This window comes from Panthera tigris, chromosome B4 (assembly GCF_018350195.1).
Source record: "Panthera tigris isolate Pti1 chromosome B4, P.tigris_Pti1_mat1.1, whole genome shotgun sequence".
NCBI lineage: Eukaryota > Metazoa > Chordata > Mammalia > Carnivora > Felidae > Panthera > Panthera tigris.
Genome location: NC_056666.1, coordinates 21,134,524 through 21,278,702, shown reverse-complemented (window position 1 = coordinate 21,278,702; position 144,179 = coordinate 21,134,524). Strand labels below are relative to the sequence as shown.

At 42.7% G+C, this 144,179-nt stretch overlaps 1 protein-coding gene across 12 annotated transcripts; it reads right to left on the bottom strand.

The window, feature by feature from the left end:
* Positions 1-23,372: 23,372 nt before the first annotated feature.
* Positions 23,373-129,427, bottom strand: ARMC3 (armadillo repeat containing 3). 12 transcript variants are annotated; one of them, XM_042991225.1, is made up of 20 exons: positions 129,135-129,324; positions 125,854-125,900; positions 125,736-125,784; positions 110,674-110,791; positions 99,286-99,411; positions 93,226-93,294; positions 92,574-92,749; positions 88,009-88,203; positions 85,189-85,372; positions 74,186-74,338; positions 73,980-74,085; positions 56,481-56,730; positions 52,850-52,986; positions 51,651-51,819; positions 47,807-47,907; positions 47,021-47,122; positions 46,224-46,340; positions 37,889-38,089; positions 35,346-35,508; positions 23,373-24,022 (listed from the first exon to the last, which is right to left on the bottom strand). In XM_042991225.1, exons 3-20 carry the CDS (start codon positions 125,781-125,783, stop codon positions 23,912-23,914), a joined length of 2,526 nt encoding a protein of 841 aa, XP_042847159.1. In that variant the 5' UTR covers position 125,784; positions 125,854-125,900; positions 129,135-129,324; the 3' UTR covers positions 23,373-23,911. The 12 variants fall into 12 exon arrangements, with proteins under 12 accessions (XP_042847159.1, XP_042847151.1, XP_042847150.1 ...); XM_042991217.1 differs by lacking the exons at positions 23,373-24,022; positions 129,135-129,324 and adding exons at positions 28,336-29,432; positions 129,365-129,413; XM_042991216.1 differs by lacking the exon at positions 23,373-24,022 and adding an exon at positions 28,336-29,432 and having other exon boundaries at positions 129,135-129,321.
* Between the last annotated feature and the right edge of the window lie 14,752 nt (positions 129,428-144,179).

Sequence of the window (144,179 nt, the reverse complement as noted above, 5' to 3'; positions counted from 1 at the left end):
GAGTGCCCTGAGCGCAGGGCTGCCCTGTGTAGACGCCAAAAGATGCAATCAGGGTCTTCCGATTCGGATGGGAAGCGTGGCCCTTTGTCTTCAATGCTGAGGAAATTCCCACTGGGAAGAGCTGTAAGTCCAGACTTTCCAAACAAGCAGCCTATGCGCGGAAGGAACACCCTCGTCGTACGGTTGCTTTGTCTGCAGACCCCGCACCTTTCCAACCTCCTGCCTCCAGTTCCCACCCCTGTTCCCAGCTCCTGTCCAGTCTTTGCTCCGTGAGGTCTCCCTTCTCATCGTTCCTGGCATGCTTCCTTCTTCTCCTTCCAGCTCACAGCGCTGAAGTGCAGGACCCCGTACCTCATGACCTCATTAGACCGTGACACACGCAGTCTGGAAACTCAAGGAAACTGTGGCCATCACTCTCGAAAACCCCAGGCTCACCATCATATATAAAGAAAGCACATGATGTAATCAAATATGCCGAACGATGTCAAGCTTAGTTGTGAAACTGCAAGACAGAACTTGCAACAGACATCAAAATTTACAACTGAATATTTACAAGCCTAGGATGTGTTCATTCTCTCGGGTTTTTTTTTGTTTTGTTTTTAAACAGTCTCATCATGAAGAGTCCTACCCAGGCAGTTATAGAGGTGGCCCTTGCTTTGTGGCTGCCATCATGGACTATGACCATGGAAAATAATCATTGAATGAACATGGACTGGGGCTAAGCTCTTCGCTGAGGGTGTCAAACCTTCCAGGCTGTGACTTCACGAGGCTCACGGTTGACGGCATCTTTCTGGCACAAAGGATTGAGCTAAAACTGCACTCTGAGTATATAATTACACATTAATTACACATTAATTACACATATAATTATACGTTAGCTCGTTTGTATTATCAAGCTACAAATCTACAGGGCTTGGGGCCAGTGAGTCAATGGAGAGTCATTTCGATAGAGATATGGGTAGAATTTGCTATCTCTTTTCCAATTTAAAAATCCTGTGCTACGGGCTCCCGGGTGGCTCAGTTGGTTGAGAATCCCACTCCTGATTTTGGCTCAGGTCATGATGCCAGGATCATGGGATCGAGCCCCACATCGGGCTCTGTGCTGAGCGTGGAGCCTGTTTAAGAGTCTCCCTCTCTGTCTGTCTCTCTCTCTCCCTCTGCCCCTCTCCCCTGCTCATACGTGGTCTTTCTCTCTCTCTCAAAAAAAAAAAAAAAAAAATCCTGTGCTAAAGTGGGCAGTTTAGAAAATAAAGCTATTGTCTACGTCTAAATCTCCTTCCTTGCTTTTGAATTGCTGCATTTAGATCTTAACTCTTTGCTTTTCCTTCTTTGTCCCAGATATCTTAGAGATTCTGCTGACTGGGAAAATATTCGGTGTATAGAAAAGGAGAGAAAACAGTTGAGTGTGACTTTATTTGGCTCAAATGCCCTCAATGTGGTGACAGCTGTTACTGGAAGGCAACCCATTTCAGAATCTAGTATTTTCCCTATTCCCAGTGATAATCTCTCCGGGGCACGAAGAAGGCTAACAATGGAAACTCCCATAGGTTATAAATGAGGGGTCTCTAGAAATTCTCAAAACTGCCTATCTCCTTCAGTTATTAACCAAGATGGTAGTTACCTTCTCAGGAGAGAGTAGTATCCGCTGTGTGCCTTGGTATGCAAAAGTTGGGAAACAAAAGCTAGCCCAAGTGGAAGATTTCTTTAGATTCTAGGTCAGTGGTTCTCAAAGGGTGGCCCCAGACTGGCAGAGTCAGTAGACCCTGGGAACTTGCTGCGAATGCAGATTCTCAGGCTTGACCCCAGACCTACTGAATCGGGCCCTCCGAGAGTGGGGCCGGTCGCGAGCAGAATGCAGGCAGTTCTGATGCCCGCTGAAGTCTGAGACCACCGCTCTCTCAATCTAGTGGGAGAACGAGGGCCTTGAGCAGAATCGTGCCGTGCGAGCAATGAACACACTTTAGCTTCCTGTGTCAGAGGCATGCCCTGGTTTAGCTAATGCAAGGTGGTAGTTAATGACGGGAACATTAAAGATTGCTTTTCTTTTAAAGTGGCTTGTGGTTTGGGGGGCATTGCTCCTTAGCCCGGTTAATGGTGTAATTACTTGACTGTTTACAATTGGACAATGATGTCAACAAATTGGGTAGTTGGTAGCTAGTCTTCTGGAGAGTTGTCTGAATGTGGGCAGAGCCCACAGCTGGTTACCCAACCATGACCAAGGGCGCAATGGAGAAAAAGAAAAAACTAGATCTACGCGGGGTGCATTATTTCTTGAGTTGCAATCAACGGATACTGCAGACAGCAGTGTTTTAGCACTCGAATTACCAATCCTTGCCTCCTCTCTCTTTTTCCCTGTGCTTGAGACACAGCCTCGATGGCTCTCGTCTTAAATGCACATGCGGGTCTGCATTGTTTTTCTTTTTTTTTTTTAATGTTTATTTATTTTTGAGAGAGACAGGGACAGAATGCGAGTGGGTTAGGGGCAGAGAGAGAGGGAGACACAGAATCCGAGGCAGGCTCCGGGCTCCGAGCTGTCAGCACAGAGCCCGACGCGGGGCTCGAACCCACGAGCCGTGAGATCGTGACCTGAGCTGAAGTCGGACGCCCAACCGACTGAGCCACCCGGAGGCCCCATTGTCTGCGTTTTACAATGGTTTCTATGAAACTGACAAGAACTTTATATCAGAATGTGCCATTAAAAGAGCAGCGCTGGCCTCAGCGTTCTTAAGAGATCTTTCTGGGTTTAAACCGCTAGGAATGGCCAGGAGAGTGTATATACTCGGCCCGACCAGGAGAGAGTCTTTTCCTTTCGTTGAGCTTTCTTCGGCTAATGAGATGGGTAACTACTGAGGAAAAGGTTGGTGCCAGAGTATAGGAGTCCCTGCCCACCTGCCCCCGGTTCCTCCCTGTGCCTCAAGCAGCCGTCACCACCATCTCCTAACCGTGCCCTGTTCTTCCTCTGGAACACGTGTGGGAATTGTTCTTTCTCGGGAAATGTCATTATGTATTCCTCCTAACTTCCCTGCTATCACTGTAAGACCTGGGGACCTCAAATCAAATCAGTTCGCACAAGGTAGGAATTAGCATGTGTCAAATAAGACCAAGGGGTAATCACTGCCTGCGTGAACCTGTTAAAAAACAGTCGCACTGGTCACATATTTATGTCCTGCCAATTGTCAGGAACCTCCACATGTCTACTAATGTTACCTAAATGGAAATACCATTCCCAGCTGACTGTGAACTTGAGCCTGTAGCTGAGGAGAGGTCTCTCCAATCTCCCAGAACAAGCAGACAGTTATTAATGGAGAGGTTCTCCGAGCTTATGTGTGTACTGAGATCTGTTAAAATTGCATTTGCCCCGGATTGCATGAATGATTGATACACGAACATATCAGTTGGCTAAACACAAGCTTTATGATTTCATGATGATGTCTCCTAGAGTCCCAGGTTATGACAAGCTGGCTTTAAAAGTTACAAGTTAGGGGACCCTGGGTGGCTCAGTCGGTTGAGTGTCTGTCTGACTTCGGCTCAGGTCATGATCTCAGGGTTCGTGGGTTCGAGCCCCACATCGGGCTCTGTGCTGACAGCTCAGAGCCTGGAGCCTGCTTCGGATTCTGTGTCTCCGGCTCTCTCCGCCCCTCTCCCACTCACACTCTGTCTCTCTCAAACATGAATACACATTAAAAAAAAAAAATTAAGTTACAGGTTACAGCAATATGCTTCGATCCTGGGCTAACTGTGCGGGAGGGATTTTTTCAGTGGGAACAATCTGCCATTTAAAGAGAATGGGGCGGGGACGCCTGGGTGGCTCAGTGGGTCAAGTGTCTTGACTCTCGACTTGGGCTCAGGTCATGGTCTCACGCAGGGGTTGGTGGGTTCGAACCCTCGTGGGCTCCGTGCTGATAGCGTGGCGCCTGCTCAGGATTCCGTCTCCCTCTCTCTGTCTGCCCCTCTCCTGCTTGTGCGTGCCGGCGCTCGCTCTCTTCCAAAATAAAGAAATAAACTTTAAAAAATATAAAGAGAACAGGGTCTCAGCAATGGAGAGAGCAGAGTCTGGGGCCGGGCGTCCTCTGGGACCTCCGGAGGTGGGTGTGGGGCCTGGCACAGTGTGGTTCCTCAAAGGGGGTGTGTTAACCTCAGAGCAGAGAAATGTTCCCTATCGGGGTCGGGTCGTAGGTACTGCGTGGGGTGGGCAACCGCGGGCGGGGAAGCGGGATGCCCAGCGAACAGTGACCGGCTCGCTTGCACACACACACAGACACACACACCCCCCGAAGGGCACCCTCCGCGCCCCTGCCCTCACATCTGGGTGTAAACCAGCAGGCTCGCAGCGCCCAGGAGTCAAACCCCAGCCACCGCCGGACCCACGTGACTCGGGCCCGTGGCTCCTTCCAGGCGCTTCCCCGCATCGCGCTTTGGCTCCGCGGCGTTTCGCCGTGTTTTCGTGCTGGGGAGCCTTCCCAGGTGCCCTGGACAAACGGAAGGCTGCAGGAAAGCGCGCGAGCTCCCGGCCTGACAACTTTCCGCTTTGCGCCGTGTACCTTCTTAGGAAACTGTTTTGGCGCGGGAGGGAGCAGAGGTGGTTTTGTCGTGGGATTAGAACGGGATCCGTGTCCTCTGAACCTTCTTTCCCCGGAGGGGAAGGCGTCTTTCCCCTCGGGAGAGCGAGGTTGTGGTGTCTGCGGGGTTGGCGTAACGAAGGGCCCACTAGGGGGCGCCCAGCGCCTCGGAATGGTTCACCTTTCTGCAAAGAGCCCGCCGGCTGCCAGCCCCGGTGTTGGGATGCCCCCCACCCCCCGAAGGCTCTGGAACTGTTCCTGGAAGGCCTTCATCTGGCGGTGAATGGGTTTGACAGAGAAGAGCCCCGCCAGCCCGCGGATGGGAGGGTCAGGAGGGGGAGAAGGGAGTGGTAGCTGGCGAGCTAGTGAGGGGGAAAGGACAGGAGGAGGAGGAGGAGGAGGGAGAGGAGGAGGGGAGGGGAGAGGACAAAGGAGGGGAAAGCAGGGAAGGCTGCATGCTGTGGGACTGGGGAGCTCCAGGGCCACTGGGATATGGTGTTTTTGTGGCGCGAATGGAGGGGCAGTGGGGGCGGGGAGGTTCAGGGAAGGAGCCAGGGTTGGCCTAATTAGGGGAGCCGGATGTCTCCAGGCCCAGAGGTTGTGGGCATCCGGTGGGCCTGGCCGTCTGGGCCTCTCCGGTCCTCCCAGGCCCCTCCCTGGTCAACCGCAACCTCACGATTTTTCTCTTGCCTTGGAGTCACGTGTCTTCCTCACATGCTCTTTCGGGAAAACAGCGATGATCCATTTCACCTTCAGGGCCGGACCTGATGGAAGCAGGAGGTGATGATGGTGCGGAAGGCCAGTTCTGCAGTGGCTTCCAGTCTTTTGGAGTCCCGCGTTGTGACTGACAATTTGGAACCGTGAGCGCATGAAAGAGGAAGGAACTTTTCCTGTTGGAAGGTGTTTCAGACGAACAAATCGCGGCTGGCATTGACGGGGCTCTTGCTACCCTCTGGGAACGGGTGTAAACACTTGGAAAGGATCGTGCCGTGTAATCCTCAGAGCAATCTGATGAACCAGCATTCTAGTTACCTGGGTTTACCAAAGTGAACCGACCCGGCCAAGGTCACACTGCCGGCCCGGGTGGAGCCACATTACGACCCCATACAGTCTGACTCCTACCTCCCTTAGGTCTCTTTCCTAAAATCAAATTCAGAGAAGTGACAAAACTGGAACTCGGATTCAGAATCCCCACCTCCAAGCCCTGTGGTGCCCTTTTGTCACCGTTCCCAAATCCTCCTGTCTCGGGACCCCTTTATATTCTAATATTTTTTAAGTATTTATTTATTTTTGGGAGCGTGCAAGCAGGGGAAGGGCAGACAGAGAGGGGGACAGAGGATCTGAGGCGGGCTCTGCACTGACAGCAACGAGCCCAACGTGGGGCTTGAACCTCGAGATCAGGACCTGAGGCAAAGTTGGACGCTCAACCAACTGAGCCCCCCGGGTGCCCCTACATTCTATTATGAAGGACACCGAAGAGTATTGTTTCTGTAGGACATATCTATTATGATTTACCGTATTAGAAATTAAAACGGGGCGCCTGGGTGGCTCAGTCGGCTAAGCGTCCGACTTCGGCTCAGGTCATGATCTCGCAGTTCCTGAGTTCGAGCCCCACGTCAGGCTCTGTGCTGACAGCTCAGAGCCTGGAGCCTGCTTCGGATTGTGTGTCTCCCTTTTTCCCTGCCCCCTGCCCACTCACACTCTGTCTCTCAAAAATAAAAATATTTTTAAAAAACATTAAAAACATTAAAAAAAGAAATTAAAACTGAGGAAGTTAAATGTCTGTTAATACATTAAAAATAACAGCAATAAACCCACTCTGTGTTCATCAGTAACACATTTTTATGAAAAATAACTACTTTCCAAAATAATAAAAAATGAACGAGAAAAAGTGTCAATTTTCTACTCAATGTAAATGTAATATTGATACAGAAAAGCACAAAGAAAAGTAGAAACGAAAATCACCTGAAATCCCACTACCTAAGAGAGAACCACTGTGAATATTTTTGTATATTGGTCCAGCCTCCTAGAAAAACTGTATCTCCCAGATGTTGTGCCTTCCAGACGCTAAAATAGTAACCTTAAATTGTAGCAATTTACAAATTCCTGCGAAATTAGTGTAGGAGACCTCGAGGCTCAGCTAAGACCTGGAGGGGAAAGTGAGAGACTCTTGACCACATATTTCTAGATGGAATCAAGGACCCTCCCCTCCCCCCCCCCCCCCGCCATTCATTATCCAAGTAACCCTGGGCTTGGACAAGGTCTCCAAATTTCCAGCCTCAGGTTTCATCTCTAAAAGGAAAATAATAATAGCATCTTCAAAGGATTGTAGAGAGAATTAAATGGAAAGTAAGTATTCAAAATATTATGCTTCCCATTTAAAATGAGTTCTCGGCCCCCTTTATATTCCTTAGTAAATCATATGCCCCCTTTGGCTTTAATGTCTGTTGTATATTGTTATGTTTAATCTTAAATAATCAGGCAATTCTGGAGACAGAGATAACATCTAACCTCGTACAATGTTCAACTTCAGAAGATCGTGATTTCTATTCGAACTATTATCATTTGAGGTTGTCTTCCCATACCCAGAGTTTCTGATAAAGTCGTAGCTGCTGTGGATCCTCGGGTTGGGCAGAGAAAACTCTGTTTCTCCTACGATGAATCTGTTACATGTGATATGTAATCTCTGTGTACAGGAAGGGGGATAGCACTTGCCTGGCACTGAATACTGAATGCATGTTCATTAAATGGATACGTTAACGGACTTGATCTAGCCCGTGGCTCGATGAGCAGCTTTCTTCAGAATCTGGACGCTGGAGATCATCTAAGTGTCAGAGGACACATCACAAGGCCGGGACACCGCTGCTGTGGAGAAGCTGTCTTCTTTGCAAGGTGTGCATTCAGCGTGGGTGATGCCGGGGGAGTGGAACACCTTCCATAAACAACCCGTACACCTTGGCAGGCTGGCGAAGATTCCTGCTTGTGACCTACCCGTGAGATGGGGAAAGAGAAAGCGGGTTTCCCAAGGGTCAGTTACTCTACCTACCAGGGCAAGTGACCATTTTTGGCTCTGGGATATGGACGCACACAATAGACCTCAAAGTTTTGAGTGACGTCCGCAAACATTCCATCATTAGCAAGCCGGTCCCTCTCCCTGAGCACATAGTGTGATACCGCGTATCCTTGTCCCCAGACCGTTTCCCCCCCCTCTACATTCACTCCTTTCGCCCCGTGACTTTGCGATTTTTTCCACCAAAGGAGCAGAGTACATTCCCCAACCGCTCGACCTTGTGTTTGCCCACGGAACTTGTCTTGGCCAAAAGAGCGGGGTACAAGTGAGCGTGCAAGTTCTGGACCGAATCTTAAGACACCTTGGGTGTTGCCGCGTGCGGCTCTCGTGAGGTAGCCGTTTCCCGGAGAAGCACAGGCTTGGGCAGGCCCTCTGGGCTGAGAAGGGGCTGAGGGCCACAGAGCACAGCCAGCCCAGGGGAGGCCCGCCTGGATCAGCCGACCTCAGCATGCCCACCGGCCCGTCGGCTCAGTAAGTGCTCCAAGTTATATGCCGCTAGGATTTATCGTTGCTGGTTACACAGCAATCGCTCAATGAAACACCAGCTCATCATGAGGCTGGAGTAAAGAAGGCGGATGTGAAAGTAAAAGGAGCGTCCATTCTCTCCACTGGTGGAGGGTGGAAGGTCGGAGAATAAGTAAGATGAGAAGGTCAAATGCCAAGCTTCGTGTTCTTTCAGCTCTTGAGTAGGAGGGACAGGGTAGGCAAGGGGCGTTCTGTAGATTTTGGAAAACCTGAGCACATCAGGAACCAGCGGCCCGTTTTCCTGGGTACAGGATGGAGGAGGCTGTAAGCCTCCAAAGGATGCCTGCATTTTGCTCAACACCCTGCCAGGGAGCTGCCGTGCAGCTTTGGAGGTGGGGGGACGCGTGTCTGGGCCAGTGGCCATAGCACTTAGTGCTTCTGGCTTTGCCCAATCTTTTTTTTTTTTTTTCTTTTTAACTTTTGTATCGTTCATTCATTTTTGAGAGACTTGGAGACGCAGAGCGTGAGTGGGGGAGGGGCGGAGAGAGGGAGGCCCAGAATCCGAAGCAGCTGTCAGCACAGAGCCCGACGCGGGGCTCGAACTCACGAGCTGCAAGATCATGACCTGCGCCGAACTTGGATGCTCAGCCGACAGAGCCCCTCAGGCACCCCAAAGCTTTGCCCAGCCTTTACAGAGTTTGTGGGGGGATCTAGAACCTACCGCATGCTCCAGCAAGAGGGGCTGGAGGGCTCAATGGCTGACAGAGGCTTGGAACAGAGAAGCCAGAGAACACATGGAATTTGTGGCCAGAGGCTAATGGTTGTGACCACGGTGACAGCTTAGTGTCCCCACCCCCCCCTTCCTTGAAAGGCAGGCCGGGAGCCGGCCGTTCTCCATGATCGATCTCACAGACCCAGTGGCTCTGCAGACCACTGACCCCCCGGATGTCATCTTGGGGAGAAGTGGGACGGGAGGGGATGTGGAAGCGAAATCTGTCACATCAAGCATTTAACTGAAAGATGCTGGGATTCGGCGCCCCCCCCCCGCCCCCCAAAGAGACATCAAATGGCAAGTGGCAAATCTCAGTTGTTTCCTTGCTGCTCCGGGTATTGGGGCGAGTGCTCTTCCGAAGTTCAAACCCACTCCCGAGCGTGGCTTATTCTTTCTTAGAAGCTCTTTCTTTACGATACTGTTTTCTCCAAACGGTAACAAATGTCAGGTTTTAGTTTACAAAGAGCGTCGAAAATGCCGTCACCCATCTAAGACCCCAGCACACAAACATCTGCTCGCCAGGACCGGTCGAAACGTCTTCCTTCAGCTGTTGGCTGTCAGCAGCTCTTTGCAGGCTGGGTCAAGTTGGACAGGAACAATCGTAAGGGCGGGCCGCGAGGTATTACCCATATGCCATGTAACCCAAACTGTATTTTCACGGCAGAGAGAACAGAAGCAGGACTCCAAGCGGATTTCAGACCCGTTCCTGATTCTCATGCCCGTGTCCCGTATCCAGTTTCCCCGCCTCGTTTTACGTTTCAACAAAAGGCAGCGCCTTGCAATCCCAGAGTTTATTTGGCCAGTGTCATCTAAGAATGCCACGGGCTGATTTGTGGTGGTAGCGATGCGTTCACGGGGCCCCAGCCGCTATCCAATACCACCCCCAACGTAAACCTCTTCCTGGGGGCTAAAAGAGGAGCTGAGCCTTTTCGGCCAGTTTACCTTTCATTTTCTGAGGCCTTCCAGTGGCTTGATTGCAGCTGGATGTGCTCTCAGAGCAGAGGAGATGTTCTGGGAAAGAAGAGATTTCCCCGGGTGGCGCAGCCCGGCTGGGGGCAGCGAGAGCTGGAGCCTTCCCGGGAGGGGGGGGGACAGTGAGCCTCCGCGTCCCAGCTTGGCCGCCCACGGAGCCCAGGGGCTCAGCCCGACGTGAAAGAATCCTGGGTTTGATTGGATGCTCCAGGAAGAGCCTCACACAACAAAGTCACCTCATACAACACAATTACCTTTCCACTCCTACGTGTTTTATTTGCCCAGCCAAGCACCCTTCCCCAGGCATTTATTAAGCATGAGGCAGACACCGTGCTCAGAACTCAGGACCCGTGAGCCGGTTATTCCTTCAGAAATAGCTTTCAGGCAAAATGAGATGGTTGATGATTAGCCGCAACCCTTCCTCCTTGACTTGTGCTTCTTGACTTGTGATCCGCTCTCGTTTGAAAACTAGTTTTGTGACTTTCAAACTGACGCCCGGGGTTCACAGGTCATGAGTAGCGTGCTTGCTGTGTGTTCCAAATACACTTGAGGGCTGAAGGGATTTGTGGGAAACGTAGCTTCTACTTCTTTAAAAAATATATTTTTTAATGTTTAGTTTGGAGACAGAGAGAGAGAGAGACAGAGTGTGAACAGGGGAGGGGCAGAGAGAGAGAGAGAGAGAGAGGGAGACACAGAATCCAAAGCAGGTTCCAGGCTCTGAGCTGTCAGCACAGAGCCCGACACGGGACTCGAACCCAGGAACCGTGAGATGGTGACCTGAGCCGAAGTCAGATGCTTGACCAGCCACCCAGGAGCCCCAAAACTATTTTTTTTTTAATGTTTATTTATTTTTGAGAGAGACGGAGAGACAGAGCATGAGCAGGGAGAAGGGCAGAAACAGAGGGAGACACAGAATCTGAAGCAGGCTCCAGGCTCTGAGCTGGCAGCACAGAGCCCGACGCGGGGCCCGAACCTGCAAACCATGAGATCGTGACCTGAGCTGAAGTCGGACGCTTAACCAATGTAACTACTGAGCCAGGCGCCCCTGTAGTTTCTACTTTTGATGCTTCCTTCCCCTCGATAACTGGGAAGAAGTTACAACTGGCAAGCGGGAGTCTCCCCAACTGGGAAAGAGATTGCTGGAGGTGGGGGTGGGGAACAAGGCCCAGGTCCTGGCACCCGGGCTTCCCGGGAGGCATTTGGATGACTTACAGTGAGGGGTACCCAGCAGCCAGTGGATGGCTGCAAATTTATCTCCCTGAACCACGACCTCCCCATCTGTTCCAGCCTCTAATTACAAATGCAAAAAATAGCTAATTTGCAATGGCATCATAAAAAGGGAAAATATAAATGATTTAAGAGCTACTCTACACTATGCTGTTCATGTTTTACACACTCCAGGCAGAGAGAAATCGTTCTCTTCCCACGTCGCGAGAGTGCCCTCACATCAGCCAGTTTCTGATTCGGCCAGACAGTGGGAGTATTCCCATGAAGTTGCCAGGAGGAGGGAGGGGTCCCAGGACGGGACATTCCCCAGGGGATTCTGCCAAGGAGGCGGCCGGTCACTGGGGATACTGCTCAAGTCCAGGAATCCATCCTGATTTCTGGATTATTTGAACTCCTTGGGGAAATCTATAATGTGGACACAGTCCGAGGAGTCTAACTATGATCACTAGAAATTATTTTTTTAACTGTACCAGTGATGGAATAAGGAGGGTTTATCATGAATCATTGTGGTAAAAAGATTTAGAAAGGTGACACTCAGGGGTTATGTAAAAACCTCCCTGAAGGGCGCCTGGGTGGCTCAGTCGGTTAAGCGGCCGACTTCGGCTCAGGTCATGATCTCGCAGTTCGTGAGTTCGAGCCCCGCGTCGGGCTCTGTGCTGACAGCTCAGAGCCTGGATCCTGTTTCAGATTCTGTGTCTGCCTCTCTCTGACCCTCCCCCTTTCATGCTCTGTCTCTCTCTCTATCTCAAAAAAAAAAAAAATGTTAAAAAAAAAATTAAAAAAAACAAAAACAAAAAACAAAAAACCTCCCCGATCTGAGGTTCTCTCTTTGCTTCTCTTAGGTGTGGATGGACCTGCCTCCAAGGTGTCTGTGGCCGTCCTGTGGACTCCCATGTGACAGTGCTTGGTAAGCCAGAAAGACCTGGTCCGGCCTTTTCATCTCACAGGTAAGACACGAGTCCTCTGCAGAGCGTAGACAAGAGCCTCACCCTTGCACTTGGGCCCAGCACTGACCTCCTCACCCGCGGTGCATTCGACACTCTCTTGGCACCCAGGGCTGGGCTGACTCCTGGGGGAGGGGACTGGGGCCTGGAGACAGGATCTGGTGGAGGCCACAAAAAAGAAGACATTTTCTTTGCTCTTGAGGGGCCAGTTGGTCGGGTTTCGCACCTCCCTCAGGAACGGAAAGCCAACTTCCCTGGGAGTGCGGAGACCTGTATTCAGGACGAGCATTGCCAGGAACTTCTTAAAAACCTTTAGCGAATCACTTTGCTTCTCTGAGTCTTAGTTTTCCCCCGTAAAATAAGAAGGTTGAACAAGATGGTCTCTAGGAATTCTTCAAGCTTTAAATCTCTCTTGTCATTATCGAGTCTAACTAGGGCAGTGGCTTTTATCAAGTGTAGATTTGAAATACTCATTTTCTCTGGCATGCTTTGGTTGCCTTAAAGATGTTACGACTTGTCACTTCCTTTTTTTAAAATTTTTTATTGTTTATTCATTTTTGAGAGAGAGTGAGAGAGAGAGTGTGAGTGGGGGAGGGGCAGAGAGAGAGGGAGACACAGAACCCGAAGCAGGCTCCAGGATCTGCCTGTCAGCACAGAGCCCGACGCGGGGGCTCGAACCCACGAACCGCGAGATCATGACCTGAGCCAAAGTCGGACACTTAACCAACTGAGGCACCCAGGCGCCCCGACGTCATTTCCTTCTTTAACGATGGCATATGTGCAGTCGAAAGGTAATATATAGAAGTTCTTTCAGAAAGAATAAAAACAGAGTATCAATGGACTATTCATATACATAAGGTCTAAATAAGCTTTAAGTACTCAGCTATTTGGGTTGCTAGGAAAAAATCTTTCTGGCATTTGTTAAAAGGATAAGAAAAGGTTTATTGGGGACTATTGCAAGTTGTCAAGGCTATCGCTGAGAGGTAGGGGAGAGAAAATCAGGCTGAACTCCAAATACAGTAAAGACAGCTAGAGATTTTATAGCCAAGGAACAGAGTGGGGTGGGGGGGAGTCAATGGATGGCAAATCACTAAGAAGAGACATCAAGGGTAGGGGTGGTAAAAAGCAAAATTCAATTGCATAACTTTTAAAGATCTTAGTGGCTTAATGCAACGATCCATGAATCACATCGCATCCCATCTAGCAGACAGAAACAATCTCCAAGGAGTTGTACAGAATGAAGACTCTCACAGGTTTAGTGATGTGAGTCTTAGCACAAGCAACTCCATTTTGGACCCATTGTCTTGTTTTTAAGAAGGGATTCTTGCTAAACCCATTTGGCCGGATGCTCGTTGCAGGCAAGATACCAAGGATGGGAGAATCCTTACCAAACCGACTCGGCAGGATTTTTTGCTACAACTGGACGAGGCAGGTCAAAGACGAGGTCCAAGGATGAGACTTACTTAAAAGAGGGAGCGGAGGATCCTGTCCCAAGTTTGGTCAAGGAAAGAATCTTCGTCAGTGGGAGCAGATCTATTTTCTACGACGGTGGAACCCTTTCTGGGTGAATTTTTAGTATGATTGTTGGACAACAGGTTCTTCATAGTTGTTTTATGAATGAATTAAATGATGGAGGAGGGGAGGACGGTATAGAGGAAAGATAGGTTCCACTTTGGTTAGGGAGGCACAGTCCTCTGATCACCAGTGTGGTTGACACTCATCTTGGCAGGGGAGCTTCGTATCTTGGGGAGAAACTGAGTCAACCGCCTCTAAAAATAGCTGCCATTACATTATGTTTACCATGGAGAGATAACCGCTAGACTATTTCTTGGATTTCTCATAATCCCCTCATTTTGTATAGAAAAAAGGTTTTAATAACCCGGTGTACTATTGACTGGTGTTCGGAACGTGCTAATATCACGGTGTAGACCCATAAAACATTGTCTACACCGCATGCTTCTACACCCTGCCCTCTTTGTTACTGTTCCACCCCCACGCACCACTGAGGATCCCTGGTTCTGGGAGAACAATGCAAAAAGGTGAACGAGTCTTTTGGGTCCCAATGCATGATTTTAATTCAAGATTTAAAAGCGCAAATAATTCTGAGAGAGAGATTTTGAACTAAGAGGACAAGAAAGTGGGTAACCTGTGTGCTCCATTCAAGTTATGAGGCTGGTTTGGACTCAGGATTAGGAAGGCAGGCACACTGGCCCTGCCTTGCTGGAGTTTTTGGTGAATGTGGGAGTGCTGCCCCTCTGACACCACTGTTGTGTGAGAGAACATTCCGAACAGAAGATACATTGGCACAAGTAGAAAACCAAGTCAGAGCATAAAACACCACCACAGACTTAAGAAAAATGTCCCCTTCTATTTGGCGTTCCTGGGGGTTTCAAAACCTTCCAGAAGGAAAACAGAAAGAAAAACAAACGGCAAAACAAAAGAAACAGAGCATCCTCCCGAGAAGGGAGAAGGAAAAATGTTTCCCACTCCCCGCAAATATATAGAGAATGGAGAAAATCAAGAAAACCAAAAAGCTTTTTGCTTTTCATTTGTATGTATGAACACTTTGTCGTTTCCAGGGGAAGAAAGCAGTTTGCAAATTGTGTTCGCAGATTGATTTTGCTGAATAGATGCAGCTTCATTTTATTCAATCAGAGAATAATTCTTTTCAATTATCACCCTATTTGAAAACAATGTGTTTTTAGCCATCGAACAGAACCTTTGGAGCTGTGACTGAGTGCTTCTTTGCAGCGGTCTGTGAGTTTTGATGTTTGAGTTTTCTCCTATTCAGGCACACAGACTTTGGAGCCTGAGTGAAAAGGCGTCCCTAGGCTGTAAATGGCATAGAAACAAAAGTGAGCTGTTTGCTGCTCACGGTCAAACCAACTTCGAGAAGACCGGTCTCTGGTTCATCTGGACACGACGAATCCAACTCAAGCGGATTCTAGAAATGACTTTGAACATAAATGGTACTCCAGTTGTTTCCATCAAAACCGTTCCCTGTTCCTGGGCTCCTAGAATTCTGACTTAGCATTTCCATAACACCTCGGTGAATTTGAGGGCTTTCTGGGTAATTAGCATGCAAATGTGCATTTCAATGCAAGATCTAGACAAGCTTTCACTCTCCTGCTGAGGGATTGATTTTGTTAGAGGGCCCGAGAAGGTGTGTTTTTCATTTAGACACGCTTGTGTGACTGCGGAAACACAACGGGTAAATTCCACGTAGGCTGTAATGGATAAGGAACCTTATGAGAAATGAGATATATCCCCACAGCAAGTGGAAAACATCCGTGCCCTGTACTGGTCTGCATATACTGGCTGAAAGATGAGGCATCAAGGAGTGTTCATTTCCAGCAATTCCTGCTTTTTCTGGATTTAAAATGTTGTTGCAAAGGGGCTTTAAAGAAAGCTTCAGTCATTAACTGCAAAATAACTGTATTAGAGGACTTTATTAAGTCTCTCAATCTGACTTCATTTATTATTTCTAAGAATGACTCCCGTAGGAGTGAGGGAGCAAAGCCTTTGTTCGATCTTCTTTTCCTCCCAGGAAGGAGCCCCACCGGAGAGAAGTCTGTAAAGGTTTTCCCCGGGGACAGTCAGGAGAGTGGCTTGTCATTCTCTCTGGCAAACGTCTCCGCCTGGAGCGCCTAAAATGTCTATCTTTAAGATCAGATTTCCAAATTTTTCGTTTTCTTTCTTTTTCTTTCTTTCTTTCTTTCTTTTTCTTTCTTTCTTTCTGTCTTTCTTTCTCTTTCTCTCTCTTCTTCTTCTCTTTCTTTCTTTCTTTCTCTCTCTCTTTCTTTCTCTTTCTCTCTCTTCTTCTTCTCCTTCTTCTTTTTGTAGTGGAATGTTCTTTTCTGCCTGGGTGGACATTTTGTGGGTGGTATGGCACATCCTGCAGTGTCTGGAATAAGACTGAGCGGGGAGGACTCAGCATGTCAGGCATCAGGGCAGCTCGAAGCTTCTGGAGCCATCTTGTGGCAAGACAGTGAGTGGTTGCCGGACATTTGCACTCCCCGCCTTTTGAAGGAGGGAAAGATGAATTGGCCCCCCGGTGGTGGGGAGGGGAGGGGAGCTTTGTCCTTGAATGGGTGGTGATGGGGCCAGAGGATGAAAATGCACAGCTTTGTAGCACCCAGGATTACGGGTATACCATTTTTTGTAAGCCTGTAAGGGGACAAAATATTAACAGAGGTTAGTTACCCCTGGTCACGGGACTGTGAGTGACAGTTGCTTCTTTATATATTTGTCTAACCTCTTAACAAGTCTCCACAATGAGACTGTATTACTTTCAGAATCCTGAGACACTAATTACAAAAAAAAATTTTTTTAATGTTGGTTTATTTTTGAGAGAGAGGGAGAGACAGAGCGCGAGCTGGGGAAGGGACAGAGAGAGAGGGAGACCCAGAATCCAGAGCAGGCTCCAGGCTCTGAGCCGTCAGCACAGACTCCGACACGGGGCTCGAACCCACGGACCGTGAGATCATGACCTGAGCCGAAGTCGGAAGCTTAACCGACTGAGCCACCCCGGTACCCGCTAATTATTTTTAAACTCCCCATGCAGGAGAAGGTTGCGAGAGATCACGGAGCTGACGGTAGCGGGAAGGCACCAAAGCAAGAACTCAGCCCCATTTGGGCTGGAACCCCTCCTGAGGCCGCACGAACCCTGACCTGGCAGCCGTAGCGTGGCAGGAGCGGGGGGCATCTGCTCCCCATTCTCCGAAAGGTGCTCCAAAGGGGCCCTGCCTCTGCTCCCCGGCGTCACCTCGCGGGGCTGTGGGGCCTGCATTCACTGAGAGCTGCCCTTGACTGTGGTACCAGCTTCTAGCGCGTTGATTTATGGAGCTATTTGGTGTCAGGTAATTGCCCATCAATATCCTATTTATCACCCAGCTTGTCACGGGTTGTGGCTGCTATTCCACAAAGCCAAGGCCTTTGAGAAGGGGCCAGTGGCTCAAAGCACAGGAAGAGGAGGCAGGAAACGTACCATGGCCAAGTTCTTTTCTCCCCACTTTGCTTATTGCCGGGCTTTCCCTTGAACAAGGGGAGGGACGATGGCAGGTGTCCAGGGCACGGAGCTGCTGACTGTAGCACGACTTCTGGACGCCAGAAGGATCCCTCTTGTTCCAGCCCTTCTCCCCCAGTGTCCTTCCTAAATAGCTGTGATCTATGTTGGACAGGAACAAAATCTGCATATTCAGTAGGCCATTAAGGTTTTTAAAAAGTACAGATTAATAGGCTGGAAAGAAATCTATCAAAACACAAATACTCTTCTCGATAGAAAACTTCTTTGCTCCGTTTTCCGTATCCCCTATCACGAGCACGTATTTCTCAAGAACAAAGGAATGCACTTGAGGACATTCACTGAGACTTGAACTTCCACAATTAAGGAGTCACTCATTTGGCCTCAAGTTTTTTGTACCTTTAAAATGCAGATTCTGGGGCACCTGGGTGGCTCAGGTGGTTAAGCTTTTGACTTCGGCTCAGGTCATGATCTTGCCGTTCATGGGTTCCAGCCCCGCGTCGGGCTCTGTGCTGACGGCTCGGAGCCTGGAGCCTCCTTCGGATTCTGTCTCCCTCTCTCTCTGCCCCTCTCCCGCTCACACTCTGTCTTTCTCTCTCTCAAAAATAAATCAACATTAAAAAAAAAGTAAAACAATGCAGATTCTGAAGAGTTCATCATTCTAGAAAGAAGGCTTTGGAATTAATGGGCCTCCAGAGAGCAGCCTCTGATGAACCTGAGGGTGTGTGGGGGTGGCGGGGGGTACGCTGGGAGAAAAGGGTGGAAACTGGGCTGGGAAACCAGCTTTTGCCCCCCACGAGGTTTGCCACGGGTGCACCTGGTGAGCCAGCACACTGGGAATCTCAAGTACAGACGTGAGGACCCTCCCTGCTTTGCAGGACCGAATTCCTGGAAAGCCCAGCTGTCGTCTGCAGCCCTGGAGATCAGGAAACCCTGGACCTTCCGGGCCCTCCCTTGCCCTTGAATTTCAAGGGCTCTGCCCAGACGCCCTTGCCTCCTCCCACCCGGGGCTCTGCAGGGGGAGCAAAGGAAGCGGGAGCTCGGGTTATTTCACAACAGAAAGTTCCCGGCTCCTGACGCCGAGTGATTAAAAGTGATTTTTCTTTTAAGAAAAAAGAAGCCTTTTATCATACTCCTAGGGCTGTCAGAAACCATTCGGGTAGATTTTCCTAGTCTTGTTTTTTCAGATGCAGAAGTGGGAGGGAGTAGCTGTCCTCACCCCAACTCGCCCTTACACACCCCCGGGGAGGAGAGAGAGGTTTTCAGGTTTGGTCGGGGAGGCGATTTGCGCCACGGTTCTCCTTCCATCCAGGGCGGCCCGCACTGAATGAAAGGCGGCTGTGGATTGTTTCAATCCGCGGATTCCCCTTTATGCGGATTCTGTCTGAAAATCTGGGTCCCCAGGCATGGTGTGAAGGGGCTGAGGAGAGCGGACATTCACCGGGTTCATTCTCTGTGCCAGGCACCGTTGTTGACAGCTTTGTGTTTATTCATCTGTTCGATTCTCACAACAACCTGATGAGCAGGGATTATTGTCATTGCCATCTTCTGGGCAAAGAAACTGAGAGCCAGAGTCGCCTGCCCAAGACCAGTCACTTAGTAGCAGAGCTAGGCAATGAACCTGATGACCGCGGTATCAGCCGATGCCCCGACACACGTCTCCCACGATGGTCATTTCAGATTTTGCTTACAGCTGTGCATAAAACTTTAAAAAATTATAATGAGATACCTTTCTAGGCGTTATGCTAATCATAACGTGCTCACAATTTACATCCATAATTAGGAGACTGGGGAGTGAGTGAGTCTATTTCTCCAAAAGGGAGGGTACAGATATTACTCCCTGTGGAAACCACATACCCAAGCCCCAAGAATAAAAATAGCATACCAACGGGCACTGGGAGCCCATCATCTAAATATTCTCAGGGTCCAAGGATTTCAGTGATTACCTGTCTCAATGGCATGAGTCTAAAAAGACAAGGAGGGGTGGCTGGGTGACTTAGTCGGTTGGGTGCCCGACTACTGACTTGGGCTCAGGTCGTGATCTTACCGTTCATGAGATCGAGCTCTGTGTCGGGTCAACAGCGCAGAGCCTGCTTGGGATTCTTCTCTCCCTCCTTCCCTCTCTCTCTCTCTCTCTCTCTCTCTCTCTCTCTCTCAAAATAAATAACCATTTAAAAACAAATAAACAAAAAGACGAGGAGATGAGTCAACCAACTCAAGCCTGCCCCGGTTCAGTGCAGGGGAGGGAAAGGTCTTTGTCCACCTACCCTCGTAGGTTCTCTGGCTGGAGCTCCGTAGATGGGACTCACAAAATTCTGGTTCACCAGACAAAAGGACACAAATGTATTTAACATAAGCTTTACATGACCCAGGAGCCTTCATGAGAAAAAGAAGACCCGAGAAAAGTGAACCCTGTGTGTTTTTATACTAGGCTTGGAGGACGGTGGAAAGTTGTGGGAGAACACGGTAGGACAAAAGGATACGAGCTAATTGCAGTCAACTTGGAGGAAACTTAGCAAGTCCTCTTTGTTTGAATTCCTCTCAGCGCCCTGTTCAGTCTTTGGAGATGAGGATGTTCCTTTCCTCTGGGTATAGGGAGGGCACCTCTCATGTGAGGGTCTCATGACCTGTTTTGGGGGCCACCGGGGAGGTCGGGGAGACCTTCCCGCACCTGCCGTTACTCAAATTCCATCAGCTAAAAATTTTCAGTATGCCAAGTTGCCGTGAACCCTGTCATCAGCAAACAACAAAACTGGAATAACAAAATGTTAAAGCCGATGGCACCTTGCAACCTAGGCATTCAGCGTAGCGTGGGTGACAAATTTCTTAGACAACTTATTTCTTACATTTTTTAAATTGTCTCCTTACGGAAACGAATCCGTTCATTAAAAAAAAAAAGTTTGGGGGAGCCTGGCTGGTTCTGTCCGTAAAGTATGCAACTCATGACCTCTGGGGGGGGGGGGGCGTGAGTTCAAGCCCCATGTTAACTGTAGAGCGTACTTAACGAAAAAAGTTCCGTTCTTTTCTCTTTAACTTTGAGGAACGGTAACGTGCAAATCTCTGCTTGGATTAATGTCTTCATACCCACACTTAACCCTTGACATTGAAACCTGAGCTGAGGGAACACTTTGGAACACTTGCTAAAGATCCACTCTGACCTTCTCTGTGGAATTTTCTAGCTCGTAGCTGACCTCTGCGGGTTCTTGTGTCCTTTTTACGTGGTGTCTTCGACAGAGAGGCCAACTGTACGTGAAAAATGATAACGGAACATGTCCTGGGGGAGGCTACTCTCTGAGTGTCCTCTCCCAGGCTCCGAGGCTCGGCCAGCGACAAGCTAAGGCAAGATTTGGTTTCTTCCCTGGAGTGATTTACTTTACGGCTCTGGACTATGTTCCCAGCCAGACGCCATCCCCCAGATGGGGGGATAGAGAGCCCAGGCCTTCGGGACTCTGTCAATAATGGAACGATGAACCCCCGACTAAGCCTAGAAGGAATCGGATGGCTAGTATTTAAGAGATATACCAAAGCCTTCCTCGTTTCTCCATTCTTTCTATGGGATTTCATATCTGTGAGCATAGTCTCTGAATGGCGCCACATGGCAATCCTGAGTCCCAGGGCACTCATTGAGTAAAGAACATGAGCAAGAAGGGAGCGTTTGAGTTATCCCATAAATGTTTTTAACTCACCAGTAATGTCTACGTAGCTAGTAATCATGGCTCCCGGGCATGGAGAGGGCTTTCCTGATGCTAAATTTTGTGCTAATCCCTAAAGCCCGCTAGGGTGGGTTCCATATTATTACCTCTGAGTGGGGCACTGATGTCCCTCTCTGGCAATTCTGAGCTCCCTTTTTACTTTTTATTTTATGATTGTCCTACTTAGCTAGGGAAAATTCAAACTGAATAAGGAAAATCTCATCTCATTCAGCCAAGTTTTCTCTCTCATCCTAATTCTTAAAGGAATAAATAATTGCATAGAAGGGATACAAGTCAAGCTTTCTGTTCTGTAAGCGTCTATCATATGTACCTCTCTTTCCTCATTTCTCTTATGCGTATTAACAAAGTTAAAAGAGATTAAAGATTTTTTTTTTTCTGGGAAGCAAATAAACGAAATCGCTCAGTGATTTAGCAGATAAATGACTTGATAATATAGATATAAATGCATTCATCTGGGTTTTTCAAGGTTTTTTTTCCCTCTAAAAGTAAAGACTATGGAATATCAAAAAGGAAAGACAGACATTAAGATTTTTCAAAGAAAGGAACCTATAAATAACTAATTGGACGATCGCTTGATTTGTATGTCAGATGTGTAAGTACTTAGAGAGAACACTGTTTGGTTCAGCTGTTCTCATCAGTATGATTAATGACTACTTAAAAGTGCTTGATTCCATTTGTATGCCAGCTGTTGTTGTGTAAAACAAACTGGGACTTTCTCAAGATAATCAGAGTCCAACTGTCTGCAGGATTTGGGGGCTGATACCTAGGAGCTGGAAAAGGAAATTGATGGCGCTCAGCTCATGGCCCTGAGGTCAGACCCAGACACTCGCGCCTGAAATAGACCCAAAGCAGATGCCGATTACTGGGGACGTGTAAGAACAAGGGCCTTCTCCTGTGCAGGTTTCCGATGACGGAAAGATCTGGGCCAATCTGGAGCTCTACGCACGGTTAGCAAGTTAACAAGGACCTGAGTGGTCCTCGCGACGCAAACGGTACGTTGGAAGGGAAACGTGCGAGATGAGTCACTCACAGTCGCAGACGAGCTGGGCCAAGCAGCAATACAAAGTCATTAAGCCGTGGAAGCCACGCTCTGTTCTCGCCTAACGAAGCAGCCACGACAGGTTGCATCCTGCGGGCAGGCAAGGGGCGGGTTACGTGGGGATGCACGCATGCGCGATGAGGGTGGTGTGGGGGCGTCCGCTCCAAAGACCGCGAGCCTTTCTGAATTTTCACTTCCTGTTGCACAACTTCACGAGCGGCTGTGCGGTCATTGCCTCCCCTACCCCGAAGGGGAGAAGGCGTTTTACCTGGAAATGAGAGTACTCCTGACCGCACCGCTACTTTCGAAAGTATCCAGGGGAAACTGAAAACGGCTGAAAAGCCCATTTTTAGTTTTTAAAGTCAGCTCGTTTCAGGCATCAAGACAGTCAACAAATACCGCTCAACTCATCTCGTGCTAGTAAATCTGCCAGTAAGGTGTCTGCCAGACGCGAAATAATCTCCCGTTTCGTTGGGAGAGATCAAAGCATAATAGCTAACAGTTGTCTGCTTACCGTGTTTGGCCCTGCACTGTGCAAGTTACAGGCACTTTCTTATTATTTCTTCCGCAGGGCAACCTGGTGAGGTCGCTGGTGTTATTACATCCTCATTTAAAATTTTTTTAAGTTTATTTATTTTGAGAGAGAGAGGCGGAGCATACAATCGAGGAGGGGCGGAGAGAGACGGAGAGAGAGAGAGAGAATCCCAAGCAGCCTCCACAGCACTGTCGGGGCAGAGCCTGCTGTGGGGCTCGAACTCATGAAACCTTGAGATCATGACCTGTGCCCAGACCAAGAGTCGGGTGCTTAACCGACTGTGTCACCCAGGCGTCCCTATTACATCCTCATTTTAAAGACAAGAAAACCAAAGCATTTGCTCAACATCCCACAGTTGAGAATGGTAGAAGGAGGGCTCGCACCCAAGTTCCTCTGACTCCCAAGTTTTTCTGTTGCTCGGAAACAGTACCTGATGTTTTCTTGCTTTACCAAAATGGGCCCAGGCAGTGAGCATACGGGGAAACGCCAGAGTGAGTGCCAAACACAGCATTATAGAGGTCATCAGAAGAGCAAAAGGCATCCCGGGAAGCTCAGGGGAGAAAGTGAGGCTTCTCTGAATTTGAACTTGTAAACAAAAGATTAGGGGGGATGATACGGAGGATAACTATCACACTCTCTCACCAACACTCCTTTAGAAAGAAAATTCGACTCGAGAGTCATCGAGCTGATATATAAGTCATTGAGCTGATATACAATTACGGATACATAATAAAGTTTTATTTATGTAAAATGTTATAAAGAGGTGTATCTCAGGGTGTCTGAGTGGCTCAGTCGGTTAAGTGTCCGACTCTTGGTTTTGGCTCGGGTCACGGTCTCACGGTTCGCGAGTTCGAGCCCCGCATCGGGCTCTGTGCTAACAGCGTGGAGCCTGCTTGAAATTCTCTCTCTCCCTCTCTCTCTCTCTGCCTCTCTTTCTCTCTCTCTGCCCCTCCCCCATTCGTACTCTTTCTCTCAAAAACAAATAAATATACTTAAAAAAATTAAAAAAAAATATATATATATATATATAGAGAGAGAGAGAATGGCTAGGGTAGGTTTCCATAACCATGTGTCGACTATCTCTCTATTTTATAGATAAGAAATTCCATAACACCTTTAATACCATAAGAATTGATCAAGTGCCTGGGAGAGAATTCTCCGTGACTCTCCTTTGTTTCTGCATGTCTTACACTCAGAGGCTTCCTGACTGCCTTTGTTCTGCCTTGACTCTCTTTTCAAGGATGTTGGCACACAGCCTGGGAAGATAGAGATAGTGTCTCCCTCTGGTGACAGGGCGGCTATGCTTACTGCCCATTACAAAAGACTGGGTTCTGTAAGAGCAAGGTCCCTCTCCCGACGCACAATCCACTGCACTTGCCGGCACGCGTCTGGGTCTATCCAGGTCGTCCCCACGAGACTTGGGAGCAGAGAGAACGGACACACTGTGCTTGGCTCATGCTGCTTGCTGTGCGGTGAGTAACGAAGTCCTTTGTCTTTGACCCAGGAGTCTCGTGTCTGATGCCAGCAGCCAAGAAACTGTGGCAGTTAGCTTGCCCCTGGAGTAAACCCTCAGACCCTTCACCCTCCAGAAGTTAGGAACATTTCTTTCCTAGACGGGCCACGTTTGTCCTCATCCTCGTAGAAAAATAAGGCCACTGCTCTGGGGTCCGTTGGATTAACATCAAGTAGGTCCATCTTACAGCCTAAAGAAACCAAGGAAGACAAAAATGGCAGCGTGAGAGTCTCCCTTAAATTTTTAGCCAGGTGCTCGGAGACTAAGTGAGGTAAAGCACAACTGCTTGCCCGTCCATACCCTCAAAATGCACGTCGCTGGAAGTAAGGGTTGACGGACCGGCCCAGGAGCCGAATAGAATAAAGAATTCCCTCAAAATGTGCTAAAGGAAGAGGCGTGAACAGAACACTGTGTGAGCAATGTGAGGAAAACGAGCTATAAACACACCCACATACACACATGCACGCACACGCGGGCGTGTACTCCCATATCCACACCCCTTCCTGCCCCTAATCACACACACATCGGTCATTCGCACCATGGTCGCCTTTCAACTGAACAGCGGGATTATTAGGCACATACTATTGGGAGCATAGCCTCTGGAAACAAATCAGGTTCAAATTTAAAACTTTGCTGCTTCTTAGCCGAGTGATTTTTGGATAAGTTACTTAGCTTCTCCTGACACATAGGAAACAATATGCACATGTTTGTTATTGTGTCTCCCCATTTTCCAAAAGGGTAAACTGAGGAACAGAGAGGTTGAGTAACTTTGTCCAGGTCACACAGGTAGAAAAAGACGCACAACTTAACTTCAGCTCTGACCCTAAAATCTAGGCCTTTACCCCCGCTATTATATTGCTTCTCGATAATAAGGGCCTATTGAATTCATTAGTAACATCACAGCAGAATTTCTTTACCCTTTCCAACAATACTTAATATTTTAAAAATGGTTATTTGTGGGTTGTTTATTGGCAGATCACTACAGGTCTCCTGTACTGCCTGAGTTCCGTGAGAGCCTTATTTGAATTCATTATATTAATATATTCCCAGCTCACACTTTGATGGCCGTCTTTTGAAGTCAGGTCCACTTTTATTATTAAAATAATATATATTCAGGGTTTTAAGAGTATAAGCCCAAGCAAAGCTTTTGCTAGTTATCAATATAAAAATATTCAGGTAACTTTAAAGAATAGTACTTTTAAATACTAAATTGTAGATAAGTGATTTGTTACTATTGTATTGCTTTAAGATTACACCCCAAACAGTGATATTTTCCATATAATTTTCGTAGAGCCTGTTTATCCTACCTTATTAGTGCTGAGTTAGGAAAAGAAAGAAACAACTAGTATATGTATTACAGCGTTTCTTTGAAGAGTTCTAAAGGAGGGGCGCCTGGGTGGCTCAGTGGGTGAAACGTCCGACCTCGGCTCAGGTCATGATCTCACGGTCCGGGAGTTCAGCCCGCATCGGGCTCTGTGCTGATGGCTCAGAGCCTGGAGCCTGCTTTGGATTCTGTTGTCTCCCTCTCTCTCTGCCCCTCTCCTAGTCATGCTCTGTCTCTTTCTCTCTGTGTCTCTGTGTCTCTGTGTCTTTCTCTCAAAAATAAAAACATTAAAAAATTTAAAATAAATGGAGAGTTCTAAAGGAAAACACACCATCTCCTGATGCATCGTATCTCCAATTACACCTTCTGCAGAGGAATATCGCGGTGATAATCTTGTTGAGAAACAAGTTACCATATTTGAAGAATTCTGTGCCAATAAAAAGAAAAGGTCAGTATCCATTTGACTTCGCGTAGTATTTTGAGCATCCGGAAAAGTATTTTTCGTGGACGACAATGGTGCTTCTTTGACAGGGAATTAGTGCATTTGAAATCTGATGTGTATTTCATAAAAGTGCAGTGTAGACTCGAATCCTCATTTAGGATACCTGCTCAAGAGCCGGGGAGGGAAGCCTGGGGAGAGGATTCTATTTACCTGTCCATTTCTGTATTCAATTAATAGCTGCTTTTAAAAGTTAGGTATTAATTTTAATGAAATGGTTTGACCTCCAGAAGAGAACAACACGCTACTTTATAATACATTGTTCTGAAACCTCACAACCACAACACCTGCGGGGTATTCACGGCTTTTAAGTGACAGAGTAGGATTCCAACTCACATCTCCTTGGTTCCAGATATTTCCCCATGTTTCCTGGGTCTAGTTCTGATCAAATAACCTGTTATTTCAACCCAAAGCACCTAATTCCCGAAAGAGATCCTCAGCACTTTCTGCCCCCACTGCAGTGGCTTAGACAGTCATGTGTTCCGGGTCATACTGCTATAAAGCAGAAGGGCTGCTGTCAGCGTGGGTCCTTGGGTGACTGTGTGAAAACAGAACCTTCTTTACTGACCTGTGTTTGACATGTAATACGACAAAGGACAGGCTACTGAGATCTGGCGATTGTTTATTACCACTGTATGGATGTCCCTACTTAAACATCGTTGTCTTTGACTATTCTCCGAGTGGATTATCTTTTGCTCATTGGTTTATAGAAGCTCTTTGTTTGTTAAGGACACTGACATGATGTCTGATACATATGCTGCAAATATTTTACTCCCTGACTATGATTTTGCTTACATTTTATTTTGCTGAACAGAAATATTTTTGCTGATGCTGTATTTTTCTACACAGGAATTTGAAAGATTTACGGAGCCAAACTTGTCAGATATTTTCTTCTGTGGCTTCTCATTTATCCGTCATTATAGAAAGGATCTTCCCTTGGGAAAATTATTCCCATTGTCACTTACTGAATAGGCTATCACTGTGCCTTGTTTCTGGCAGAAAAGCGATTTTTATCAATACTAAATCCTTATATATATATATATATGTATATATATGTATATATATATTCATATATATATATGAATATATATATTCGTATATATATATGAATATATATATTCATATATATATACGAATATATATATTCAAATATATATATAATATGTATCTGTGTCTGTACTGTTAATATTTTTCTATTTTTATGTCCATACCATACTAATTTATTACTGCCTTTTTTTTTTTTAACGTTTATTTATTTTTGAGACAGAGAGAGACAGAGCATGAACAGGGGAGGGGCAGAGAGAGAGAGGGAGACACAGAATCAGGAGCAGGCTCCAGGCTCTGAGCCATCAGCCCAGAGCCCGACGCGGGACTCGAACTCACGGACCGTGAGATCGTGACCTGAGCTGAAGTCGGATGCTTAACCGACTGAGCCACCCAGGCGCCCCTATTACTGCCTTTTAATATATGTCCTGGTATATGATGAAACCAATTCTTTGTTTTCTTACTTTCAAATATTATTGGCATGCATATGCATTCATTCTTCCAGATAAAGTTTGCTATTTGTCAGTTTCCAGAAAAGAAAATGTGTCGGGATTCTGAATGAGATCCTAAATGCATATATTAATATGGGAAGCATTAAAATCTTTGTACTGCTGAGTTTCCATCAAGGAAAATGGTGTGTATCTTCATTAATTCAGATCTCGTTAAAATTTTACAGTTTTTCTTATGTATTTCCTATTAAATCTATTTCTAGGTATTTGATGCCGTGTGTGGCTATTGTGAATGTATTGTCTCGTGGTAACACAAAATAGATAAACTTCAAAGGACTGTCTGAAAATATAATTGAAACTCATTCCTGTTCAGTAATTACCTAGAGCCTCGCTGAGAGAGACGTTATACACAAATGTTTCAAAGATGAAAAAAAGGGGAGAGGGGGGTAACCCTTGGCCTGTACCAGGCTGGAAAATGTAATGTCTACCTGGACCGTAGCACAGGGACTCTGAATGGAATCCATTTTGCTGTTAGGCCATCGCCTACCAAAACCCTTTTCAGAACTTACTGGGAGGTTGTTTTTCAAAGATGTTATTTTCTATATTACATTTGTCATCTGTATGAAACTCCCAAAGAGGAAATTCCCTGGTCTTTGTTCCTCCTGAGAAACCGCTTTGTGCTTTTAGCGAGCGGACCCTATTATAAATCATGTAACTGATAGCATTTCCCTCTGCATTGTCTGCCGGAGAGCTTAGCGTCAAATTTTCACCCACTGCTAACAAATGCATGGGATTTTCATGGATGCGTTTGAATTCTAAGCTTATTCCTGGCCCTGGTGAACTTTCTTTCCGACACTTAGGCCTGTTTTTCATTTATTTTTACCTTGTTACATCTTACATATCTCTGTAATCCACTTTAAATGCGTTCTGGATCAAAACAGACTTGAAAATGCTTAGACGGGTTTGCATCCTATAATCTATGCTTCAGTTCATGAAATTGCATGATAAATGTAATTGCCCCACCATTTGATATAAAGAGCTTTATTCTGAAATAAGGAAATACAAATTCTTTGAAGTTACACATCGGTTCATACAGAATCATCTCAGCCTTCACTTCTAAAATCAAGCTGACTTTTAAAAACCTTCGAGTAAAACGGTTACAATAAACTTGAGACTCAAAGCCAGACTAAGATATATATATTTGATGAGAGTCATCCCATTACTAGTTTTTATTCATCATTTGAAATGTGTGTCTGTTCCCCATTTTGTTCTGAATACCGAAAACACAATTTCTGACAAAGATTTACTCGATTTCTACATTTAAAAGTTTCTAAAGAAAGAATTTTTAAGCTAAATACATTTAAAATACTCTTTTCGTGACCCAGCATTAAAACGTGTAAAAGGAAATCAGAATTGTTTTGAACTGGAGGTATAGTTTCAAGTAATCCAAGACAGGACAGAAGACACACAGTTCACGGGAACAGGTTTGAGAAAGATTTTTGGGTCAGTGAAGGATATTAAATGGTGTTATTGACAGAAATACACTTTAAAAAATACGAACACAAATTTTTAGAAAGGAATTCGTAGTACTAAAATCAATCTAGAAATGTTCGAACTATCAATAATCCTACTTTACAAAAGTGGGACAAGGTGACAGAAGACATTGAATACCATTGAGTGTATTTAGCCAAGTGTCCCTGAAGCATTCTGGGCATGAAGAATGACAGTCATGAGGCCACGGTATTGTCCCGGGAACAGCAGCTGGGTGGTTTTACACGTGATTCCCAAAGGGCACAGAGGCTCCTTAGGAAACAGTGGAGAGGATTAATTTTGACAATAATAAACTTTACATGAGGGCCAGGGAGCATAAAATGATCCAATCAGACTGAACTCTTGCCAAGAGACTGAAATCAGAAACACAACCAAGTTCAATCCCAGTGTCCTCATTTCTACGCAGACAGAAAGAACATTTCTCATACTTTTATTTAAAGAAATAAAACCAATTGGTGAACTTCAGAGAAAGCGTATCTAATGAACTTCTCTCCCGTGAACCCCCATTTGGTCATTTGATCGTTTAGAGGTATCTGTAAAGATCTGCCTCTCTACTCCTTAACTTCATCAGCCCGCCTGGATGGAACATGAGGTCAACTATGTAGACCTCAGGAGGAGGGAGAGCCCCGATCAGTCCCTTACGAGAGTCATTCATCAACTGAACTTCATTCCAAGCTCTGCCATACTCCCCACGAACCAGAGAGCAGCCGATGCCAATTTTATCAGCCAGAGCCTGTGGGAGAAAACACAAGATCGACCAAAAGTGAGGAGGGAGAGGAGGGGAGAAAAAAAATCCTGAGCTCTAAGACCCATCTTGTTGAAGGGGAAATCTACGACTCTTGCAAAGAAGTGCTTAGAAAGGAGGCTGGAAGAAAAAAACCAAAAAACACGTGGAATATTGTGATAGGAACCAATAAAATGTGACAAGTTCCCTTCTTCCTCGAGATCCTGTAGCCTCAAAAATCTCCGTGTAGGTCCTGCTGGGAAGTGACATTTTTCAGGCAGTTACACGGCATTGTATCAGCACAAGATTGATAACGTCATTGGAGAAAAGCTATTCCGCGGGTTTTCAACACTAGTGCATCTATCAATCTTTCCATGCTTCTAGGCTGCTCTGGGGGTGTCATATGCAGTGGGATTGAATGGAGGGATCAAATTGGTGGGAACCTATTTCTTGCCGATTTGTTCTGTGCGATGGAAATCGTGCCGTGAGCAGGAGGAGCTGGTTGGCCGGGGACGGTCCTGCTCTGCTGGGGCTGCCTGCTGCCACTTCCTGAGTTGTGTAATGTTCCTTGGAAGTGGTCTCTTCAGTTCGTCCTGGTTTTGAGGTTATTTACAAAGTACCTTCAAAATAATCTGGAAACTGGGGCGCCCGGGTGACTCAGTCGGTGAAGCATCCGATTCTTGACCAGGTCACGATCTCACCGTAAGGTGGGTACGAGCCCCACGTTGGACCCTGTGCTGACAGCTCAGAGCCTGGAGCCTGTTTCAGATTCTGTGTCTCCCTCTCTCTCTGCTCCTCCCCTGCTCACACTCTCCATCTCTCTCTCTGTCTCTCTCAAATTAATAAGCAAACGTTAAAAAATAATAATCTGGAAACTTCTTTGCCACGTCATGATGGATTGAGAGAGCTGGCTCAGACTTGCCTGGGTTTGAATTTCGGCTCAGCCGCTCCCTGGCTGCTGTCACCGCAAACAAAGGGCTCAGCCTCTCTGTGCCTCCGTTTCTTCGTCTGGGAAATGAGGATAACGGTAGAGCCTCCTGCTTAGCAGGTTATAAGGATGAAGTAGATTAAAACGTGTCAAGTGCTTAGGGCTGTGAGCCCCGCACAGAGCAGGTGCTCAATAAATGCTCCTAGCCAGAGGAGGCAGGAATCGCGTTGTTTTAATCACCTGTTTATATATTCATGTGACTTACTGATTACGTACTGTGTCGTGATGGCACCAGGCAGTCTTGGGTGGACCAAGACGATTAAGACATGGTCGTCATTTTTCAGGCCGTACCTCCTATCTAGGCTGAGCCTGCCTGGTAAACAGTCAACTCTCACATAACAGTATCCAAATGTATGGCACTCCGTGGTATTGTCATTTATGATACGAAATACACGTTTGGTCTTCGTCCGTTTCCGCACAGAACCCCTAAACCCTTGGGATTTCCTAAGTGATGAGCGCCATAAGTGTCTTTTCTTAATGAGGTGGCTTTTGGACCACCCCCAAGGGTGGGGATGGTTTGGCAGGCGAACCAATCTTGCGACTGGAGGGTTAGAACTTTCAGCTCCACCTCCTGACCTCTGGGGAGGGGAGGGGGTTGCAGGTTGAATCAGTCCCCGGTGGCCAATGACTTCATCAATCATGACTATGTAATGAAGCCTCTATAAAAATCCAAAAGGAGAGGTTCTGGAGAAGGGCCGGGTTGGTGGATTCGGGGAGAGTGGTGTGCCTGGAGGGGACACGGAGGCTCCAAGCCCTCTCCCCATACCATTCCTTTTTTAATTTTTTTTTAATGTTTTTATTTATTTTTGAGACAGAGAGAGACAGAGCATGAGCGGGGGAGGGGCAGAGAGAGAGGGAGACACAGAAGCCGAAACAGGCTCCAGGCTCCGAGCTGTCAGCACAGAGCCCGACGCAGGGCTCGAACCCACGAACTGCGAGATCATGACCTGAGCCCAAGTCGGATGCTCAACCGACTGAGCCACCCAGGCGCCCCAACCCCATACCATTCTTCATGCAATTCTTCCATCTGGCTGTTCCTGAGTTACATCCTTTTCTAACAAACTGCCGATCAAGTCAGGAAAATGTGTCTGAGTTCTGGGAGCCGCTCTAACAAATTAATCAACCCTGAGGGGGCTGTGTCCAGGGGAACCTCCAATCTGTTGGTCAGAGGCACAGATGACAACCTGGGCTTGTGACTGGTGGCTGAAACGTGTGTGGCCAGGAGGGGACAGTCTTGTAGGGCTGAGCCCTTAACCTGTGGGATCTGACATCATCTCCAGGCAGGTAGTGTCAGAATCGAGTTGAACTGACCCAGCTGAGGTCAGAGGATTACCTGAATGTATAGAAACTGCCCACCCCGATCCCCGCCACCCCTCCCCCATTGGAATTGGTACCAGAATCATCTTACACACTGTCTTGCGGGGTAGAGAGCCAAAAATAAACATGCTTTCCAAAATAATGGTTACTGACCTCTTAAACTCCATGGCAAGGCACTTTAAATCATCACAATGATCCTGTGAAACAGATACTATTGCATTTCCCATTTTATGGAGAGTAAAACCAAGGTCAGATAATTTTCCCCAAGGAGGTCACAGTAAGTGGTGACCTAACGTGGAAGGCAGGGGATCGGTCTCCAGAGTCTGAGTCCTAACCTCAGGGTGACGCTGCCTCCCACTGAGCTGAATGAGTTCTCATCTGAAAGTCTGGATTTTCTTTGTGAGGTGGGAAACAATGAAAAGTGTTAGTAGGAGGAAAGACAGATGTGGGGCACAGCTGCTGAGGAAAAAAGAGAAAAGCCTGTGACCAGGAGATGGAAAAGGGTGACACCTGAATGTCCACCTGAGTTGGGCACCCTGAGGTGGCTGTGGCGTCCCCCCACTGTCCTGTTCCAGAGCCTGGGCGGCACCGTGGAAAGGGCAAGCCATCAGACTGGCCCAGGGTGGACTGGCGAGGCAGGGGAGAGGAAGGATGGGGTCAAGAGGATGAGGGAAGTTAGTGAGCGAATTCTAAGGTCCATGGATGATTTCTCTAGGCGCCTAGGGGTGGGAAAGCGAAACCAAAAAGGAGGCAACAAACTGGAAGAAAATGGAGGAGATGAAGAGTATTCAGAGGAGTGAATGATTTACGGAGGTAGAGGGTAAGAGATTTTATCAGTGGGTATTTATCAGTGGTTGGGATGTCAGTGGTGGGAAAGATCAGGATAATGAATTGGATGACTCAACCGAGGTCTGAGGGTAATGCATCCGGTTTGGCATAATGCTACGGACTGAATGTTTAGGTCTCCTCCGCCCCAACTCATTTGTTGAAGCCTTGACCCCCAGTGTGATGGTATTGGGAGGGCTTGTAGGAGGAGGAAGAGACCAGAGCCCCCGGTCCGTCCATCCTGTGAGGGCAAAGGAAGAAAGTGGCCACTGGAAACCAGGAAGAGGGTCCTCACCAGACGCTGGCTCCGTTCTCACCTTGAGCTGAGACTTCTCAGCCTCCATTATCGTGAGAAATAACTATTTATTGGTTAGGCCCCCCAATGTACGGTATTTTGTTTGAGCAGATGATCACACTAATACAGTGCCTGTGAGACACTCAGGTGCAGCCTGGAGGGTAAACAGGCACACGGATGTGGAATCAGGAGAGGTTTGTGGGACAGAGGGAAGAATCTGGACACCCGCGGCATTTAGTTAGTATTTAAGGCCACGTGAGAGCATGACCTCACCATATGAAGCACATAGAGTGAGAAGGGAGAAGAGTCTGTGTCGGAACGTCGCGGGACCCCAACACTTAAAAGAGCGTTGGAGGAAAGAGGTCACCAGAGGAGACTGAGATGAGGTGGAGAGAGAGAACAAAAGTTACTCAAGAAGAGTGCTGTCAGGGAATAAGAAGGACGAGTGACAAAGTCTTTGACATACCAAGTAAGACAGACAATAGATTCCTGTGGTTCTTCCTGAGAGGGAGCCAAGGCGAGAGACCGCAGTGGCCTGAAGGAGAAGAACGAGGTGAGCCAAAGAGGGACAAGGTACCGAGATGACTCTGAATTTTGACGAAGACTGAGAATTATCTAGATAGAAAAAATATGGTAGGTTTGATTCAGATCGACACGGGTTCAGAGTTGAGCTGTGCCTCTCGCTGACCTTGGGTAAATCCCCTCTCTCAGTTCAGTTTTCTTGTCTTTCAAACAAGGATAGTAATTTTGACTTTTGGTATTTTTCAGAGTTTTCACAATTGCATTAATCAAGTGTCTGTCACGTAGCTCAAAATGATGGTGGTCATGATGATAGGAGCTACAGGAATAGTTGTAGTTATTACGAGAAAAGATTTATATTTCCTCTTTAAATATTGTAGACTTAAGTTTAGATTTTAAAGGAGAAACAGAGAGAGAAAGAGATTCAAGGCAGAAGAGAAGAATTTGCTAGAGCAAGAAACCCAAGAAAATAAGGAAGATTGGGGAGCACAAGGGGAGCTCCGTTGGTTAAGTGTCCCATTCTCTCTCGGTTTTGGCTTGGGTCATGATCTCACAGTTTGTGGGTTCAAGCCCCGAGTTGGGCCCTACACTGATGGAGTGGAGCCCGCTTGGGTTCTCCCTCTCCCATTCTCTCTGCCCCTCCCTCACACGCTCTCCCTCGCTCTCTCTCTCTCTCAAAATAAATAAAACTTAAGGAAAAAAAGAAACTGGGGAAAGTTGGCACTCCAATTATATATAGAATTAGCTTGGAACTGGAGGCAAGATACACATGGATGTAAAGAGGTTTGTAGGTATTTGGGAGGAAGTAGGAATTGTATACATTCAGTCTACAGTTCAGAAACCATTTTTGCAGCTCTTATTATATTCCAGACGCTTGATACAGTGGAGGAAAAAAAATTACCCCCTCTTTCTTGAACCTGACCCTCCTCTCGTGTCCCCCTCAGTGAACGATGCCAACATTAACGGTTGCCCTGCCCAGAGCCTGAAAATCTTGTTCTTCTCATGCAGTCCCTCACACCGCACCTAGGCAGACGCCAATTGCTTTCCGTTTAGCTCTTAAATCTCTCTGTACGTATATACATATATATACATATATATGTGTTTTTAATTTATTTTTTATTAAAAAAAATTTTTTTTTAACGTTTATTTATTTTTGAGACAGAGCATGAACAGGGGAGGAGCAGAGAGAGAGGGAGACACAGAATCTGAAACAGGCTCCAGGCTCTGAGCTGTCAAGCACAGAGCCCGACACGGGGCTCGAATTCACGGACCGTGAGATCGTGACCTGAGCCGAAGTCGGACGCTCAACCGACAGAGCCACCCAAGCGCCCCTATATATGTATTTTTTAAATCATGCTCTCCCCTTAACAGCTTTCGGTGGCCACTCACAGATTTTAGGATCAAGTGCAAATTCACATGGCGCTTTATAATCCAGCCCTTTAGCTGCATCTGACCCGTCCTCTTTCCTTTTTCCAGACCAACTATGCTACATTCCTCAAGTCGACCATGGACTCTCATTCCTGTCATCTTGTATAAAATGTTTGCTTTGTTTAGAATGTTCTTGTCTTCCTTCTTTACCCGATGAAATCCTATGTATTCTCTAATACTCAGGCTACACATCACTTCCTCCCCTGAAGCTTTCCCTGACATCACCTGAGAACCCACAAGTCTAGCCCTTGTGTGTATGCAGGGGCTATCGCTTTAAGAGATCCATATTCCCAGACCTTAGAAGAGCCCTTGACCTGTAGCAGGTGTATGATAAATATTGAATGAATATGCTTCCAGTAGTCTGGCAAATATATACGTGTGTGCGTGTGTGTGTGTGTATACACACACACACACACACACACACACAAATAAGTAAATCTAAGTGGCAGGATTAATATTAGCCAGTTAAATGTTAGCAAGTGGCTCACACTATTATGAGAAAGACAAACATTTTTACCTAAAGGCAAATGAGGCAAAATATCTGAAATACCTTGAAAAGCAAAGCTCGATGATAGAAGATTCCTTTTTTGATCTGTCCAATTGGCACAACATTGGATTTAAGTTGAAATTTTAGCTCACTGATATGGAGTTCCCAGCTGAAATTATGGAGTTTCTCCTTTGACATTTTACCACCCATTTTTTCTGCCACGTACCTGTGTCAATGACATTGAGATCCAATCAATCGAGTTTCACATCCCATTTTAGATGCTTTGAGTGTAACTCTACGTACAGTTGTATGTGTCAAAGCTGCATTTCCTCTGGCTTTATTTGCTTTACTTTTTAAACTTACTATAAGTGCGTTAACATTAGGCTCACTCTATTCAAACTATCACATAGAGACTGACACTCTCACAATTTCATTCAACACAAAGGAAGAAATGAATGCTAATCTTCGCAATATTTATAAGAAGAAACAAATCATATCACACAAAGTTCCTATCAACACAGTTTTAAAGCTTTATCTTGCCCTTGAAAAAATATTCACAAATGCTTCAATCTGAAATCCAAGGCATCGTGCTAACATACACGGTCCTTCTTTTAACAAATTTGAACTTAGAGATAACGTGCAAACATTGGAAATTTTTCCTTTGGATTCCCAAATATTTTCAAGTTTTCTAATTTTTCCCTGTTAAATTTTATTATTTTGGGGGGCGCCTGGGTGGCTCAGTCGGTCAAGCGTCTGACTCGTGGTTTTTTGCTCAGGTCACGGTCCCACAGTTCAAGGGTTTGAGCCTTGCATTGGGCTCTGAGCGCTGACAGCGCAGAGCCTGCTTGGGATTCTGTCTCTCTCTCCCTCCCTCTCTCTACCCCTGCCTTGGTGGGGCTCTCTCTCTCTCTCAAAATAAAAACATAACCTTAAAAATATAGATATACTTGATTAAATTTTTTTTTGATTTAGAGAAAGATGGCGTTTAGGTAACACTAAAGTGAGAGGAAGAGAGGAAGAAGGCAGAAGGAAAAATAAGTTGGGTGAGGAGTTGGAATGGATGTGCCCGGGGGTTTCTCCTCATTGGAGGCTCTCCCTGAAGAGGTCAGTAAACACGTCTACAAAAATCCTCTGTCAACTAAGGCTATACTGCATCTTGGAGTAGAGGCAGAGTTGCACATTTTAAGAAAAACTTTCGTCTTGCTGTACCGAGAACCAAGCGAGGAAGAACAACGGCCGAAAACAGGAGGAAAGGTGGGGGAGAAAGCTGTCGCACGACCCAGCCAGGCAGACCGTGATCAATGCTGGGGACCAACAGCTCGGGGGCAAATCTCAGCATCCCCGTCTTGGTGCGGGCTCAGGTTTAAAAAAAAAAACAACAACGAAAAACCCACAATTATTTGGGAACGATGAAAAGTATTCCCGATAGGAACAAAGCACGAGGACGTTTGGCAAATGCTGAAATGAGCTAGATCAGAGTTCTGCTTGAGTCATCACTTCTCAAGGACACCCGAAAAACGCCAGCAGCCAAAAGTGTTCTCTTCCGGTTCTGGCTGACGAGAAGTCAATGATCTGGCGGCTGTTGTTTCTTGCGGTTGTCACATCCAGGTTTGATGAGTGCAGTGCACTTCAACTTGGAGAGGGTACAAGCTCCCGCGGAGGCCCCAGCTGTTGCAGGATCCACCTGCTCACCTAACTCACCTGCTCCTTCTTGGTGACAGTGGCGAAGGCCACCCTCCACTTGAGGTGATTCCTAACCCCTCACAGCTACCACGTCAAGTTCTCAGGTTTCTCTTAGCGGACTCACACTAAATGCTCCAATTAAGAAGGCAGGATCAGGGGCGCCTGGGTGGCTCACTCGGTGGGGCGTCCGACTTCGGCTCAGGTCACGATCTCACAGTTCGTGAGTTCGAGCCCCGCGTCAGGCTCCGTGCTGACAGCTCGGAGCCTGGAGCCTGCCTCGGATTCTGTGTCTCCCTTGATCTCTGCCCCCTCCCCGCTCCTGCTCTGTCTCTTTCTCTCAAAAATAAATGAACATTAAAAAAACTTTTTAAGGAAAAGAAGGCAGCCTCACTGACATCTGCAGGGTGTTGAGCCTGCCCAAATAGCCATCCCTCAGAACACTCACACCCCCACGTTAGAGCAACGTGCAGTGCAAAATATCAGACATAGGACATAAAAATCAGTGATGGTTGTTTGTATTAGAACATAATTTTTGAGTCTACAAATAATTCACGATACGATTCCTTTAAATTGTGAGCACCCCATCTACCTACGGAGTCATTTAATTTTCACACTTGATTCATTCCTTAGGATCACATTGAAGGATGGCTTTAGTGGTTTCGCTGGAGAAAATGACAAAAGCAAAAGCATTTTTCTTGAAGCAATTTCCAGCTCCTAGCTCTGATTCTTGGTGGAAATAGGACGTAAAATAGAAATGGAGCGTTTTTTCAATTGATTGTGTTTCTGCTTCAGAGTCAGCGGTGGGGTGCAGTTATTATGACGGAGTCACCTGAAAACTGACTAAAAAATGCAAACCGCTAACATCAGAAACTTTTCCTCAGAAACTGAAAATGTGCATGAATAGACAGAGACAGCTGACTTACCTTGCAAGGACCTCAATCTGTTCCTTAATATTGGTTATGGGAAATATTGATTTGGTCACTTCATACACGTAAACACGGAAGTCAGGATCGAAGGGAGGATACCATTCTTTCTCAGGGCTTCCTTCTCCCATCAATTTTGGTAATGTCGAAACCTCTTCTTCCTCCTTCACTCTTTCCTCCTCTTTTTTCCCTCGGCCTTTCCTTTGAGAGTACACAGCAGCAATCAACGTCACAAAATGAACCACACCAACTGTGCTCTGAGTAATCTAAAGAACCCCACAGAAATAGATTATATTTTAAACCTCAATGACCATATCATATGCCGTTTTCAAATTTTCGATGACGGTGATGGAGTGTTATAGCCTCTACATTATGCAGGAGAAATTAACTTTCAAGGTAACACTGCCTGATTGGTACATACGAAAATCGTACGTTGGTCTTCCGTACAATTGCTTAGCAAGACGTCTGGTGCACAGTAGGTATGCAAGAAGCATTTATTGAATTGGGAGAAAATAGGTTGCTTCCTCAGGGAGTCGAAGCCAGTCTTACATCATTTCTTGCTTCAGTTGGGCCCTTCAGCAAGAAGAGTTTGGATCACCATTTTTAAGAAAAATTCCCCGGGGGTAACTGGGTGGCCCAGTCCCTTAAGCGTCCGACTTCGGCTCAGGTCATGATCTCACGGTTTGTGAGTTCGAGCCCCGCGTAAGATTCGGTGCTGACAGCTCAGAGCCTAGAGCCTGCTTTGGATTCTATGTCTCCCTCTCTCTCTCCGCCCCTCCCCTGTTCACACTCCCGTGTGTGTGTCTCTCTCTCAAAAGTAAATAAACTTTAAAAAAAAATTTTTTTTAATTACCCAAAACATGGAAAAAAGCAAACCAAAATACGGATAGCACAGAATTTCCATGTCATGCAGGGGTGAAGACTTACCTGAAGTTTATCTAAAGAAATGTACTTAGTTCTGCACTTACGAAAACTGAAATGTACTTAATAAACAGTAAAGATACTGCTTAATTAAAATCTACTCTTAATTAATAGTTTCAACCCGAGAGAATTTGCTAGTTAACATGTGTAGCAGAGACGCAAAGGATTCCTGTCGGTGGAAAAGGCATTGCCAGCGGTCACAGTTGATTGTCCTGGAGGCCGTTAACCAGTTTTTAAAACGCAATTCTTTGTGTTCCTTCACTGGGGAATGTCTTTACCTCCCCCTCTTCATTGTTAAAGGACAGTTTCGCCCGAGAGGGATCACGTGGTTGATGCCTTTGGCAGTTGAGACACGTTGTGCCACTTCCTTGTGGCCTCCGAGAAATGCACCGGCACTCAAATTGGAATTTCCCGATATGAACTCAGATCCCACGATTCAGGGGCACTTCCTCGGGTGGAGCTACGTCACGAGAAAATTGCAGCCCTTGTTATGCTAGCAGAACTGGAGGGGGGGACGAGGAAACCTCCATGTGAACTTCTATAGCCTTTGCTTACGTCTATTTTTTCCTGCTGTTCCTGCATTGTATCTTTTACTAAAATAAACCTTAGCCATAATTATTATATTATATTATATTATATTATATTATATTATATATAACATATATTATATATAACATATATTATATATAACATATATTATATATAACATATATAATATATAGACAATATATTACATATTATGTATTACATATTATATATTACATATTATGTATTACATATCACATCACATATCACATATCACATATCACATATTATATATAGACAATATATTACATATTATGTATTACATATTATATATTACATATTATGTATTACATATCACATCACATATCACATTATCACATATCATATATCATATATTATATATAGACACACACAGACACACACCCATCCCCTAGCTAAGAAAATGGGGCCCGGCCAGGTGAAGCTCCTAAATTGTGTCTTTGCAACTATTTTGCATTTTGTTCCACTAGCAGTAAATTAGAAGCAGGAATTATCTTTAAATATTTCTCGTAGTACAGGATGAAGGGGGGGGGGGCAAACAAAGGCCATGTGAGTTTTCTCTTTAATTCATTTGGAGGAAGAAATACAAAAAATAATCTTATTAATTGCTTTTGGAGCATTACACAAAACTCTATAATCACCACAAATACCCAACGTTTTGTATTTTTTAATTCAATATTCTTTTTACTGCAGCTAAGTAGAGTCTAAAATGTACTCCCCATATATTATGATAAAATTTCTAAGCAAAAATTAATATTTCCAGCTCTATCATCTGACTACCTTTCTTGGGGCGCCTGGGTAGTTCAATTGGTTAAGCGTTGGACTTTGGCTCAGGTCATGATCTCACAGTTTGTGGGGTTGAGCCCCACGTCCGGCTCTGTGCTGACAGCTCAGAGCCTGGAGTCCGCTGCAGATTCTGTGTCTCCCCCTCTCTTTCTCTCTCTCTCTCTGCCCTTCTCACGCTTGCACTATCTCTCTCTCAAAAACAAATAACACTTAAAAATTTTTGAACACATTTCTTCTTTTGCAAGACAAATAAATAGAACATCTTCACATACATAGTAAGATTTTAGTAAATTGGGAGCCACCACGAGAAAGGTCAATTAGAATGGTGAAAAGCATATTTAGATTTACCTGCTCCTAAAGTTACAGGGTAGCTTTATAAGATTGGACAGCTTGACTCAGAGCACCTATAACACAAAGCAGGTGTATTTCTGAGTGTGCTGAGGTGTGAGAGGAGAATCATTTGGTACGTAGCAGACGAGAGCCAGCACGCAGGACTTAGCACATCATGGAGGGCAATCCTATTGAGTGATTAAAAAGGGATAATTTACAGGAGCCTCTGAACTGTAGTTTCCTGCTGCTACAAACAGAAGTACTTCATTTGGACCTCTTTCCCATGAAGCCTGCCTGGGTATGTCAATAAGGGCTTCAATACTTAAATGGATTTTATTTCTTCTTCTTCTTCTTCTTTTTTTTTAAACATTTATTTATTTTTGAGAGACAGAGAGAGACAGAGCGCAAGCAGGGGAGGGGCAGAGAGAGAGAGGGAGACACAGAGTCTGAAGCAGGCTCCGGGCTCTGCACGGACAGGCTGACAGCAGTGAGCCTGATGTGGGGCTCAAACCTACGAACCGTAAGATCATGAACCATGAGATCATGCCCTGAGCTGAAGTCGGACGCTTAACCGACTGAGCCACCCAGGCACCCCAAATGAATTCCATTTCTAAATCACTATGGAGACAAGTGCTAAGAAATTACAAAATTAACTCTCGTAAAATTAACCCTCAGAAAGAACACCAATTTGCGATTAAAGATAGTGGAACTTTTACCTTTCTTACCAAGACTTTAGCAAAACTACCTCAGAAAACAGAGAGTTACTGTGGAAATCCAAAGCAATAAGGATATTTTCTATGTTCATCGGTGGATGAGAAGGCAGATAGCTAAACAGAAAGAGACATTTGTCTGGCTCCAAACTGTGTACTGACATTTTCAAAGTTTAATCACTTGCTCCTTTTTGATTCCATCAACTATTTGGACATATAAGTTATAAGGCAAGGCTGCTGGGAGAAACGGAAGTCATGAAGCTGGCCCACGTGGGGTTTCAATTTAGGCAGGAAGATTTGGGTCTATGAAAAATTATCACAATACCAGGTAGTATTCGATAAATTCCACATGAGTGGTAAAAATAAGAAATTCGAGATGTTCCAGAAATCTATCCCAGTTAGGTGTCCTGTTCCCCCCAGTCTATTCCAAAAAGATGAGGAGAGAGTATTGTATAAAGTGGACACAGAATGTATTCCGGGTTTAGAAGGATGTATGTGTGCATACGTGTGTGTGTGTGCGTGTGTGTGGTTTATTTTCTTATTTGTCAGTGTCCCCAGTAGGATGTAAGTTCTATGAAAACAAAGGTTTATGTTCACTTCTGTATCTCTAATGTGGGAACAACTCCTGATAACTAATACAATAAGTATTTGCTGAACGAATGAAAAAATTCAAGAAAAGAAGGTGAGAAGGTATTTAAGCGTGATTAAGATGTTAAATGTGATTAAGAAACAATATCTATTTCTGAAAGACTTTTGCAGTTAGTCAAGATTTGGGAGGAAGGGGGAAAAATGGCTAAGCGAAGGTTAAAAAAAAAGCAGTTGAGGGAAATTCTTCAAAAAATAACAATGTTTTAGGAAGTCGTTATGATGAGGATCAAGATTGAGCGGCAGAAATGTTTAAGTATATGTTGTAAATTTCTAAAAGACTCCAGAGATGAACAGACTGGAAGGAAACAAAATAGAGACAGGAAAGCAATAAACTTTTAAGTGTGTATCATAAACTCATGTGCAATCAACTTAAATATTTATGAAACCTGGTCTGAATACAAAAATATGCTACAGATAGAACTTCTGATACACTCGCAAATAGGTACAGTGAGTGTTTATTGGGAGGGGAATGGTCTTTATAAAGAAAACCTTTAGAGGGCATATTAGGTTTGTCGGATTCAGTGAAGGCTAGGAAAGTATCAAGATGGCGGCTGGATAAAGGCGAAACCAATCACGTCTCCTATGAGTGTTTTGCTGTGACGGAGGGAACAGCTGAACGCTTCGCACAGAAGAACAATATAGTTGCTAGTCACCCAGCGAGAGACTGTCGCTTAAGGATTTTAATTTACATGGTATATGGTGATAATATTATTGAGGAGAAAGAGACAAATTATACTTCCCCTGTCTGTATTGGGCCACCACACACATAACTGGTTTGCCCATTTCCTGTCCCCTCTCTTCCTTTCAAGACTTTGGCCACTTTGTGGTTCTAGATGTCTCGTCATTGTCGGCAGTACCTCTCAGTGACTTTTTGTTAACATCGCACATTCTCTACGACATTATCAGATGAGTAGAGTTAAAATGTGTTACTCTATCGTCAGGGGTCCAAAGTTCTCATAGGAACAAGACAAGAAGGTCTTACCAAAAGAGAGACAACAGGGCAACACGATTACGACCAATCTATCCCCCCAGTGGACCCAGGAATAAGGAGGGGAAAGGGACTGGACGTATATGGATCACTTAAGTATGCCAGGCAATGGTTTAGGCACTCGACAAACACTGTTTCACTTACTCTTACAGCACCTCTGCGAGGAAGGAATCATCACTTCCATTTTAGAGATGAGAAAACCAAGGACCAGTGTTGACCGAATCCAAATGTAGGTTCTCCTGTATGCTAACAACCTGTCTGAATGTTAGGAGCACGTCAGGGCTTATCTCTCAGTGGGGAGTAAGAGGCAAGAGTATGCAGAGACAAGGAGGAGACCGGAAATGGTGTGAGAAGAAATAATGATCCTCACTTGTTTATACTTATTCTCCCCGGGGCATATTGCCAGGGAGTCAAACCGCTATTCCTTTCAACAACAAGCCTTCGATATTTGAAAGAATTTGTGGGGCGCCTGGGTGGCTCAGTCGGTTAAGCGGCCGACTTCGGCTCAGGTCATGATCTCTCGGTCCATGAGTTCGAGCCCCGCGTCGGGCTCTGTGCTGACAGCTCAGAGCCTGGAGCCTGTTTCAGATTCTGTGTCTCCCTCTCTCTGCCCCTCCCCCATTCATGCTCTGTCTCTCTCTGTCTCAGCAATAAATAAACATTAAAAAAAAATTAAAAAAAAAAGAATTTGTATTTAATCTATAAATTTTTTTTTGGTTATTATTTTTTATTTTTATTTTTTCAGGCGTTTGCCATGCCTACACAATTGCTGTTTGGACTTCATCTGGAGGATGATAGGAAAGCGTTGTTTTGGGCAGAGTAAAATGATCAGCCTTTCACTTTGGGAAGTTAATTTGGGGGGGGGGGGTGGTCGCATGGAGGATGGGTTTATGGAGGGCTAAATAAAATGCAGGCGGATCTTACAGTAAGGGGGTTAGTGTGCTGAGATATAATACAAAAGGCCTGAAGAGGGGAGGTAAAGGTGAAACCGAAGGGAAACAATGACTTAAGAGGCACTGAAGACATCGAGTGCATAGGGCTGAGGCTCATTCAGTGAAGGGGAGTAAGGAGAAGAAGGATTTTAAGATGATGCCAAAGCTTGAGCAATTGCTTGGGAGTTAACATTCATCAGCATTGGGAACAGAGGAGGAGAAGGAGGTTTGGGAGTTGGGGGAACAATGAGTTTCGTTAGAAACGCACTGTTTCCAGGCCAGCAGGATAGAGAAGCCAGGACTCAGGAAAGGGGCACATAAATGTCAACGGTAGCTTTATTTTAAAAAAAAAAAAAAAATTTTTTTTTAATTAATAAAAAAAAAAGAACCAGGCGGGGCTGTAAGAAAAATAAGATAGTGCGAAAGAGCCAAGAACAGCAGAATCAGCAAAGATTTAAGCTGATGTGATATCAGAGATATCAGAGGGAAGATACACTTTGATTGATGATGATAGGTACAGTATACGCATAACGGTCACTCATCAGACAAGTGCCTACCCTCCCCGATCAAGGGGGCAGAAAGCTGATTTTTCCCCAGGGCCATGGCTGGGTAGACCAAAGGGAGACACCTGCCCCAAAGCCAGCCAATGCTTTGGCCACTGAAGAGAAGGTGGTCCCTCTTACAAATTTGCACCTGGTAGTTGTTGGGCTTTAGAATGGAAAGTTTGCTTGGAACTGGAGCCAGGTCTGTCCCATGGCAAACGAAAGTCACATACGCTACAGTTATGGGTGAGGCAATAACCAAAAGAGGGTCAAGGAGGATAACAAAGGGTCTGTAAATAAGATACCACGCACGTGGAGAGAGGGAGAGAGAGAAAGAGAGGGAGAAAGCCAGAGAGAGCCTACAGTTACGGACTTCATCCCAGCTCCTGTCGTTTTGGGGATGGCTGCATTTCCCACATTGGACCCTGGAGATTCCTCTACGTCCCTGCAAGGGTTGAGTGGATTTGGGCTCCTTGTAACTGTTTCGCACAACAGTACTAGCATTTGTTGAGTGTTTACTTTGTGCCAGGCACTGCTGTATGGACTGTTCATGTGCTAATTTATTTAATCGTCACAACAGCCTAGGTTACGCCCGTTTCACCGATGAGGGGACTCGGGCAAAGAGAAGGTAGCCAATTTGTTCAAGACACACGGCTTAGGCGGGTGGACCTTGTCAAAAATAACCCTGTCCTGTCAATTTCAGATTTCTGTTCTCTTGAATAAACACGGAGGCCTATGTGTGCCAACCAAGCGCTAGGCTAAACACTGGGGATGAAAAGGGAAATACTCCCATCAGCCTATGTTCTTGTCCTCAAGTTGCTGCCTGTGCAGTAGAGGTGAGGGTGAGAAGCCTAAGGAGGAATGGAAAGCCGGGAAGAAAAGCGAGGGGGAAAAAAGGGAGGGGAGGAGAGGGAAGGGCAAAAAGTATCAGGCCTAGAACGACAGGCGCAGATTAGAAGCAGAGATGAGAAGAATGAGCCACGGAGACTCACAGTAGAGAATGAAGTCCGAAACAGAAAATAAACAGCTCTGAGGTCTGAGGAAGAGAGCAAACCGCTGTCTGCACCTTGGGAGACCTTCGGGGGCAGTCCCCGTTTAGAAAGCGGATGCTGGACATGTGTGCTAGATGGCCTCCAATACCACAGTGGTTCTGAAGGGCTTAAGTCAACAATAATTAAAGGGTCACGGAGCGTGGCAAGAGGTCCACGTGGGTTTTTGAGGAATCCAGGAAAGTGCTCATTAGAGAAATAATATGTTTAAAAATACGTACACATACCGAAAGCATGTTTAAAACATGCCAGGCCTAAAAAGCATGAAACCACACTGTAATCGTTCCATCATGTAAACACTTGGTCCTATGTCCCTCTCCCCCCTCTCGCTGCCTCCTGAAGGTCAGAGGTTTCTCTGGGTGAGCTGGATGGGGAGGGGAGGTGGAGGCATAAGGCAGAGAGAGAGAGGAAGACAGAGAGAGAGAGAGGGAGAGAGAACCACACGCCAGCGTGTGTGGCTCACCACCCACAAAGGCAGCCAGGGGGGAGGGCACAGGGTTCATTTTACATCGATCTCTACGCCGCCGGGTTGGACTTGTAAATGAGTCACTAGGACTGCTGTTTCTGTGGTCGTTTTTGAATTAAAGTGCCGGTAGGACTGTATAGTGATCAAAGTGACCCGAGTTCTCACCCAGAGGCAGAAGAAGAAATTCCCTCCGGTTAAGTTTTCAAGAGGTTGCAAGAGACAAAAACGAAGTAAGTTACTTTTTAATTACAGCTCATGAGTCTCGCTTCGCACAACATGCCGATTCCAGAAGCAAAGCTTCCCATTTAAAAGCCACCCCTTCCATTCCCCAACTCTGCTGGGGAGTCAAAGCCTGACATGATCACAATTAGGAAGAGAACGTAATCACACATCCCCTACCTTGATCCTCTTTCTTTTGTGGTGCCTTTGCTAAGAGCAGTATTTCGTCCGGAAGGAGGCTCGGATTTCTCTTCTGTGGGAGATCCAAATCCGGTACTAAAATGATAACTATTTTTTCTGATTGTATGAAAAAACTCATGATCGATTTCAGTCACATGAAAAATAAGAAAACATTACATGTGCAAGGCGTCTCATAAGTTAGAAGGCATTTGTCACTGCCGTGACATGCCGCGATCCCTTTGCCGTCAAGGCAGGGGTGAAGCAGGGCACGAGGCACTCTTCCATCCACAAATAGTAACACAAAGTCTGCCCACGGCCACTGTGTCCCGTGGTCCAGAGCTCAGTGTATGTTCATGGCACACAGGACGTAAAGCCAGTCTCACTAGCTACTTTTCCAGAGATGTTTTCCGTGGCAATTTGAAAACGCAATTACGAGGGGCACCTGGGTGGCTCAGTCGGTTAGGCATCCGACTCTTGATTTCGGCTCAGGTCGTGAGCCTGGCTCACAGTTCGTGAGTTCGAGCCCTGCATCTGGCTCTGCGCTGACAGTGCAAGCCTGCTTGGGATTCTCTGTCTCCCTCTCTCGGCCCCTCCCCTGCTTGCTCTCTATCTCTCTCTCTCAAAATAAATAAACATTAAAAAAATTTTTTTAAGCAATGATGAAATTATATTACTATAAGGATGAAAAGAATTACGTTGCCAAGATCTAAAACCCAAATTTTTTTTTTTTTTTTTTTTTTTTTTTTACTCCCACATTGAGGGGAGAATTGAGTCCAGACAAAATACCATTTTCTTACTTGGTCTTTTCTTTGCTTGCTCTTCTAAAGGAAGACGAAGAAGAAATGCTCCGACCATAACCAACATCTGATGATTTATCTTCCGTAGATGGAGGCGGAGAACTAAAATTTTACATATTTGAAATTATACACAAGTTAAAATACTTGATTTGTCAATATTGGATCTGCCTACAAAAGACAGGGTTTTTTTTGTTTTTGTTTTTTTTTTGAAAATCATATTTGGAGCTGACTTTTAACAGTGACCTAATAAACGCATAAAGGTAAGACAAAGAATATTGTAAAGGTTTTCATGAACTGGAACAGGAAATATTTTTATAAAATGTGTCCCATAAAATATGTAGGTATATATAGGTATCCGTGACCATTTTTTTAAATTCTGAAGCTTGCATTTTTAGCTTTATTATTTACTTCTTATTTTATATTTTTTAAAAGCCCCGGGCAGCATTATAGTCCTGCATACAGTTCTGGAGCCCTGTAAACACAACTCGCTTCGGTTTGCTCCTGTCTATTTATACTTTCTTCAATTAACTTCATGTTACCGGGAAGGGAATAGGCACTGACTACAGAAATACATCTGGAATTGAGTGGAAAAACCACGTTGGTGGTGATTTCCATGGTCTTTACTAGGTCAGGCTACAAATTTACGGACCAGTGTTGATTTTCAGGGTGACGCTAAATACAGGGGACGAAAAGGTGCCATCCTGCGAATCTTTACATACTCACGTGATGATGGACAAACAAAAACCATTATGCTTCCCTGCATCCGTCCACCCCCGAGAGACTCACACATCAGATGATTTACTGTTCACTAAAAGTACAGCACGTTGATCACTTGGTTCTTGTAAGCAGAGATCCTTCAAAGGCAAAAGTTTGGTGCCAGGATTTATCTGCAGATAATTTAAGAACTGATCACTCTGGGAGAATCTGTTGTCTGTCAGAGTAACTAATTACTAAAGAGATCACTAAAAATATTGCGAGGCTATCTAAAAATAGGCTAGACAAAGTCCTATATTAGCAATTTTACCAGCCTGGTGAGGCGGGTTAGACCACACCATTTTCTGAGGTCTTTTTCCAGTCATACTATAATTAGATCCCTCTCTCATCCAAGACACTTTTTAGGATCCTTTAAAGACCAGACAGATCATGGGGCGTCGTGGTGGTTCAGTTCGTTAAGTGTCCGACCTTGGCCCACATCATGATCTCATGGTTTGGGGATTTGAGCCCCGCATTGAGCTCTGTGCTGATGCCTCAGAGCCTGGAGCCTGCTTCCGATTCTCTGTCTCCTTCTCTCTCTGCCTCTCCCCCACTCATGCTCTGTCTCTCTCTCTCTTTCTCTCAGAAAGCAAACAAAAACATATATATATCAGACAGATCATGTCATTTTTCTGCCCAGAACTCTGTCTGCCAAGTTTTCCCACTTCATTCAAAGTAAAAGCCAAAATCCTTCCAATGGTCTACAAGACTTAACATGATCTGATCTCTCTGTATCTCTCTGATTTAGTCCTCACTATCGTGCTCCTTGGTTCATTCAGCTCTATACTGACCTTGCTGTTTCTCAAATCTGCCAAGCATGTTTACACCTTATGGCTTCTGTACAAGCTGTTTCTTCTGCCCAGAAAGCTCTTCCCTGAGCCATCTCCATGGCTCAATCCCTCACCTTGTAGTTTTTGCTCAAGTATGACCCTCCCTGTGAGGCCTACCTGATCACGATTTCTAAAATTATGAACATCAACCCCCAGCAACCCCCAGCAACCCCCAGCACTATAGAGCCCCCTTATCTTGCCTCTGATCTATTTTTGCCCCCAATGCTCTGATCGTGTGATATAATTTTGATTATATCAAATTTAATCATTTTTTGATTTTATCAAATTATATATTTGATTATATCAAATTTAATATTTGATTATATCAAATTTATATATTTGATTATATCAAATTTAATGCATTTTGATCGTGTGATATAACTTCTTTATTTGTTATCTTTCCTATTTATTGACTCTTTCCTCTCACCGGTGCCACGGAAGTAGAGATATGTCTCTTTTATTCACTGACTATTCCAACCTACAATATTAGAAACTTAATATTTACTGAATGAATGAATCAGAGAATTCTCCTTTATTTTTAAAATAAAATTTTTTGAATGTTTATTTATTTTTGAGAGAGAGAGAGAGAGAGACAGAGCATGAGCGGAGGAGGGACAGAGAGAGAGGGAGACACAGAATCTGAAACAGGCTCCAGTCTCCGAGCTGTCAGCACAGAGCCCGACGCGGGGCTCGAACTCGTGAACCGCGAGATCATGATCTGAGCCGAAGTCGGACGCTCAACCAACTGAGCCACCCAGGCACCCCAGAGAATTCTCCTTTATAAAAAATATTGTTTCATTAAATTTTTTTAAAACTCGTGAGCAAATACATTTTGTCACAGTTTTATCTGATCCATAGCAACATTTTCCTGGTAAGTGTTCTCTGTTGGTTTTTCTGCCCATTTCCTCATTTCTCTCAAAGCATCTTTGCACTAATAATGTGCTAGGGGAAGTCAGAAGGAGGATCAAGAGTCCAGTTTTAGGCTAGCCATTTTCATTATTCGAAATGCCTCTAGGGGCACGTGCCTGGCTCAGCCGGTAAAGCACGTGACTCTTTACCTCAGGAGCATGAGTTCGAGCCCCACATTGTAAAGATTACTTTAAAAATAGGGGTGCCTGGGTGGCTTAGTTGGTTGAGTGTCCAGCTCTTGGTTTCAGCTCAGGTCATGATCCCATGGTTTGTGAGTTCAAGCCCCATATCGGGCTCTGTGAAGGCGGCGCGGAGCCTGCTTGGGACGCTCTCTCTCCCCTCTCTCTCTGCCCTTACCCCACTTGTGTTTTCTCTCAAAATAAATAAACGTAAAATAATTAAAAATTAAATAAAATAATAAAAATAAATAAAATAAAATAAAATAAAATAAAATAAAATAAAATAAAATAAAATAAAATAAAATACGACTGACTCTAGATTTCTGTTCAGGTCGTGATCTCATGGTTCGTGAGTTCAAACCCCGTATCAGGCTCTGCACTGATGGGATTCTGTCTCCCCTTCTCTCTGGCCCTCTCCCGTTTGCTCCCCTCCCTACAAAATAAATAAACTTTGTAAAAAATTTAATAAAATAAAATAAAAAAATTTTAATGTCTCTAGAACTGTTAGCATGGCAGAGTGTTTCTTGCAAATACGGCTCGGCTCTGTGATTCCTTTATGGCCCTGTCTCCTCTGCCTTTCTGAACCACCCTGATCCAAGAAGGCTTCCGCTGCCTGCCTTGCTCATCCCAGGTGCTCGGGTCCTGCACCTGCCCGGCAAACCCAGCATTTGGCTTGTGCACCCCTGAGCTCTCCCATCACCTGAGGCAGTATGGATTGCTGATGGTGCTTTCTGAGGCCTGCCGCCGCTGGCTCCCTCGTCCCTCTCTGGGCTTATTTTTTCCCCTTTTCATTTTTCTCCTGTACCCCTTCTGCTTGATCTCAGGGAATTTCAGTCACTCCTACTTTTTTTTTTTTTGTAATTTTAGAGAGAAAGAGAGAGAGAGTGCCAGCACACACACTGGTGCAAGAGGGGGGCAGGGGGGAGAGAGAGAGAGAATTCAAGTGGCCTCCACACTCAGCACGGAGCCCGACGCGGGGCTCAATCCCATGACCCTGGGATCATGCATGAGCTGAACACAAACCAAGAGGACAACGCTCAGCTGCCTGAGCCACCCGGCACCCCCTTACGTTTTTTTTTTTTGAAGTCTGTGGATCGTATCTGCTTCCAAGGTTTGCTTAATATGGGATTTGTAGATTTAAAAAAGTTCCCCTATTCTCCTCATTGCTGTTGGTCTCCAGAAGAAAGGAAGATGCTAACTTAAGCCGCAATGCCAGAAAGTCCTCAAGATTCTAATTTTCAGCTTCCCATTTCTCTGGACGTCCACACTGCATTACACTGTATATTGGTTTTAAAATCAGAATCAGAAATGCAGCTTAAATAACATTCCTCTATATTACATTTTAAAATCTGGTAATACACTTTGGTTAATTTCAGTTAGATTATGACTAATAAAACAAGGGGTGCCTGAGACGCTCAGTCGGTTAAGCCTCTGACTTTGGCTCAGGTCACGATCTCATGGTTGGTGGGTTCGAGCCCTGCTTCGGGCTCTGTGCGGACAGCTCGGAGCCTGGAGCCTGCTTTGGATTCTGTGTCTCCCTCTCTCTCTGCCCCTCCCCCACTCACGCTCTGTGTCTCTAACTCTCTCAAAAATGAATAAACGTTAAAAAATTTTTTTTTAATTAAAACAAAACACTTATACTTCTATACTGATCGCTGAGCTGAGCCCTGGAAATAACAGAACCCCCAAACAGAAAGTGCTCCTTCTTTTATATTTTCTCTGAAACTCGAGAGTAGCATCAGCAAGCTGGTTTCTACTACAGGTAATCAGATTCTAGGTAAAACTGTACATAAATGCAAAATCTTACAGCAGACAGAGTTAAGAATAAAGCTCTGATTCCCAAGTTTCTGTCTATAAAAATATACATTCTGCTAGGTGGTTATAAAATTGCAATGTAATGGCATCGTGACTAAAGAAACGATCGCACATACTGAAATACAAATTAGTGCTGTCACTTACCCGACCGTAATCATAGAATCCGTCACTAATTATGTTACTTGATGACAAGTAGCCAGTCAGGCTATATTTCAGAGACAGGTTGTTGTTGAGCAATTTGTTATAAGCTGCCTCACTGAATTTATTTTTTCGACTTACTGATAGATTAACTTCTTCAAGGATATCTAAAGCCCTGTCAATAAAAGAAAAGAGCATTATTTGCTCTAAACAAGCAATCCAACGTTAAATTCCCATGTATATCCGTAGCTAAGACCCTGAGTGAAGAATTGAGATGGAAAGGTTAAAGACACCTCACCCTTTTTTTCTATTTATTTCTGTTTTAATGTTTGTTTTTTGAGAGAGGGACAGAGCATGAGTGGGGGAGGGGCAGAGGGAGAGGGGGACACACAGAATCCGAAACAGGCTCCAGGCTCCGAGCTGTCAGCACAATGCCCGATGTGGGGCTCGAACACACAAACCTTGAGATCATGACCTGAGCTGAAGTCGGACGCTTAACCGACTGAGCCCCCCAGGCCGCCCCGACATCTCACCCTTTTAGATAAAGTAATGTACACAAATATAAATAAAGATGGTTAGAAATGGGGAAACCTGTCAGTGGAACCTTAAAAAGCCTGTTTGTCGGTTTGGTTAAATGCAGAATTCTGAGGCCGTCACGGCTCACGCATTTTATTTTGGCTTCCAACGTGGAGAGACAGGGGCGCCTGGGCGGCTCAGTCCAGTAAGAAACGGACTCTTGGTTTGCTCTTAAGTCATGACCTCACGGCTTGGTGAGTTCGAGCCAGGCATCAGGCTCTGCACCGACGGCGGCGAGGAGCCTGCTCGGGATCCTCTGTCTCCCCCTCTCTCAAAATAAATAAATAAACTTAAAAAGGAAAAGAAACTTAAAAAAAAAAAAAAAAAAGTAGCCAGGCAGAGGTGTCGTTTCGGGATTGCAGAGTGGAAGAGAGGTGTTTATCAGGATGAAAAACGGACAGGGAGACAGTCAAGCTGGTTTTGTCGCGGAGGGGGGGCGGGGAGGGAAGTCTCCAGGGGTTGGGAGGAGCCCAGATGATCCTGCTCCCACCAGGCTGTCCTTTCTGGGAGGCTCGCGGTGCCCAGCCCAGCTCCCCAGCGCCCTGCCTGCCCTTCCTTGGGCCTGAAGACTGTCCGCCTTCCTCCTCTGCTCTCCATCTGAGCCAGAAACTCGAGGCAGCCCCACTCACCCGAGCTTGCAAAGTTCGACAGCCGTGAGCTCGTCGTTGGCGCAGACCATCACGGCCCAGCTGGCGTGCCTTCTTACTTCATCATTCTTCGAGCGCAGGAGCTCGACCAGCGGCTCCAGGCCACCCGAATTCCTTAACTAAAAGTAGAAACTGCAAGTGTACACGTTGGGAGGACACAATATAAACATTCGTGGGGTTTTTTGTTTGTTTGTTTCTGTAATCGCCTTGTTGGGTGGTGAAGAGATTTTGACTATGTACGAGCATGTTAGGATCTGTGCATAATTGGAATTTTTACAGCCCGGGGTGAAAGATCTCCTGTAAAACCTTATAGACAGGAGCCCAGATTTCTGTGCACGGTCAAGAGGAGGCCCCCAGGGACATCATGGAGGGAGGGCGTCCTGATCTTTGGTGGGAGGGAGACTGGGCGGACAGCCTATTATCTCGGCGCCCTACTTTCATTCACTCTGCTCCTCAACCTGAATGTTCACGTGGCCCTGGGGGAGGCAGGATGATGGTCCCCCAGAGGTGTCCTCTTCCCTGGAAGGGATTTTGCAGATGTGACAAGCTAACAATTTTGAGATGGGGAGATTGTCCCCATCAACAGGTGGGCCCAATTTAACTACAAGGGTCTTTAGAGGATGGAAAGGAGGGTGCCCGGAGGCAAGAAAGGGGGTGTGGAGAAGCAGCGATTGGACAAATACCCTTTGAAGACGCAAGAAGGGGCCACAGCCCAGGGATGGAGGTGGATGGTAAAAGCTAGAAAGGGCCAGGAGACACATTCCCCCCAAGAGTCTCCCAAAGGAACACGCCCCTGCCAACACCTTGATTTTAACCCTTAAGACCCGGTTTCGGCTTCTGGCTTTCTAAACTGTAAGATGATAGGTTTATATTACTTTAAGCCACAACGTGGTGGTTACAGCGGCAAGAGGAAACTAACACGGTCCCTAAGGCTGGGCAGGGGGAACTGATACACTACGTGCCACTGTATACTACCACCAGACCATCAGTGTGGCCAGGGCAGTGTTGTAGCAATTCCCTAGAAAAAGAGCAATTTTTGTTATCACTGCACAGCGTCTTTTCGTCATTTCTCCAAAAAGTGAAAAAGAGACGAAGAAAAGAATAGAATGAAAATCGGGCAGCACTAATCACGGTATTAAAGGAAATTCAGGTACTAAAGGTAATTACTCATGTATAGAATTAGTCCAAGGAGGAAAAAAAAAAAAAAAAAAAAAGATCTGACAGAGCTCTTATCTACTGCCTGAAATGCAATATTGCATTATCTGAGCCTAGAGGACCAAAGAAAAAGAATAGTCTATCAGTTTCTATGTGCAGTAGCTGAAGACGAGAGCCCTTGTGGGAGAAGAGCTACTTGATTCGGTCATTTTCGGTCAGTGTCCAGGGGTAGTTTCCTCTCAGAGATGATACTTTAGCATGTGCAACATGCACAGCTTGGAAAAGTTTCCCTGAAGCATCTCACGCAACTCAAACTTCGGAACATCTTTACTTCCGAGTATAACACACGACGGTCTACGTCCGTGTGTTCTTTCGGCAAAGATCTCATTTATGAATTCCTACATTCGTTTCCTCATTCATTCAACTACTGCTTATTAAGCATGCCCTCTGCGTCAGATATATGTTAATGACATCAACAACAGGAAAGAAAAACTCTCAGTTCCCTTCCCCACAGCCTCGAGGAGCTTATAGTCTTTCACACAGGAACCATAGATGCGCAACAGACAAGGGAAGCATGCATGGGGGTAACGGGAACAATAGCAGAGGATATTCCCGGGTTCGAGGGCTGTCATGGAAGGCAGGATGGCGGAGATGGGTTTTGCGGGAAAAGCAGGATTTTAGCAGGCGGACAAAAGTGACACTGGTTTTCCAAAGGGAGAAATCAAAGAGGTGAAACTAGGAGAGCAGAGCATATGGACAGAATTACAAATGGAATGGTATTTCTGGAGTATGGAGTTCCGCCTGGGAAGAGGCGTTAGGCGCAGGTGGGTAGGTGCGGGTCAGTGACAGCCGTTGCGCATCCCGCGAAGCCGCTGAACTTCCCCCCCCCCCCCCCCCCCGGGGCGGCGGGGACTTGCAATGAGGCGATGAGGGTCACAAATTTGAAAGATCAGCCTGGAGGCAGTGTGGGAAGCAGGAGCCCGGAGGGGGGGGGGGAAGCGGTAGACTGATCTGCAGTATTCCAGGAAATGGATGGACTATTCTGCAGACCGCATGGAGGTGTGACCAATATGCTTTTATCGTCCTGTTGCCGAAGCCCAGCATAGTACCCGGCACACAGTAGACATATAAAATAAATATTCGGTAATCTTAGCGCCTTGATGGATGAATACAAATGAACCGAATCAATGGGAACAAAGACACAGGATAGAATAGATAACCTAAGGGACCGAGGAGAAAAGATTTGTTAGTTGTCTGGGCAGGGAGCACAGTGCAGCAGCTTGGGGTCCAGATCGCATCCCTGATTTTCCAACTTACGAACTCTGCTTTGAGCCCACTACGTCTTTAAGCCTCGTTTTCCACATCTGTAAAATGGGGATTACGAATCAGCCTGTCATGAGGGAGGCTAAATGTCTGTCAAGTGCTGAGCACAGTGCCCACCGCATAGCAAGTGTTAGCTGTTGTTATTTATATTATTGGCAGGAGAGGAACAAAGTCTTAGGCTGTTTGAGTGAGTGCCAGGTGACAAGCAAATATGGGAGAAGCAAGAGAAAAATAAATATGATCCACTTGTAAAAAAATGAAATTCTAGGTTTCAAAACTTTGAAATATACAAAAAACACAAGAGTGTGTGGAATTCATATGTACGATATACAGCGTCATAGTAAAGGCACACCTGTCTAACGCTCAGCTTAAGGAATGACACTTTCAAATGACCTTGAGCCCCTGTTTGCTCCTCTGAAGTGCATCCACTCCCTTGAGCCCCCAGGAGGATTTCTTGCATTGGGGGTTAATCATTCTCTAGCTTGTCTCTATAGTTTTCACTTACGTGTCTGTTTACCTAAACAACGTATTGCTTAGATCTGTATATTTCCGAATGCCACATAAATAGCATCTGGAACGTGTATTCTTTTGCAATTTGATTTTGCTCGGCATTGTGCTTGAGATGCATCCCTGTTGCTGTCTGTAACTACAGGTCATTCATTCTCACTGATGTGAAATTCCGTTTTGTGAATATACCACACATTTATTTGACCATTCTCTTCAAAACTGGACAACTGGTGTGTTTCCCGTCGTGTAGATATTATAAACAATGCTTCCTGGCGCCTAGATACTGCCGATTTGCTTTCCAAAGTATTGCCCCGATGTAGCAGATTTTGGTCTTTGTGGAGCAGTTTTAGGTTCACAGCAAAACTGAGCCGCGGGACGGAGATTTCCCACACTCGCCGCCCCCACACGTGCGGCTTCCCCATTATCAAGTCCCCTACCGGATTGGGACATTGGTTACCACCGGCGAACATACACTGACGCGTTATTATCACCCAGAGTCCATGGGTGAAGGGTTGCACCACTTTTGAAGGACCTAAAGGATGGGTAGGTTCGAACCCTTGAAAGTGTTTCAGAGTAATCCACCGATGGGTGGAAAAATGAGAGACTCCAGGTCAGCAAAAGCTCTCACCTCTGTCCGGGCCTCCACATCGCACGCGGTTGCGGCCACCGTGAGAGCCGCTTTGCTCTGCACGACCGTGTTCGCGGAACGCAGCGGGCCCAGGAGGGCGCTCGTGACGCCGTGGCTCTGGAGGCCCGCGCGCAGAGGCTCCTGCATTGCCACGTTCGCTAGCACTGTAGCCGCGTTGGCGACGGCTCCGTCCCGTCTGCTCGACAGGATGTTTACTAACGGATCAACACCGTCAGCTTCAGCGACAGCCCTGGGGGAAGCGGAGAAGAAATGAGCGTCATTCATCCGAGTTCAGGACGTTGTCTTTGGCATGTACACCTGAACCTCTGCCGCAACTGAGTCCTGATACAAAACCGTTTGGGAAAGAAATTAATTTGCCCTGCGCTGAACCCGGCATGGAGGTGCTAGTGATGTCGGGAAAATGTCGGTTAAGAATGAATTTCAATTACCCCTTTCCTACTTCTGCAGCTTGTAGTTAGAGAAAAAGGCATGACGACATCTTAGAAATCCTCTTACTACTGTTCATTTTTTAACTCAGTGATACTTGTAAGATCAGGAAGTTCTATTCGGAGAAAGTCGATCAAGATATTCCCATCCGGTAGGAAAGCAAAGCTTTTAATTTTTAATTTTTTTAATGTTTATTGATCTTTGAAAGAGAGAGAGAGAGAGTGAGTGGGGGAAGGTCAGAGAGAGAGGGAGACACAGAATCCGAAGCAGGATCCAGGCTCTGAGCTGTCAGCACAGAGCCTGATGCGGGGCTCAAACTCATGAAGCATGAGATCATGACCTGAGCTGAAGTCAGATGCTCCAATGACTGACTCACCCAGGTGCCCCGCAAAGCTTTAAATAGTAGGAATGGTCTCAGGGTCCATGGGTTCGAGCCCCGCCTCGGGCTCTGTGCTGACAGCTCGGAGCCTGGAGCCTGCTTCGGATTCTGTGTGTCCCCCTCTCCCTCCGCCCCTCCCCCGCCACACCCTGTCTCTCTTTCAAAAATAAACATGAAAAAAAATGAAAAATAAATAAATAGTAGGAATGAGTGTGGAGGGAATGCTCCTGGTTTAAGTTAAGATTCTTTGGTTCATCTTCCCCGTATTTAAATGAGGCTGTTAATTGTGGGCAGAGGGTAACACATTTGGAGCCAGCAAAACATTGTGGAGGTGAATGTTGCTTTTACAGATTAAACATCAAAGATCAAAGTCATACTCTTGACATGATAACTACTAACTACTGTCAGTAATGTTGGCATATTCAGTTGGTAAATTTCCTATTTCTGCTATAAAGAGACCACAGTCATCCGTAAGGATATTAACAGTCTGACAAGTAATAAGCCGAAATCTCTTTTTAAGAACCCCATGCTTTCTATAGTCCTTGCTTTCTAATTACTTAAAAAGCTCATAAAGGAGCAAAAATAAAAAAAGAAATCATTTTAACAAGTGGACGATGATTTAATTATGCTCCTTACTATTTGGAACTGCTTCAGACGAGAGATGTTCCAAACAATAAGATACAGAGCATCCTAGTTTCAACGGAAGACCCCGAATTCTTGTTAAAAATCCGCTTGCATCATCGTGGGAATGGAGGTAATCAAGACAACAAAAAACATACCTGAGACTTCAATAATATGAACATCTCTTTAAGGTTTATATTTGACACATTCCACTTAGGATCATATTAAGAACCAAAAGTGGAAGAAAAAAAAAAAAAAGTGAGGCTATATGATTCAGCCCACCACCCTGTATTCTGATGAATTAAATTTAATTTGGTCGTCACTTAAATTTGCTGATTGTGAAGAAGTGACAACCTCAAGAATAGGAGTTATCCGGGCGCCTGGGTGGCTCAGTCAGTTAAGCGTCCCGCTCTTGCTTTGGGCTCAGGTCAAGGTCATGATCTCACAGATTGTGAGTTTGAGCCGTGTCGGGTTCTGCACTGACAGTGTGGGTCTTGCTTGGGATTTTTCTCCCTCTCTCTCTGCCCCTCCCTAGCTTGCTCTCTCTCTCTCTCTTTCTCTCTCTCTCTCTCTTCCAATAAATAAATAAATATTTTAAAAAACTAAAAAAAAAAACTAAAGAGAATAGAAGTTATCACAATTGCCCAAGAGAGTACAGAATGTAAATGAAATATCACCGAGGAGCAAAGAAGCTATGATTGTCACACAGACCAGCTCAGAGGTGGACGGAACCGACAGCAACTAGGTGGGGACAAAATGACTAAGGCTCTGGAGAAGGCCGGGTCGGTTGGTACTAACCCTCAAGGCACCTCCCACCCTTGGTGTGCATAAATCCATCCGGGAAACACACCATATTGATACGAAGGCAAAGTGTCTGTTTGCACTTTTACTCATGCTCTAGTCCTTGGTACATATTTAATCCTTCTTGTGGTGTCTCCCATTCTTTCTTACTGCCAGCAAGCATTTGAAATTACGCATATTTTCTACTCATTAGAGACGTAAACCTGCTCCAAACTCATTTTATTTCTCTGACTTGTTTTCCAGGCACCTAATGCAATCGATCAGTCCCTTCAGCCGAATTACTTTGTAGTTTTTAATCATTGCAAACTATGCCTTGGTGAGAATGCACAATTCCTTTGCCACTTGGCGATTTTTCCTTTGACGGGATTCACCTTTTAAAACATCCCGGAGAATAAAGGAGGAGCCGACAGTGGAGGTATTTCAATGGCAACCGAGACAGAAGGTACGAGTATTTTAGGTAAACGCATACCAGTCAATTCTCAAGGGCTTTGTCTTTTGTATGGAAAATTTAAGTAAATACCTAGGATCACACTCCATCGTTTTGATTTCTCTTATTTGTTTAAAAAAAAAAAAAAAGGGCTACGAGATACAGGAATTTTCATCAGATGTACCTCTGCCCACAGCCTTTGTGTTTCATTTTGGCTTCTTCCTTTTTCCTGGACAAAGGCATATGTTGCCTTGGTTCCTTTGTATCCCTATCTTCTGCTCTTTTCTGTGCTCTTTATGAGCCAGTAAAGAGAAGTACATAAAATCCTAGCTGTTTAAGAAACCAAAGATTCTAGTACTCAGTGGAATAGAGCTTTTACTAAATGGAACATAACTGCCAACGCTGAAAGACAAATCGCACGCGTGCAGCTGGGAGAACTACTTGCATTGTGGGTAGATCCCTGCCTGTAATGTGCTGTGTGCACTCCGTTCAAGTGTAAAAAGCGTAACCGAGATGAAATTATTATGGTGAAAAAAAAAATCCAGCTTATTATTCTTACCTAAAAAAAAAAAAACAAAAACAAACAAACCCTAATTTCATTTATAGAAATAGAGCACAGAATTTATAGTTTTCTTAAAAAAAAAAAGAATGGCATTAATTTTGTGATTCAGACCCAATACGTTCTATTTTTCTGTGTCTAATGTGCACACAAGCTGAAGCCTGTCATATTTTAAAAACACATTTCCGTTTCCTAGATAGTCTATAGCATCCTCCAAATGAATGGGACGGAAGTCAAACTGCTTTGTTACAAAATCCAGAATTGTAGGGCCATATGTCATCATGATAATCCGAAAATATTTTGATTCTTACTATCATTAACCTCCACCAGTTGGAGTTTAATCAAGTAAGAGTTTAAAATGGGCATTAAAAAAAACTAAAACTCAAATATGGGAATGTATAAAAACATCTGTTTGTATCACTTGATATATGTAAACAGAAGTGAAGTTCGACACGTCATGTGTATCCAATTTATTACCAAGTCCTGACTGGTTTCCTCCCCCATATTTCTCGAACCTCTCTCTTTTCTCCAGCTCTATCTCTCCGATCCAATCCAGTCCACATCCTCTCTTGTGAATTGATGTGCTCTTCTAAGCGGTCTCTCCTCTCCCCCTCCAATCCTTTCTCCAATTTACAGCTGAAGCGAGCTTTTAAAATAATAATCCAGGGGGCGCCTGGGTGGCGCAGTCGGTTAAGCGTCCGACTTCACCCAGGTCACGATCTCGCAGTCCGTGAGTTCGAGCCCCGCGTCAGGCTCTGGGCTGATGGCTCGGAGCCTGGAGCCTGTTTCCGATTCTGTGTCTCCCTCTCTCTCTGCCCCTCCCCCGTTCATGCTCTGTCTCTCTCTGTCCCAAAAATAAATAAAAAACGTTGAAAAAAAAAAAAATAAAATAAAATAAAATAAAATAATAATCCAGGACACCTGGGTGGCTCGGTCGGTCAAGTGACCAACTTGGACTCGCGTTATCATCTCCCGGGTCCTGAGTTCGAGTCCCCTGGGCTCGCTGCTGTCAGCGCAGAGCCTGCTTCGGATCCTCTGCCCCTCTCCCCTCCTCTCCCTCTGCCCCTCACCCACTCACACTATCTCTCTAAAAAATGAATGAACATTTAAAAACAAATAAGTAATCGGATTATTATAATTATACATATAGTAATATACATAATACATAAAATCAGAATCAGGTTATTTTTTTTTATTTTCTTTTTTAACGTTTATTTATTTTTGAGACAGAGAGAGACAGAGCATGAGTGGGGGAGGGTCAGTGAGAGAGGGAGACACAGAATCCGAAACAGGCTCCAGGCTCTGAACTGTCAGTACAGAGCCCGACACGGGGCTCGAACTCACGGACCGTGAGATCATGACCTGAGCCGAAGTCGGACGCCTAACCGACTGAGCCACCAGGCGCCCCAGAATCAGGTTATTATAATTATATATACAGTGAAATATATAGTACATACAATCAGATGTCTCCCCTACTTAAAATGTTTCTGGTTTCCCATTGCTCAGGATGAAGTTCCAAATTTCTCACTTTGCCTCCAAGTCCCTGCAGGAGCCAACCTGCCTCCCCCACCGCCGCCCGAGGCCTCTCACCTCTTCCTGTGGCTCTGTGCTCTGGGCCTCGCTGGGGACCTGCATCACGCTACCGCCACCGGGCTCTGTCTCCCCTCTGGATGTTCCAGAACGCCGTTCTGACTTCCTATCAAACTCTTCCCCCGGAAAATTCCTATTCGCCTTGCCAAGTTCAACACAAATGCCCCTTCCTCTAGGAAGCATAACCCCCCAACTGGATCAGGGCTCTTTTCCACATGAGCTTAAGATCATTTGTTTGCTAAACATAGAGACATTTTTTAAAATGATGTTTTGGCGCAAATGGTCACACAGAGCAGCAGCAATCTTGAAATACTATTTTATAGAAGCTTGTTGTGGGAAGGAGCTTAGCACAAAGTTTCTCGTTTAAATCCTGGAGCCCCGGGGCTGCCTGGGTGGCTCAGTCAGTTGAGCGTCCGGCTTTGGCTCAGGGCACGATCTCACAGTTTGTGGGTTCGAGCCCCGCATCAGGCTCTATGTTGACAGCTTAGAGCCTGGACCCTGCTTCAAATTCTGTGTCTCCCTCTCTCTCTGCTCCTCCCCTGCTCATGCTCTGTCTCTCTTTCTCCTTCAAAAATAAATAAAAACATTAAAAATAAAAATTTAAATCCTGGAGCCCCAAGATTTACGGGCATGGGCACTAAGAACATTGTGCTCAAGTAAGTGTCTCTTTATGGCTCCCTGAAAATACTATGCTATTTCACGTCTGTGTCTTTGCACTCATGTTTTCTCTGACCAAAAGGCAGGTCCCTATCCCTCCACACCTCTGCCTGGGGGACTGTAGCTCACCCTTCAAAACCTGCTCAACTGTCCCTTCCTGTGTGGAGTCGTTCTTGTCCGTTCTTGTCCATCACTGCCTCCTTTTGTTATTCACTGCCTCCTCTTGCTATGTCTACACCTGGCTCCCCCTTCTTAGAGGCAGGGCTTGAGTCCTATTTATATCCCCAGGGCTGAGAAGATCAATATACCTAAACTGACTTGACTCAGCTCAAGGGGAGCAATGAAGAAAACCTCAGTAGGAGTCGCGAGAGGGTGAGGGAAAATGCCCGGCTCAGCTTTAAGTTTGCAAGAAGGCATAGGACCCAACCAAGTTGAGGTCTCTGCTCATATCACCTACGGCTGCCCTCCCCACCCCCAATGCTACTCTAATTATTTCCGTGAAGTAATTATCATGTGGGGTTTAGCACATGGCATCTTACGCTTTAGACAACCTCTTAGGGATATATCCATTTCATGTGCCAAAGGATGTCTACGTTTTGTCTTTGCAGACATCGTGGACCTGTTTACTCGGGTCCCATCATCAGATGACACTATTTGGTACTTCTCAGAAAACCCTCGCTGCAGTTTGGAGGTTCACGTTTAACCCGTCTGCGAAGGCTGGTTACGTGAATCAAGGGTGACCTTGGGCAGTGCAGAAATCTGTTTAACAGAGCCCACATACAGGGTAATATGTGGAACCCGATGGAACAGATGGTGATATTGGCAATCAGAACCTTGTTTGTTAACAGTGATTACAACCATTCTCACCAGCGTGACTTTTCATATGTCTCTGCGAGGTTCGTCACACCAAGGAAGACATATTGGCAACAGACACACCGCGAGTGGTCAGGAGAGGTGCATATGCCGCCGGCTCAGGGCTGGCGCGGTTAAGCCTTGCGGGCTCCCAGTGAGGCTGTACAGGTGCTTGGGGATGGGACGCTGGCCGTTATGATAAACGGGTCTCTCGGGTATCACAGCCAGATCTGGAATGCTGTGAACAGGATTCCTGACTCTGGTTCCAGCCAATTTTTCAACAAAAGTAATGATCCAAGAAGCGTATTCGTGAAGTTGATCGATTTCTGAGCGCATCGAAAAGAACTAAGACCCCGCTGCAGCCCCCCGGTTGCAGGAGAACGGGATACGTGCCCCAGCTCTGGCTGAGCTCCAGGATAGACAAAAGTAGCCAAGAGAGTTCTCCTTTTAAAGAAATATTATTTAAAGAAGCTTATCAGCAGTAAGGGAGAGAATCACAATGAATTGTAGGCAAATGCTCAAAATGAAGGGTTTTTAAGCAACATACAATTTTTAAAATAAAACCCGGCCACAAAAACAAATGCACGACGTTTTACACTCCATAGCAAAATAGGAAAAATGCAAAAAAAATTTTTTTAAAGGATGAGAAACCAAATTGCTTCTATCACGTTGGTGTATCTGAGTGGCATAATTTTGAGACCTTCAGAGTGTGCTTTTCTGCTCTAGTTGCTATGACATCATGGTTTCCAAAGAGATAATGGCTAGTTGCAAAGCACCTAGTAGAGGCTGACCCAGCACCTTCAAAACAGCATGCAGGTTTTTGTTACCAATTACGAGGCAGTCAACCAAAGTCTAGGGATTTCAAATGCAATTTTCTTACGAGTGACATGGAATCCTTATTGACCTATCTGTCCAATCACAATACTCCCTTCCATACATGCCACCTTCTGTTTCAAAAGCTGGAATGGCTGCCAATAATTAACTAGCTGCCATCAGGAAAGAACAACTGTCTTCATTTTACATGGCTGACTTGTCTCCTGATAAAATAGGAATAATGGTCAAGGTGTTCGAATATTCGCAATAAATGGCTTTTGCGGTTACCAAATGTTTCTGTTTAGCCTGGAAATCAGTCTCTTTGCATATCTGCACATGACAAGGGACGCAATCCCAAAGTAATTAGAGGTACCGTGTTGTTGGTTTTCTTAACTAAATCATAAGGACGCTGCGTGCTTTCGTGTGACAGCACTTGCTGGGGCTGCCTTATTCTCACCAGCTCTAATGTCACCTTCTTCTGGAGAGGCCATCTTTGACGAGCATTATGTCATTCCCTCGACCCCTTTCACAACCCTGGTGTCATGTGTGCCCCTCTCTCTGACATTGTGCTGTTTTATTTAACTGATGCTGTTATCACTTCTGAAATTACCTTCTTAAAGTTACTCGTCTATGGTCTCTGTCTCCCATCCAACACGTAAGTTTCACGACAGCAGTTTCGTGGAACCTTTGTTGTGTTCCCTACGGTATCCCTGCAGCTAAGAACAGACATAAAGAACACTTGGGTACCGGTGAGAGAATTACAAAAGAAACCTAAATTCATAAGTAATAACCTCCTTCACCTTTGAGAGAAAACAATAAAAGAGGTCAAGAACAATCCCATCCTTCCTAGTGGAAGCTTTGTTCCAAACGCCCTAGGATACTAGACAGAGGGTAATTATTCAGATACCCAAAATATAATAGGTAATCTAGGCTCACTTTTCTTTGTTTTATAGTTAAGAGAGAGAGAAAATTTAGAGAGACTAAGACTTAACCACCAGGCAAGTCAATCAACCAACACAGGATTAAAACTATGGTGGTCTGACTTATAGTCTATAACCTTTTATAACCATCGATCTCTGAAGCTTTAAAAAAGTACGGTGGGGTTTTTTTTCCAGGAAAAAGGAAAAAAAAAAAGCGCCAAGATCTACCTGGTTCATTTCATCATTCCTCAGGGAATGAGAAATGAGGTGGGCCATGGGCCATTCTGATATGTAGCATAGTGGGGAAATTCTTAGTGACCATTGGATATATTTTTTCCCTTTTCTTTATTCCCTTTATAGAAGGAGGGGAAGAAGAGGAAGTGGAGGAGGGATAACAGGGAAAGGAAGCTGGGAGAAGAGGAAGGAGGGGAGGAAGGAAAGGAGGAAATGAAAGCTCATGCCTCCCAAGCACCCTACTGGAGTTCAAGGAGTCACGGCCGTTCCAGTCTGGAAGAATTCAAAGAGATCAGGAAAGCAAAGAAAAGCATTTCAGTGACGATCTGGAAAAGTTCAGACTCAGACACTGAGCAGGAGGCAGAGAGAAAGAGCAGTTGCAGGAGTGCAGACTAGAAGTTTCCACTGTGGCAAACTCCCTAGGGATGTACAGAGCAGTCCGCTTCGGCGTAGCTCGACCCCACTGCCGTGACCCTGAGCAAAGACCGTGCCTCTGTTTCCTCATCTGCAACGTGGACCTAACAATTATCCCTGCCTCATGGCACTGCTTCGAGGATTTAGTAACATATTCCATTTCAGGAACTTAGCTTAATGCCTGGCCCAACTGTCATCACCACCATTGTCTACTCCTGTTCAGTGAGCCTCGGTGCAGGGATTTTCCCATATCCTGTCTCGATTTCTCGGACCACGGAAAAACACCATATTTCCAAATTTGCCAGTGTGTATGAAATTCTCATTTTCAAACAACTCTTCGGCTAAGTGGTCAAATCTCCAACACTTGCAGGGCTGGAGCTGGGACATTCTCGGGATCCCACCCAAGCCTTTCCCAGTTAGGTGCAGTCAATGATCAAGAAAAGCCATTTCCAGAGAAGAAGAAAACACACAGAAAATGATTAATATGAAACGTCAAGGATAAGTAAAAATGGAATTTATGTAGGTTTTAACTACTGCTTCAAACTGAGAGGGCAAGAGAAAAAAAAATCGCACAATAATTTGATAGTTTTCTAGGAAAATCAGTACTGCTGGGAATTAAACTGGAAAGAGGTACCAGCAACTTTAAAATAAGGTTAATGCAAATGTTGGCGCCTGCTTTCTGGGTAATAAAAGCAGCATAGATAATTTTCTAATTGATCACTTCATGGGATTCACAGAGTTTCACAAAACTGGTAGCCGATAAAGTTTAAACTGTTTGTGAAAGTTGACTAGACAACAAGGAACACAAAATGGGGATATGGAATCAACTTGGTTTACTGCAAAATCCAACTTTTCATTCTTTCTTCAAATCCAGTATGATTTTTTTCCGGCCAGAGAAGGAATCAAGGTAGAAAAGAAAAGTATCCATTCAGTAAACTTGGATGGAAATAACACAAGAATAAATATTAAGGGGTGCCTGGGTGGCTCAGTCAGTTAAGTGTCCAACTTTGGTTTCAGCTCAGGTCATGATCTCATGGTTCCTGAGATCAAGCCCCATATTAGGCTCTGTGCCGTCAGCATGGAGGCTGCTTAGGATTCTCTCTCTCCCTCTCTCTCTCTCTCTGCCCCTTCCCCACTCGTGTTCTCTCTCTCAAAATAAATAAACTTTAAAAAAAAGAAGAAATTTTAAGTTTACCTCAAAGACTCTTCCCATTTATTTCATCTGTTAACTTCAGAAGTCTTTTAAAATGGTAAATAACACATTGAGTTCTTTGAGGGATCAACCTTAATACAAAAGTTTAAAACATCCTTATGCACAAAACTGAATTTCCTAAAAGGTTATGAAACTAGCTTATTTATCTTGTAGGTCGCTCATATTGTGAGCATTCTAATTCAAAGGAGGTAGCATCTTACGACAAAGTGATACTAACAGGCATTTTAACACAAGATATTCTTTTCCACGGTACACAGTCAAGAGCGAAAAATCAACTCTAGAGTAATTACGATAACGATGCGATTAACTGATGCTGTCCAAGCATATTATATTAATCCTGTGTGGTTATATAGCACGGCACATTCTCAGCCACCAGAACTATGAATGTGTCAGAACATTTTTAAACGACTGCCCCTTACAAAGGACCAAAGACAAACTCAAGCATTAACACACTGTTAGTGGTAGAATATTCTCTCTTTAAAAGCAACACAATGAAATGCTTGCCAGATCACAATATTTTAATAATGTTTTAAGCTACTACTTTAGACACACCAGAGGGTGTTTCAAATTAAATTAATGTGTCTTCCACAAAAATACAGAGCAATCTTTCAGTTGCCAATGTTTTGCCCCTCCCCCAACTTCCTCCTTAAGTACCACTAGGGGTCAGTATAAAGACACGGTTCCCTTCACTGCTCGGCAGGGAAAACAGAGCCCTGGAAACATTTTCCCAGGGAAAAACCCTCACGCAATAAAGACAATAACTGTACAGCTGCAGCATTCTTAAGTCTATCTTAGACTGGACACATCGAGTCTATGACATGAGTTTGCATTTTTCGTGAGACCGCATTTTAATTTTGTAAATCACAGTGGATTCGTTCTATAGTCAATGTTTCTTTAGTAACAAAGCAGTCACCGTGACAAGATTACCTCTTCTAAGTGAACCTGTGTGTATTGGGCACAAAGTATGCTCTAGAACAGACGTTAACATTTCAAAGGGTGGGGGGCTCCTGGGTGGCTCAGTCGGTTGAGCGGCCGACTTCAGCTCAGGTTCGAGCCCCGCATCGAGCTCTGTCCTGACGGCTCGGAGCCTGGGGCCTGCCTCGGATTCTGTGTCTCCCTCTCTCTCTGCCCCTCCCCCGCTCGCATTCTCTCTCTCTCTCTCTCTCTCTCTCTCTCTCTCTCTCGAAAGTAAATAAACATTAAAAAACATTTTTTTTTAAATTTCAAAGGGTGGAATGACACAACTCCAGCCATCTCAAAGCCATACATCCCACCTCTTCCTGTAGAAGGGCAGAGATGGAGGTGAACTTTGTGGTGTTTTGCCAACTTTAAGAGAGACTGTTTTTTCTCCTTCAAAAGGACTCTCGTCATTCGGTGCAGCCCCACATGCACAACACAGGCCATTCTAAGAAACAGCGTTGGTCTACACTTGAGTCTACAAATAAAGAGGTATTTATAAAAATAAATATGTATTACCTTCTCCTCACTCTATTTAATGGGATGGGAATGGAAAAAAAAAAAAAAAAGCTTTGAAAGTGCTTTTTATACACACTACAGAGATTTAACATTCCAAGAAGAAAATCACTTCGGGCCAGAATCTTCCCCGATAACACCAATGCCAAATGACTGACAGGGAGTCGGGTCACTGTGAATAAAATGAAGTCCTTTTCTTGAAGTTCTGTGTTAAGTTCTGTCCATGACATACCTTTTAAATGGTTTCTCTACACGTTACATGGCTTTCTTAGGCACGGTACTCCACGAATAATTCTGCTAGGGCTTAAAACTATTCAGTCAATGCTTTATTTCTCCGTTAGTGAAGAGTAATAACAAAATGACAGGTTATCCACAGATAATAAAAAAAAACATTCAAAAGTTCCCAAACTACTCAAACATACACCCGTACAACCTGGGGGCACTGTGGCTCTTTCTGGGATCCCTTTGGGGTATACTCCTTACTTATAGGTCACACAGCAGTAGAAGGGTCCCCACAGAAGAGCTCTTTGACCCTCGTGTCATGGAGACCAGCAGTGGCCCAGTAATCAATCATTTTGGGGGGGGGGGGAGGGGTGGGTAACCATTATATGTGCTGTCATTTAGAACTCTCTTAAGTCACTGCTGTTGTGGAAAGCCCAAGAAGGGGTACAAAAAATTAAAAAAAAAAAAAAAAAGAAATGGAGATAAGAAGGTCTCTAAGCTTAAGGGAAATCACCCAGTTCTTCACGGAGGTAACACAGAATAAGCAGGAAGAATCAGGAGTTAGTATAATCTGTGAACAAACAACGGAGACTAGATTGTGTTTTCTACGGCAAAACCAGTTATTACCTACTTATCTATGGGTATTAATTGTATTATTACTTTTCATATTTTTTAAATGTTTTTATTTATTTTTTGAGAGAGAGTGCAAGCGGGGGAGGGACAGAGAGAGAGGGGGACAGAGGATCCTAAGTGGGCTTTGTGATGACAGCGGAGAGCCGGATGCAGGGCTCAAACCCACGAACTGTGGGACCGTGACCTGAGCCAAGGTTGGAGGCTAAACCAGCTGAGCCACCCAAGCGCCCCTACTCTTTGTATTTTTATTGTATTCCTTGTCTTATTTCCTAAAATAACTGCATCGTTTGAAAGCTATCCTGCCAACAACCATACTATTTTCTAATCTTTTCCTCGTTTACTAATAGCCAAAATTCACTTCGTGTTGGAAAGGAAAACGAAAAACATGAAAGTCTTTTTAGTCTTCAGATAACTCAAAACCTCTAATTCTGATCAGATCCAACAGATGGCAGTGATGTTATAAATTAACAGTTTAAAATATTCTTGTAATGTGTGGACTCTGCTCCTCAGAAGAACGTCAACCACGAATAATAATTCCCTCACTATTTGTGTAAATCATGTACAACTTTAATATGAATAATTGGACAGGAGAGCGCAAGTAAAGATCACTCGAAATTTCGCTGAGATGCTATTTCCTGGATCAAAAATCAACAACTTTCTCCTTTCCAAGAAGTATTACAAATGGAGAATTGTCAGAAAGATTAGCAGTGAACGAAGCAAGGAGAGGTGCCCAAAGTGACTAAATGGGTTACCTTTTCATACAGAATTCATTATTGCTCTTAGGTTTCTATTTTCATCTATTTCTTCCTACAAGGGTTGTCTCAGCCTTCTCACTTTTTATTTATTCGCTTATAAATGATTTCACTTTTCTTTCTCCTTCTATCACTTTAAATAAGCAAATATGGTTAGGGGCGCCTGGGTGGCCCGGTCGGTTAAGCGTCTGGCTCCTGGTTTCAGCTCAGGTCATGATCTCACGGACCTTGAGACTGAGGCCCACATCGGGCTCTGGGCTCACAGTTCAGAGCCTGTTTGGGATTCTCCCTCCCTTTCCCTCTCTCTCTATGCCACCCCCCAACGTGCTCGCTCATGTTCTCTCTCTCTCTCTCAAAATAAATAAACATTAAATAAAATAAGTTAATCTGGCTGTTCTTGTCCTTTTTTTCCTATGCCTTCAAATTGTTATTTTTTTTAAATGTTTGTTTATTTTTGAGAGAGAGTGAGAGTGTACGAGTGGGGAATGGGTAGAGAGAGAGGGGGAACAGAGGATCTGAAGCAGGCACTACACTGTCAGTACAGAGCCCGGCACAGGGCTTGAATTCGTCAATGGCAAGATCACGATGAGCCCGTCGGTCACTCAACCAACTGAGCCACCCAGGGGCCCCTCAAATTGTTAATTTTATTTGTGTTCATGGCCTTTCCATATTTTTATCCACTTTAAGTGATCTTTACCTTGCAGATAATAAAGAATGAAAAGTACAAATAGAAAAGTCTTAGAGGTAAGTTTCCACTGTTGCTTCTGTGGTCCAAATCATGTAAAAACACAACAATACAAACGATCACTTTCTGTTCTCAATTACGGGCATTGGTTGATGTCAGACCTTCTGGTTTTTCACTGTCCTTTCACTTTCCGTCGTGTTTTTGGTGTGAGTCCACTTTCCCCCCCAAATCCGTTGTTACATAAAGGAAATTACGCCAGCATTACGTGTAATCATAACATACCAGAGATCACTCAATGCATAAAACGGGCCTCCAATTCCAGAAGGTGCCCTGACTTTAAGAATTAGAAATCCAGGGGCTCCTGGGTGGTTCAGTTGGTTGAGCATGTGACTCTCCATTTCTGGTCAGGTCGTGATCTCACAGTTTGTGAGTTCGAACCCAACATCAGGCTCTGTCTGCACTGGCAGCAGAGAGCCTGCTTGGGATTCTCTTTCTCTCTCTCTCTCTCTCTCTACCCCTCCCCTGCTCTCTCTCAAAATAAATAAATAAACTTGAATAATAAAAAATTAAAAAAAAATAATTAGAAATCCACTTTAGGCACATTGAGATATGAATGTCAGAGAAGAGGTTGTCTTCTAACAAACAAAATTAGTATTCACAATGCTTAATTGCAAATTTTTCTTTTTAATTAGGCTGGCAATTATCAGGTATCCGAACAGCTACCCACTGCACCTGAAAGACATTAGCTCTGGGTTTTTGCCTTTTCTTACTACTTAGGTGTGGCAGAAAAGCAACATTCTTTCTACCCCCCAATCTCACCCCCCCCAGCAGCAGAGTCACAACTCAGGCCTTCCCCTTCCCCACGTGCCCCCCATGCCCTCACGTGCTGCCCCCCCACCCCAGCAGCTAAGAAAAGTGATCCAAGGCCCTGCTTCTAAAACGTGATGCCAGAAATATTCACCAATGCAGAGTTTAAGCTAATATGTTTTTAAAGACAATCTGAGTAGAATACACTTTTGATTAAAAATAATCAATCATGGTTATTGTCTCTTCTGTTTTGGTTCTAATTAATGCTCTAGGAGGCTTGCTAGAAGGATGGGCAATGTGGTTTATTTGTTTTCATTCCTTTTGGTTGACTGTAGAATCTTTGCCAACTCCAGTCTTCAGCATTTGGCACAAATATGTCAAATCTGACTCCATTTCCTCCCCCAAAACATTCATTTTCAGTATCTTTTAGCTCCAAAAGTCCAAAGTAAAAAGTATATAGGTCTCAAGAGAGACAGATATCCATAGCCATAAGAGATATCTCAAGAGACAACCATTTTCATTCACATCCCATTTCCCATACCAAACACATATTGAAAAAAATGATCAGAATGGACAGTATATAATAGGTTAAAGAAATACCTGCCATTAAAATTTTATAAAAATAAAAATAAATCACAAAAATAAAGAGACGCGTGGCAACATTTAGTCTTAGTTGACCTTTCTGTGTTGACAACATGGAACCATAGAGTCGGATGACAAAGTTCTGTGTCACAGATGACTGAATTGCAAGAGAAAGTCTGAAGGAGCCTCTTTCAGAAGCTACTTCACATCCTAATTTTCTATGATTTTGTATAAAACTGTGAAATTATATAAGCCAGGCAAACTCACATCAAATTAAGACATCTATACACTCTGGAGGCCTATTAAAGTATTTTAGATAATATATCAATCTAAATGCACCCAAGATAGAAGTGTTTTAATGTCACTGGTAAGACTTTTCACTGGCACCACTATCCTGGAACAATGCTATTTTCAAATTGCTACTTATTATGACTCAATATTCTAGAAATTTGTGTACTTTCACATAGATAATGATGACCCTGAATTTAGGAAATTGCTATGTCAAAGATTGGAGCTATTAAAGGAACACAGTTTTGTTCTGATGCTTATCCTCTTTTGGCTGTATTTTAATCGGGCATTGTTAGATTTTTAGTCATTCCATTAAGATCTCATAAAATACTGTGTGGGAGTAGAGAAAGGGAAAGAAAGGGTAGGAAGGGTAAGAAATAGATTAAGTATATGATGGAGGTAGAGGAAGATCGATTTCAAGTTAGAAAAGAGTAATCTCAGCCACAATGCCATAAAGCAATAATACACAAAAGTTAATAACTTACGTATCGTGATGGTGGATTTTATGTGTCAACTTGAGTGGGCGAAACAATACCCAGATAGCTGGTAAAATATTATTTGAGTGCATATGTGAAGGTGTTTCTGGAAGAGGTTAGCATTTGAGTCAGGAGACTGAGTAAAGGTGGCCCTCACCAATGGGGGTGGGCATCGTCTAATCCGTTGAGGGTCCGAATGGAACAAAAAGGTGGCAGGGTGAATTGCTCTCTGCCTAAGCTGGAGCATTCATCTTTTCCAGCCTGGAACACCGGCTTCCCCGGCTCTCAGGCTTTCAGATTCACACTGAATTATACCAAGAGATCATCTTTCCTGGTTCCCCAGTTTACAGATGGCAGATGATGAAACTTCTTGGCCTCCATAATCACATAAGCCAGTTCCTATAATAAACCTTCTCATGTCTGTATATTATGTCCTATTGGTTCTGTTTCTCTAGAGAATCCTTAATAATAAACATACCAAATGAGATACAGGGAGGGTAAATAATTATTTTATTTATGAACGTTTCTTTCAAGAAGTTCTCGCTCTTTTATAAGGCAATCTTCTGTGGAGGAAAGAACACAGATTCCAGATTTAATTTCCAGCTCAGCCATTTTAATAGATGTGTGTACCCAGGAAAATTAGGTAACCTTGCAGAGCCTCGGTTTCCTCATCTGCTGACAGATCATCTTGGTAATTAAAGTTTGTGCTGAATATAGATCACATACCACACTGCTTAGAATATAGAGGGCACTCCTTTCCAATCTTTCCACATAGTGTTTACCCATAAATATATTGCTTTCCATTGACTTTTTTTTAAATTTTTTTTAACATTTATTTATTTTTGAGACAGAGAGAGACAGAATATGAATGGGGGAGGGACAGAGAGAGAGGGAGACACAGAATGGGAAGCAGGCTCCAGGCTCTGAGCCGTCAGCCCAGAGCCCGATGCGGGGCTCGAACTCACGGACCGCGAGATCGTGACCTGAGCTGAAGTCGGACGCTTAACCGACTGAGCCACCCAGGTGCCCCTCCATTGACTTTTTAAAATGTTTCCAGATTTACCTAATATTTATGTCCTTTTAAAATGGGTCTTGTAGGGGCGCCTGGGTGGCTCAGTCGGGTAAGCGTCCTACTGCAGCTCAGGTCATGATCTCACAGCTCGTGAGTTCTAGCCCCATGTTGGGCTCTGTGCCGACGGCTCAGCCTGGAGCCTGCTTGGGATTTGGATTCTGTGTCTCCCCCCTCTTTCTCTCTCTCTCAAAATTAAATAAATAAACTCTAAGAAATAAATAAATAAAACGGATCTTTTAAATTTTCTCTAGATTTATCAAATGTTTCTACAAAGTTGCCTTTAATATTTCCAGCAGCCATCCCGTTTTGTTTCTTCTGGAATCGTCCACAAAAGTTAGACTGTGAGCTGAACCAGATGGCTCACCCATTTTCCCAATCAGCCCGGAAGAGTCAAAATTTTGCAGCATCTTTGAAAATCAGGGCCATCTGATGACTCTGACTTTCATAAGGATTCCTGAGGAGTAACCCAAGAGAGAACATCTGAAAGAATATGTAAATTGCCTGGAAAGCCAAAATATTAAAATGAGAACATCCTGGACTGTTAGATACCCCTAAACAAGTCAGCGTTGAGTTTCTCCTTACTTTGCATTAGCGGGATGGCATGTGGTAAGATTGGCCAGGGCCAGGGAGGCGGCCTCCCTCACTTCTTCACTGTCACTCTTCAGCAGCACGATTAACTGTGGAATCCCTACAGAAAAAGAGAGGGAAGATGTGGTTTTGTGAATACCCAGCTAAACTACAACTGGGGACCTAAAAATGTTCGAAATGGTTTTTTCTGCTTTGCTTACCCTGGTTATTGAAAAATTCCTTGCTGCCCGTATTCTCACACATTGCCGAGATCGCTTGGGAAGCAGCAATTTTAGTTCCGTCGTTTTCAGAACCCAAAAGGGCTACGAGGCATTTTTCAACCTCTTGTTCGTGAAAAAGTTTTCTATTCTCAGCTTTCATAAACCAAAAGGAAAAAAATTAATCAGGATTTTTGCCGCAAAAAACCATGCAAGGGTAACTACTTCCTCATCTAAAATGTGACAGGAGGTTCCAGCCGTTTCTTAGCCTCAGTCACAAAGCTCTACACTAAATAAAATATTCCCCCACTCGACCTCTAGAACACAGTGACTATGCAAAGTGACTTATGAATATTAAAGCTTAAGTTCCTGTTCCCTTGTATGATATCAGTACTAGGGCAAAGAAAATTCTACCATAAGAAAGAGGCAAGTTTCAGATTTAGCGAAAATTTATTTAATGCCTGTCATGCTGCCTGGCACGGTGCCGTGTTCACACAATGCTGTCTTCTCACTAAGGACAAAAACCCTGTTTGGGGCGCCTGGGTGACTCAGTCGGTGAAGCGCCTAATACTAGATTCGGGCTCTGGTCATGATCTCCCAGTTTATGAGTTCGAGCTCGCACGGGGCTCCGTGCTGGCAGGGTGGACCCTGCTTGGGATTCTCTCTCTCCCTCTCTCTGCCCCTCCCCAGCTCTGTCTGTCTCTTTTTCTCAAAGTAAATAAATAAAGGCTTTTTTTTTTAGAAAGGACAAAACCCTGTTTATCTGATGTTTATTTTAAATACAAAACTCAACATTTGAAGAATGCCTAAGACATACAAACTGGCATGCTGGGTACTCAAGAGAAAAGGAGAGAAGTGGAGAAAGTAAAAATGAATAAAAGAGAATGAGCCCAAGTCTTCGGGATTTATAATCTTATATCAAAAAATCATAATCATTTTTGTCTCAAGTTACAATAAATGCTGTTGCAGCAAAAATTACAATAAATATTTAATTGCCAAATTGCCATTGATATAACCTAAACATACATTAGCATGGTTTTTTTTTTATTTGAAAACAAATAAAATTGTGACTCTAAGAACATACCATGATATTCACCCCATTATGAAACACTTAATGAAAAATCAAAGTATTTTCAATGTTCTTTTTGTTCCCTACTGTTTTTCTCTTGATTTCCTTTCGTTTTTTTAAATAAATGACAACCTCATTACTATACTAAGCAAGCACTGCATTAAACTAAATTAGAACGTTAAAACCTCATTTTTTTGTTTTGTGTTCTACAGCTATTTTTAAATTTTTATTTTTATTATTTTAATGTTTTTATTTTTAGAGAGAGAGAGACCCCACAAGTGGGGGAGCAGGGCAGAGAGAGAGAGAGAGAGAGAGAGAGACGGAATCTTAAGACAGAATCTCCATGCTGTCAGGTCAGAGCCCGACGTGGGGCTTGATCTCACAAACCATGAGATCATGACCTGAGCCAAAATCAAGAGTCACATGATCAACCAACTGAGCCATCCAGGCATCCCGTAAGTTACTCTTTATTAAAGGCATGTACTAGAAAAAAGATATATTAAACCAAACTCAATTTTAATGCCATAAGAGGAATCAGAGACTAGCTTGAAAAGAACCAGCTTACAAATAATTCTTTGCTAATTTGTTTACAGTCCTCCAAAAAGCGTCATCGTAGGTTTGACTTTCCATTAATTACCCTTTGAAGTCAATTTACGTGGTTAAAATAGAAGAACGTGTAAGATATGCTCTTAGGATGTTGATATACGTAAGAGGAGACTATTCTGTTAGAATAAAAAATCTCTGCAAAAACCGCCCTACTAATTTCGATCGTATGTGACTTCTGCACGAGGAACTAATTCATCGTTTACATATATTACAACTAACTTGTGTTTCTAGGAATATTCTCAGAACTTATCATAACTGCTTGTCCACTTTAAAGTTAATAGAGGATCTCTGTCTTCTTTTAACCGTGAGTTTTTTCAAATTGCCCCCTTTTTTGCAGAAGCGGAACCACATTCACATGTCACCACCTTTGCAATCACTTTTGGCCTTTGTTCATTCCAAACACAGCAACCTGGTCACAACTGGCACTGGCTACATCACTAACACTTCTGTTCATTTGTCTTAAACCAATTATGAACCATGTCCTGTAATCCTATCGTTTTAATCCCTTGCTCCTTTCACTTAAACTGAGGATTCAGGCAGGTCATGACTGTTTTACTTTTGTAAATGGTGCGATTAATACTTAAATCTCAAGTATGTGGCTTCTGAAAGGTTTTAAAATATATGTAGTCCTGATTAGTATTCCCTGAATAAAAAAGATCTGAAACTCTTCTAGAGTCTTTGACCTAAAATGCTTAGATTCATAATTAAGATTTCCCTGATAGCTCTAAATTCACTTTACTAAACAGAACACTCTGAGCATAAATTCTACCAGGAAAATCAGCCAGAAGAATTAATTTGTCAAGACTAACTTTGGAGTATGTGGTTGTCGCATTCAAAAACCAGTATATACGCAATTCTTGGAAATATCTTTTTAAAAATAATCTAAATACCACGGGCAATTAGTTTCTCAGCCCTGCTGGGAGTGTTCTCAAAATCCAGCTGCGTTCACCAAACCTCAAAAGTGCTGACTGCAGTGTGGCCATAATAGATTTAAAAGATGAATTAACATATTAACCAAGTACCTTCACTGAATTGCTGCACCGAGAAGTAAAGTATTTATGTTTTAATTATACAGATAATAAAGATGGCAAGGTAATTATGCTACTAATAGAGTAATGTCCTTTAAAGATAACATTTGTGCAGTATCACTAAAATAAAAAGCGTGAGGCTTTGTAACTGGAAATAAATCTGCACGTAATGATGCTTTTCTTCACCCGTGCTCTGGGGAAGTTGCTATGGCGCCACCTTTGCTCCTGCTGAGATGTTAATGTCAGTTCATAAACCTCCTGGCAACGTGGTAATTAACACCTTCCTCCTCCCGGTCCCAGGTCAAAAACTGACTGATCTGGGCTTTCGACTGTGGGGGCGCATGTTAAAAAGTACTCAACAAACAAAATTTAAAGAATGTGTATTAAGGGGCGCCGGGTGGCTCAACGGGTTAAGCGTCCGTCCAACTTTGGCTCAGGTTATGATCACACGGTTGTGAGTTCGAGCCCCCCATTGGTCTCTGTGCTGAAGCTCAGAGTTCAGAGCCTGGGGCCTGCTTCGGATTCTGTGTCTCCCTGTCTCTGCCCCTCCCTTGCTCTCTCTCTCTCAAAAATAAATAAACATTAAAAAAAAATTTTTTTAAAGAATATGTATTATGTGTCTGTGTGTTTTTGACGTGCAATGACAATGCATTCCCTAACTTACAAAACATTTTTGATGATGAAAAAGTAAGAAAGTTTTACGTGAATACTGATGGTTACATTATTCTTAATAACAGCATAAGGAGCAATATTTGTGAAAACCTACTTATAAATGGAGTTTTCTAACTGTGCAAATATCTTCTCTCATTCAGTAGGTTGTCTTTTAGTCTTGGCGATTGTTCCCTATGCTGTGCAGAAGCTTTTCATTTTGATGTAGTCCCAATAGCTTATTTTTGCGTTTGTTTCCCTTGCCTCGGGAGACATCTAGAAAAATGCGGCTACAGCTGATGTCAGAGAAATTACTGCCTGTGCTCTCTTCTGGGGTTTTCTAACTGTGGAAAATTATTTTGAGACTTCATGATTATTTACTTCCAATACAGAAATATTAGGAGAGAACTTTGTTATTCCTTAGTAAGTTTTTAGTTTTTCATTGTCACTAGTTAATATAAAATAAAGCCTCCTAGATCTGGCTGGGTCTGGCAGAGAGAAGTCAAGGCAGGCAACATTTGGTATAAAAAGGGGTAGATAAGAAACACAGGTAGGGCTTGAAAAGAAGGCACAGTATAGAAGGGATGCAGGGAAGAAGAGGTGGTTATCGTCGATCTGGCCAAGTAAACAGCGTAAGGAAGTAAATAAGCAACAAATAGAAGAGATCATCAGGTAAACGATGCGGCTGTAGGATTGAAGAGTTGGGAAGTCGATGTCAAATCCTACAAGGACTGTTTTGGCAGAATGGGAGAAGCTGAAGTCTCATGCAGTCAGTCGAGGGATGGAGATGAGATGAAGAGGTGAAGTTATTTACAATTAACTAGTCTTTCAAAGAAGTCGATTGAGAAGAAAAGGGGGGAAATAGGGGGCCGTGGGTCAGGGACAAGTCGGGAAGAAACAAATTTCTGTAAACTACTCCTGGTCAATGAACAATTATGGGCTCCTCAGAATGTTCTAAATTTGTATCAGTTTCCTCCTATATAACCACTAGGACCAGGAGAAAATAGCACCCCAGTGTTGTAATGCCACATTAGTGGGAAAGCGTCATCATCATCCAAAACTGGGCTAAAGGACTCCATTGCCGTCTCAGTTGACGGGGTAAATAAGCAAGGGCATCCTGCAGGTCTTGTCTGATTATTGTAACTAGGCCTAGTTGATGAAAAAAAACCATCAAAACATTAAAAACCACAATTAGGAATGTGTAATAGGTATGGAAGAAAGAGAACAGAGACGGGCTAAAATAATAAATATTCCTGGGGAAAAAAAAAACAGTAAATAAAACAAAAGTAATAACCAAAAGTATAATAGGAAAAAAGTTTCCTAAGTTAGAAAACAAAAAACAGATCCCAAACCACGATTCAGTAGATGACAAGACTTTTCTGTTTCAGGCAGAGAGAGGGGGTGGGTATGTGTCAGACACATTTTGACAAAGTTTTTTTTAACTTACAGGATAAGGGATTCAGCACAAATACAAAAAGAAAATATTTTCTATAAAGAAGAATGGAAATCAGACTGCCCTTAGACTCAGATGCTACAAAAACAAGGTTCATAGAAAATTGGAGAAAATGCTGTGATGTAACAGTTCCAGACCCAGCCAAACTGTCCTATATGCTTTTTTCCTAAATAAAATCTTAAGAATGGGCATGTTTTATCATGAGAAATTTACAATGTACATTGAAGTGGATTCAATATGTAAATAAGTGTGGAAAAAATTGAGTGTATAACGGCAAAATGATCCATAAAAAAGAGAATTATATAGATTTTTTAAAATGTATTTATGTATTCATTTTTTACAGAAAGAATGCATGGGGGAGAGAGGCAGAGGGAGAGAGAAAGAGAGAGAGAGAGAAAGAGAGAGAGAATCTCAAGCAGGCTCCACACTCAGCCTGGTGCGGAACTCGATCCCACAACCCGATCGCGACCTGAGCTGAAATCAAGAGTCAGATGCTCAACTCACTGAGCCACCCAGGTGCCCCCAAATTACATAGATTTTTAGAGAAGAAAATCTATAACCCCCCTATGAAATTTACAAACATCAGGAAAGGGAAGAGTTATGGAAGCAAAAAAGTTAAATGTCTTCAATAACTATAGCCACTCTATCTTTAAAAAAGTCATTTAAAATTTCCTTGCATCTATATAACAAAAAAAGGATGAAAGCAAATAAGACAACATAGAAAAATGAAAAGCCGAAAACAGCAAACACGGTCAGGAAGAAGGTGAAACAAATACAATAGTTGTAGAAATAAACCTAACTATGGTTCATCCCCTTGCCTCTGGATCTAGCGAGTGATGGTTTCACAATATTGTTAATCTGTGGGGACCTCGCTATCCCTTGTTTGTTCCCTTAACCCTGACTGTACTTCTGAAAGTAGTCCCTTCATGTGTCTCTTTATTTAACTCATCTGGAGTTTAAAGAGCTGGTAATACACCTTTTTGTCTAGTCAACAAGCATTTATTCCCTTATTTTATTCATTGTTTACCTTTATCTTCTAGAACAGTGCCTTGCATATAGCAGGCATACAATAAATATTTGCTAAGTAGTAGGCAAAGAGATCCATAGATCATATACTAGGCCTCGGTGACAATGCAATATTATTTTCAAAGCAAAACTTGCATTTTTTAAACTACAAATCAAAAAAATGTTAGAATTTAAAATGGGAGACTTTGAACTCTGGGTCCTGCTGGAGAAATGGGATCTGGGGCTCACTGTAGGTCTTTCACTCAAGGGTTGGCCCAGTTTGCTGATATGGTCAAAAGGCTGATTAAAATCCTTGCTTCAATAGCACTGCTGGGAATTTACCCAAGGGATACAGGAGTACTGATGCATAGGGGCACTTGTACTCCAATGTTTATAGCAGCACTCTCAACAATAGCCAAATTATGGAAAGAGCCTAAATGTCCATCAACTGATGAATGGATAAAGAAATTGTGGTTTATATACACAATGGAATACTACGTGGCAATGAGAAAGAATGAAATATGGCCTTTTGTAGCAACGTGGATGGAACTGGAGAGTGTGATGCTAAGTGATGTAAGCCATACAGAGAAAGACAGATACCATATGGTTTCACTCTTATGTGGATCCTGAGAAACTTAACAGAAACCCATGGGGGAGGGGAAGGAAAAAAAAAAAAAAAGAGGTTAGAGTGGGAGAGAGCCAAAGCATAAGAGACTGTTAAAAACTGGGAACAAACTGAGGGTTGATGGGGGGTGGGAGGGAGGGGAGGGTGGGTGATGGGTATTGAGGAGGGCACCTTTTGGGATGAGCACTGGGTGTTATATGGAAACCAATTTGACAATAAATTTCATATATTGAAAAAATAAAATTAAATTAAAAAAAGAAAAAAAAAAGGTTTTGCACCCATAAAAAAAAAATCCTTGCTTCATAAAACTGAAATTGAAAATAATCCTACGATAACCAAATCTTTATATTACATAAAATGATGGTGCATGTTTCTAAAATGCTGTTCGTAATATACATCACCCCACTTCAAAGAGGATATCATGAATAAGAGAAAATCCAGAAAAAGTAAGAGAATGATCACAGGATAGCATAAGGACATGATGTATGGGGAAAGGCTAACTGAAGATTCTTCCGTCTGGAAAAATAATGGTTAAAGGAAACATGAAAAAAAATCACAAATGGCATAGATGAAATCAATACAGATTTAGTCATTTGATTCTAAAATAGTGAGGAGACACAATTTGGAACTGGGATGTAGTCATTTTAGAACTAACATAAGGAAGTAGATTCATAAAACATTAAGCGCCAGATGGGATTTAAAGACTATCTGGTTGAGTTTCTTTGTATTACAAATAAAGAATGGATTTCACCAAATGGTGCTAGGAAAACTGGATTTCCACACGCAAGAGAATGAAGTTGGACCCTACCACACCATACACAAAAACAACTCAAAAATGGATCAAAGACCTAAACATAAGAGATAAAACTATAAAATTTTTACAAGAAAACATAGGGGAAATTTTTCATGACATTGGATTTATTAATGATTTTTTGGAAATAACACCAACGGCATAGGAAATGAAAGAAAAACGAGATAAATTGGACTCCACCAGAATTAAAAACAGTGCATCAAGGGACACAATCAATAGTATGAAAAGGCAACCCACGGAATGGGAGAACATGTTTGCAAACCATACATCTGATAAGGAGTTAATATCCCTAATATAGAAAGAACTCCTACAACTCAATAACAACCTGGTTTAAAAAAAAAAATGGGCAAAGGATTTAAATAAGCCTTTCTCCAAAGAAAATAAGCACATGGAAAAAAAAAGCTCAACGTCACTGATCATTAAAGGAATACAAACTAAAACACAGTGAGACACCACTTCACACAAATGAGTATGGCTACTAACTAACTAACTAAATAAATAAATTAAAAAAACAGCAAGTATGGGTGAGAATGTGGAGAATTGGAATGCTTGTGCCCTGTTGGCGGGCGTGTACAATGGGTGCAGCTGCTGTGGAAAACAGTATGCAGTTCCTCAACATATTTAACACAGAATTACCATATGATCCAGCAATTCCAGTCATGAGTATATACCCGAAATAACTGGAAAGCGGGGACTTGAAAAGCTATTTGTATATGTATGTTCATAGCGGCATCATTCACAATAGCCAAACAGTAGAAGAAACCCAAGTGTCCATTAACAGATGAACAGGTCAACAAAATGTGATGTATACATACAGAATACTATGTAGCCTTAAAAGGGAAGGAAGTTCTTTTTTTTTTTTTTTGAATTTTTTTTTTTTTACATTTATTCATTTTTGAGAGACAGAGCACAAGCAGGGGAGGGGCAGAGAGAGAGGGAGGCACAGAATCCGAAGCGGGTTCCAGGCTCCCAGTGGTCAGCACAGAGCCCGACACGGGGCTCGAGACTCACAAACCACGAGATCATGACCTGAGCTGAAGTCCGATGCACAACCGACTGAGCCACCCAGGCGCCCCAAAGGGGAAGGAAGCTCTGATGCATGCTGGGACATGGAGGAACCTGAGATGGGTCACGCCAAGTGAAATAAGCCAGTCACCAAAGGACTAGTATTTTACAGTTCCACTTGTATCAGTACTTAGAATAGTCAAAATCACAGAAACAGAAAGGGTGGTGGTTGGTGGGGACCACAGGGGGGGAGAAGTGGGGAGTTCTTGCTTCATGGGTACAAGCTGTCTGTTCTGCAAGACGAAAAGAGCTCGGGAGATGCACGGTGGAGACGGCGGCCCAACAGCGTGAATGTACTTAATACCGCTGAGCTTAAAAATGGTTAAGACGCTAAATTTAACATTATGTATATCTTGCTACCATTTTTTTTTTTTAAAGACTAGAACTCATTTCCTTTCCTTTAATCAACACCAGCTTCTCTTCTTTGAGTTCCCCATTTCTGTGAATGGCACCATTCTACTCCCAGCTGTCCTAGCCAGAAACCTGGTCTTGTCCTTGACATCACCTTCCTCCTCCAACCCATGTGGTCACTCATCGAACACTTATGGACCGACCCTCCCGATGTGCCAAGCACTGTCATGGGGGTTCTCCTTGCAAATGTCTGTTTCAGGAAACGTTCACCTTCCACCTAGATGCCACAGCAGTCCTCTTCCTGGTCTTTCTGGGTCCGGTCCAGCACACTTCGAATCTCTCCCCCACTTTGCAGCAAGAGAGCTCTTTCTTTTAAAAGTGAGCATCTGCAATGGTCCCTCACCTTTCTAAGCCACTTCAATGGCTCTTTGTTGCCATCAAAATAAGGTCCAAAGTCCTTACTTGGCTTCTATCGCGCATTAGCATCTGGCTCCTCATTACTTCCACAGCCATCACTTCCAATTTTCTGCTGCATTCTATTCACTAGCCGTTCTGAAAACTTTCAGTTCTAGAATTTACTATGCTCTGTCCCTCCTCTGGCCTTTATACCCTGTTCCTTCTCCTTAGAGCACTGGTGATCCTTCTCCATCCCACCAGGACCTTCTTTGCCCAATTTCTATTATTTACTTTATGTCGTGGCTGGTAAATTACTTATGTCGGGAAAACCTATCTGATCCAACCTGACTTTAGGTGGCCCTCCCAGGTGATCCTGTCCTTCCACCATCAAGCACAGTGTGATCACCTGCTTCCTTGCCCCTTCTGGGTTTATTGACCCAAAGGGGGGGGGGCTCAATAAATAATTAGTAAATGAATTAGTAAATAGGTCCAGAGAGGCTGTGGTTCATTCATAGTTACAACTTAGGTCATTGCACTGCAGGTAGTGGGACCAGTGGTAAAACTAGACCACCAGGGACTCTCCACCCAGGGCTCTTCCCACTGCTACGTCACACGATGGGTCATAAATTCATGAAACTCACTATCCCAAGAGGGGCTGTGACTGGCTTTAAATGGTCCAACCACACAAAAGAGAAGTCGCAAAAATTTTGGCTTTGATATCGTCTGTCTCTTGCCATCATCCTCTCTTTTGGTCTTTGACAGCTAAGAAGACCTGGGATAGCTGGAAAACAGAACTGACCAGGCACAATAAGGTCTAAGTTCCATTTGATAGAACACCGAGCCAAGCAACTTTTGCCAACATTAAAAACCTTGATTTTACAACCTGTCTAGATTTGGCATTCATAACGCAACTCACAAGTCCCCTCTATATTAACTCCGTACTGGACGGTGACATTCGGCTTACTGCTGTAAAACTCTGCCTTGAAGAACTCAGTATGGATTGAAAAGGAAGTGGGTCCCATAATATACACATAGGCATATATATGTACAGATGTGGGTGCCTATGTTTAGAAACAAATCATTTAAACTAGTCAAAACTGTCATCATTTAGAAGAGGAGTGATGTGGAAGGAGGAAAATAAAATCACATCTTTTATTAAATAAAATACTCCAAATATACATAAATTAAAACTATAATTTCATCTTCAGTGCTTGTGATGTAATTAATCTCTCATATTTTACAGATTTATGCCAACATAGCTTGCCACTGAAATGAAAATTGTATTATGTATACAGTGTGAGCATATTATTTTTCCCAGCCATATCACATGGCTATATCACTGCCTGTCTCCAGCTGAAGTTGAAATTACTGTACAGATATCATTCTGAACGTGGGTATATTGAAACAACGTTTTTTAGGATCACAAGCAAGGCATGGATTCTATAAAGTCTCAGAATCAAGGGGGAAATAAAGGCTTAACTTAGGAATGAATTGCTTTAAAAAAAAGATGCATAATTAAATCATATTGAGTTAATTATGTCCCTGACAAAGCAATTTCTACTTTTACTAATTGGCATTGAGATGAATCTTGACCTTAAATAGTAAGCACTATTCTCCAACGTTCATTTAAAAGCCGACAAATACTGGGGTGCCCGGTTGGCTCAGTTGGTTAGGCGTCCCACTCTTGACTTCGGCTCAGGTCATGATCTCATAGTTCATGAGATCAAGCCCCGCGTCGGCACAGAGCCTCCTTGGGATTCTTTCTCTCCCTGTCTCTCTGCCTCTCCCCCACACGTGCACGCACACACACGCTCTCCCTCTCTCTCACAAGAAATAAACTTTAAAAATTAATTAAAAGCAGACAAATACTCTAGTGCTTGTTAGTACTAATCAAAGCCAAGAATACAAGAGGAAGCATGTGTGCTTAGTATATATAAAATGAGACATACGATCATAAGCTGCTTTAGTAATTGCTTTTGCTGCATTCTTCTGAATATCAGGAATTGTAGAATTTTCTGCAAAGGACAGGAGCTTCTTAAGACCCCCGGTCTGCTGAATCAGCACCAAAGTATCCATATCTTCAAGGCAATTGGCTATCACGGAAAGCGCTTCTATATGAAGGTCATTCAATTCCTAATAATAAAAGCGAATACAACTTCAGAAAATTGTAGTGAAAGAAATTGACACTTCCCAAATTTTACTACAAGACGAAGGTCAGTCAGAACATAACCTCGTTAACGCTGCTGTGACAGATGCCCAAGGAAGCAGTTCTGTTTAGTTATCATAACATCACTCTCCCTCACAGTTTGCCCCGTCTCTTCTTGCTCCCCCTGCTCCAAAACGTTTCACAGATACAGGATCATTTTTTCACAGATAAAGACGCTTGCAGCAATACTAGCCCAGTGGAGTTGCTCATACAACCTCGTACCGCCAACCATTTTAAAATCCGAAGAAAATATTCTTTGAAAAAGCAGACAGGAGCTGAAGGAAAGCATATTCCCTAAAATCTCCAGCCGGTCGAGGGAAGTGTTGTAAGTCTGTGACTTCTTGCCTCCACTATCATGGGCTCCAACACAGCAATGCTTCTGGTCAGGGAGCTCTCTTCACAGCAAACCAAGGGTGACAGTGGGTCCATGCCCATATCCCACCATCCCGAAGCAGCTGGCTCAACAGAGTGGCCTTTTGAAGACAGTTACGGTGCCAGTGAAGTGGGTGGCGATACCTGGCAGGGCCGGGGCACGGTTCTCCACTTTATACACGTTCTGAGTCAGTGGCCAATATACGGTGCTGGATCTCCCATAGCCAGTGATGGTGGGTCGAGGAATCAGGGGGTGGAAACGGGTGTCGTAGCACTGTTACCCCCTAGTGGCCCATTAGCCATATCTTTGCTTGTTCTCTCCCAGAACTCATGCTCTGTTGGCCTAGAGGTCTTAGTTCCAAAGGAGAGAACGCTTCCGCCAAGAGGCACGACAATGATTCCACTGGACTGGAAGTTAAAACTTCCCCCGGCCACTTCGGCCTCCCCATGCCTCCACATAAGCAGGCAATGAAGGAAGTTACCGGGCTGCTAGGGTGGCTGATCCCAACTACCAAGGGGAAACTGGACTGCTACTCCACACCAGAGTGTATCCGGAATACAGGAAGAAGAGTATATCTGGGATACAGGAAGTCCTTCGGGTATCTCTTAGTATTACCATGCTCCGTGAATAAGGTTGAAAGAAAACTACAATAACCTAATCCAAGCAGGCCTCCTGAATGGCCCAGACCCTCAGGTATGAAGATACGGATCACCCCACCGGGTGAAGAACCACATCCGGTTGAAGTGCTTGCTGAAGGAAAAGGAAATGTGGAATGGGTAGTGGAGGAAGATAGTTATCCATACCAACTACCACCATGTGGCCACTTGTAGACAAGAGGGTTGTAACCGCCATGAGTATTTCTTCCTTATTTTGCTATGAGTGTGTATGTGTGCGCGCGCGTGTGTGTGTGTGTCTGTGAAATAGTGTGGGTATTTTTTCCCTCTCTTATCCCCTCAGGCAACATAAGATGTATTGACTTTACAAGTTAGTAGTTATTCTTAATTTTACTTCATAGTATTTAAGTTACAGGATATCAAGGAGAAGACTAAATATCCCCCAAGGACATTGCATCCTCTTCTGGGGAAAGGGTTAGTATATTCTGGTTGTACACAGGATAGTTACATCATGCTAGGCATGCAAGGACCTTGCTATTGCCTTGATTTTGAGATTAAGTAGGATTTAAGGAGATATGTATGGAAGCCAAATTGACTCGTGATGATTAATTTTCATGTTTTAACTTGGCTAGGCCACGGTATCCAGATATTTGGTTAAACGTTATTCTAGATGTTTCCATGAAGGTATTTCTCTAGATGAACATACTATATAAATCAGTAGACTAAGTAATGCAGATGATTCTCCCCAATGGGGAGTAAATAACCCTTCCTGCTTTATCCTAGAGAAAACTATGGCTGATAAAGCCTAAAAGACTAATTCTAGGTATTTCAGGAAATCATGAAGAAGATCCTAAACAAGAATTTAAAAATCTTAAATTTCTAAACCAGAAGAATAAAAATATCTTATTTTTTAAATTTAAATTCATTTAGAGAGCAAGTAGGGGAGGGGCAGAGAGAGAAGGAGACAGAATCCCCAGCAGGCTCTGCACTGTCAGCATGGAGCCCAATGCGGGTCTTGAACTCACAAACCGTGAGATCCTGACCTGAGCTGAAGCCAAGAGTCAGACGCTTAACCAATGAGCCACCCAGGTGCCCCTCAAAAAAAGTCTTTTTTTTTTTTTTTTAACAGTTTGGCTGCTTCTTTTTTTTTTTTAATTTTTTTTTTAACGTTTATTTATTTTTGAGACAGAGACAGAGCGTGAACAGGGGAGGGGCAGAGAGAGGGAGACACAGAACCTGAAACAGGCTCCAGGCTCTGAGCGGTCAGCACAGAGCCCGACGCGGGGCTCAAACTCACGGACTGTGAGATCATGACCTGAGCCGAAGTCGGACGCTTAACCGACCGAGCCACCCAGGCGCCCCAAAAAAGTCTTTTGTAATGGCCTCTATCATTAATCTGATTTAACCATGCTGATAAACAATGTAGCAATAAACAAATTAATTAATCCATTTTACTGAACACTATGCTTAAATATAATAAAATTTTATTTTAAAAAGCATTCTACATTCGGATTTTATAGCAACATGTAGGAGAGATACATTTCTTCATAGAAAGTTGAATGAAAGTTTCAAATACCTTAGTTTCTAGGATTTTAATAAGGTGGTCCACTCCTTGATTGTCTCTCAGCGTTGTTCGTGCCTCCTTATCATTTGTAATAATACCTAAGGTTTTGAGAGCCAACAACTGAATAACTGGATATTCTGACTTCAAGAGATCTAATATAGGGGGGATTGCATTTAGTTCTTGAAGTGCCGCTCGACACTGAAAATCCTGCCATGAGATACAAATGATCAAATAAGTAAAATTTAAAGCAAAATATAGTCAGTCACAAGAATGGAGAACCTCTATGGTCTAACAAAGGACATTGTAAGTTTTAAATTTCCCATCTTTTATTCCAGATTCCCTTCCAAAGTCACTCACACAGTAAGTAAGAAAAACTCTCCATCGACAACACCTAAATATTCATTTTAACTATGCAGACATTGTCAATAACAAGAAGTAGATGTGATCTATGATTTTTGCAGTACCTATTGTTTCTTTATTATCCAGCAAAGTCCTTTCGTTACTAACAGCACTACAGTAAATCTGCGCATAATCAAATTCTTTTCACACTCTATACCCTGTTTCAAATAGTATTTGATAAAATGAAATGATGCCATCAGTTCCTTATTATCTTCATCCAAATGGATTATTTATGAAATGCTTACATGCACACAGTGCTGCTGGCAGGCCCTGTGCACGCAAATTTATACCAGGTTGAGTTCAGACACATGACCTTTATACAAGACGTTTATAATATCAAGGGGTCGTTAGAGTCTAGGTGAGTTGCTCTGCCCTGTGTGTCTGCAATTCTGTGTATGTGAGTGGTGGGGAGAGGGCTAGTTGGGGTGAACAGTGGAGAAAACCAAGCAAAAAGTCATGAAAAGCGCCCAAACTCTGACTACTAATCATGACACTTAAAATCAAAATATCATACATGTCAAATAGTATTAAGGTGGAAAAGGTCCCATTAACAGCTTAGCTTTTCTCTATCCATCCTTCAGTGCATGCTTCCTACAGGCATAAAAACTGTAGAAAGTTGTTTGCTGTGGGTTGAATTGTGTCCCCCCAAAATATATGTTGAACTCCTAACCCTCGGTATCTCAAAACATGACCTTATGTAGAAACAGGGCCAGTAGAGATGTTATTAGTTAAGATAATGTCATAGTGGAGCAGGGTGGGTACTTAATGGTGTCCTTAGAGGACTGGGGTCTTTAAAAGAAGAGGAAGCATGGGGTGCCCTGGTGGCTCAGTTGGTTGAGTGTCCGACGTTGGCTCAGGTCATGATCTCAGTTTGTGAGTTCGAGCCCCGCGTTGGGGCTCAGAGCCTGCAGCCTGCTTTGGATTCTGTGTCTCCCTCTCTCTCTGCCCCTCCCCTGCTCACTCTCTGTCTCACTCTCTCTCAAAAAGAAATAAACATTTAAAAAAAATTTTTTTTTAATAAATAAGAGGAGGCACAACAGAGGGAGAGATTGCAATGATGGCAGCTGTACATCAATGACCGCCAGGGATTGACGGCCACCACCAGAAGCTAGGAAGAGGCCGGGAGGATGCTTCCCAGAGCGGCCGTGGGGGCAGGGCCCTGCTGACACCTCAAGGTCGGACCTCCAGCCTCCAGCACTGAGAGAAATTCCTGTTGTTTTAAGCCGCTGTGTCTGGGGTAGTTTGTTAGGCGGTCGGAGGAAATTAACATGCTGTTATTCACCAGTACTTCTGTTGTGAAGAATAGTGAAGGCAAGTCTTTTCATTTCTCTTTGATTAAAAAATTATAGGGAAGTAAGAGCTATGAGGAGTCTTGGGATGAAAGATACTAACCCACTGACTGCGTTATTTAGGCCTGTGGGATAAGAGAAGGGGGACAGTGGAGCAGGGAGGAGCCAGGGTAGAGGCCAGTGAGTGCCCAGCCTGGGGCAATGACTTCTGAGGCCGGGAATGCTCTTGCCGCCTTCGGGCATAGCCCATTTGTCTCTCTTTCTATATAATTTGTCTCGATACTCCACCTCTCGGTGAACTCTCCTTTACCTTCACTTCACTATCTCTTCCTTTTATATTCTACTGCTAGCTCTTTCAAATGGCGTTTTGGTATTTTCAGTTGATCTAAGCAAAGCTAATCAAATGTGTGTGCGAATTGTTCAGGAACCTGAGCAGCAAAAGAAACAGAGAAGGCTGTTCAAAGTGTCAGGAAGCTGACCTGCTGTGGGGGGGTGGTGCCTTGAGGGGCTGCGGGAGGGGTGGGGACACAGGACAGCACAGGTAGAAGAGGCCAAGGCAGGCTGTTTCTTTCCATAACAAAGGAAAAACAGTTCGGTGACAAAGCACCTTGCAATTATGGACAATGAGCTCTGTTCAGCATACTCAACTCATTGGGTCTTCACCAATAAATAAGTCTAATCCAAAAATCTTGGTACACTGAATACGGCATGCATTGCATCCAATGTGCTTAGATCACCAAGGTTAGGTCAATAAGTCTGCATGGGTGAAATCTCGTTCAATGTATTAGATTCCACGTTTCAAGAAGAAATACATTTATCTACTTTCATCCTGCCTTAATTTGCAAGCCATTCTATTCTTTGAAAATTTACATACACTTCTAAAATGCCCTTTCATAGACCTGTACTCTGAAAACGATGAAACATTGAAGGAAATTGAAGACAACACAAAGAAATGGAAAGATATTCCATGTGCATGTATTAGAAAGAACAAATACTGTTAAAATGCCTATACTACCCAAAGCAATCTCTACATTTAATGCAATCCTTATCAAAATGCCAACAACATTCTAGAACAGACAATCCTAAAATTTGTATGGAACCACATAAGACCCCAAATAGCCAAAGCAATCTTGTAAAAGAAAAACAAGATGGGAGGAACCACCACTCCAGGCTTCAACGTATATACAAAGCTGTAGTAATCGAATAGGATGGTAACTGACACAAAAGTAGACACCCAGATCAATGGAACAGCATAGAAAACCCAGAAATAAACCCACAATTGTATGGTCAATTCACCTTTGGCAAAGGATACAAAAACATCCAAGGGGAGAGAGAGTCTTTTCAATAAATAATGTTGGGAAAACTGGACAGTAACATGCAAAAGAATGAAACTGGGCCACGTTCTTACACCATACACAAAAATAAACTCAAAATGGATTAAGGACCTAAATGTGAGACAGGAAACCATAAAAATCTCTGAATAGAGCACAGGCAATTATTTCTCTGACACTGGCCATAGCAACACCTTTCCAGATATGGCTCCTGAGGCAAGGGAAACAAAAGCAAAAATAAACTATTGAGACCACATCAAAATAAAAAGTTTATACAAGCAAAGGAAACAATCAACAAAACTGAAAGGTAACCTTCCGAATAGGGGAAGGTATTTGCAAATGGCATATCCAGTAAAGGGTTAGTATCCAAAATACAGTATATAAGGAACTCACACAATTCAACACCCAAAAAACAAATAATCCAATTAAACATGGGTAGAAGTATGAACAGACACTTCTCCAAAGAAGACATCCAGATGGCCAACAGACACATGAAAAGATGCTCAACGTCACTCACCATCAAGGAAGTGCAAATCAAAACTACAATGAGCTATCACCTCACACCTGCCAGAACGGCTAAAATCAACAACACAAGAAACAACAGGTGTCAGCAAAGATGTGGAGAGAAAAGAACCCTTCTCTGTTGGTGGGAATGCAAACTGGTGCAGCCACTGTGGAAGGGAGTCTGGAGGTTCCTCAAAAAGTTAGAAAAACAGAACTACTCTCTGATGCAGTAATTGCACTCCTGGATATTTACTCCAAATATTCAAAAACCCCAATTTATAAAGGGATACATGCATTCCTATGTTTATTGCAGCATTATGTCTAATAACCAACTTATTGAAGCAGTCCATTCACCTGTTGATGGAGATATAAATAATGAGATATTATTCAGTCAAAAAAAGAATGAAGTCTTGCCATAATGCAACAACACGGATGGAGTTAGAGCATTACGCTAAGCAAAATAAGTCAGTCCGAGAAAGACAAATACCGTACGATTTAAGAATTTAAGAAACAAAACAAATGAACAAAGGCAAAAAAGAGAGACAGAGAGAGACAGAAAGAGAGAGAGAGAGAGAAGCCAAGAAACAGATTCTTAACTATAGAGAACTGGTGGTTACCAAAGGGGAGGTGGGTGGGGGGTGGGTGAACTAGGGGATGGGGATTAAAGAGTTCACTTTCGGCGATGAGCCCGGAATACGTATATCATTGTTCAATCACTAAATTGTATACCTTGAAACTAGTATAAAACTGTACGTTGACTGCACTGGAATTAAAATGAAAAACTGAATTACAAAAAAGAAAATGCCCTTTCATGGGACACAACTGCTTATAAAATGTGAAAGTTCAAAGGTATCTACACTCAACGTCCATTCTTTTTTTTTCCCCCGAGCGATAACTCCTAAATAGTACCAGAAAAAAAAAACAAAAAAAACAAAAAAACAAAAAACAGTGAATCAAAACTGAGGAGTTTCTAACACCTTTGAGCCTTTTTTATTGGGCAAATCAATTCTATAAATAGCTTTGGTCAAAACCCGCTTTTAGAAATCACCCTCACCTGGGTCAAGTTGTAAATGCACTCAACTGAGTTCTTCTTCACGTCAGGGTCTGGGCTGGCCAGCAGTCTGACGAGTGGCTCTAACCCGCCGTGCTCCAATATCTGCACTTTGCTGGTATACTCCGCAGACATGTTCGCCAGGCAAAGACTGGCGAACTCATGAATCACCACTTCCTCTGCACATCAAAGACAAACGACACAAGTGTGCGAAAGGCTTCCGCAACCACTACTTCAAAACACGTTTTGAGGGGCGCCTGGGTGGCGCAGTCGGCTAAGCGTCCGACTTCAGCTCAGGTCACGATCTCGCGGTCCGTGAGTTCGAGCCCCGCGTCGGGCTCTGGGCTGATGGCTCGGAGCCTGGAGCCTGTTTCCGATTCTGTGTCTCCCTCTCTCTCTGCCCCTCCCCCGTTCATGCTCTGTCTCGCTCTGTCCCAAAAATAAATAAAAAACGTTGAAAAAAAAAATTTTTTTAACACGTTTTGGAAACCAAAGCTTCACGAATCCTAACTGTGGCGAGAGCCCCTCTTGGCTTGAAAGACCTGAAGGACAATTCGCAGTTGATATTACATAGGCTATTTCCGAGGAGTAGTTTAATGAAATGCGAGAAACAAACCAGTCCCGTTTTTGAAACAGATGCGGGATGCAAAACTACCTTCTGGAGCAAGCTGAGCGATGACGGAATTCATGACATCTAGTTCCCTTAACAATTTTTTAACATCGTCTGCAAAAGAAGAAACAGCGTATTAATGTTTATTATCATCAGTAACAGCGAGGTTGTTTAAACAGTCCCTTATGAGATAGGCTTTATTGTTACCTAATTTTACAAATAAAGAAACTGAGGCTCAAAATCAGCAAGTCAGTGGTGAGACCAGGTAGCATGGTCAGGTCTGTCGGACCCTAGACGGACTCTAGCCCCTCTCCTTGATCAGCGAAATATACTACCTTCCGACAACACTAGAAAAGATAACCAGAAAAGTGCCAAGTGTACCTAGAACACTAATCAGTAAAGCCGAGTTACTGCGCCCGACATCTGTTTACCGTATAGTAGAAATTCCTTTTGGTGTTGTTTTGTTGGAAAGGGTATTTTTAAATTTTGATTTTAAGAAAACTTGTGCAGAATGCAAGTAAGAATTATCCTCAGCCTTTTTGATTACTATATCTTGGTTGTGTTCCATTTGATTATCAGAGATGCCAAAAATGATTAAAGACAAGTATACTGATTTGTTTAAAGTTCACTTCTGTACTAGTTACGTGAGCCTAATTAAGGCCGGGCAGACACACCCCTACTGCTCTGCTGTCATCCTTAGCCCGTGTTTTCTGAGAAATAAGGCATAAGAAATAAGGTACTCATTTAGTTTTTGCAGTGGTTCTTGGTCAGTTATCTTTGTAAGCCGAAATTAGCATCATTAGGATTTTGGAAAATTTCACTTCACGGCAGAGAGTCTCTGGATGGATTTTTCCTCATTAACCACTGGGTAGACTTGACTTTTATTGGACACCTTTTGCTCTGTTTCTGTTCAAAATGGCGGAAGAGGGCCAGCAAACTTATCGCTGGCTTACATGTATGTGAAAAAGCTCGAAGTACAAAAGAATAGTAGAGCTTCTGGAAAGGGTAGCGTCCCAAAGTGGAGGGCATTATTTTACAGTCAACACTAGTTCAAAAAACGGGGGCGCCTGGGTGGTTTCATCGGGTGAGTGTCCAACTCTTGATTTCTGCCATGATCCTAGGGTCATGGGATCCATGATCCTAAGTCATGGGATCCAGTTATCCAGCCCCGGGAGACTCTCTCCCTCTCTCCCTGTCCCTCTCCCTGGCTCATGCTTTCTCTTGCTCTCTCTCTCTAAAATTAAAAAAAAAAAAAAAAAAAAAAAGTATACCTTGACAGGGAATTAACCAAGTGAAGGCATCCTACTGAGATCTTTCCAAGTGTGCTGGTGCACCTTCTAGAAAACTTGTGTTCTTGGTATTCCTGCTCTGAGGAGTCCAGTGTCTGTATTTCCAAATGAGAAGGCCACACCCGTCTATTTTTACATGCTTGATGCAAAATATTTCTGGGCTTTTAGATCTCCAGTTCATTCTCCATTTGGTATCCAAAAGAACCTTCCATATATTTCAAAGTTTCTGCTGCAACACTGACCATGAGGTCAAGAACACCGATGCTCCATGTGCCCTCTGCTTCTCTCGTTTCCCTGCAGGAAGGAAATGCTCCCGCAGGCCGAGGCCGCCTGGCTGGGCCCGTATGTGACACCTCACGTTCTTCTGCCCTAACAACTCAAAAGTCTTCATCACAGAAACCCGTGCCACGAAATTCCCTTCTAGATAGGAAGTTAGCCAAATCTGTCCAGTAACAGATGCAGTAGAGCTCTTCGCTAAACCATTTTTCTCTTGGCTCAGCGGAGGGCTCAGATTCTGTGGCAGTGCCTATAAATCGGTGGCAGAGCGGATCAGTTTGTTATTCTGCTTTTTGACACCCAATTGTCCCTAAAGGATCTTTCTTTTCCTGAGGGTAAGTCAGCAAAACATAACGGAAAAGTGCCTATTTTCATCACTTGAAAGAACAATATCGATCTCTGCCCCCTTCTTTCTCCACAGAGAACACGCTCATATAGGGCAACTGAATAGAAACTCTATCTATTGTGGTTGGTCCACGAAAATATGTTCTAGCTGGGGGCGCCTGGGTGGCACGGTCGGCTAAGCGTCTGACTCTTGATCTCGGCTCAGGTCACGATTTCACAGTTTGTGAGTTCAAGCCCCCCATCGGGCTCTGCGCTGATGGCGTGGAGCCTGCTTGGGATTCTGTCGCTCCTCTCTGCTCCTCCCCCACTTGTGCTGTCTCTCTCTCAAAATAAATAAATACATTTTTGAAAATTTGCTTTAAATATGTTCCAGCTAAACTCTAGGACACATACAATTTTAGGTTGTTCAGAACTGCCAACACCTTCACTTCCTGGAGTAACTTCATGCAATCTGGGTTTTTTTTAAAAACATTTTTTTAATGTTTTTACTTAGTTTTGAGAGCGAGAGAGAGCAAGCAGGGGAGGGGCAGAGACAGAGGGAGACACGGAATCTGAAGCCGGCTCCAGGCTCTGAGGTGTCAGCACAGAGCCCGACATGGGGCTCAAACACACAAACGGCAAGATCGTGACCTGAGCTGAAGTCAGAGGCTTAACCGACTGAGCCACCCAGACATCCCGTGCAATCTGTTGTAACTGCATTCTTATTTATACTTTCTGGTTGCCTGATATGAACCATCCAATTTATTTTTGACCTTATATACTCTTTTACATCAACCTTTTCTTAAGATGGCAAGCTCTACAGATCGCCATAAGTAATGTAAAATCTGGGCTTCAAGGATGGCAATGAACTCTCTCTTTAGCTGACTTCATTAAATGAGCCTCTGTTATACGGCCTTATCAAACTAAATACAAACCGGGGGGGGGGGGGTGTGTGTAAGAGACAGCAACTCCATTTTGATTAAAAGGTTTAACACAGTAATTTAAATGCTTGTCTTGAACGACACAGGATTAGCATAGGCTCATAACTCAATCACTTTAGAAAAAAGACAAAGAAGAAAAATCAAGAATGTGTTTGCTCTCACAGCAATCTTTTTAGCACCAGGCATTCTGTTGGAACATCGTACTGGTTCATCCACTATGAACATAGTGAAAGCATTGAGTACGTGAAAGGCATGTGAAGATACAAATCTCTAAAGAAAAAGCGGTTATTTTAAGACAGTCTAAAGATGACTTAACCATGCGGCACCAGAGGTGCGTTTGTTTACAAATTAGTCTGGAAACATGCCTTTTCATTTAAAAAAATTTCTTTAACGTTTATTCATTTTTGAGAGACAGAGTGTGAGTGGGGGAGGGGCAGAGAGAGGGAGACACAGCATCCGAAGGAGGCTCCAGGCTCTGAGCTGTCAGCACAGAGCCCGAGGCGGGGCTCGAACTCATGGAGTGTGAGATCATGACCCGAGCCGAAGTCAGATGCTTAACCGACTGAGCCACCCAGGTGCCCCAGGCCTTTTCATTTAGAGTGAATGACTAGCTTAGTCGCCTTGGACATGGATGGACAGTGAAGCAAAAGCTATTCATGTATTGGCTGTACTGACAAAGCAGGAACACGAGCCATTGAGGATGCCAAGCAGGTTATCGTGTCATCAGATCGTTCACGTAGAAAATGAATCAATTCCCATAAATGCCTTGATTTTTTTTTTTTTTTTTTTTTTTTTTTTTTACCCAATTCGTGGAATCAAAAGAAAGCTCTTGGTCAGGGGGCGGGAGGGTTCATTCATCATATCTAAGACCCACGGGCTCACTGGAAACCGCCAAGACAGCAAAACTCTTTCCAGTGTTATGCTTCGTGGTAGCAGATTGCACCCCAGCACTGGCCGCAGCCCAGCCAGCCGGCTCCCAGAGGGTGGCTCAACAGGTCTGAGAGCCATCACATTGAGCACTCAAATGCAACGGTCATTCTCAATATTTTAGGGTCACAGACTCTTTTGGAAACTCGTGAAATGCAACATACAAACCCTGCTCGGGAAAATGTGGCAAACCAATTTGGAGGGCTTCACAGATTATAAGCTCCTCGTGTACTGGAAGGTGCAAATTCTAAATAAAATGAATACGAGAAATCAAGAACAAAAGTAAATAGGAAAAAAAAGTCAGAGAAACCTAGACACTAAGTTAGAAGGCAGAAGTCTCAGCAGAAAATTATAACTTTCCTTTCCAAAGGACACGCATTCTCCCCCAGAATCATGTAGTAGGAGAACCTGAGTTAGCATGTGCACTCATGTTACGGATCGGAGAATAGTTGATGAATACAAGTCCACTAAAGCCAGAGAGTAGAGTTCTAATTCTAGCTCTGATCTGATTTCTTCTATTAACCACCCACATGAATGCACAAGGAACCTAATCCTTTCAGAGCTCTTTTCTATTTTTAAAACGAGGAGTTGCATAAGAGGTATTACAAAGCACCCCCGCTTCTCAAATCCCGTGGCGTGTAAACGGAATAAAACATAAGAAAAATTTTCATGTTCCCTTTTTTGATTATGAATACTTTCAAGGTGGCTCATTCAACATGGCGGAATTAGTACACAGACAGCCCCTGAGACAAATTCCTGAAGGCCCCACGATACAAATGATTACTACCTTGTTTAACTTCTCTGTACCTCAGTTGCCGCACATATAAAGGGAATGACCGTAGCACCGACCTCATTAAATGACCGAACGTACAAATAGCATGTTGGACAGGGCCTGGCACATTGCAAATGCTGTGTGGGTGTTGACTAATGTTACCAAAATCTGGGTTGGTAGAGCATCCACTCCCCCACGACTGTCCTCATCCTGCAGCCAGAAATACCCCCAGAGCCCCTGCCTTCCAGAACAGCCGCCATTGAGCTCCCGTACTTGCCTCCAGATCCCCTTCCACTAACAGCCCCAGCGGGGCCCCATCAGCCCCCCAGAACTGCAGGCAGTGTTCACGCAGTCTTGGCAGCGTTGGCTGTAAGGGCACAGATGTCACCTAAAACTCTCCTCCCCTGTCACTTCCCAACTTCCTGTCTGTGACATTAATGCCACCGTCCCTGCTGGACAGCATGGAATAAGGAGCCCCCCTTCCTCTCCCGTCCTGTCTCACCAAGGGTTCAGGAAAGTGAGGGGGGGGGGGAGTCAGGAAGTTGAGGGAGGAAACTGAGCTTGTGCTTTTGCTGAGACTGGTGGGGGGGGGGGGAAGTATGATAACTTTAGCCGCATGCCATGAGACAGACAGTTATGTTTATTCCTAACTGCCTGGGTTTCGGTTTAGAGTTCATTCAGTCTTCACCAAGAATGTCATGTTTTATTATAAAGTCACAAGGCCTTTAGTGGCTAACTCAGAAACCTACCATTATAACATGAAAATGACTTTCAAGTGACACAGGCATCCTGTTCATTAATCAGGGACTGCCTTTATTGGCAGAGTTTTCGTCAAAGCAGTATTCTAACAGACATGATAGCATATTTTAACTAATACTATCATTTCACCATATTAAACATATGAAAATATTCAAGCCATAGGTCTGATTTAAGAAATAAATACGTGTCTAAAATTATTTTTGGCAAAATATATTTTGCAGTTTCAAAAAAATAAATGTATCAAACCTCTTCGTCCTGGGTTACTTTCACTATGAAATACATACGAAGTGTAGCTTACATACGGGCGGACAAATTACGTCACGCTAACTCCAGAAAAGAGCTATTTTAAGAGACAATGAGTGCCCTTCAACTTGTTAGACTCAAACCTACCACGTCACCAACTCTGAGAGTTTTACATGGATACATTTGCATGTGTTTTTATATTTTAAAAATATCTCGGGGCTCCTGGGTGGCTCAGTCTGTTAAGCATCTGACTTTGGCTCAGCTCATGATCTTTCGGTTCATGAGTTCAAGCCCTGCAACAGGCTCTGTGCTTTCAGTGAAAAGCCTGCTTCCGATCATCTGTCTTCCACTCTCTCTGCCCCTCCCCCACCTCAAAAATAAACAGTAAAATCAAGAAGAAAAATATGTTCTTAAAATATGAAATCATAATCTGTTGTATTATATTTATTTAACTTTTCGTTAACATCAAAGTCAGTTCAAATAAAATTAAAAACAAACCCCTTAAAGTTAAATTTTAAAAAAGGATAATGCATTACATGAGGTTATGAGATTATTTCTGAGAGTCGATACTTACTATTAGAAGCCAGGATTCCAAATATCATGGTAGCATTTCTTCTTACAATTTTGTCTTCGTGGGTGAGCAGCTTGGTTAAAGGTTCCACAGCTCCAAGTTCAAGGAGGGTAGCTTTGTTTTCTTCACCTGATATCACAGGTAAAATCAAATCATGCATGGATATCATCAGTCTCATCAAAACTCTCCCTCGTGCCATTTTAATTTCTTATTTGCTGTTTGCCTTTCACATTCCTCTTTGCTTCCGCATATACATACACTTTATTTCCGCATATATCTCGGAATAAACTTTAGAGCGCAGGGATCCTCGACATTTGCTGCTTTCCTTCCTCCTGATGCTTATTTCAAGAGCTGGCTTCCTCTTGTCATTCAGTTCTCAGTTCATACTGCACCTGCTCAGAGGGTCTCCCCTGACCACCCTATCTAATGTTACCACTACGTCCAAGCCTTTCTTCCTCTTCCCTAGTCTATTTTCTTCATACCACTTAGCCATCTCCTTGCCTCGTTTGCCTGTCCCACTAGAACTTAATTTTCCACGAGGACAGATACCCTTTCTGTTCTATTCTCTCGTATCCTCAGCGCCTAGCATAGCGCCGGTCATGTACTGGCGTAATTAATCACGAGACTTCATTAACATACACGGACCCCACTTCAAGTCAAAGTGGGATGGTGGGGTGAGTTCAGGGAGCTCGTTTTTCACCCACTGGGGTTACAGCACCTATTTTGTCATCCAAGATGTGTCTGCAGCAAGCATGAAGGTTCACGCACAGAGGGGAGCCTCCAGGGTAACTGGGGACTCCTTAGCTGTGGCAAGAAACCCCAGAAGGCCACGTAATGCCAGAGTCTTGCTGAACTATAGAAGCAATTTAGCTATATCTTGATGAGTGGGATATCGTTCTACAAAGTCAGGAACAACGTTTAGGTCCTGAGTAATTTCAGCTTTTTAATTTCATGGGCTACGAAAACATAGATCTCGCTTTCAAAATTAATTTGAGATAGAACAAAGTCCCTTTCACTTGTCTTGCCTCAGTTTTCTCATAAAATTAGAGTCTTTTATATTTTAAGTTATAGGTCCATATTCTGATAACACACAGACTATATCTTCCTAATGAAATTGCCCTGTCTCTAAATGGTCAGATTTGTCGCCTGCTAAGAACATGTTGAAATATGCATTGTTGACTATCACAAACTTCTCTTTCAAATCTTCCAATATTTGCATCTTAAGGAAATTCTAAAACTTAATTTCTTAGATGAAAACATTTTGTCAAATGAATCTTTAATATAAATTTTAAGATGCTTATGCTTAAATACAAAAGATATTTTATATGTCATATTGTCATAAAAATTAAGTTTGTCTTTCAATTTTTGTTCTGAGAATTTTATTACATACCTTGAATTATTTCTTCATCAAGATACATTTCTTCTCAGTTTATAAACAATGCTGTGTATTATAATTTTATGACCAGCAAAAGAGGATTTGCAAAATTAATAGCTTGTGTAATCTTTACCTCTATTTTTATTCTTTTTTGACAGTGTTTATGAGGCATCATTGACATACAATAGACTGTACAAACTTAAAGAGAACAATCTGATAAATCTTGACCCATGTTTAACACCCATGAAACCAAACAGCACCATTAAGGAAAAAAAAACAAATCTAACAGCCCCCAAATTTCCTCTTGACGCTATGTGACCTCTTCCTCCTGTTACTATACATTATTTGGCATTTCCCAGAACTCTAGATAATCATAGAGTATGAATTTGTTATTGTCTGGTTTTGCTCAGTCTGATGATTTTGAGATGAATCCATGTTGTAGCACGTATCATAGTTCATCATTTTTATTGCTGAGTACTACACCATCATATGGATATACCACACTTTGGCTGCATCATCTGGTAGATGTACATTTAACTTTTTCAGAAACTACCAAACTGTTTTCCAAGGTGATGGTACCATTTTACGTCCTCATAAGCAATGTACGAGGGTTCCGATTTCTCCATATCCTCGCCACTAGTTCTGTCGATCTTTCTGATTAGAGTCATCCCGGTGGCTGTGAAATAGTATCTCATTCATGGTTTTAATTTGTATTTCCCTCATGACCAATGATGTTGAGCCAAAGGCACTTTTTTGCCATCCATATGGCCCTTTAACCACGTGGCTATTCAAATCTCTGGCTCATATGTATGTTTAAACTTGGTTTACTTTATTACTGAGTTTTGAGAGTTCTGGACGCAAGTCCTTTATCAGATATATGATTGACAAAGATTTTCTAGCGATCTGTAGCCTATCTTTAAAAAGAAAATTACTAGACCTTTTTTTGAGCAGTTTTAGGTTTATAAAAAAAAAAATGAACGAAACATACAGAGTTCGCATACTCTCCATCTCTCTTCCCTCCCCCACTTCCCTAATTATTAACATCATGCATTCGTGTGGCACATTTGTTACCATTGATGAACCTATATTGATACGTTGCTATTAACTAGAGTTGACAATGTACATTACAGTTCACTGAGTGTGTGGTACAACTCTATGGGTTCTGAGAAATGCGTAAGATTATGTTTAGCTTTCCGAGAAACTACCAAACGGTCTTCCCAAGTGCCTGTACTATTTTGGATTTCCACCAGCAATAAATGAAAGTTCCTGTTGTTCCACATCTTCACCAGCACTTCACGCTGCCATGGATTCATGCTGTTTAGAATTTTAGCCGTTCTTCTAATAGGTGTGTGGGGATATTTCACTCTTGCTTTAACTTCCTAGTTAACATACGACACCTTTTCACACACTTACTTGCCATCTGTGTATCTTTTTTTGGTTAGGTGTGTGGGTTCAGGGTAAATTTGATAACATCCGGTCAACTGTCCTTGTATGGATTATGTTTTAGTGTCATACCGAAGAAATTTTTGGCTAACCCAAGGTCAGAAAGGTTTTCTCCTATGTGTTCTAGAAGTTTTATAGTTTTAAGTTTTATGTGGATATCTCATTCTAAAACCATTTGCTAAAAAGACTGACTTTTTCTACTGTATTGCTTTTGTACCTTGGTAGAAAAATTGTCCATATATATGTGGGCCCATGTATGGCTTCTTTATTCTGCTTCTTTGATCTATTTGTTTATCTTTGTGCCAATAACGCTATCTTACTTACTGTAGCTTTATAATAGTCTTAAATCAGGAAGAGTATGTTCTCAAGGTTGCTACTTTTTCAAGATTGTTTTCACTTTCAGGGTGTCTGGGTGGCTCAGTTGGCTAAGCATCTGACCTCGGCTCAGGTCATGATCTCACTGCTTGTGAATCTGAGCTCTGCATCAGGCTCTGGGCTGAAGCCTGCTTCAGATTCTGTCTCTCTGTCCCTCCCCTGCTCGTGCTCTCTCTCTCTCTCAAATAAAAATAACACAAAAAAATTGTTTTGAAAAGATTGTTTTGACTTTTACTAGAAGCTTTGCATTTCCATATGAATTTTAGAATTAGCTTGTCAATTTCTACAAAAAAATTGCTCAGATTTTGGTAGGAATTGCATTAAATACATAGATCAATTTGGGGAAAAATGACATCTTAACAATTGACATCTTTCACGCCATTAATACAGTATCTCTTTCCATTCATTTAGAACTTCTTTAATTTCTTCCAGAAATATTTTATAGTTTTCAGTGTACAGATTTTTTCCCACCTTTTGTCAGATTCATCCTGTGATCTCATACTTTTTGGTGCTATTGTAAATAGTGTTAAATTTCATGTTGATTTCCAATTGGAAACCTGGAATTGGAACTTTGCTAAACTTCCAATTGGAACTTTGCTAATGTATTATTTCTAGTAGTTTTTTTGTAGATTCAATAGACTTTTCTATATAAAAGATGATATCATAGTCTATAAATCAAATATAGTTTTGCTTCATCTTTTCCAATCTGGATGCCTTTTGTTTCTTTTTCTTACCTGATTGCATTAATTAGAACTTCCCATACAGCCAAGAGCAGACATGTTTCTCTTGTTCCTGATCTTAGGGGGAAAGCATTCAGCCTTTCACTATTAAGTGTTAGTTGGCCATAGAGGAAGTCTGTAACTACTCCTACTTTGCTGAGATATTTTATCAGGAGGAGACACTGGACTTTATAAAGATAATTCTTTGCATTTATTCAGATCATTATATGGTTTTTCTTGTTTTAAATATAGTCTATTCATATCCTAATGCTGCTATAACAAATTACCAAAAACTTAGTGGCTTAAAACACAAATATATTATCTATGGTCTGGAAGTCAGGAGTATGTAGTTGGCCAAGTGAGCTAAATTTGAGATGCGGACAGGATTATGTTCCTTTTTGAAGTATTAGGCAAGAACCCATTCTCATTTCTTCCCATGAACATTCCTTGGCTAATGAGCATCTTCTATTTTTAAAGCCAGCAATCACATCACTCTGATCTCTGCTTCTACTGTCACATCTTTTCCTCTGACTCTGACTCTCTTGTCTCCTTCTGCCACCTATAAGGACCCTTGTAATTATGTAGGCCCCACCTGGATAATCCAAGATATTTTCCTCTTCTCAAGATCAGCTGATTAGCAACCTTAAATATATCTACAACCTTATTTCGCCTTTGCCATGTAACATAACATATTCACAACTTCCAGGGATTAGGGGAGTTATTATTCTGCCTACCACACATAGTAAAATACCTTGATTGATTTTCAAATGTTAAAGCAACCTTGCAATTTGGGAATAAATCTCATTGGTCATGATCTTTATCTATATCTATACCTATACCTATATCTATATCTATATCTATATCTATATCTATATCTATATCTATATCTATATCTATATCTATATCTATATCTATGAGGTATATTAACCTGCAGATTTATTTTCCTATAATGACTTTGTCTGTTTGGGGTATCAGGGTAATAGTGACTTCCCAGAATGAATAGGGGATTATTCCATCTTTCTCAATTTTCTGCAAGAGTTTATATATAACTGGTAGTACCTCTTCTTTAAGTATTTGGTAGAATTCAGAGCGAAAATATTTGGACCTGGAACTTTTTTTGTGACACAGTTTTGAACTACAAATTTTAATTTCTGTAATAGATATAGGGATATTCAGGCTATCTATATCTTCTTTAGTGAGCTATGGGAGTTTATGTCTTAAAATAAATTTGCCTACTTCATCTAAGTTGTAGAATTTATTGGCATTAAGTTGTTCATAATGTTAATATTATCCTTTTAATATCTGTAGGATCCAGAGTGATGTCCCCTCTTTCATTCCTGTATTCATAATTTGCCTTCTCTCTTTTTAGTAACCTGGCTCAAGAGTCATACACACACACACACACACACACACATATATTTCACTTGTTGATTTTATAATAGAAAGTTCATACCTCTTAATCCCCTTTACCTATTTTACTCATCTCTCTACCCACCTCCCCTCTGACAAGTACCAGTTTGTTCTCTGCATTTAAGACTCTGTTTCATTATTATTGATCTTCTCAAAAAACCAGCTTTTCGTTTCATTACTTTTGTCCATTATTCTGTTTTCTATTTCATTGATTTCTGCTCATACATCCTTATTACTAATAATTGGGTTTAATTTGCTTTTCTTTTTCTAGTTTCTTAAAGTGGAAGTTGAAGTCATTGATTTGAGACTTTATTTTCTTTCTTTTTTTAATGTTTATTTATTTATTTGAGAGAGGAGGAGAGGCAGAGAGAGAGAGGGAGAGAGAGAATCTCAAGCAGGCTCCATGGTCAGCATGAAGCCAAATACGAGGCTCGGTCTCATGACTGCATGTTCACAACCTGAGCCAGTATCAAGAGTTGGGTGCTTAACTGACTGAACCACCCAGATGCCCCAAGACCTTATTTTCTGGCTGGCATTTAGTACAATAAATTTCTCTCTAAATACTCTTCTAGTAGCATCCCACAAATTTGTATATGTTGTATTTTCATTTTCAATTTGGATTTTCCTTTTGAATTCTTTCAATCACAGATTATTTAGAAGTGTGCAGTTTACTTTCTAACTATTTAAGGATTGTCCAGAGTCCTTTGTGTAATTGATTTTTAATTTAATTCTGTTGTGGTCTGACATATATTTTATATGATTGGAATCCTTTTAAATTCATTCAGGCTTAAAAAGAAATTTATTAAGGCTTGTATTATAGCTCAGAATATTGCCTACTTTCATAAATGTTCCTCTGTGCATTTGAAAAGAATGTACATTCTGCTTGGAGTATTCTATAAATATCCATTAGGTTAAATTCATTTATATTGCTCTGCAAATCTTTTATATCCTTACAGATTTTCTATCCACTTGTTCTTTCATTTATTAAGAGGTTATCAAAATCCTCAGCTATACTTGTGGATGTTTATTTCTCCCTGCATTTCTAAATTCATGTATTTAGAAGGTATGACATTAATGACATAACTGCTCAGGTTTTTTTCATAGCTTCTTGATTAATTGACTCTTTCCTTATTATTATAAAATGAGGTTTTTTTATCTGATACTCTTTTTGCTGTTTATTTTTCTGATAATTAATACAGCCACTCCAGCTTTCTTTTGATTAGTGCTAACATAGGATATTTTTTTTTTTTTTTTTTTTTTTTTTTTTTTTTTTTTTTTTTAGAAAGGCCGACTGCCACGTGCAGTGCCTCATTTGGATGTGTCTGGAGTCTTGGAAGCTTGACTACCCTACGTTCTCCTACAAATGGACCTTGAGAGCTTGTTTACAGGTTCCAGGAGGGGAACACAGCTAATCGTATACCCTCGACCAAAGAACGGTCCTCTTCTATAGGGGAAGGTCGTCCTCTTCGACCGAGCTCACAGCTTCAGGAGGGGATGCACGTGGAGCGGTGAGGCAGGAAGGGGACACCCGCCTAGCCAGCCAGATCAGCCGAATCAACCGTGGCGATCGATGGGGTGACAGATGTCGCAGCCAGATCACCCTCACGTCCCAGATACCTTTTTTTTTTCATCCTCTTACTATCGTTATCTGTGTCATTATATTCTAAGTGCATTTCTTGAAGGCAGCATGTAGTCTGATCTTGCTTTTTATCCAATGTCACACTCTCACGCTGTTGACTGAGGTGCTCAGACATTCACATTTAGTTCGGTCATCTGTTTAAGGTTTAAGTCTACCATCTATTTGTTTTTTGTGTCTCATTCTTTGTTTTACTCCTCTTCATTTCTGCCTTCTTTTTATGAATTGAAGATTATTGTTATGATTCCGTTTCGTTTCCTTTGTTGGCTTATTTGATATCACCCTTTATTTTGTTACTTGTGTTGTATTGGGGTCTGTAGTATACATCCTTATCACAGTCTACTTTCAAGTGGTGATATCCCACTTGACATACGGTAGATGAACCTTATAATAGTATACTTCCATTTTTCCCTTTTCTCCCTTGGTTCTGTTGTTGTCATATACCTTATTTATACAAATGTGTCATGCTGCACAGTATATGATTATTATTTTTGTTTGAAATAACCAATTTGAGGGGCTCCTGGGTGGCTCAGGCGGTTAAGCATCCGACTTCAGCTCAGGTCATGATCTCAAGGTTTTCGTGAGTTTGAGCCCCACGTCAGGCTCTGTGCTGACAGCTTGGAACCCGGAACCTGCTTTGGATTCTGTGTTTCCTTCTCTCTCTCTCTCTCTCTCTCTGCCCCTCCCCTATTCCTGCTCTGTTTCTCTCTCTCTCTCTCTCTCTCTCTCTCGCTCTCTCACTGTCTTTCTCTCTCTCTCAAAATTAAAATAAACATTTTATTAAATGTTTCATTAAATTTTTTTTCAATAACCAATTTGATTTTTAAGTGACTTAAATAATAAGGAAAAACTTTATATGCTAAATTTCTAGTGTTCTACCTTTATTGTTATTATAGTGTGTAGATCCACATTTCCATCTGGTGTCATCTTCCTGAAGGACCTACTTTACCATAATTAGTAGTGTGGTTCTGCTTGCAATAAACTACTTTGGCTCTTGAATGTCTGAAAAAGACTTTATTTCACTTATGTTTTTCAAAGGTATTTTTGCTGGGAATAGAATTCTAGGTTTAAAGTTTTTTTTTTTTTCTTTCTTTTTATTTAGTCTTTCTTTTTCTTTCTTTATTTTTTCAGCTTTAGTTAAAGATGTCTCTCCACTGACTTCTTGCTTGCATAGTTCGGATGATAAATCCATTGTCATCCTTATTTTTGTTTCTCTGAATGTAATGTGTTTTTCCCTCTGACTGCTTTTAAGATTTTCTCTTTATTACTCTTTTTAAGCAACTTTGTTTTGTTAGACCTTAGTATATCATTTTCTTCATATTCATTGTGCTTGGGCTTTTATGAGCTTCTTGGATCTAGAAGGTTAGAGTTTTCATTAAATTAGAGGAATTGGGAACTATTATTTATTCTCATTCTTTTTCTGTCCCTCTCACATTTTTTTCAAAGGCTCCGGTTACACATACATTGTGTCAGTTTTGATTTACTGATGATTTAGATCCTCATTATGGGTCGAATTTTCTTGCTTCTTTTCATGCCTGGTAATTTTTTTTTTTTTCAACGTTTTTTATTTATTTTTGGGACAGAGAGAGACAGAGCATGAATGGGGGAGGGGCAGAGAGAGAGGGAGACACAGAATCGGAAACAGGCTCCAGGCTCCGAGCCATCAGCCCAGAGCCTGAAGCGGGGCTCGAACTCACGGACCGCGAGATCGTGACCTGGCTGAAGTCGGACGCTTAACCGACTGCGCCACCCAGGCGCCCCTCATGCCTGGTAATTTTTTATTGGATGCCCGACACTGTGAATTTTACCTAGTCGGTAAATGGTTATTTTTATATTCTTCAAATTTGTTTTGGGACACAATTATCTGGAAACAATTTGATCCCTTCAGGTCTTGCTTTTTATTCATTAGATAGTACTAGAACAGAGCTCGATCTAGCACTAATTATTTCTAACTATTGAAGTAAGACCCTTGTGTATGTTCCATACAATCGTCCATGAATCCTTGCAGTTTTCCAGTCTGGCTGATGGGGAACGGGCCCTACTTGTGGCCCTGTGTGAGCACCAGGCACCGTTAGCTCTGATCCTGTTAGGTCCTTTGTCCGACTTCAAATAGTTCCCATACATGTACACCCTGATCAGTCTTGAGTTGGACCCTTTACCAATCTCCAGTTCGCTTTCTATGCAACTCTTTCCTCTCTGTTACCGTCCTGAAAACTCTTGCTTCCTTTGTCTCCCTTAGCTTTCAGATCTGTCTTCTCAACTCCGTGTCTACCAGACTCTGTACAGGTTAACCCTTCCTGTGATGTGGTCTGGATATTCTCTGAAATCAATAAGCTGATGTAATCATAGAGTTTATTTCCTTCATTTCCTGTCTCTCAATGGTCACTGTCCTTCATCGCCTAATACTCAGTGTTTGGCCAACTGTTATTTTGTATGTTTTTGTTTTCTCACTTGTTTCAATTGGGAAAGTAAATTTGACCCCTTACTCCTTCATGGCCGGGGGAAAAGTCCCATCATTTATCTTTAAAAAATAGAAAATACTGCTAGTATAAAACACCAGACTTAACAATATTTTCTGTGTTGATTTCACATAATCTGCCTGTTTCTTTACCTCATGTCATATGCAAAGCGATGGTATTTGATGACTCTGTATGGCTGAGTGAGACTCATGCTGCCGTAACTGCATGATCCAGTCTCCCTGAAATCTAGCCCAGAATTCCACGCAATTACTCATGAACCATTCCTGCCAGAAGCAATGATTCTGGTTTTTATCTGGATTCCCAACGATGACTAGAGTGGTATAGCAAGGAGAATATTTCACTATTTGCTAACAGAATGATTTGTTGTTCTCTCCGACAAGTCCCAAAAATAATGTTTAAAGTATCATTTCCTTAAAAATCAAATTGCTCCCTTCTTAGTTTAAAAGTTTTTGTTTGTTTGTTTGTTTGTTTGTTTGTTTTTAATTACAAAGTTACACTAAACTCTTCAAGTATTCTCAGTACCAGACTGGGTAGTTCAGTCGGTTAAGCATCGGACTCCTGATTTGGCTCAGGTCATGATCTCATGGTTCATGAGATCCAACTCTATGTTGGGTTCTGCGCTGACAGCATGGAGCCTGCTTGGGATTCTCTCTCCCCTCTCTCTCTACCCCTACCCCTTGTTTGCACACTGCCCCTCCCCCCCAAAAAAATAAAGAAACTTAAAAAACTTACACAGTATAATAAAAGTCTCAGTTTATCACCACTTGGAATGAACTAAAATATAATTACCATTTGCGTTTATAAACCCTCTATGAATAAACCTTGCAATAGAATCTAACCTGTAACATTTACAGTGTTTAAATAAACTTTAGTTTTTTACGACAGTTTTAGTTTTACAGAAAAATGGCGAGGATAGTATAGAGTTACCACATATCCCATACCCATTTTTCCACTATTAACATTTTACATTAGTAGGTACATTTGTCACAATTAATGAACTAATATGGATACGTTACTATTAGTTAAAGTCTATGTTTATTCAGATCTCCTTACTTCTAGTCTAATGTTCCTTCTCGGTTCCAGGATCCTACCCTGGGTCTCCTATGACATTCAGTCATCGTATTTCCTTAGCTCCTCTTGGCTATGAGAGTTCCTCAGACTTTTCTTGTTTTTGACGGCAGTGACCATTTTGAGGAGTACCGGTTAGGTATTTGTAGAGTGTCCCTGACTTGGAACTGTTCTGATTTGAGGGTTTTAAATTTTGGGGGAAAAAATAACGGAAGGGCCACTTTCATTACATCGTGTCGAGATCACCTATTATCAATATGACTTATCACTGTTGATGCTGATTTTGATCACCTGGCTGAGATAGTGTTTGTCAAGTTTCTCCACTGTCAACTTACTCTTTCTTCCCTGCTTCCATATTGTAATCTCTGGAAAGAAGTCACTATGCCAAGCTCATACCTAAAGAGTGAAAAGTTATATTCTGCCTCCTTGAGGGCAGAGTGCATAAATTACTTGGAATTCTTCTGCGTGGGAGATTTGTCTTTTCTTTCCCAATTATTTACTTATTCAATTATTTATTTTTATCAGTATAAGCTCATAAACATTTCCTTATGCTTTGGGTTATAATCCAATACGACTTTATTTTGCTGCTCAAATCGTGCCAGCTTTGACCATTGGGAGCTCTTTCAGCTCCTGTGACTTACAATCTTTTAGACTACAATCAAACCTTCAACATGACTCTTCTATGCAGCGACTAAATTACTCCTTGAGATTAAGTTAGGCACTTAGGGAGATATATTACTTTCAGGTAATGCATTAAGTGATATTCTGGTTGTCTGAAAGAATTCATCTGGCAAGAAGTGAATTAAAGACTAAGGAGAGTGCCCATTATGTAGTAAATATTTTAGGAAACTAATGAAATAGAAAAATAAACTGAAAAAGCCAAACCTTTTAAAGCAAATCTATAAATGGCTTCACATGCTTTAGCCAAAACTTCTTCTTCTGGAGAATTCAGCATTAACACCACAGTTGCTGCTTTTTTGCTTTCAATCGTTAGTGGATCAAACTGAAATGTAGAGAGAAAACGATCAGGTTCACATATGAGCCTTAAAAATCACACCAAAAAAGGGAATGGCGTCTAGAAACTTGAAGAGAACATAACCATACAAAAAGGATGTGGTCACTGCCCACTAAGTGCATTGTAAAGTTTTTATTTAAAAAAAACATCACTGATAGAGATACGGTTGCCAATATTGGTGGCTTTGGAATTCCTGGGGTGATGGCAGGAGGAGCAGAGTATTTTGGAATCTGACAGATCTAATTTTGCAACTGAGCCGTGTGGAATCCAAAAAGTTACTTAAGCTGCAAGGATTTCACACGGTTTCCCTTTCTGTATAAACAGCATAATAATACCTCTCTCCTCAAAGGAGCAAGGAGAGGATTAGAGATCATGTGTGTAAAGCATTTAGTACATTGTCTGCACATAATAGAAGGTCATTAAATAACATGGCATAATCTTGGCATAATTCTTAGTCGATACACAAGAAGCCTTTAGTACCTGTATATATTTGATGCCCTGACAGTCTCCAGAATTAGTACCTGCTTCTAATCACTACTCTTCCTGAGAAAGCAGAAATTACATACGTGAAATCACTAAAAAGCAATAGAAAACTGCACATAACACAGTGTAAGACCGGACAAAATCTGAAACAGGGCAAATGGTAATAAGCCATAAGGAAAAAGTAGGGGCGCCCGGGTGACTCAGTCGGTTGGGTGTCCGACTTCAGCTCAGGTCATGATCTCACGGTCAGTGAGTTCGAGCCCCGCATCGAGCTCTCGGCTGACAGCTCAGAGCCTAGAGCCTGCTTTGGAGTCTGTGTCTCCTTCTCTCTCTCTGCCCCTCCTGCCACTCGCACTCACTCTCTCTCTCTCAAAAATAAAATAAAAACGCTAAAAAAAAAAAAGTATAGAGCTCTAGGAAGACCTATATCCCGCTCTGAGATGTTCAGAATTCGTGGGCAGCCAAAATACACAATAACAAATGCATGACTCCTGTGGGTTTTCTTTGGCCAAGGAGAAAACAAATTGTTACGCTATTTTTCTTCCATTTCCAGAGACTGGTGAAGGTGGGTGTTCTGCTTATGTTAAAGACAAAAAATTGAATTTCAAAGCTTTAGCTGGCTCTTTGCGTCGGTCCCTTTCTAAATGAACATCTTCTTGTGTCTGGAGATATAACAAACATTGGTGTTCAGTTTCAGGCAGAGAATGGAGAGACAGATTACTCTGAGTAAGGAGGCTGGAAGAGTACAGAAGACAGAGAAGGTAGCAGTAAGCTGTGACCTAAAAGGGCACAGCTGGGATAAAAATAGCCCTCGCAGGGGAAACGGCCATTGGATTTGGGGACAGCGTTATCGAACATCTGAATTAAAGCCACTGTTTGTATATGTCTAACTCTCTACTAGAAACTGTGAGAGTCACAAAAGTCATGGTGTTTGTTCTCAAGCCTCTTAGACTCTTTCTGGGGAGACAAATCTTCGTTGAAAGTCTGCCACAAGCACCAAGCTTATAGTACTTATGGGTTTCCAGTGACGTGAACCAATGGGACAAGATGGCCTCTAGCAGAGCAGAGAGCAGTGGCGGAGACACTGGCTCCAACACTGATCGGGAGAACACAGCGAGCTGGAAACCCAGAGAAATTTTAAGGGAGGAAAGCATTTGGGGATTGAGGCTTGAAAATCAGCAGGCACTCACAAACCCAACAAGTACATTAACTATATACTTAAAGAAATTACTTGGTAAATGCTCCAGCCGGCACTGGGGAAGACAAGATATAAAAACAATAGTACTATCTCAATAAATACAATGAGATATATAGTAAAATTGAATGATAATGATGTTGTGAATCATGATGTAATTCTTAAGGATTTCTGAAGTAGTGATAACACATTATAAGGGAAAAAATAATTTGGAATTAAAATTCTAGATTTTTCTCAATAAAGCTCAGGTAAAGGAAACCAGATTGTTTTGGTAAAGAGAACTGGGTTATTGCCTAGTTATTATTTATTTTTTCCTTGATATAAAAAAACAGGTTTAAATATGTGTGTTTAATAGGCTACAGAAAAATAGTAAAAGTTCCAATTTACCAAAAGGACAAGGTTACAAAAGAAAGTTGCTCAACTCAGAAAAAGGGACGAAAAAACAAGGGAAACACAACATGAAAATACAGCAAAGAAAAACCAAAAACCTAAAAATGATAGGAATAAAACCAAATATTATCAGTGGTCAAAATAAACATCTGTAAGGCAAATAGATCTCAGTAACTAAGATTGTCAGCTTGTCAAAATTTGTTGTTTGTGTAGTGATATATACGTCTTCCACTTGATCTTACAGAATACAAATTCAGATCTATCTCTCTAAGACACAGAACATTCTTATCACTTCTGAATTTTTCCCTTACGCTCCTTTCCCCTCCAAAAACACCCCCAGAAAGATAACCATTCTGACTTTTAAAATCATCCTTTAGTAGGGGCGCCTGGGTGGCTCAGTCGGTTAAGCATCCGACTTCGGCTAGGTCACAATCTCGCGGTCTGCGGGTTCGAGCCCCGCGTCGGGCTCTGGGCTGATGGCTCAGAGCCTGGAGCCTGCTTCCGATTCTGTGTTTCCCTCTCTGTCTGCCCCTCCCCCATTCATGCTGTGTCTCTCTCTGTCTCAAAAATAAATAAATGTTAAAAAAAATAAATAAATAAAATCATCCTTTAGTAAAAAAGTAAATAAATAAATAATAAAATAAAATCATCCATTAGTTTTCCTGTTCTTCAACTTTGTATAAATAGGCTCATATAACATGTATTCTTTCATGTCTGCCCTCTTTAGCTCAGCACAATGTCTCTGAGATTCAGTCACATTTTTGTATTACTAAGTCATACTTCCTATGGCTATATATTATTCCATTTTATGAATATACCAGTTTAGGTTCTTGTCTTTCAGCTGGAGGCTACCATGAACAAAGCTGCAATGAATATTCTTGCACACGTCTTTTTATGGATATATGCCCTCATTTCCCTTGGGCATATACCTAGGAATGGACTTGATGAGTCATAGGGTAGACACGCGTTTACCTTTCGTAGACACTGTTGAACAGTTTTCTAAAGTACTTTTATCAATTTTCATTCTCACTAGTTAAAGATAAAGAGTTCCAGTTGTTCTACCTCCTCACCAATCCTTGGTATTATTTTTATTTGCTTTTTTTTTTCTTTATTTGCTTTTTCCACTTTATTTCTTATCTTGCTTAGACTATGATCTATTGTTTTAATAACACTCCTGCCAAACCCTAAATAAACTTTTTTTTCATCCTTCTGTCTTGTCATCAAATCAATTCTAGAATATGGACAAACACTAGAATTTTCTTTCTTTGCATTTGTACCCCGACATCCAAGCATTCTTGGAGAATGTTAAGCTACAGGGAAAATTAGTATTGCTGTAAATTCAAGATCAATAATTTCACAAGAGTCTCAAACCTGTCTATATCTTCTTCTGTTACTTTAGAGAAAATGTTTCTCCTACTATCTAAGCCCAGTATCTAATGTGTGCTTTGGATTTTTAACCCATTCACCTTTAATTCTCTCATTGATTCAATAAACACTCATTCAACCCTAATAATGCCACACACTCAGAACAGCATACTAAACATGATAATCAAGTCCCCTATTCTCATAGAACTTACACATTGTCAGTTACGTCATACCATTAATCATCCTTTTTTTCTCTTGAGTAGTCAACTTCTTCCTAACAATTGGATTATTCCCATTACTTCTGAGTCCACTTTGCAGAGAGCCAATTTAGATTCAATAAAATGCACCTAAGTTTAAGTCTGATGAGTTTTAATAAATGTATAGGTACCTCTAACTAACCCCCTCCAAACAATATGTGGAACTTTCCATTACCCCAAAATATTCTCTCCTGCCTCTCTGCAGCTGACTCCCTTTCCCATATCTCCTCTAGGCAACCACTGATCTGCATCCTTTCACCGTAGGTTAACTTCAACTCTTTAAATATGAAATTATTGCACAGGTACCCCTTACGTATGGCCCCTTTCACTTGGCAGAATGATTATGAGATTCATCTGTATTATTCCACGTATCCGTGGTTCATTCCTTTTTACTGATGAGTAGTATCTCATTGTATGAACATAACAATTTGTTTATCCGTTCAGTTAGTGATGGACCTTTGGGTTATTTCACTTGGGACCATTATGAATGAAAGCTGCAATGCGCTTTTCCATGTAAGTCTTCTTGTAGATGTATATTTTCATTTCTCTTGAGTGAATACCTAGGAGTAGAATTTCTGGCTTGACTGGTAGTACAGGTTTAACTTTCCAAAAAAATAAGGTTTTTCCAAAGTAGTTTTACTATCTTGGCTCCCACTAGCAATGCATCTGTATCCAACATAGTATATCTCTTCGCTTATTTAGGTCCTCCTTAATTTGTCTTGGTAATGTTTTATAGTTTTCAGCATATAGGCACTGCATTTATTTTGTTAAACTTATCTCTATTTTGTGGTTTCTGATGCTATGGCAAATGAGATCTTTTTTTCTTCATCTATTTTAAACAAGTGTCATTAGGTAAACAATATTTAGGACCATTTTTCCTCTTACAAATGAACCTTTTCATTATGATGATATGGGTCTCTTTTTCTCTGGTAATATTATTTGCCCTGTTATATAATTCATCTAGTATTAATATAGGCACCCCAGCTTCCTTATGATTTTAGTTTGCAGTATATCTCTTTCCATATTTTGACCTTTAACCTAGCTATATCTTTATATTTAAAGATTTCTTATAGACAGCTTACAGTTTGGATCTTGTTTTTTTATTCAGCTTGACAATCTCTCACTTAAAAAAATTTTTTTAGTATTTATTTTTGAAGGAGAGATAGACAGAACATGAGCAGGGGAGGGGCAAAGAGAGAGGGAGACACAGAATCCAGAGCAGGTTCCAGGGACTTGAACTCATGAATTGTGAGATCATGACTGAGCCAAAACCGAGAGACTGACGCTCAATCAGCTGAGCCACCCAGGCGGCCCTGTTTTCTCCTTTTCTGATTTGTTCCCTGGTTCCTTTTTCCGTCTTCTTTCGGACAATTGGATTTTTTATCCAATTTTATCCAATTTTATCCAATTTTATCTCCTATACTGGTTTATCAACTGAGTTTTCTTCTGAATATGAGTCACATTTTTCTTTGCATACGTAATAATTTTTACTGGCAAGTGAACATTGTAAAAATTATGTTGTTGAGTGTCTGGATTGTATTGGGGGCCTTCTCTTTTTTTTATTTTCGTTATGTTTATTTATTTTTGAGAGAGAGAGACAGAGCGTGAGCAGGGGATGGGCAGAGAAAGAGAGGGAGACACAGAATCCGAAGAAGTCTCCAGGCTCTGAGCTGTCAGCACAGAGCCCAATGTAGGGCTCAAACTCGTGAACCCCAAGATCATGACCTGAGCTTAAGTCAGACGCTTAACCAATTGAGTTACCCAGGCACCACTGGGGGTCCTTCTGTTAAAGGATGTTGAATTTTGTTCTGCTAGACAGTTGTCTTATTTATGGTTCAGCTTTATCTATGTAAAGCCTATTTGAAAACATTATTCCAGCAGGTCTGAGGAAGCCGTTGCTCTAGGGCTGGGTTAGACATACTACAACTAAGGCATGACCCTGCTGGGGGCTCTACTTAATGCCCCAGATGTTCAACAAGATCTCTCCAATCTTTTGGATCAAAATTAGAATGTCCTCCAGACGGGTCTGAATCTTAACATTATTCTTGTAGCTCTCTGATAGTTGTTCGTGCCTGTTCTTTGTCATGAACATGAGTTTCGCCCTGTGCAGCTTAGACTTCAAAGAATCGAGGGAATCATTAACTAAATTTCTGGAGCTATTTTCCTATATATTTCCCTCCTCTCTGGCACTCTGCAAACTTCCACCACCTTAGCCTCTCTACACTCTGACGTCTCAAAACTCTCTTATTTTAAAACAAAAGTAATTATTTCCCTAGATATTAATCATCTTCCAGGTGCTATCTTAGCTCTCCTTCCCTTCCACAGTCAAAAATCTTATGAGCTATTGGGGCGCCTGGGTGGCTCAGTCAGTTGAGCGTCTGGCTTCAGCTCAGGTCATGATCTCACATTTTCTGGGTTCGAGCCCTGCGCCGGGCTCTGTGCTGACAGCTCAAGCCTGGATCCTGCTTCAGATTCTTTGTCTCCTTCTCTCTGCCCCTCCCCTGCTCGCACTCTCTCTCTCAAAAATAAACATTAAAAAAAAAAAAAACTATGAAAAAATTCTTAGGAACCATTGATTTTCCTCCATTTTCTCCCCCTCATACTTCCTGCTAAACATCTCCACTCTGACTTTCATCCTCATTGGTTCACCAAAATATTTCTAAGACCATCAACAGTGAACACCATGTTACTTATCACTTCTTGACATTTTAATCTCATTTCTAGAGAATTAAAATAACAATGCTTGAAACTGTAGAAGCTTATGGCTTACTTGAATTGTCAGGCCTGCATCTTTCTGGATGAGTTTTTTATTGCTTTTTTTCATGATAGTTTGGGTATTAAAAATCCTTGGTGGGAGTGCCTGGGTGGCTCAGTCAGTTGAGCGACCGACTTCAGCTCAGGTCATGATCTCACAGCTCGAGAGTTCGAGCCCCACGTCGGGCTCTGTGCTGACAGCTTGGAGCCTGGAGCCTGCTTTGGATTCTGTGTCTCCCTCTCTCTCTGCCCCTAACCCACTCGCATTGTCTCTGTCTCTCTCAAAAATAATAAATATTAAAAAAAAAAAAATCCTTGGGGTGTTGTTGTGGTTGTGGCAGTTGCTGCTTTGAAGGTTTTGTTTTGTTTTGTTTTGTTTCACGGCTATATTCCTCTGAACTGCTCTGTAACAGCACTTAATGCATTGCGTTGTTTCTTGGGTTTACGTGTCTTCTTCAGTATGTTTACCGTCATTTCCTGGGTTGCTCAAGCCCAAAACCTGGAACCATCTCCCACCTCCTCTCCTCTCACACCGCACATGCAATCCATCAGCAAATCCTGTCATTTCTGCCTTCATTATGGCTGCTTACTCAGGCCACCGGGCTGCATAGCTCATCGCTCCTCCGTAATAGCCTCCATATTGGTCTTCCAGTTTCCACTTTTCCCGTCGTAGCTAGAATGATCTTAATGTTTTTCGTTTCAAATATAAATGAGATGTCACTAATCCTCTACTTGTAACCCTCCAATGGGATTCCCCTTTTTGCACATTAGGAAAACATCCAACCTCCTTAATAGAGCGGAAAAGGCCGTGATCACCACCAGCCTCCCACCTTTAATCCCTATCTCCTGCTCCCTGCTTTCTAGTCTCCAGTCACATCAACCTTCTTGGCATTCCCCAAGTATACTAAGTAAGGTCTTAGTATGGCTACAGTGCTCTCTAGCTAGGGTGCTCTCTCCCAGATATTTGCAAAGCAGACTTCCTCATTCCATTTGTCTTTCTTAAATGTGACCCCACTGAGAAAGCTTGCCCTGACCTGGATTCTATTTAAAGTAGCCCCATCCCTCCCCATCCTTATATCCTACTTTATTTTTCCCCATTGATCTTATTACTACCTGAATTATATTATTATTTGTTAATTGACTGCTTCCCCTAACTAGCATATAAGCTATGAACTTTGTTTTGCTCCCATGTATATGCCCAGGAGGTAGAAAAACACTTGTACGTGGCATTCACTCAATATTTGTCTAATAAGTGAATGAATTTCTTCCGGCAAAGGACTGTGTAATTTCTCTACCGCCATTACTTAGAATAAACCTAGGATGTGGAAATACTCAATAAATGTTTATAAAGATGTGCATGAAAATACCTCTGGAAACTTCTGTGTTATGCTTGTGGCCTGAGAGGGCTTTAACCGTGTACTGTCTCTTGATGTCAGAAAAGAAGGTTCTAAACCTGAGGTTCGTGGAGCCATCCTTGGGCTTCAGGGATATATCCTTCCACTAAAATTGTATGTAAAACTTTTGGTGGGCATTTTTGTGGGGAGGGAGTCCACAGTGGCCATCCCACCCTCATAGGGCTCCCTGACCGCACCCCCCCCCCCAACCCTTGAGAATCACAGCCTTAAATCCTCTTTGCCGCCCACAACAGTTTCCCTGGCATTCTGCTGGCTGTCTTCTCTATCCACCCCCACTCAGGACAAAGTTCCCTTCCACTTCAGAACTTGCACTTCAGAGACCACTGATAGTTCAATATTTTTAAAGCTGATGTTATAAGCATGTGAATAAATATGCTCTGTTAAAACATACTTATGTCACGATCTCCACACAGTGACTGCAGTTGTCAAAGGAGTACCTGAAAATATACTTAACCCGAACCCATCGTAAAGATTTGTAACCCTTCTTCAGCGGTGGAGAAAACACTTTGGTATTTTGACCTATCTGCTGGTCATCGTTAAGAAAAAGGTAACATGGGGTACAAGAGGCTTGAAGGGAAGGTTCAGACTGTGAGAGTTACAGTCTAAAGAGCTGTAAAAGGAGGAGAAATACCAATATTTGGCAGAGAGCGGAGAAAACTTGGCATGACATCTGTTTCTCCCACAGAGCCTACAGCATTATAGTAATTTTTTATTTAAAAAGGTGCTGAGAATCAAATGATAGCTAGCACAGAATGCCACACAACTAAATAAATGATACTGTGCTGTAATTACATAGCCCATCTGCTTTCCCGTGAGGAACTCACAGTCACTCACCAGCAAGCTGGTTGTGAAATTATAATTTCACGCTGTATACAAAACAAATGATGAACCAAAGTTATTTACAGAAAGGGTGAAATAAAGGGGAAGCATTTTGGCTAAACTCTGAATTTTAAGTTCAGTCAATCAGCGCAGCCATAGTCTTACAGAGATACTTTTACATCTCTGTTAAGGACACAAGACCTTCTAGAACAATGCTGTCCAGCACAAAGTTCAACACTGCAAATGTTCTGATTCTGCTTTGCCCAATATAGCAGTCACAGCCGCATGTGGCCTTTGAGCACTTGAAGTGTAAGGTGACTGAGGTGCTGAATGTTTCGTTTTATTTTTAGTTGTTAATTTCAATTACTATGCCTTTAATCATCATTAATTTAAATTTAAATAACCGCAGGTGACTAGTGACTGCTACATTAGGCCGGGCCTAAAAGAATAGAAAGTTGTAAAGTTGAACTCAGTGAAAATAGATAAATCATGATAGTCTCGTAATTTTTATGGTACCAAGAAGGGCAAAGAAAAGGCTTTTTTGATGGCTATTGGAGCGTGTTTGCTACATCATTGGTCTCAGATCAGGGGGGAAACCAATTATACATGAAAAGAGAGACAGATTAACAGAAATGGACTGTCTCACTCTAGTAGGGACTTTTAGTAGAGAGCATCTAGACATCAGTTAAAATCCAGTAAAAAGGGTAAAGGTTAAAATGAAAACAGCTAAAATGGCCTCTAGGTTTCTTTACAACTTGAATTAAACTTTTAGAGCAAGGTAAGCAAGATTTTTTTAGAATATGGTTTTGTGCATGTTTCTTAATTTATACTAATTTTTATTAAATCATGACTTTCTAAAATCTGTGCTGTAGGAGAAACGTCGGAAAATTAATTCCCATGAAGCTTCATTTCTGAAATAAGTCCAGGCAGTTCTGGCAGCCCGTGACAACGCGTTAAGGGTTGCATTCTGAGGTTGACGGGAGCGTCCGGGGAAGACAAGTCACTGGAGACATCCCACTCTTCCAAGGAACTGGGTTTGGTCACCCACGTGAGGAAGCAGATCCTGCTGTCGCCTGACGCTCTGACTCAACACTCAGCGAGCTTAGCTCCCCCCATTTGCACCTAACTATGGACAGAAGGTGCAGAACCATTAACGTAAATACATAAACGTTCAGTTAACTTGACAGTGAGATTCCAGAACCAGGTCACAGTCCCTTGTGGGTTTAGATACTGTGGATTTAGTCTGCTGAAACTCAGTTGCCTCTGAAATATCAAGGAAATAAAAATTCCATGCTCATGAACTTGAAAACCTGACCATGAAGCATGAGGGCCACACCCCAGGCCACCAGGAACTTTAGTGGCCAGCTGGTCTTCCACAGCTGATCTCCCTGCCTCCTTTGACAATGCGCAAAACTTCTCAAGTTTTGTGGGATGATCAACAGTACCCTCAATTACATCACGAAGAATAACAACTTTTACCAAGTTCTCATCTAGTGCCAAGCGCTGTTCTAAGCATCTCATGTTTACCTAAGCTTGCCTCCCCACTGTGAATAGATGTGAAGTGGTTGTCGTTATATCCTCACCGGAGTATACAGAGTTCGGGAACTTGGCCTCCAGATGGAGTGAGGATTCAGTCTCTGGCGGTGTAATTCCAGAGCCTGGATCCTTAGTCCCTAAATATCTTGCCTTATAGTAAATATTGCCTTGTAAGGTTGTTTCTATTAGTAATTCTCTTATGCAATCATTCCATAGAAAGTTTTCCTTTTGTTAAAGCATCACAAACAACCTTTCAGCCAGACGTGGAAATGTTTGGGGAGGTAGATTATAGTTGCATCGGTCGTTCAAGCTGTTATCTTCCCCGCCTCTAAGCATCTTCATAGCTAGTGGTCGCTTTCACGAGAAGGAATGGAGGTCAATAAACCACACGGGCGTATATTAAATGTATGTTTTGACGATTCGAAAATTAAGAAAAGCAAGGGGAGCTTTTTGTTTTAACCATATAACTGAACATTCTTCTTTCTGTCCCCATTACCCATTTTAACGAGTATACAAAAGACTAATAGCAACACGAATCTTTGGAAATACGAAGCAAGTTGTTATTAGTTGGCACAGGAAAGTTAATTTTTTAAAGCAGTTATATATCCATCTTTGAAATGTGGTTTTCTTTTATACTCTGCACAAGAACCCTTTCATAGACTTTGAAGAGGTATACCTTGGCACAAATGCCAAGTTCAGACAGTTGACATTGTGATATACTGTTTTGAAGTATTTGAATTCACAAGATAGAAAGTGGTTAGATAGTTAACACTAATCTGCCAGTTTTATTAACATATAGTCAGAGTAAGAGAAGTATGGAAGGACTAAGAGGAAAGGCCATGGTCAAGGCCCATTGGTAATTGTTATATATGTCCTTTTTTTTTGGATCACTCTACTTTTTTAAAAAGCATAATTAACATACGGTGTTATACTAGCTTACGGTGTACAATGTGATGATTCAACAATTCTATCCATTTTTCAGTACTCATCACAGTAAGTATACTCTTTTTTAATGTTTATTTTTGAGAGAGAGAGAGAGAGAAAGAGAGAGAGAGAGAGAGAAAGTGGGAACAGGGGAGGGGCAGAAAGAGAGGGAGACACAGAATCTGAAGCAGGTTCCAGGCTCCGAGCTGTCAGCACACAGCCCAGCACGGGGCTCGAACGCACGAACATCAAGATCACGACCTGAGCCGAAGTCAGACGCTTGACTGAGTCACCCAGGCGCCCCACTATAAGTAGACTCTTAATCTCTCCCATTCCCCACCTATTTCCCCTCTGGCAACCACTAACTAGTTTGTTCTCTGTATTTAAAGTCTGTTTGTTGTTGTTGTTTATCTCTTTTTTTCCTTAAATTCCACTTTTGACTGAAATCATGGTATTTATTTTTCTCTGTCTGACTTACTTCCTGTAGCATTATACCCTCTAGCTCCATCCATATTGTTGCAAACAGCAAGACCGCATCCTCTTTATGTCTAGGTAATATTCCATTGTGTGTGTGTGTATATATATATATATATATGTATATATATATATATATATATATCACATCTTCTCTACCCATTCATCTATGGATGGATACTTAGTGCAATCCCTATCAAAATACCAACAACATTTGTCACAGAACTAGAACAAATAATACTAAAATTTGTATGGAACCACACAATATCCCAAATAGCCAAAGCAACCTTGAGAAGTTAGAATAAAGCTGGAGGTATCGCAATCCCAGATTTCAAGACGTACTACAAAGCGGTCGTCATCGAAACAGTATGATTCTGGCACAGAAGTAAGACACATAGATCAATGGAACATAAGAGAGAGCCCGGAAATAAACCCATGCTTACACGGTCACACAAACCATGAAACTGGAGCACTTTCTTACACCGTACACAGAAATAAGCCCAGAATGGATGAAAAGACGCAACTATGAGGCCTAAAAGCATAAAACTCCAAGAAGAAAACATAGACAGCAATTTCTTTGACATTGGCCATTACACATGCTTTGGCTGTCCCTAAGACTCTCGTGAACTGAGAAAGAAGAGCTAGTTTTCTGTTAACGCTAGGTTTAAAACTGTTTCTCAAGTCCTTGATTGTGCCCCCCAAGGACTGGAATACAGAGGACAAGCCAGCAAAACATTACAAAATTATAGAAAGTGTATTAGACAAATATATCTATTGTTTAACGGTCCCTTAATTCTAATTTTAATCAGAAAATGTTTGTCATCGGGGTGCCTGGGTGGCTCAGTCGGTTGGGCGGCCGACTTCGGCTCAGGTCATGATCTCGCGGTCCGTGAGTTCGAGCCCCGCGTCGGGCTCTGTGCTGACAGCTCAGAGCCTGGAGCCTGTTTTGGATTCTGTGTCTCCCTCTCTCTGACCCTCCCCCATTCATGCTCTGTCTCTATCTCAAAAATAAATAAACGTTAAAAAAAATTTTTTTTAAAAAAAAGAAAATGTTTGTCATCAAGTACTGTGTTCATTAGTCCACTTTCCAGTAATAAGATGTCAATAATGATATTGACCGGGGAAAATGGCTGACTCAGTCGGGGTTGTGAGTTCGAGCCCCATGCTGGGTGTAGGGATTACTTAAAAATGAAATCTTTTTTCTAAAAATGCTATTTTGCAGCAAAAAGGGATAATTCAAACTTAAGTGGCAATGAAAAAAAAAATAAGAGAATTTGGAACATTTTAGGAGGATGTCCAAAAGAGAGCAAATGGAATGATGAAACTGTACCGTGAACCACAATGGCCATCTATCTCTGCAAAGTGTTCCTAGACCTGAGCAGACAGGTGCTTCTCCTTCATCTCGTTTTATTTTTTTAAGTTTATTTATTTTGAGAGAGAGAGTGCACAGAAGCAGTGGAGAGGGAGAGGGAGAGCGAGAATCCCAAGCCAGCTCCGCAGTATCAGCACAAAGCCCGTCGCAGGGCCAGATCTCAGGAACCGTGAGATCATGACCTGAGCCGAACTCAAGAGTCAGACGGTTAACCGACTGAGCCACCCAGGTGCCCCCAGACAGATACTTCTGGAGTCTTCGTTCCCAACTGTACTGAAGGATCAAACATAGGAAGTTACATAGGTGTGTGTCTGTGTGGGTCTGTGTATCAGAGTCGAAAGGAGACCCGCAACATTAGGTCTTATTTACTAGCGTTAACTATGTGCCAGGCACTGAGAACGTGATGAGCTTTACTTCATTTTAATTCACACAACAACCAAAATGAGTTGGGCCTCACAATTCACACTGAAGAAATTTCAAACAAGAACTGAAAGAACATGGCCACATTTGGCAACACTGTGCCAAATAACACAGGTCAGGAGACGCAGAGCTGGGACGTAGCTCACATTTGTAACCGCAAAGCTCCAGTGCTGTTGGAAAGACCTTGCACTAAGCCCAGCTTCCTTCAAACTATAAAATCCCTGTGAGTCTACTGACGGACCATAAACACTTGTTTTCAGTCACATTTTATTTGAAGAAAATCACACCAAATGTCTGTTTCAAAATGAGTTTCTTTTCGCCCTTAAAGATTTTTCATCTCTTCATTTATTTTAATGTTTATTTATTTTTGAGGGAGCGGGAGACGGGCAGAGAGAGAGGGAGACACAGAATCCAAAACAGCCTCCAGGCTCCGAGCTGTCAGCACAGAGCCCGACGCGGGGCTCGAACTCACGAACCGTGAGATCATGACCTGAGCCGAAGTCGGACGCTCAACTGCCTGAGCCACCCAGGTGCCCCTAAGATTTGATTTTTGAGTAATCTCTATACCCAACGTGGGGCTCGAATTCACAACCCCGAGATCCAGAGTCACACGCTCCACCGGCTGAGCCAGGCAGGTGTCCCTCAAAATAAGTTTCTAATCTGAAAACTGTCCAAGTTCATTTTTTATTTTTAACATCATCTTTTGGTAATTCATAAACCTTAGAGAAATAAGATAAAAACATACTTTTAAAAAGAGAGACATGGGGCGCCTGAGTGGCTCAGTTGGTTGGGTGTCCGACTTCGGCTCAGGTCATGATCTCGCGGCTAGTGAGTTCAAGCCCCGCGTCGGGCTCTGTGCTGACAGCTCAGAGCCTGGAGACTGTTTCAGATTCTGTGTCTCCGTCTGTCTCTGACCCTCCCCCGTTCATACTCTGTCTCTCTCTGTCTCAAAAATAAATAAACGTTAAAAAAAAAATTTAAAAAAAAATAAAAAGAGAGACAGGGCTTTGTGTTTTAGGCAATGTATTACTCAAACATCTGGAACAGAAAAAGATGATGAACCCAGACTTTTCTCTCCATAGAACTGGAAAATACGAGCCTTCTGATGTTCAAATGGTCATCTTCAGACAACCTCATATACAGAGCTAATAGCTATAGCATAAACTCCTAGTTATTTTGGAAAACGCACTCGGATGATTAACATAAACGAGGGACCAGCAAATATCAATTTAAAATATTTAAAAGAACAAACCAAAACTATTTGGTCATTAACTAGGCCCATAAACACGCCCTCCACATCCTGGAAAAGCTAATAATTACTCTCTAATTGTGCTGATTATGTAATGACAACGTTGTAAATGTTTGTTTATATAATGTTAGATTTCTCTAACTAATCTTATCATTACTCAGACCTTGGACTTCTGCCAATGTGTACTCATGTATATGCTGGTACATGCCAAACAGTTGGAACAATTTATTTTTAAAACTGGTTGTTAACGTGCTACTAGTCTTAAAATCAGAAACTTACCACATCCTTAGGAGGGGGTTCTGCTTCCTTCTTTACCTTTTTACCCATTCTGGAAAAAGATGCAATAATTAGTTAAAGTGCCATTTGTACCTTGTATATGCACAAATCTCTCAGTTACCTGTGGATGCCCTTCGAAGGAGATTTATTTCCTCATTGCAATTTTACCTAAAAAAGAGATGATGTGAAATAGGTAGAAATGGTCGTACGTGTACAAATACGTTACCTGCAGTCGTATTTCAAACGCCACAGTTTTTAAGGAACTCACTGTTAAGATTGTTGGGCATCAGTCCTGGCTTCCAGCTTGTAAGGAAGAGAACACACCCAGGACATAAATTTTACTTACATAACGGGAAACAGTTTACCATGCATATAGCTCACTGATGGGGTGCTTAGGAGACTAAATCCAATTTACTTTTGAGAGCTCCAAGAATGTTCTGCCACAAAGGGGGGGATTTTTGTCTGCTTTCCTGCACTGATCTATCCCAACAGTATCTGGTACATGGTAGGTATTCGATATGTATAAAAATCATTAACTCTGTTTTTCCTGGGAGTATGATTTTGTGACTGATACCCAAGACAAGGCAACTCCAAATTAACGTTGGTGTCATTTTCCCAGATAACCAAAAGTTTTCTCTAATATAATCCATAGCTCAATAAAAAAAAAAAAAAAAGTAATTGAGAATCTGAAGAGATGTATTCTGGAGAAGTTGGGGTTACTGCTTACAAGACCTGTTTCTACCTGCCCTCGTATGTCCATAACTGTGCAGACAAAAAGTCAAAGGATTGGTACTGATAGTTGACAAACCACAGAGCAGTAACCCCATCTGGGTACAGAGGACTTTCCAAGATGTTCGGGACTGTTAGAATAAATAACTCTAGAAACCTTTCGAGTTTTCTCCAATGGGAGGTTATGTTTGGCATTTGGGCAATCTCAGATGCTACAAACCTGTCTCAGGGAAATAAGTACAGTTTCCAGAAAATTCTGGGAAGTCAAAAATCTTTGGTGAGAATCTACAATGTCAGGATTGGTTCAGATGGTCTCTCAAGGGACAAAAGCAACTCTCAGCATTAGAGGCACTAACCAGAATTTATCACATGTTTTAAAACGCCACATGTTCATAGAAACTCCTAGGGGCTTCTGAAAGACATCCAGATCCCTCAGTTCAGGTCACATAAATTTCAAGATCTTTAAGGGTCTGGGCAAGCTTACACTGTGATGCCCTCCCTCACATCCAGTATATTAAAACATTAAAATGTACCCACATTCCCCATTAAATATGATTTTCATCACATAAAGTTTTGAAATCAAGCATTTGAAATTATTCAGCAGGTTGTATACCTCAAACTTCTTGCAAAATGAGAAAACTGTTCTCAAATATAACTTAATATTAAAACATTTACATTAATTTTTCAAGTTTCTTTTCAGATTTTAGAGGCAGTTACTTTTTTCAAAACTCAAACATCTTTCATAGGTGTTTGAAAAGCACACAGACCCTAGATTTTGTGTTTATGATATTCCAGGCAGATGGACAGAAACCATTCTGGACAAATGCAAATCTACCTTGCAATTAATCTCTAGGAAAAAGAAATTTTAGAGCGCTTCGTAATCAACTCCAAGGTAGAGCAGCCTTTGATTTACAGAAGAACTCCTTATGAATAATGTTTAAGAAGAACTGAATTATACTTGCATTAAATTACTGCACATCATCTGATTTTCACTCAGGAACTGATTTTTTCCCATTTCAGGATAGTGGCTTTGAGTAAAGGCATACTGAAGAGTACAGAGGTTAGAATTGCCTTAACACAGGACGACAGCAATGGAGTCGATCCCAGGCAGTACCGTAAAGTAGGAAGCATTTAGTTTGTGTTTTTATTACCAAATTGAGTATAGTAGTTAATGGGGGACAAAGTATTTAGCTGACATAGATCAGGGGCGATGAGCCTCAAAGATGACCGTAAGGTGTTTTTTTTTAACGTTGTAAATTCAACATTTCACTTAAAATCAACATGATACAACCACATTATCTTATGTTAGTTTATTCTTTAAAGATTTGTTTGCCTCTAAAGCTCCAGAGACGCCACATTAAGAAAACAAATCCTGGGGCGCCTGGGTGGCTCAGTCAGTTAAGCATCTGACTTTGGCTCAGGTCATGATCTCTCAAGTCTGTGGGTTCGAGAGAACCCGCATGGCCCTCTGTGCTGACAGCTCAGAGCCTGGAGCCTGCTCCGGATTTTGTGTCTCCCACTCTCCCTGCCCCTCCCCTGTTCACACTCCGTCTCTCTCTCCTTCAAAAATAAACAAACACTTTAAAAATTTAAAAAAAAAAAATCCCTTTGACTTTTTGAAGCACACCTGCTTTCCTTGACTATTTTACCACCCTTCCCAGTGATGTTTTCGATTGTGCTAAAATATACACAACATAAAATTTACCATTTTAACACTGCTTAACTGTATAGTTCTGTGTCTACTATCCACTTATACAGAATACATTTCATTACAGAAAATTTGGAAAACAAGGAAGGGCACATGGAATAAAAAAAAAAAATCACTCAGGAATAAACTCAGGGAGATTAGCACTGTTTCAGGATAGTTCCTTTTTGTGTGTTTTCTATAGGGATTTTACCATGCTACATGGGTTTCGATCTCCTATTCTCAACTTCCTTTCCTGGAACCATTTGCCTACCATATTCTTTTTTTTTTTTTTTTTTTCCTGATATAATTTATTGTCAAACTGGCTAACATACCGGCTGTACAGTGTGCTCTTGGTTTTGGGGTAGATTCTCGTGCTTCATCACTTATAGACAACACCCAGGGCTCATCCCCACAAGTGCCCTCCTTTCCTACTGCTTTTTTACACTAATGGACAGGTTCGTGAAATCTCTGTCTCCATTCATTGCTCCAATCATCTCCAGTGAATCAGCATATCATGTCGTTTAAAATACTATTGTCAAATCCACTATGTATCCAGACAGTCCCCCTATTGTTGAACATTTGTTTCTCATTTCCTGAAATTATGGATAAGGCTGCAATGAACCTCCTCAGACATAAAGTGTTCATCCACGTCCTCAACTGCTTCTTTAAGAGAAAGGCAAATAACTGGATGAAAAGGCATGAACTTCACCGCACTGAGTACAAAAACAAATCTGCTTTAAATGGGCACCTCCTCCGTCATTAGAAAGGAGCCGCGCTTTCCCCCCACAAATTTGTCGACCGTTTGTACTTCTTTGTGAGCTTTCAGCCTGTGCGATCTTAAATGTTTTCTGAGGAGGAGCCTTATTTTAAAAACTGTGAAGGAAGGGGGAAGACTACAGCCAGTGGGGACTCGTTTCCTGAGTTGCTGGGAGGCACGGAAAGGAATCTTAGACTCTCAGATCCCCTCTCGGGGCCTGTTTTGTCACCTGTTAAACGGAAGGAGGCCAGGATGCTTAGGAAACCCACCCGGATCCCCGGCTGATACTGGGCGCACAGGGCAGGGACCGACAACCCCCAACGAGGCATTCGTTCCGTCGGTTGTCCCAGAGGTCCCCACGCGCTGGGCACCTCCCCCTTGCCCAAATTCTGCGGGGACCTCGGCCCCGGGCCCCTCCAAACCGCGGGAGTAGCCGCGCAGCCGCACGCCCGCCTTTACCTGCCGGCAGATCCCGCCGAGCGGCGGCCCCTCGCGCCCGGAGAACCGCACCCGCCGCCTCCCGCGCGCGCCTCAGAGGCCACTGTTGCTCTTGGTTGCTAGGCGACACCGGCCGCGCCTGCGCGCGCCTCGGCCCTGAAAGCTCGCGCTGGGCTGCGCGCGCGCCCCCCGTCCCGCCTTGGGTGAGCGGTCTGCGGCGAAGGCGCCTTGAGCTCCGAGTCCAGAGCTTTGCGCGGGGTGGACACGGGAACCCTGCTCTTCGCGGCCAGTCCGGGTGAACACTGGAAATCAGCAGGCAGTCCAGCCTCAGCCTCTGGCCCGCGGACCGGCTCTGGATTCGCGTACTCTGGGATGCTAGCGCTTTCTCCCAAAGACAGGCCCCAGCCGGAATCTGCGCGGATGGCTGCCACATCACCGTCCCCTGTCCAGGCTCCCCTAAGCCGCACCCCTGCGTGGCCCACTTTCCAGGCCCTAGGGTGTCCGGTCTGTCCTCACGGCACTTGTGTTGGCCCGCCAAAATCTCCTCCTCTTCCACCTTTCTTTCCTCTTTATGCCACCCTTCCCAACGGCCTAAGACCTCAGTTTCCCTTCTTCGTCCTCCACCCTCCTCCACTCCAATCAGCAGTTAGGTCAACGGGCCCTCCTCATTTTGTCTCCTAATCTATTCCTCCTCTTTAATCCTTACGGTCACCCCAATCCGGGCCACCATTTTTGGCGTCTGATGGCTTCGGTTCCTCTCTGCCTCCTATTCCTGCATCGATACGAGACACCATACCAGAGGCAGATCAGCCTTCCAGAACTTCTCATTCTAGACGTGTCACTCCCCTATTCAAACTTCAGTCGGCTTCCTAAAAATAAAGTCTGAACTCATTAGCCTGGTATGCAAAACCGTCTGCCCATTCCCTATCTGGACCGCCCACCTCTCTCCCCCAACACAAGCCCCAGCCAAGCCGACTGTCACCCCCAATTTTTCCATACTCTTCTCCTCTGGATTTCGCTCACTGTCCCTTCATCATTGCGTCTATTCCACAAATATTTATTAAGCACCTACTGTTTGCCAGGTCATCCGCAACTTGTGTAACCCCTGGAATACTCTTTTATTTCTACTTAACGAAGCCCAGCTCAAATGCCATCGTCATACAAGACCCTTTGATTGACTTTAGTAAAAAAACAAAACAAAACAAAACTCTCCCTCTCCTGAATTCCTCTCATACTTTTCCAAACTCCGTCCCTTGCCTGCCTCTGTCCGTCCCCCAGCCTTGGTCCTTTTTACTTGAACATATATGGCTGGATGAGTTTGGGCAAATGTTTTCAGCTGTGTAACTGTTATCACAATGAAGATGCACAGCATTTCCACCCTCCCAAATTTCCTTCATGCCCCTTTGAAGTCAGACCTCTCTCCCTCCAACCCTCTTCTCCGGGAAAAACTGGTCTGTTTTCTCTCCCCATAATTTTGTATTTTTAAAATGTCTTATCGGTTGCACCATGCAGTATGCTACCTCTTGTGTCTGGCTTCTTTAATTTAGCTTTTAAGATTTGTTCATGGTGGCACATATGTCAGGAGCTTGTCCCTTTCTGTTGCCGAGGACGACTGCACTACGCGGATATACAACATCCAATCACTGGTTGATGGACACTTGGGTTCTTTCCAGTTTTGGACTGTTATCAATAAATCTGCTCTAAACATTTATACACAGGTTTTTGTGTGAACATATGTTTCTCCTTCCTTGGGAAAATACCCAAGAATGGGATTTCTGGGTCTTATGCCATGTGTACGCTTGATGTTATGAGAACTTGCCAAACTGTTTTTCCAAAGGATCTATACTGTATTTGCATACTCACCACCAATGAGTGAGCCATCCAATTGCTTCCTATGTTCTACAGCACTTGGTATTGGCAGGCCTTTCCATTTTAGCCATTCCGGGAGCCCGGGTGGCTCAGTCAGTTGAGTATCCAACTTTGGCTCAGGTCGTGATCTCACGGTTTGTGGGTTCAAGTCCCATATTGGAGCCTGTGCTGACAGCTCAGACCCTGGAGCCTGCTTTGGATTCTGTGTCTCCCTCTCTCTCTGCCCCTCCTCCCCTCATGCTCGCCCTCTCTCTCTGTCTCTCTGTCTCTGTCTCTCTCTCTCTCTCTCTCAAAAATAAATAGAAAAATTTATAAATTTCAGCCATTCTGTTGGATGTGTAGTGGTGTATCCTTCTGGTTTTAATTTGTATTTCCTTCATGACTAATGGTGAGCTCATTCTAGGTTTTTGTTAACCATTTCTATAACTTATTTTGTGAAGTATTTGTTCAAACATTTGTCCTACTCATAACAGGTTGTTTGTCTTATTACTATTGACTCATAATAGTCCTCTATATTTCTGGGGACAAGTCACTTATCATACATAACTTGGAAAAATTTTCTGCCCAGGTTCGTCATAGTGGAAAATTAAATTTAGAGACCATAAGTTAAACACGAGGGCTTCTCATTGCTACTGGGTTGGTCACTGCTTCTAGATCTTTTCAGAAACCTGGTGAAGCTATGAGTTCAGCACACATGATAAATCAGAAATCTACAGATCCAGACTGTGGTTACAAGAGATAAGATATCATCGTATGGCAGTCGTTGGAGCTATCTCGTTCTCTGGCCATGGCTTAAAACTGAAAAGTCTAAGGCTGTCATTTCCTGTCTCAGAACTACTAAATATAATTAGAAGGATTTCACCCATCTCACATCCCTGGTGGTGCTTTTGTCCACCACACTGTGCCATGTCAGTAGCGGCTTGGTCTGTCAAAATTGTCTCCAAAAGTTACTTCTAAGAGACCACATGTGAGTCCCATAAGACATCCTCTCAAGGTAAACAGATCTCGTCACTGTTTTCAGATCCACTCAGATTAAACAACCAGTTCCAGATTTATGTCTTTGAATTTCTGAGGTCAGCAACCACTTCTGGTACTAGTCATTGTATCATTTGAAGTTCTACTGCGGACAGCAAAATCTAGTCTAGTTGGCAGGGATTTAGAGATTTATAGGATTGTTGCAAGGGCTGGAGTGACAGGTTCTGGACTGAACTAGCAGAGATGACTTTCAAAACAGTGTTGCAAAGCACTATTCACAATAACCCAGACGTGGAAACAAACTAAATGTCCACGGACAGATGAAAGGATAAAGAAAGTAAGTGTATACAATGGAATACTATTCAGCTATAAAGAAGAAGGAAATCCTGCCATTTGCGACAACGTGGATGGACCTCGAGGGCATTATGCCAAGTGAAATAAGACAGAGAAAGACAAATACTGTATGATCCCGCTTATATTTGAAATCTAAAAACGTTGAACTCACAGAAACAGAGTGGAATGGTGGTTGCCAGGGTTGAGGGGTCGGGAAAAATGGAGAGATGTTGGTCAAAGGGTACAGACATTCAGTTAGAAAATGCATAAGCTGCCGAGATCTAAGATAAAGCATGGTGACTGTAGTGAACAATAACTGTATTGTACACTTGAAAGTTGCTACGAGGACAAAGTTTCAATCTCACCACCACCACCACCTCAATAAAATAGTAATTACGTGAAGTGAAGGATATGTTCACTAACCTTGTGGTGATATTCATTTTGCAATATGTATATCTATCAAAACATCATGTGGTACACCTTATACTTAATACAATGCTGTGTGTCAATTATATCTCGGTAAATCTGGGGCAAAACACTGCAGATGTGGCCATCCAAGAAAGCCAAGGAATCAGGAAGCTTAAATCACTTTCACGCAGAATAACGAGGATTTATCTCAAATTCACATTAATGCTCTTCATTAATTCTTTTAATCCTCAGCCTTTTTTTTTTTTGTCATCGAAAAATTATCAAATGAAGCAGCAATGCCTAGCACATCAGACCAGCTCCCTTCCACAAAGCTTATCTCTTCAAAGAGAAAAAGATTTGAACTTCTTAAAGCATCCGCAAGCTTAAATTTTTAAAAAGAAGACATTTTTTTATGACGTCAGTTACACTTGTGTGCGATTAGACTCAATTTCATAGCTAAAGCCAGCTCACAGACCGAAGTATAGGATTATTCAATTTAATAGCCTGTGTTAAAATGGTCTATGTTTGGGGCAAGCAAAGTAAAGGCATAGAAAACACGTCACTTTTGAGTAGTGCCACAAATAGATGCATTTGTGACGTGTGAGTCGCCATGGAGCTAACGCTAATCTAGATATCAAAAATGATTGCTGAATCTACAGGCATTACAAAGTGTGCCCAGTTAATAGATCCAGTTGGGCTACCTAACGAGAAACGCTACAGCAAAACATTGTTTATTCCGCAAAGAGGTACCAAAACAAAGCGCTTGAGATAAGCTACTTATAGTGCTGAGTCAATGTACCGAAACAAATAATATATATCAGGTACAACGCTTAGATGTGTGTATTGACGATTTCATTGTTAAGCTAATGTTGGTCCCCCCAAATCCCATCAAGGAAAGGCTTCGTGTTTCAATTACAAATGCAGAGAAATGTTGGCATAAAGATTTTCCATGGTTCTCTATTCCACATTAAATGATATTTTCAAAACGGTGAATTCAAGCCACTACAGTCACACTTGTTTAGAGCTTTATGCAAAAAATTGAGATCAGAAACATATACTACCAGTTCATACCCAAGAGGATGACCAAGGAAAAATTTCTGGAGTCTCTGAGCTGAAAGAGCCATTGAAATTGTAAGTGTGGGTGTAAATGATTCTTACTTTGCACATATGAGGGTTGGTATGGTGGCTTCAAAATGTGTTAACTAATATTGTTGAGCTTCTTAAAGAACTTGACCCAAGATTGGGAGGACCCCATGAAATAAATGAACGTGTAGTGTCAATATTGATGCGTTCAAAGAAAAATACCATGACTGATGTTTAGTAACTGTTAGAATTCGAACTCGAAATTATTAGTAAGACCAGTGGGGCAAGATCTTTATGCTGGAAGAAAAACTTCATGAAAACTTTGAAATGTTTAGTATGAGAACATTTTAAAGGCTTCAAAATCCACTCATTATCACAAAACATTTCAATGTTGCATTTGTCAAAGAGAAGGGACTTCCATTCTTTAAAAATGATAAACCTACGAAGGAAGATTTTTAGGTGGTTTTTTTTTTTCCAATAATAGCTTTCTAAGACCTGAGAAGGTTTATTTATTTTGAGAGAGACAGAGACAGTGCAAGCAGGGGAGGGACAGAGGGAGAGAGAGACAGAGAGAGAGAGAGAGAGAGAGAGAGAGAGAGAGAATCCCAAGCAGGCTCTGCACCATCAGCACAGAGCCCAACGTGGAGCTCGAATCCACATGACCACGAGATCATAACCTGAGCCAAAATCAAGAACCAGATGCCCAACCGAGCCATCCAGGCACCCCCAAAGTAAGATTTTAAAAGACCAAAGATCAGGGGCACCTGGGTGTCTCAGTCAGCCAGTCAAGTAGCCGACTCTTGGTTTCTGCTCAGGTCATGATCTCATGGCTCATGAGATGGAACCCTGCATCGGTCTTCACATTGACAGGGAGGAGCCTGGTTGGGATTCTCTCTCTCCCTCTCTCTCTCTCTGCCCCTCCCCAACTCATGCTTTCTCTTTCTCTCTCTCTCTCTCTCTCTCTCTCTCTCTCTCTCTCAAAATAAATAAATAAACATTAAAAAAATAAAAGATAAAGGGCAAGAAAACAGTTTCCATTCATGGAAGAAAAAGTGATAATCTGTTATTTGGTACCTCTGCTTCTGTAAACATAATTTCTGACCAAGGTAACTATGAAGAACGTGAAAGGTTCAGATCAGGAATTACATGGAACGGTTTTGAGCTGCAAATCAGGTGTGTGTGTGTGTGTGTGTGTGTGTGTGTGTGTGTGTAAAATATTCTCAGGACCCAACTCCACTTTTCATGTAAAAGAGTGAAGCCATTTTATCTGTAAGTTTTTTACAAACTCGATATTCAATATTTTCAGCTAAGTTTTATTTTCTTGCCTTATCATCAATATGTAACATAAAGGGAATGCAATCATTTTTTTTTTTTAATTTTTTTTTTCAACGTTTTTTATTTATTTTTGGGACAGAGAGAGACAGAGCATGAACGGGGGAGGGGCAGAGAGAGAGGGAGACACAGAATCGGAAACAGGCTCCAGGCTCCGAGCCATCAGCCCAGAGCCTGACGCGGGGCTCGAACTCACGGACCGCGAGATCGTGACCTGGCTGAAGTCGGACGCTTAACCGACTGTGCCACCCAGGCACCCCGGGAATGCAATCATTTTTGCACAAAGCCCCATAGTGACTCCTCAAATGCCCTCAAGTTCACCTCAGGGGGACTTACAAATATTATCATTTCCTCATATGCCATGATGTCGAAACATTTGAGAACTGCTCATCTAAAGACTTGCTGGCCGATAGAAGTTCTGGGTTGAATGTATAGGATTTTGTTTTCAACAGTCCTGGTCCAGGAATTTGCCACTGTCCACACCTGCAGAGATCACCAACTGTGTCTATTAGACAGTTTGTAACGAAAACCACGGTCACTTCCTCTAAACCGGTGGTCTTCCTTTCATGCTCTTAAGGCACTTGAGCAGCAAACTAGCTATCAGAATATTGCGGGTGAACGTGAACTAGGGCCAGAGGAGATGAGACATCTAATGGATTCTCCTACCGTAGCGTAGACAACACTTCTTTCGCATCTGGATTATTACTCGCCTCAGACTCACCATCTTTCTTCCCTGGATGCTGTTACGGTCTATGTGGTTATTTCCGTGGCTAGGAGACGTTTTGTCCCTTCATATTATGTGTGTTCAAAAATCAGTGTCCTGGGGCACTTGAGTGGCTCAGTCGGTTGAACAACCTGCTCTTGGTTTCGGCTCAGGTCTCGAGCTCACAGTTTGTGGGTTCGAGCCCTTTGTTGGGCTCTGTGCTGGCAGGGCGGAGCCTGCTTGGGATTCTCTCTCTCCCTCTCTCTCGGACCCTCTCCTGCTCTCTCTCGCTCTCTCTCTCAAAAATGGACAAACTTAAAAAAAAAAAAATCAGTGTCCTTAGGTGTTATTACCCTCACGCACTACCCGTAAGGACTGTGGTGTTGGATGCTAATTAAAGCACATGACATTGTCAGCTCTCCCATGTTAACAACTTGAGAGTCTTAGCATAACAAACCTCATTTGATTCAGTGGATATATTCCACAAAACATGTGTTTGAAAAGGATTTTTGAAAACTAATTAGACTTTAAGAACATTAAGAGAGTTCACTATTTAGGGAAACCTGAAGATGAATCACCTTATACTGAAAAGGAAAAGAACCCGTCAGTACAAGAAAGCAATTATCTATTATAAGTCTGAATCTGTTTCAAGTGAGGGGGTACATTTGTATAATTTAGATAATTTCTCATTGTACGTTTCTTCTAATGTCGTCTTTGAATTCATTTCCATTCAAAGTGAATGAGTCATATGGCTGATTGTTGTAAATCAATTGAACTTGGTTGAAGATAAATAATAAAAATGTAACTTCTGTCTGTAACCTTCAAGTCAGTGTTCTCGATGAAAGAAAACCCATAAGCAGTGTGGTGACCTTCCGCCTTTCCTAGAGCCTAAACACACACAGTTTGCCAACACTTTACTGTAAATAGTTGCTGTTTTTCTCAAAAGTAGATTGTCACAAGGCAGTTTCTTCCACCACATCGTGTTATTTAAAAGTTATCTGCTTTTTTGGCTGCTGTTCAAGGGAGTTCTTTGCCTGTAAATCCTCTTTATCTCATGCTATGGTTGAAGTAAAACCTGGGCACAGTTTCAGTGCATTCGTCTTGTTGTACCAGGAGAGGAAAAAAAATTAAGGACCCCAGAGACTGATCCTGTTCTGCAAATGGTCATGAATCAGTGGGGGGCCCTGTTGGCTATTCAAAAGGGTAATACTCCTGAGCACCCACTGGGAAGGTGCGATCCCCTCATGGGAAAGGCAGCCACACCATTAAAAAGATCATTTAAAAGCCTGAGAGCTGGAGTTTCCAAGGAAACAATACCCATTGTGTACTTGACTCCAGGCCTTTAAAATCAGTCTCACTTAGTGGTCGGGGTCCATAGTCCCTTAGCTCTTAGTTTCGACTTGATAATCCTTTGACTCTGAACTCAGTTTCTGTAATTTGCACTATGGAGATACCAGCTTGTTTGCTAGAGGTTGTGAGGTTTAAAAGAAAATAGGATGCATCCCACTTAAAGAAAAAGATGGATTAAAGGTGTCTGAGACAATATATCCCTTTGAGATGACATCTCATTCTGTGAAGGATGCCTTAGAATGACCTCTTTCACCACTAGCCAGCCCTCTACCTCATACGTGGAACCTATGTTCACAGTAGGAACTGTGATCTAAGCAACCCCTTGACATGAAGATTCCCTGGTTTGGCTTCTGACATTCAGCTTATTTAGAAGAAGAAGACGAAGACGAAGACGAAGAAGAAGAAGGGGAAGAAGCTAAACAATTGTGTCTGTTTAACGATCTCAGTTGAAGGATCCCTTGAACTGAAAATAAGCGGGTTGATGTAAAATACAACTCAGATCAGAAACACCAAAATAAACTGTGTTGAATAAAATGGGACTGTTGGAGGTACAAAGAATGGTTCTCTGATCTCCTCTTTTTTGCCTGTTATGGTGAGTGGAAAGGTAATCCAATAGCACATGGTATTATTGAGGCCAGGATCCTGGGTCAGATCTGGCCTTGACTTTCTTAACCGAAATGGACCAAAGATTTTGGTTGGATCATGAGTGATAAATGATTACTGCTAGAAAAAGAGCTGAGCTCAAGCTTTTTGAATGGCAGGTGGTGACTATCATCCCGACTCCGGAGGGTCCTCTTCGTCCTCCTTATTTGAAGGGCGGGGCCACCCTACACAGATCTGGTTCCAAGGCAGCATCATTCTAGGGACAGGTAGTTTAGTTTCTACACATTATTGGAGAGTGGTGTCTAATTTGGGACAGAGTTATCAGTCTTTCGTTTCCAAATTATTTTATTTTCTATCACTTATTTTAAGAAATGACAAGTAGGGGCGCCTGGGTGGCTCAGTCGGTTGCGCGTCAGACTTCGGCCCAGGTCATGATCTCGCGGTCTGTGGGTTCGAGCCCCGCGTGGGGCTCTGTGCTGACAGCTTGGAGCCCGGAGCCTGTTTCGGATTCTGTGTCTCCCTCTCTCTCTGACCCTCCCCTGTTCATGCTCTGTCTCTCTCTGTATCAAAAATAAATAAACATTAAGAAATGACAAGTAAAACCAGCTTAAAAAACAAATGAAAATTCTTACTTAAATTTAACTAGAGTTAGAGGTGCGTGGGTGGCCCCACGGGTTAAGTATCCAACTCTTGATTTCCACTCAGATTCTCACAGTTCATGAGTTCGAGCTCCACGTCGGGCTCTGAGCTGCCAGTGCAGAGGCTGCTTGGGAGTCTCTCCCTCTCTCTCTCTGCCCCTCCCCTGCTCTCTCGCTCTCAAAATAAATAAGTAAACTTTAAAAAAAAATAATAAAGTTTGATCTAAGTACTTGAACAACAGAAAAAAAAATAAGCAAAAGAAGATGGTAATAATCACCTATAGTATATTTTGAAATAAGTAGATGGGGAAAGATCCCCATCGCTTGTTAATATTTTAAAAATTATAATGGATAGATATGTCTACAGTGAATGTCTTAATTACTAAATATTAAACAAATAATTTATAGTTTCAAGCAGAGTATAATCTATGACATTATAAGTGAAATTTTATAAATTCAAAAAAAATTGTAATTCACAAATCAGTAGCATTACCTAAAGTGTATCTTTAACTTTGTCTATACCTCAAACTTCAGGGCATTTGAAGGAGCTAATGATTTCTTGAACAGTTGATTGTAGGGCTTATTTTAACCATGATTCCTCTGTAAGAATAAAAAAATTAAGGAGGGAGAATATATTCTAAAATCTTTATTTAATGGAAGACTGAGGCCAAACTCACGCAAAGATTAAGTCACAATACAAACCCATAAATACAATGAGTTTCTCTATCACATTAATCTAATTTAATTTTTCACCATGGAGCTGATATATTAAAATAAGGAAATCTTCCAAAAAGAAAATGATACTAAAATAGATTTTGTTTTCTTCCATTCCAAATAGGGTGACTTCTTCATTTCAAATTTAGTCTCTATCTCTTACAAACGCATCCCTATCTTTGCAGAAAAGAAAATGTAGGTCTTCATATAATCCACTTATCATGTAATTTGTTTCCACTGAAGTCATAGCATTCTACCTGGTACTTACCCTTGAGAAAAGTTAGCACAAACCAATGTTGCTCTAAGCATTCAAATTGTAACAGTAAGTGAAACAGTAGTGACTTTTTTTTTAACCCATTAATATTGATCACAAACATTATATGTCATGTAGGACTTCTGGATTCTGTTCATTACATTTCTGAGCATCTTAATAAAATACAATCCAAGTCCAAAGCTGTCATTCTAAGCTTGGCATTACTAACTGGGAATCAATGTGACTAGAACGTTGCTATGCTTTATACTTTGTCAAAAGAACGTTGTTAAAGAATATTACAGTTTTTGTAATGAGAAACATTTGCAATTTCTATTTCCTAACTGTATAGTTTTTAATTAATTGGTTCACCAGAATAAATGACAGAAGAACACTCCAGATGTTTTATCACTCACTAGTTCTGAATACTACCATTTGTGATTTGAAGGTTCTAAGGTGGTCCTTCATGTAGCTGCAATCAAGATAAAACTCATCTTGAAAGCCAAAATCAAGAAAATGATCTATATCGGCTAAGATAATCAGCTGTCATTCGTTACTCTGGCCTGAATAGCAAGGTCACTGGATTCCATTTCCATAATCATTTGCCCGTGACTCGAGTAAAACGTCTAGTGTTTTGCAGATATGTAACCGATTCAAATATTTAGATGCATATTTAAGCATGAGTATGGATGTGCTAGTGTTGTGAGCATTGAAAAAATTACTTGATGGCCAAAGCTACTCTACAGAGCACTGTTGTGCAGAACCAGGGACATTACTAAACAGAACAATTCGGCCAAAATAGAAAGAAAGAAAGGGCATACAAGTTAGAAGGGAAGAAGTGAAATTTTCTCTGTTCACAGATGTAGAAAACCCTAAAGACTCTGCTAAGAAACTATTAAAACAAATAAATTCAGTAACGTTGCAGGATACAAAATCAATATACAAAAATCAGCTGCGTGTCTGTACCCTAACAATGAATTATCGGAAAGAGGAATTCGGAAAACAATCCCATTTACAACAGTATCAAAGAATAAAATACTCAGAAAAAAATTTAACCAGGAAGGGAAAGGTCTTGAAAACTATACCCTGAAAACTATGAAACACTGATGAAAGAAATTGAAGAAGTCACAAATAAATGGAAAGATATTCCATGTTCATGGACAGGAAAAATCAATACTGTTAAAGTATCCACACTATCCAAAGCAATCCACAGATTCAGTGCAATCCTTACTTAACTCCCAACAACATTTTTCACGTAAATAGAATAACAAATCCTAAAATTCTTACAGAACTACAAAAGAGCCCCCATAGCCAAAGCAATCCTGAGAAAGAAGAACAAAGCTGGAGGCATCACAATTCCTGATTTGAAACTGTATTATAAAGTTACAGTAATCAAAACGATATGGTATTAGCATAAAAACAAATAGATAAATGAAACAGAATAGAGAGCCCAGAAAACCATACACCATACACAAAAATCAACTCAAAATGGATTAAGATTTGAACGTATGACTTAAAGCTCTCAGAGGAAAACAGGGAGTAAGTTCCTTGACATTGGTCTTGGCCATGAATTTTTTTGCATTCGACAACAAAAGCAAAGGTAACAAAGGCAAAAATAAATAAGTGGAACTAAATCAAACTAAAAAGCTTCCGCACAGCAAAAGAAACTATCAACAAACTAAAAAAGCAACCTATGGAATGGGAGCAAATATTGGCAAATCACATATCCATTAAGGAGTTAATATCCAAAATATACAAGGAATCCATACGCCTCAATAGCAAAATAAAATAAAATAAAATAAAATAAAATAAAATAAAAATAACCCAATTTAAAACTGGACAAAATACCTAAATAGACATTTTCCAAAGAAGACATACACATGGCCAACAGGTACATAAAAAGGTGCTCAACATCATTAATCATCAAGGAAATGCAAGTCAAAACCATGATGAGATATCACCTCATACCTGTTAGGATGTCTACTATCAATAAAACAAGAGATAACAAATGCTGGCGAGGATCTGGAGAAACGGAAACCCTTGTACGTTTGGCAGAATGTATTTTGGCATAGCCACTATGAAAAGCAGTATGGAAGTTCCTCAAAAAACTAAAAACATAACTACCATATGATCCAGCAATCCAACTTCTGGTTATTTAATCAAAGGAAATGAGATCATTATCTCAAAGAGATATTTGTACTCCCATGTTGATTGCAGCATTATTCACAACAGCCAAGATATAGGAACGACCTAAGTGTTCACTGACAGATGAATAAAGAAAACGTGATACACACACGCATGCACACACATACACGCTGAAATTATTCAGCCTTTAAAAAAAGACAATAATCCTGCCATTTGCTACATCACGAATGAACCTGGAGGGCATTATGCTAATTGAAATAAGCCACACAGTGGAAGACACATATTGCATGGTACCCTTTACATGTGGAATTTTTCTTTAAAGTCAAACTCATAGGGGCACCTGGGTGGCTCAGTCAGTTGAGCGTCCGACTTCGGCTCAGGTCAGGATCTCACGGTTCGTGGGTTCGAGCCCCACATAGGGCTCGCTTCTGTCAGTGCAGAGCCCGCTTTGGATCCTCTGCCCCCTCTCTCTCTGCCCTGCCTCCACTCATGTCCTCTCCCCCGCCCCTCAAAAATAAATAAACATTAAAAAAAAATAAATTAAATTAAAACAAAAAAGAAGAAAGAGAGGAGGAGGGGGAGAAGCAAGAAGAAGAAAAAGAAGAAACTTGGATCTGGGCAGCCCAGACCCCGAATGCCCTACCAGGCTTACACAAGCACAGGTATATCCAGCTGGCTCCTTAAGTCAGAGTTCAGGGTCCCCAACTATGGGACAGTCTGGGGTGACAGGATGAATAACCAACCCCTTTCACTGAGCCCACTCCATTGGCCGCTGAGACCACCAATGCCAGTGCTCTACTCCAGCCAGTGGAAAAAGAATTTAGTCCCTTGGAAACCTATGCATTTCAAAAACCAACCGGTCCCCACCTCTCTACCCACCCCTCCCACCACCCGAGTCAACAAAAATCTTTCCTGTTTTTCCCTCTGCAACGCAGGGGGATGGGAGGGGGAACAGAACTCGCATGTCTTTACTCACACTCCATCTCTGGAACTAGAAAATTAGTCCTTACTTACACTAATAGTGTCAGAAGCAAAATTTTGATGATACCGAGAAGACTCTATTGACAAATACACATTTGATTACTGAAATGTCTACCTCACTCTTCTATCCAGAATTTGGCCCTATTGTGCATTTCACAGAGCTCAATGTAAGGCCCTCTTCCTCAGGAACATATAGTAAAGAATATAGTAATTAGAATATTTATACTAGTGTTTTATTTTTGTAAGCTTTTTTTTATTTTAAAGCTATTAGTGTTTCACAGATGTTTTCTACTTCGACTCCTGTGAATTGCATGAACAGGGGGCACCTGGGTGGCTCAGTCGGTTCAGGTCATGATCTCACAATTCATGGGTTCGAGCCCCGCATCGGGTTCTGTGCTGACAGCTCAGAGCCTGGAGCCTGCTTCGGATTCTGTGTGTGTCTAAGCCATGTACACACACGTGTGTGTGTGTGTGTGTGTGTGTGTGTGTGTGCGCCCCTCCCCCATTCACGCTCTGTCTCTGTGTCTCTCAAAAATGAACAAACGTTAAAAAAAAATTTTTTTAATTACATGAACAGGTTAAAAGATAGATGTACCGTATTTACAGAAAAGGTAATTAGTGACTACAAAATCTTAGTCTTTTGTGAAAGCTGCCAGTAATTCCCCAATTCTCAGCCTCCATGATTCGATATAAAAGGAACCAACAAATGACACTGCCTCGTTCAGGAGAGAAGGAAGAAGAAAGCAGGACAGCTCCAAGGAGTGGACGATACAAGCTGAATTTCAAGAAATGATTATATTTTAGCCAGAGACACAACGTGTGGATCTCATTTTGGGGAGAGGAAATAGTATTAACAAAATATATTTTGCAGACTGCAAGAAACTTACAATGACATGGGCTGACAGAGCCTGTGCGAAGGGACAGGAGATAAAGCTGAGAAAGGTAGAAAGGGACCTTATGCCCAAGGCATTTACGTAAAGCATTTTGAGTTTTATTCTGTAGACTTTGGGAAACCACTTTATAATATAAGCCAACTACTGAGTTTCATAAAGTTAAAATAGACCAATTTGCATCTAGGAAATTCTACACACAGATAGCTATCTTTATCTAGAGTATGACGGGAGCGCTTTCTCATTCCACACAGGATGTCCCTTGCAACCCTCTTTGGGGAGGGATCATGAAGCAAAATCGAGGCTGGTGAGTTGTCCTTCCTGACAGTATAAAAACTCAGACAGTGACCTGCCAAGTGATCAAAAACACCCCCCACCCAAATACTGCTGTGTCTCTTTTCCCAGATTAAAATCACATCGATGGGATGCCTGGGTTGCTCAGTCGGCTGAGCGTCCGACTCCTAATTTTGGCTCAGGTCGTGATGCCAGGGTTGTGGGATCAAGCCTGGCATCAGGCTCCGTGCGGAGCATAGAAACTGCCTAAGATTCTCTCTCGCGCTCT

Excerpts from the sequence above, each read along its gene's own strand:
- ARMC3 (XM_042991218.1), bottom strand. The coding sequence starts at position 125,783 with ATGGGTAAAAAGGTAAAGAAGGAAGCAGAACCCCCTCCTAAGGATGTG. Across the intron at positions 47,123-47,806 it reads AACAGTAAATCATCTGATGT|TTCTCCGCCTCCATCTACGG; the intron begins GTGAGTCTCTCG and ends GTAAAATTTTAG. Across the intron at positions 35,509-37,888 it reads CAGATTGAGGTCCTTGCAAG|GTACGTGGCAGAAAAAATGG; the intron begins GTAAGTCAGCTG and ends TCATTGACACAG.